The 144,179-nt window shown below is 37.7% G+C and overlaps 7 protein-coding genes and 2 non-coding genes across 9 annotated transcripts; 1 reads left to right on the top strand and 8 right to left on the bottom strand.

The window, feature by feature from the left end:
• Positions 1-16,820: 16,820 nt before the first annotated feature.
• LOC139742989 (uncharacterized) lies at positions 16,821-17,695 on the bottom strand. Its single transcript, XM_071653498.1, has 2 exons — positions 17,562-17,695; positions 16,821-17,118 (listed from the first exon to the last, which is right to left on the bottom strand). The coding sequence occupies exons 1-2, from the start codon at positions 17,693-17,695 to the stop codon at positions 16,821-16,823; spliced, it is 432 nt and encodes a 143-aa protein (XP_071509599.1).
• Positions 17,696-35,911: 18,216 nt separating this feature from the next.
• Positions 35,912-42,814, bottom strand: LOC139742640 (uncharacterized). Its single transcript, XM_071653169.1, has 7 exons — positions 42,615-42,814; positions 41,287-41,307; positions 39,725-39,985; positions 37,926-38,060; positions 37,381-37,463; positions 36,533-36,664; positions 35,912-36,160 (listed from the first exon to the last, which is right to left on the bottom strand). The coding sequence occupies exons 1-7, from the start codon at positions 42,805-42,807 to the stop codon at positions 35,954-35,956; spliced, it is 1,032 nt and encodes a 343-aa protein (XP_071509270.1). The 5' UTR covers positions 42,808-42,814; the 3' UTR covers positions 35,912-35,953.
• A 746-nt stretch (positions 42,815-43,560) lies between these two features.
• LOC139742978 (cell adhesion molecule 3-like) lies at positions 43,561-49,979 on the bottom strand. Its single transcript, XM_071653488.1, has 4 exons — positions 49,795-49,979; positions 48,225-48,584; positions 44,700-45,035; positions 43,561-43,916 (listed from the first exon to the last, which is right to left on the bottom strand). Exons 1-4 carry the CDS (start codon positions 49,856-49,858, stop codon positions 43,561-43,563), a joined length of 1,116 nt encoding a protein of 371 aa, XP_071509589.1. The 5' UTR covers positions 49,859-49,979.
• A 5,729-nt stretch (positions 49,980-55,708) lies between these two features.
• On the bottom strand, positions 55,709-57,876 carry LOC139742631 (uncharacterized). The gene is made up of 4 exons (XM_071653157.1): positions 57,746-57,876; positions 57,196-57,278; positions 56,348-56,479; positions 55,709-55,969 (listed from the first exon to the last, which is right to left on the bottom strand). The coding sequence occupies exons 1-4, from the start codon at positions 57,873-57,875 to the stop codon at positions 55,763-55,765; spliced, it is 552 nt and encodes a 183-aa protein (XP_071509258.1). The 5' UTR covers position 57,876; the 3' UTR covers positions 55,709-55,762.
• A 1,497-nt stretch (positions 57,877-59,373) lies between these two features.
• Positions 59,374-65,982, bottom strand: LOC139742969 (uncharacterized). The gene is made up of 6 exons (XM_071653477.1): positions 65,967-65,982; positions 65,141-65,470; positions 63,822-64,142; positions 62,135-62,419; positions 61,017-61,037; positions 59,374-59,675 (listed from the first exon to the last, which is right to left on the bottom strand). The coding sequence occupies exons 1-6, from the start codon at positions 65,980-65,982 to the stop codon at positions 59,374-59,376; spliced, it is 1,275 nt and encodes a 424-aa protein (XP_071509578.1).
• A 7,002-nt stretch (positions 65,983-72,984) lies between these two features.
• On the top strand, positions 72,985-92,705 carry LOC139742621 (protein SCAI-like). The gene is made up of 14 exons (XM_071653148.1): positions 72,985-73,189; positions 75,463-75,558; positions 77,054-77,140; positions 81,274-81,372; positions 82,000-82,096; positions 82,621-82,719; positions 83,748-83,900; positions 85,394-85,483; positions 86,528-86,623; positions 87,772-87,941; positions 89,332-89,413; positions 90,324-90,573; positions 91,395-91,495; positions 92,562-92,705. Exons 1-14 carry the CDS (start codon positions 73,002-73,004, stop codon positions 92,703-92,705), a joined length of 1,752 nt encoding a protein of 583 aa, XP_071509249.1. The 5' UTR covers positions 72,985-73,001.
• An 11,445-nt stretch (positions 92,706-104,150) lies between these two features.
• On the bottom strand, positions 104,151-115,229 carry LOC139742609 (large ribosomal subunit protein eL8-like). Its single transcript, XM_071653138.1, has 6 exons — positions 115,212-115,229; positions 110,697-110,817; positions 109,430-109,579; positions 108,824-109,044; positions 105,017-105,217; positions 104,151-104,578 (listed from the first exon to the last, which is right to left on the bottom strand). The coding sequence occupies exons 1-6, from the start codon at positions 115,212-115,214 to the stop codon at positions 104,477-104,479; spliced, it is 798 nt and encodes a 265-aa protein (XP_071509239.1). The 5' UTR covers positions 115,215-115,229; the 3' UTR covers positions 104,151-104,476.
• On the bottom strand, positions 105,394-105,471 carry LOC139743342 (small nucleolar RNA SNORD36). Its single transcript, XR_011711750.1, has one exon. It is a non-coding gene; the product is annotated as a small nucleolar RNA SNORD36 (small nucleolar RNA).
• On the bottom strand, positions 110,047-110,123 carry LOC139743348 (small nucleolar RNA SNORD36). The gene has a single exon (XR_011711752.1). It is a non-coding gene; the product is annotated as a small nucleolar RNA SNORD36 (small nucleolar RNA).
• Positions 115,230-144,179: the final 28,950 nt, after the last annotated feature.

Below are 144,179 nucleotides of genomic sequence, written 5' to 3'. Positions count from 1 at the left end.
GTGTGTGAACAGTATAAAACAAAGAATATATACTTTGCAGAAATAGCATTAAGAAGTAAATAATTGTGCTTACATCAGAAGTGTGGTATTTACATGACGATTGCGTACGTATAATGATTCCTCGTTTTGCCAAAGTTCCAAATGTTATTTTAAAGTCACGAAACTTAGAACTTCGTACAGGTCATGAGTGCACCCAATACCTATGGTTCTTAAAGTCAATGATACTTTGCCTAATGGAACGTTACGTGTGTGCTACAGTACACCAAATTTGACTTACGTTAATCTTACAATATTCTACGTTTAATGTTATAATTGATGATATAAAACATAACAGTAGTGCTTGTCCATATCCCACATAATAAATGGCTTTAGAACTCTGATTTATTACAGTGCAGTATTGGGACTGTCAATTATACATCGACTATTCACTGTTAGCCTTAAGATGAATTCTATTGATATTGCAAGTATTATGTTGGATATACATCGAGTTTCATCGAGTACTAATAGTACCTTAGCACTCTTATTTCTATGACTACCTTGTACGCATGATGTATATTTGGATAATTTTGTGAATGTATTCCTTTTCCTAATCAACACTGTGCAATCATGCAAAAGCTAGTGGGAAGAAATCACAGCAGTGTAAATCGGCTTGTGTTCACAAAGTGTGTGTGTTTTTTCCAATGCACTATAAGGAACATACTACATAAGCTACTATTGTGGTAAGCCTTTACAACACTTCTGACAAGTCTGAACAACATTTATCAGTGATATTCTGACTCATCATACATACACGTATATTTTATGTATTATGTATACACAATGAGGGAAAACTCAAAGAATCTTGTTGGTTTTGCTGTAAATACTATACAAAAATTAAGCATTGCTCCTGTGCTAGTGTTGCCCTTTTTGTTAATATGCTTCTAAACGTAACATCTCCCAATCAATCAACGATGTCGATGTATTCAGAATCCTCAAGCGACTGCAAACCCTTTATCACCGAGCGTCACTCTGATTCTCGTCTCATATTTGTTATCCGAGACGATGTCGCGGATGACGTCGGTTTGGGCTTGACTAGTAACATCTGTCCGAGTTGGTCCTCCTGCTGTGTCATACAGAGACGCGTATTCGGAATGACAACGTGTCGCTGAATCAAGACTTACGTAGTTCGAGGGCGTACTGACTGCGGCAAGCTTGAGTGATGTTACGGAATCATTGACGGACGTCTGCTCGGTAGGCCCGGTACCATTGTTTTGTTTCCTGAATATACGTACATACAATAGCGAATTCGACAGCACATGTAATTGATGATAAGATGATGATAATAATGATGATGATGATGATGATAATAATAATGATAATAACAATAATAAAAATAATAATAATAATGATAATGATAATGATAATGATAATAATAATAACAATAATAACAACATCCTTAATATCAATATAGTTTATCATTTTATGTAATAAAGTTGTAAGACATTACAAATAGAAACAAAAATTGACGACGGAATTTCCTGTCTGACACATGTTATATATTCATATATCAGTTTTATTTTGTAAGGTATCAAAACCGGCACTTCCCACTGAGATTTACAATTCTTTAACTATGGCAGATTATATACATGAAAGTTAATGATCTGTGTTCAAATTCAAGTTCAAGTTCAAATTTATTTCGTTTTTCCACAGTAACGTAATATACAAAATTAATGTACATCCTCACTTTCTTCAGTGAGAGAAATAATGCATAATTACAAATTTGTACAGTGTATAAATAAGAATAATTGATACCTTTATTGCAATGGGTGCTGAGGTAATGAAGATGGAATAAACAGTGTTATGAGGAATGTGAAAGTTAATAATCAAAAATGTACAGTATATAAAAAAAAATCACATTCAAGAATGTCATGCAAATTGAGCACAATTAATTTGCATTTGTGTGCAGATTCTATACAATGCACCAAAGTGTCATGGTTCTTAAAGAGCAAGCAAACACACATAGTTTAAGTTAAAAAAAAAACAACAAAGATGTGCAAAGACTCCTTCAAACGAGTCTACACAAGGTCCTAATAGACAGACACGTGAACACAGAGGGGGACTATATTGATGCTACATAATGCTAAAATCTTCAACCTGACTCACTCTCATCTTTTTTTTTTCAATTCAAATGAATTTATTAGGAATTTACTGCTTTGAATATATATTACAAATGAAATGCAGTCATTTCTTTTTATTTCCAAGACAATATAACATACAGTGTGTACATCAGAACATAATTAAAATATACGTGTACAGATTGAAGAAAAAAATAAAAAACACGTCAATTGGGAACCACTCGGGATATAGTGAATCCAATGATCTGACTGAATTATGGCCCATGTATTGGGAGTGTGAATGCAGAAGACTGTCGTCAAAAATAAGCATTTCGCTTGAAGATACGAAAGCCTTAGATGAGAGAAAAAAACAGAAAATGGGCAAAACATACATCATGTTTCCTTATCGAAAACAAAAACAAAAACAAGACGTGGAATCGGATCGTTTTGTGTGTGTGTGTGTGTATGAGTGTGTGTGTGTGTGTGTGTGCGTGGAAGTGAACGCCGCAACACAGGCGTGCATAAGCGTATTCAAACCCATACTGAGTATTCAAAGGTTCAAACAAAGCACACAGAGACGCACAGATAATACAAACAAAACCGACACTGACACACACGCACAAGCACTCATTCCTGCAAACTTCAAACTGGCAAAAAGAATTATCATAATCCATATCCTTTGATATCCTTTAATAAGGACTACAGGGAGGGGCTTTCAGTGGATAATCTTTTAACATAGGCAGAAAAAAACAAGAAAGTTGGAGAAAATAAAGACTGCTAAAATTGCTTTAGGCCTACAGTACGTCAACCAGCACAGCAGACAACTTAAAGACGTATCTTGATCAGTCATATACAAATTAAATGGTGAAAAAGAATGAGGTGATTCCCATGTGCACGCGACACACATTGCAAGTAGACCATTGAGGGGCACTGTGAATACCGTTGTTTTGTCTTCATGACCACGATGACGCAGGCGAGGACGATGACAACGATGGAAAGACCAACGACGACTGTAGCAAATGAAATCTTGGTCAAGTCTGTCACAGCCGTCGGTTTCGGTGCTTCAAGCATCAAAATCATATTGCAGACATTCAAATTGTCCTTTTTATTGAATCAATTGGCCGGTTACATACAACGTCACCAATAAAAGAGTAAGCCGGCGAAGAAGTTAGTTTCAGGTGAACTTAATCAAGTTGAGTCGTGATTTTTAATTCGACGTCAATTAAGGATTGCTTCAAAATATCTTAGTATTTCTGCTGATGAAAGCCCCAAAGAATTTATTTGGAATCCACTTGGAAAATATAGCTAATCGTATTGGAGAATTATTATTGATTTGATCATTCCTTGTTGCTTATGAATGAATTCTGCATCTACGTAATCTTTCATGAGTACCTTCATTCAAATTTCATTATCTTACTCTTCATCAAGACGGAAATATGATATGGTGGAGGACAAAATAAGCTAGATTGAAAGGAAACAGAAGAACAAAATAGAAAGCAGGGAAGGCTGCCTGGGTTCAATGGTCACAAGTTTTGGGTTCTTTGTTACACTTCGGAAAGTTTGAATCAATCGGGTAAAAGCAGATCTGATAATGATTACGATTTTATGTTAATAGATAAGACTATGCCTGTCTGTGAGTAGTCGTGCACGCTTTGGAATTTGTATTTACTATAATGTAGGCCTATTCTGATGAAATGTTACACATTAAAACATATATCTCGATATGGCGTACTCGTATAACATTGTGTAATGACTTCTCATTAACGACATTGATTATGGATAAACGGTATTACGCTCTTCACTATAATTTTAGCTTTCTTTCATCAAAGTATATAAAATCAAGTACCGAACACCGATATGATTTATATACATATTATGTAAGGGTCTACGCAGGCCGAAGGGGGAGGGGGTCAAGGTTTACTTGACTTAAAACAATTTTGTGTAGTCTCAGGAAACAGAAGTAATAGTGAAGCGTCCTAGTGTCACCATTTCCATTTCTTTAGACATTTTTCATTGTGGTATACGAACATAATCGTTTTAAAAAATGAAACATATAATACATATCATGTCAGATGCGGCGGAATATTGCCGATGGGGACGGCGGGGGATGTTACGGTCAATGATACCCCCCCCCCCCCCCCAATTTGTAAACGGCCATGGTGTGAAATAAGTATTGACGTTTCTGAATGACGAACAACGTGGAATCTTCTTCACCTAGTATGATAGACGGGTTGCTGCAAGTTTGCCGACCGTAGCTGACTACGCCCACAAACTCACTCTCCAGGGGAACCACTTTGTGCAGAGTAGAGCCAGCCGAAACGCATTGCTCCTCCTTAGGTCTTGAACAGTCTGCGGGATCTAAGGTCTCGAAAGGCTTAAAGCAGATCTCGTTGGGCACGGTGAGGTTCTCCGAAGATTTTAATACTTTTAACGTCTCTTTCTGCAAGTCGTACTCAAGTATGATGCCTTGAAGTAGGATAAATTAATATACAACCAAACAACACAGAAACAATTTAGTGTTTTGACCAAGACGCTAAATTGGCCCCTATAATAATTCCTGGAGTTTTGAAGAGGGTTACCTGAGATAAACTTGCCTTGTATCACAACGGCAACCCAGAACTCATTAAAGTCCTCAATTGTTTGAGTGCAACGGTCACGGGATCTGTACGTCTTTCTTCCACTAAAGATTGAAATTCACTGATTTGCATTTATGTTTATGTCTTAGCGTAAGGAAGTGTGTATGAGTGTGTGTGTGTGTGTGTGTCCCCGCAAATCTGTTTGCATGATTCTTGTGCCTTTTCAGCCAGTGTGTACATAAATTACGTCATTTGAATACTCAGTACAATGCTTTATCAGCCTTCTCAATGCAGTATCCAATCGAATACATTACTCATGTCAGGCGGTGTATGTACGAGTAATATTCGTACAGTTTCGCCTCTGTTGTTGCCAGAACTATATTATAATTCAGGCAACAACAAAGGCGAAACTCTCTCCCGATTTCCCTTTATCTAACTTGCTTTCGCCTCAAATGGTCAAGAGAATGTAGATAATTAATCGTATGCAAAATGAAAAATAGATGACATTTTCCAAAGACAAATGAAGATGAAACTGGGCGAGTCATATTTTTGTGTTGACATATTGTCCTACTGTCTGAGTAACTTTTGAGGAGATTTGTCATTGTGATCCAATCACATTACTTCGCTGCTGCTGAGAAGAGATACAACATGTAAATGAATGAGCAGTGTCGGAATGACTACATGAAATTATTTTGCATCAGATAAGCCTATGTACGAAATGCAACGATATGGCAAGCACATTATGTTAACCCCCAAAGCCCTATCTTAATCTTGACAGAAACGAGCCTAAACCGGAGAAGGACACAACCAGGAATTGCTGTACCATTCTCTGTTACGAGGTGATTTTACACAATATTCGTTAGAAATTAGGTCAATATGGGTAAGCATAAATATCGCTTAGATTTGCATCGTACTGATAATATTACAAATCATACAAGAACGTATTGTCTTCTATAATCTAATTGTTCTGGTCTCACTAATTGTAATACATAATGTAGAAATGTTCACACCTGAAGTCGCAAAATACAAATACTTATTTTTCTTGGAGAAGTGGCTATGGATTATAAAGGATACTTGACAACAACATGGGTAATAGGAACACTTACCATATTCAAAGGGTGACAAGGCTTCATCATGATCATGGTGACGATGAGAGAGAAAAAAAATCAGAACAAAAGGAATTAGCTTCAAATCATAAAGCAGTAATATCTGTCTCAGTCAGAAATACAAATTAGACTTGGCGATGACGTCATCGTCCCACAATATTCCTTGGTACAATGTATAGGCCTTATCACTAGTCTTTTTGTTAATAATTCAGCACGTGTCCCTCTCAACATTGCACAGTCTTCACTTTTGAACCATTACCAACCATAGAATCCTTTTAGATAAATTTTCCAGTCTAATTTCATTACATTTTCATTCGATTTAACTATGGGATCATTCAAGCTTGAGTGAATTTGAATGATTACCGAGATCAACATTAAAAAAGTACGGTAACTAGTTCTTTCAATTCAATTTCATCAACATGCGATTTAGTGAGTTTTCCAAAAACAAAATAAACATGTTAAAAGGCCGTTCAAATCAAAAAATGCACGAGCAGCGCATTCAAATTCCAATCAGCATCGTCGGGAAGAAGGCTAGGAATTCAAAGTCACGATAAGACAAACATTTACAACATACGAGCAGTATTTTTCGTTGTCTGTTATATTCTTCGTAGTTACTCGTCTATTTGAACACACAAATTTAATGTACCTTGAAATAGGACTTTAGCCTTACAGTAGCTATAAAGGGCCTATAAAAGCTCGTATAACTTCTCTTTGAAACACATACACGTACATTATAATACACGACTTTGACGCTACTAGAGAAGAGTATACATGAATATCTTGAATACAGACAGAATTTGTGGGCGAAGCTTTTGACAACTAGCAAGACTACATCACTATATAGCGAAACCCTTAATTGGGTGAAACAGGTCTGCAACTGAGCCGATTGTAGCAACTTATGATATGGACACGGACAAGGTGGGAATGGAATCAAAATGAATATTTGAATGTAGACAAAATTTTGAGATACAGCCATTCTCTTAATGTTACATCGATGGTATAATGGGGTAATTTGAAGACAAAGATTGGAAGACAAGATTATGCAGACAATATAAATATTAGACTAAACTGATTAAATGAAACTTTGAAATTAAAATGTAATTGTAGACAGTAATCCAATGTATCAAAGAGAGAGAAAAAAAAGAAAGGACCCGTTGAAACGCATAGGAACCTCTCATGTTGGTCGAATTTGAAATTTCCAAGTGCGAAGTTATATTCCTAAAAAATGAAAATGAAATTGGTAATTGGGACGAAATTGAACGTCTATCCAGCTGGTGCGAAAATTGAAGAATTGAAATGAACCGTGAGAGAAGAGCGGCGGCCAATATCGCTTGAATTTGAACGCCTTTTCATTAATTCTAATGTAAATGTGATACAATTGGGCGGGAAAACCTATATAATAAAGGACAAAAATGTCTTTCTTTTTTGAATTCCCATAGACCATGAAACCTGTACCAGCTTGTTTGCAAAAGAATACGCTATCCAATATAGTAATCAAGGAGTGTTACATGTATTATCGAAGTAAGTAAATCTTGTAGCTAATTGCATTCGACTCTCTGAATTGCTTAAAATGCGTAATGACACACACATGCACACATCACACACACACACACACACACACACACACACATGCAAATGCACACAAACACAAATAATTATAAATACACTTAGACTGAAACATAGGTCATAATATAATATATTATACCCTATATCGTTTAAAGGCACATTCTATTATTTCGCCGTGGGAAATAACTAATGTGGGGTTATCCTTACGAGCTGTCGATGCCAGCATTGGTTGAGTGCTGAAAGTTCCAGAGCAGTTTGTAAAGTTAACAGTTAGTCGATACCAGGTGAATGACTGGAGTCCTGTCAAGGTGGTATTTGCACCTGATGCACTGGTGGTGGTGTTGCAGTTCTCCTCTGACGTATTAAACTGGCAGTATTCTACTCTGCCAGTGCCATCCATGCTGCTATTGCGGTTTGGTTGCCAAGCAACGTGGATAGAGGATGCTGATGCTCTGCCGGGATATGCTGTGATGTTTGGTCGGTATAACTGGCCTTGGGAAATCACCAGAATATAATCATTCGTGTCGCCTTTGAAGGAAGAATTACTACATTTGCTGTAAACAAATAATTATGTTATTTCCTCCTTGCAGAGTGTAATAAAACTAGCATTCAAAGATTTTACTCAAATCTGAGATTGATACACCAATGATTCTGTCTCGCGTAAAGTGCAGTAACAATTATTCTGACATTACTTGACAATCGCGATCATTTGGTCATTGTCCATTCCAGTCAATATCTCCATTATTGATAATGTCAAGCACGAAATTTAGTAATTTCCAATTTTTGTATATGCGTCACGTCTTCCCCTTTAACATGCATAAAACCAACCCCAAAGGACTTGTTAACTATGTTTTCGAAAACACAGATATTTCCCCTTCTTGATCAAGACAAGTAAAAAAAAAAAATGATAGTAATACATTCTTCAATACTTCCCCCACCTCTATAATAACATAGGTATCTTATATTTTGCGCTTACTGGGTTTAAGAAGAGATAGCTTTGCACTCGTCAAATTTTGCTCCCCGTCCTCGTCATAGGCTATGCATTGATACGAGCCGTAGTCGGAGGCCTGGACGTCTTCGATGAGAAGTATTCCGATTCTCTCGTTGTTATCCAATCCTCTGGGAGCACGAATGGAATGACGAGTCCGACTTGAATTGAAGACGCGTTCTGTCCCAACCTTGACCCAGCGGAAGTGATGAACTGGTGGGTTAGAGTCCGACAAGCACGACAGGGAGGCAGTACAACTCTCACCGGTCCAGTTCGCTGATGCTTTAGGTCTGAAGATTATCGGTGGATCTACGAGAGAGTTCGGCAAGGTATAGGAAAAAAGAAACTAGAGTTTTTTTTAAAGGAAAAAGAAAACCTTTTATTCTTCTTTTACATTATACAATATATGTAGCTATACGGCATATTATAAAGTTATGTCTGTGTGTGTATGTGTGTGTGTTTGTTTGTATGTGTGTTTGACAACCATGCCTTCTCAGGCATCCAAAGTAAAAATAGAAATGATTATCTGTATAGCTGCGTGAGTGGGAACTTCTGAAAAGCAACAATGAAAAGCGTGTTTTTGGTACTGATTTACATGAGTTAATGCGATCTTTTTTTTTAATATTACGTTTCGTCATGAATATAAAGACGTAAACTGAACGTCTTAGATAAAATGGTACCCAAAAATATAGGCCAAAATTGGTGTTGTGCACATATGCGAGACATTCGTCTCGTCTCAGCGTTCGGGTCCCAGATCTAAAGCTCGGTAATATAATCATTTCCTGCATGTGAAGCAACACAGCAATGGAAGCACCGTTAAGATTTCGAAACTGACGTGACTTTGCAGCTGATTGACAAATTGCCCTACATCGACTTGACTTTCATATCAAGTATAGTGCGAACGCTGAAAAGGAACCGTTAGCAAGACCATTCATTCAATGGTGCGGTTTTCATGATTTAATACATGTACGTGTATATACGATATAGGAACAAACGTGCCAGCGTTGCAATTCCGTATAGTAAATCTGTTTGCGTCGAGTTGACAGGGTTTGTACTTTCACTCAGATTCACATTATTTTCAATGAGGATACTTATTACAGAACGCTTAGGACACTTGAGCATGAGCCGCAGAGCCACTTAATTGTTTATTCGGTTTTGATGTACATTTTTATTAATAAAACAAATGTAAGTAAGCAGAACACTGTGAGGTGATATTCTGTCAAGATTTGGCATTGGATGATAACATCAGGTCGGTTTTAAATGTTTTTACTGAACGTAGACATAACAGAAATAATGAAAATACCGTGGAATTACAAGTCTCCAATTGATCGAAACCCAAATTTGTTTTTAATGAAAACAGAGATTAATTTCCCCATTCCATCAGCGATTGCATGGGTGTTGTGATACAACTATGTTGGCCATAGTGAGTACGAGGTCGTAGTTGTTAATTTTTATTATCTTACATGCTTACATTATAAATATCATGGAAGATAACATCGTGACTTTAGTTTGGCCCCTATATAATTTTAGGCAATGAGTTTGCCTGCGATATCATTGGTTCTCAACTGTTCGTTAGATTCGTTAGATTTTACTGTGTATAAATATCGACTTAAACATTCAGTGATCCATCTCTTTAAAGAAAGAATTGAGAAGAATGCCTTGAAACTCACATTGGATGTCGAGGATGACCGAAGAATTGAAAACAGTCATGTTTGAAGGCGAGACGGAAAGACTCAGGCTACACACCAGGGTTCTCCCGTGGTCCTCTCGAGAAGGCCTGTAAGTGAGAATACTCGTTGCGTTGACGACCTCTCCACGTCCACCCTGCCCATCGGCACGATCGGTCTCGGGTAGGAGGCTTACGGCGTCACCAGTGACTTCTCGGGTATCAATGTACCAGCGGAAGGTCGGGGCAGGGTAGCTGCCCGCAGAAGTGCACGAGATGTTCCGAGCTAGGTTAACTTGGAGGTTGTCAGTACCAGTCAACTCATGTGTATACGGAAGCCCTTCTCATTTTAAAGGAAAGATCATAAAAAACAAAAACAGCAGGTATAATAGGCAAAATGTACAATAAAAACTTGCAGCAGGCCTGTAAACTACTTCTTGAGCGGGATAGGAAATAATGTAATATGTATAAGATTATAATGTATGTAGGCCTATTATGTGTCTATATACACATACATAGACATGCACATTATACATGGATGCAAGGAATTGATTTCATCTGTCTTCGAGAACTCTGGCTGAGCTAATAACATACGCAGGCATGATAATGTGTGTTCACAGTATTATCCACACTGTACATCTTTATAATTATGTAACTGATATACTTGTACATACTGGAAATACATGTACATAATTATAGTCCACAAAAATCATATATGTGCGTTACGTACATTGATTGAAAAGGTCTTTATTAAAAAATTTGACTGGTGACCAAATGCACAGATGCACATTTCATCATACAAAATGTTACATTGGCATAAAAAAGATATTTCATAACCATACAAGTATAAAAGTCATCACAAAACAACATGGATACAAGCAATTGATACAAATGTAACTCTAAAAGTTGAATTCGGGGTACATCAATAAAAAGAAAAATGTATAATTGTCACATGCATGTGAATGTAGGCCTATGTGTATTCGTTGCATAAACACACACACACACACACACACACATACATATATATATATATATATATATATATCTTCTCATATCTCACACATATATATATATATATATATATATATATATATATATATATATACATAAATAGGGAAGTGGGAGCTCTCTCCCACTTCCCTGAATACGCCAGTGATTATACTAATCATGTATTCACATAATAGCGCTTTTACATTGTTTTGGAAAAAGTAGCCATTGCATCGTAATAAAGTAAAGGTGAACATACGGGGATGTATAATGGTGAGACGAGCGTCACTCAGTCCGATTCCATCCTCGGTGCCTACCTGGCAGCTGTATGTCTTTTCATCGTCTTTGGTGAGTCGATGTATGGTAATGTTCCCACAACATACGCCATCAGCTGTGAAGAAGTACTTGGAACTGTACCCCATCTTTGGGCTACACCGTATTTCGTTGGAACCGTCATTACGCCTGCAACTCCCCAACTTGCTGCCATCAACAAACCACTGCAGGCTAGAGAACTTCTCTGGGATGGAGCGAGGATGATACGTGCAAGTTATGACCACTTCGAACCCCTCGATTCTTTGGCCTTGAACGGAAGTAGACACTGTAAATTCACTCCTTTCTGAAGACAACAACAACAACAAAAATATAAACGAACTTGGTGTTTCAACTTTCAACTTTCAACTTTATTTTCACCTCCATCAAAATGAACAAAGAACTTTATGTACATTGCGTATACACGGGATATTTGTGATACAGAACAAAACTTGAAAAGGTACATAAGAAAATTATGAAAGTGAAAAGTAGATGTGATTACATCTTTGTTAAATACATAAAGCGTATAATACAAGTCAACTAAGGATGAGGATGGAAGTGGAGGGTCCCACTAAGAAGCAAAGCTTGTACGATATGGGACCCTCAGAAAAATACACAAAACATCAATATAAAACACAATAAACGAACCGATGTCAACTGACATCAAAATGATTGGGAAGAGGAAAAAGAGAGAAAAGGAAAGGAAAAAGAAGAGGAAAAAAAGAGAGGAAAAAAAAGGGAGAAAAAAGAGGGAACTACAGCATGTGCCATCGTGGACGCAAGCAATCTGGATTTCATAATGTAAAATAAGTGATAAAATACAAGCTGGATTGAATGTAATGCAAAACATTTTTTATACGTAGTTATGTTGGTAAGAATGCAGGAGAAAAAAACTGTTGACTATCATGGCAATGAACCCGTCAATATTAACGAGCTCTATTTTTTACATAATCCTCCACCGTCATCATCATCATTATACTTTCCTTGTCCCAGGAGATCTTACAGTTGTTTTCCTGTTTCCTATCTTTTTAAGGTTTTCTTTTGTAAGACATTAAATGTTGAAGGTTTAGTACTTAACAGTACCAAAATCTCTGCGCTCCGATACTGTTAGAAAAAAAGGAGGACAGTTATGAAGCATAAAATAGTATGAAGCTTTCTGACAGTATACACCTGTTATTATATAGTCTGGTATATCAGGTATAAGTGCAGTTAGATCTTTCCTATGGACATAAAATAGTCAAGAGATATGAATTTACTTTACTTCCAGCAGAAATGAAATTCCTATTGTATTTTGTTTCATTACGACTAGTGATAAGTAGATGATCGACCAGACTTTTTAATATCTTTTTCAAAACATTCAATGGATAAGTTATCTTAATTTGCAATTTACCCTTTAACGATTTTCCATATGTCATAATATGCATTGTTATCATTCAGATGAGAATGGGCATTCTTCGGTGGAACAAATTATAGGCCTACATATTGCTGGAATGCAAGTGGTTATGACTAAACGTCAACACGTGTCATCCCCCACAACAAATGAAAAGACGGATCAATGGAATTATAGGAGAAAATATCTTTTGAAATAGGTATCAAACATGTCGTTAGTGTATAGATAATCGGCAGTTACTACGACGTTTACCTTCCGAGATGCAGGGTAAGATCAAGGAGACGATCAAATGGAATGCCAAGGTACTGGTCTTCATAATGATAGTTCCGCGATGCCTCATCCCCTCAGTCTGCATAATACTGTGTGGTCTCAAGTAAAGCAAAGCATACTAAGACTGCGCTGTATAGTTGCCTTTAACACTTGCCTCTTGGCAGCGACCACTTCCTGCTCTCGATGAACTATTTTGTTCGCAATGAAATTTTTCCGAATTCACTTATGCTGCATTTGTAGGCAATGCAAACACTACATCTTTATAGTGTAGGCCTATTCCACAGCACAACCAATGTAATATTGTGGTTTGAAAGATAGCATGCGTCGTACATGTGAAAAGGTGTCGCAGCCCACTCGACTGATATCATAATCTGTTGCTTAGCATTCAAGTGCTTTTTTATCATGGTCTGTGCCATATGAGAAGAAGGTGTATTTGTTTCAGTCTACAGACATGACAATAAACTCTGGTATGTTGTATTTCACTCCGTACATCAATATCTTCCTATTGAGTGCTCTACATATTTAATATCTTCCTACTGAGTGCTCTTCCTTTTTAATATCTTCTTATTGTCTGCACCGTCGCCTCGGCGCCACGTTTTCAAAAGTGAGAGGAGTGGGGGGAGGGGCCCACTTCCGGGTTTCATGAACTAGCAGGCAAAAAAAAAAGAAAAGAAAAAAAAAGGCATTCAGCGCAACTTCGTGTGCCACTTCAGGGTTTCTTCAGCTGAAAAGCAAAATAATGAGAATAAAAATAAAAATGATAAACGCCTTCAGCTCATCTTTCTCTTCCACTTCCGGGTTTCTTCAGTTGACAAGCAAAAAGCCACTTACGCACTTCCGCAGTAATAAAAAAGAGTGTGTGTGTGTGGGGGGGGGGGGTGGGGTGGGGGTGGGGGGGATGGGGGAGGAGCCCAAAGTGGTGACGCCCTATTCCTTTGTACGGTGCAAAAAAGTGGAAGGGTGCCCGAGCTCCCCCCCCCCCCCCGACTTCCGCCGGCCCTGGTCTGTACTGACCAATACTACAGTAAAACCTGTATATAGCGGCCACCCAATGGAGACAGGAAATGGCTGTAATAGACAAGTAGTCACCATATACAGGTATTTACCATGGCCTCTGGGGGGGGGGGGATTTGTTTTTAGTGGCTGTGTGCGGCAGGTGTCCGTTTAAGACAGGTGGCCGTAAAGTCAGGTGTGACAAAACTTTTCTCACAAAGACACGACGCGTCGCGGGCTGTTCGAAAAGACGAATCTCTCTTCGTGCATTTTGATTTTACCACAACTGAATGAAATTTTTACGACAGAAAAGTAGAGACATATTCAAAATAAAAGCAATATGTAGCATGAAAAAGTTCTTTTTTTTCAGATAGTACTAATCAGTCGCAATTTCATTACATACATATCAAGGCATCAGTATCACCGGCTTTCTCCCACTCGACTATTGCAAAAAAAAAGTGATAAAAAAAAACATTACTTTGTCTCCAAGTTACCGACTCCATCTCTTCCAAATCATTATTCAATCCCTGGTCACTAATCACGCTCTATAGTTTTTGTATTAAACTATTTTGGTGTAATGTATACAACCTTGTGACTTGAAGTCATTTTAACACAGGAAAAGAAAATGGCGAATTGTATGCATGCACACTGAGAGATACACGAGACATTGTCACCAGCATTGGCCATATTGCCATGTGTGGCTTTGGCCTATAGCGCTATTTATGAAAGCACGCGGAAGTCATATTAACTTCATCTTATCGAAATGTGTATGTGTGTGTGTGTGTGTGTGTGTGTGTGTGTGTGTGTGTTTGTGTTTGTGTGTGTTTGTGTGTGTGCGTCCATCTAAAATGGAACATTTACTTCTCTGTGTGTTTGATTTATACCTATTCAACAAAGTAGCATAAATCTAAACATGGATTGAAACTTCCCTTTCAGAAAGATATTGTTCATTACTTTGAACCTCAAGCACGTGACCAACCTCACTCCATGTTAAAAGGGACAATCCCACACGATCAATATATAAAGTCAGCATCATGTAATAAATAAATCGATGGCACCATGGTATAGATATGTGGATTTTTTTGTTGTCCCTTGGAAGAAAAACCAATACTCCAAAAAACAAAAAACAAAACATGATTTTGAACAATGATGATGACAGAGGAAGCTCACATATGCCAGTAATGTGGCAATGTCATTGCATTACAATGCCGTTTGCTGAACAAATTAATCAGGGAAGAATATAATCATGCGTGCTTTCTTCTTTTGTTCTGCTTCCTTGAGCCCCAACTCATGCATTCTTATGGCGAGGCTGCCATGTCATCATCCTTGATCATTGCAATTCGTTATAGATTTTGAAACATTCTTATTCCTCATCCCAACCACTATAAATTCTGAAACTCTGTACACAGTATAATTAATCTATTTTGTTCAAATGTAAAAGTTTTGAAATCATCCGGAGGTCTCCTTTGATCCCTGGTAATCATGCTCCGAATTGTATTTGGTGCAATGTACACAACCTTGTATTTGAAGTCATTTCAATGAAGGAATGTGATGGCGAATTGTGTGCATGGCAATTTTGAAAGCATTCGTATTCCTCATCCCAGTCACTTTAGATTCTGAAAGTCTGTACCAAGTATATCCAATTTATAGATGTTCAAATGCAAAAGTGTGAAAAATCATCCAGAGGTCTCCCTATAAGGTCTTCAATTAGTGTAGCTTGCGACACATTTTAAAATCATATTCCATTCTTTGGTAACCTGTCAACAGATGGCGCGATTCTAAAGGCTCTGTCGGTTTGTGTTAACTTCGAAGTACACACAATGAAGCTCTGAGAAGAGAGGGAACCTTGGGAATAGAGTGATAGATACAGCCAGGGACACAGCAACCTCATATACAGTGCGTATCATCATCATCATCAACAACAACAACAATAATAATAATAATAATAATAATAATAATAACAACAACAACAAATACAACAGCATCAACCAACGGTAATCATGGTAATCCAACTTTGTAGCGCATTGTTAGTTGTGAGAAAAGGAGTTCTCTACTGTTTTTTTTTTCAATGGTACCTAATTGTGTTGAAAAATGTCATGCATGACTGAGCACGTTAACTTCCAAGACAACAATGACAAGTTGCACTTATTCAATTAAAGTTTGAATGTTATCATTACGGAATGTTGAATGTCTCATTGGAATAGGATCTGTCGATAAAAGTGGTCATTATAAACAGAAGACTCTTAGAAGACTCTTTTATTGCCAAAACTACCAATATCAATTGATTTAAAAGTACCACGAACTAGGTTTCGTTAGTCTTTATATGACCGCACAATTAAACATAAGAGGGTATTGAATTTTTAGCTGGCTTCCTTTCTATGCGGAACTATATTGTTGAGTAGTTTCAAGAAGTTTTGGAATTCAGGCACCAGAGATGTTTTACCACCTATTAATTGTGGAAATGTAAGAGCTTGACACGACCAAAAGCATTTTAGACAGGAATCTTAGGGAGCATTTTCACAATATTTGAACAGACAATTAAACTAAGCTTAGTCCAATTTAACCACGTAGGACATTAAATGGCAACCATTTTCCTGTATTTCATTTTGTTTTCATCTGCAAAGGTACTTTGTTCATACCCACCCATATTAAAAGATATACATGTAAAACAAAATTCATAGTAATTCCATTTATTAGACATCGGCTCGTACCACTGACACAACTTCAACAGATTCTTAGTAAGTTGATATTAACTTTGAAACTTAAACTTTATACTAGTACAGTTCATTTCTGTTATAACGAAGACGGTTATAACGAAATTCCGGTTACAACGAAGTCAAAATTATGGACGCAACGTTTTCCTCTCTATCCTCACCTCACCTGCCCCATGGCGGTTGCCGTTGGGGCGCTACAGATGACCTAGCAACCAGTCCTTTCCATCCTTCCCTGTCCTTCGCATGAGTGACCGCTTCGCTCAGCTTCAGTCCTGTCCATTCTGTGATGTTGTCTTCCCATCTCTTTTTCTGTCTTCCTCTCTTCCTTCCTCCTCTGACTGCTCCCTGGAGTACTGTCTTGACAAGCCCATCTCTTCTTGTTACGTGGCCGAACCATTTTAGTTTGCGTCTCTTGATGGTGGTGAGAAGATCTTCATACGGACCAATGGCTTGCCTTATTCTGTTTTTTGACTACCCCATTGGTCATATGTGATCTTTGTAAGAGATGCCAAGCAGTCTTCTGAAGCATCTCATTTCTGAGGCCTGAACCCTCTTCTCTAATTCTGCTGTAAGAGTCCATGTTTCACAAGCATACAGAAAAAAACTGAGTGGACAAGGGAACGCAAGAGTCTTATTTTTGAGATGAGCTTGATTGTCTTGTCCTTCCAAATGATGTTCAATTTAGCAAGTGTTGCAGCTGTCATTGCAATTCTGGCTAATACTTCAGGTTTGGACCCCTCATCTGAAACTATTGCTCCAAGGTATTTGAAGTTCTTCACGGTTTCAAGCTTTTCTCCGTTGGCAGTGATGTCAGTTTGGATTCCATTTATATTATTTGTCATCAGTTTTGTTTTGTTTGCATTGATTTCCATGCCGTAAGCTGTGGAGGATCTGTGTAGTTACCTGACCAGGTTCTCCAGTTCTTGTTCCGAGCCTGCGAGTCCATCTATATCATCCGGAAAACGCAGGTTTGTGATTGTTCTGCCACCAACACCAATGCTGACTGTTCCTTGATGGTCTTCAAGTGCGTCTGCCATGATTCTTTCAAGGAAAACATTTGAAGAGTGTCGGCGATAGCAAACATCCTTGTTCCTCTCTATGTATTTTTATTGTTTATTTGTTCGGATATAACGAAATTTCGATATAACGAAAGAAAACTGCCGGTTCCGAGGACTTCGTGATAACGGGAATCCGCTGTAGTATTTTATCGATTAAGATATTCCATATCATTCAGCTCTTGAATGAATTTCTTTCATAAAAATTGTTCAAAGATTGGATATCTTAATTACTTTATTCCATCAAAAAAAAAAGGCGCTGCATACATTTTATAAAACAAATTATAAGCAAAGAAGTACAGATGCACAAGCTGTAGAACAAAAGTGTATACGGATGAATGTAAAAGAGTATAAGACAAACAATGTATACTTTGCAGATATTACATTAAGGAGAAAATACAATGTTGCATACTAGTACATCAGAGGTGTGACATTTTAAATTTGTACGTAATAAATCCTTGTCTTGCCAAAGTGCCAACTGTTATTTTGAAGTCAAGATAATTAGACCTCCTTACAGGCCACGAGTGTCACAATATCCAATATAAACACCTTTTTAGGTGAATAATACCTTGCTTAACGGATCATTACTTCTGCGATAACAATGCACCAAATTTAATTATAGTTTGCTTACGTTAATCTCACAATATCCACGTTTGATGTTTAGCTAATGATATATCAAACACAATTGTCCTTGTCCATTCTCCATATCGATGCCTTTTAGGACTATGGCCGATTAAAGTGCAGTATTGGGATTACTCATAATACATCGACAACTTACGTCCAGACTTAAAGTGGATTCTAGAGATACTGTAAGCATTGCTTTGGATATACATTGAGGATCAGGAGCTTACCTTATCACTCTTGTTTCTGTGACTACTTTTTATCAGTGATGTCTATTTCGATATTTTGTGAGTGTAATCCTGTGCCTTGACAACACTGTGTAATCACGCTAAAGTTGGTGAAAAAAAAAGCAGTGGAATCGACTTGCGTTCACTTGTTTGTTTTTATTTTCAAATGCACCATAAGGAACTACATACTATAATTGGTAAGCCCTTACAACACTTCCGTCAAGTCTGAATAACATTTATCAGGAAATTCCTGGCCCATTACATAAACGTATATGTGCATTAAATACAATGAAGGATAGGCCTAACCCAGAATTTGCTGGGTTTGCCGCCAATGTGATACAGATATCATTATTGTAGTCGCTACTGCGCTGGTGTGGTTATTATTGTTAAAATGCTTCTAAACGTAATATCTCTCCGTCCATCTACGATGTCGACGTAATCAGAATCCCCGATCGGTCTTTCTTCATGCGACCGCTCGTTGACCTGGCTGTTGACGGGAACATCATAAACTGCAAAACCTTTATCACCGGGCGTCACTCTGATCCTCGTCTCATAGTTGTTATCCGAGACGATGTCGCTGATGACGTCGGTTTGGGCTTGACTAGTAACATCTGGCCGAGTTGGTCCTGCTGCAGTGTCATACAGAGATGCGTATTCGGAATGACTACGCGTCGCTGAATCGAGACTTACATAGTTCGAGGGCGTATTGACTGCGGCGAGCTTGAGTGATGTTACGGAATCATTGACGGACGTCTTCTCGGAAGGCCCGGTACCATTGTTTTGTTTCCTGAATATACATGATGAACACATCGAATTCGACATGTAATTGTTGTTTTCATGTTTTTCAATAATGCGAATCATATCTTATTTTCCATTATTCACTACAATGCTACCAAAAAGAGAAACAGTTCCTATACATAAGATCAGTTTTCACTCTATGTATTAAAAGTATAAGACGTTAGAAATGAAAACAAAGGCAACAAGATTTGAAGACGAAAATTCCTGCGCAACGCAATGGCATGTTAGATATTGATTTCATTTTCATTTAGTAAGGCAGTAAAACCAGCACATCTCATTACATGAGATTTACACTATTTTAGTTATAATACATTGCATGTAAGTTAAATGCTCTGTGTTATTAGGAGTGTCAAAGTTGATAATCACAATTTATATTATCACCACAAAAAAAAAAATCAGAAAATGGCCGCTTTTAGTATGTCTAGTAAATTGAACAAAATTGTCCATTATTTACGCAGGTTCGGAGTCGTTATCAGAAAACGCAAATACACATAACTTAAGCATAGAATTTTTACAAGACCGTTCCAAACGAGTCTACACAAGAACCAAATAGACACAGACTCGTGAACATATAGAGAGACCATTTCAATGCTGCAGAATGCTAAAAACTTTAACTAATTAAACTCATATTGAATCAGTTTGCTTTATTTATTTATTTTTTTTATTTTTTTATTTTTTTATTTTATTTTATTTTATTTTTATTTTTATTTTTATTTATTTATTTATTTTTATTTTTTTTTTTGGGGGGGGGGGTGAAAGTAAATGCCGTAACACAGGCTTGCACAAGCGTATTCACATCACATATTCAAAGGTACAAAAAAAGCACGTAGAGACACACAGCTAATGCAAAATGAGCCGACACAGACGCAGAAGTACTAGCACTTTTTCCTTCCAAATCTCCGAAACTGGCAAACAGAATATTTCCTTTGATATCCTTTTTCGAGAGACGCTACAAAGAGAACTGCATTCGGATAGTATTTAAACATGGGCAAAGGAACAAAGTGAGGGAACAATTGAAAAGTGCTAAAATTGCTTTAGGTCTACTGCACGACAATCACACAGCAGACAACAGCATGATGTAACATGAAGAAATAAAATGGTCAAATATATAGAGGTGATTCCCATGTTCACGCGACACAGATTCTGTAAGTCGTTGCATATGACCATTGAGTGAGCGAAAGTCAATACCGTTGTTTTGTCTTCATGACCACGATGACGGAGACGAGGACGATGACAGCGATGGAAAGACCAACGACGACAGTAGTCAATGTCATCATGGGCCAGGCCGCCATATCCGTCGATACTTCAGGTAAAGAAAACATATTGCAAACTTTTAAGTTGTCCTTTTCTTGGAATCATGGGGCAGATCATTATAGCATAACAAAAGAATGAGTCACTAAGAATTTAGATCAAGGAGCACTAATTAATGATTTTGAGTATAGTAAACACACAAAAGACGAGGTATTTCGATAATAATAGTAACAGTGATAACAATGATAATGATAATAGTCATAATGATGGCAAGTATGCTGGAAGATATCATCAAAATAATTGATTTCACCATTATTAACAGTCAAATTATCATATCAAATTTGCATTACATGCAGCAAAGAGTTATGGTGATTACCGTCCATTACCTGGCCTGAATACTTGAAAAAACATTTTTGTAAATGGATATAAACAGCAATATCATAATGACTTTTAGACCCTATATCTGTGTGAAAAACATGGTGTTATCAGGAAGCTGGGCTTTTTTAATCAGTTGTAACTTCATTCAGTATGAATACCATAAACGCAATCTAGTCAACAGCAAAAAGGAAACTGAAACCATTATGCACAAGATATCCTTCAACCCTCTTCAAAATCTGTATGTAGACAGAATAAAAGAAATGGCAATAATTGTTACAAGTGAGCCATTGTGACAGAGCGCAGGGTACTTTGAAGGCTCTTTGAAGTTTCAAGGATATTCTCAGCTTCATAATGTCACTCGAAAACATATTTATAGATTCCAGCACTCTTGTCCGATTCCAAAGCACACCTGCTCACATATTATACACAGACGTTGTGCACCTTCTTTCACGCAATGTTTTTTCTCACGACCACAACTTGCCGTAAGGTTAACTGTTGCTTACAAACATGATAGATATTCTTAGCGAAATTGATGGAACATTTGTATCTGAACAGTATAATGTTTTACGGAAAGTATACGCCTCTGACTGTTTATATAAAGTTCATGGACGTGAACTTGTAATTATGACTACTGCCAAAGAATAAAGTTTTGTATATATATATATATATATATATATATATATATATATATTTTTTTTTTTTTAATCTTTGGTTTCCCTCAACTAGAAGTAGGTGAAAAATAAGCATGTGAAACAAGGGACATATAAGCACCAGCTTGGGGGTTTTCCAGTATGGAGATTCCATCAAAGTCATCACGCAGAGATATAACCAGTTCTCAGTTCTCTTGGTTTTTCATGTGCTCTGTAATACCACTCTCGACATTTATTATGTTTTCTGAAGTGTTGGAATAATATATCTTATGTCTCATATGGGTCAATTTTGACTGTCATGGTGAGATTTCAGTGCTGATGTTTCTACAAGATGAGTAAGTACTGACCTTCTTCAACTCGAATGAAAGACGGGACGCTGCAAATTTGCCGACCGTAGCTGACGACGCCTACAAACCCACTCTTCAGGGGGACCACTTTGTGCAGAGTGGAACCAACCGGAACGCATTGGTCCTTGTTTCTCGAACAGTAGTCTGCGGGATCTGAACTCTCGACAGGCTTGAAGGAAATCTCGTCGGGTACGATGAGGTTATACCAAGATTTTGATAGTGTCAGAGTCTCATTTGTCAGGTCGTACTCAAGACGAATGCCTTTAAGAATGCAAAAAGAGGAATTTTCCATTGATTACCACAATTGACCCGAATTGACCCTCTTCCTTCTTGCTATAGAATTTCCGGATTTTGAGAAGGGTTATTAAAGTTAGATACTCTATATCACAAGGGAAACCTGTGAAACACATCGTCAGTGCCTTGTTCTGGATAAATGGTTACGAGATGTTCCTATGCATCTTTCTTCTTTAAGAGATAAGAAACACATGCGCCGAAAGAAGTTCGTACATTTGCAGATTTTGTAAGTCATTCTTACCATCGAGAACGATATCCAGATTTGATATTTTTAGATGTGTGTCTGACAATGAAAGGGGAGATTCCCAAAAGTGAGACGATAAAATATGTTCGCTGCTGCTTATGAAAAATATACCATAAACATGATAGATGAATGACCAGTGTGGGGAAGACTACACAATAATATGTATCGATTGTTTGTGTGTTTGATTTGTTGTTGTTGTTGTTGTTGTTTCTGACAGAATGGATGGATAGCCCATATTCAGCAGCAGATCTTCTATGCATGCGGTCCAGGTGTACAAATTTGCATGTACATCATAATAACTTTGCCTAAGATATAACTATTCAGAATATAATGCTAAGTTGCCATCGACTAAAAATGAAACGAAGGGAAATAAAAAGTAGAAGACAACATGCCTGGCTGGGAGCCGTGCACGAGATGAGAAAGAATAGACCCTATAGCAGAAAGCCACAACCAGGCATTACTGTACCTTTCTCTGGCAGTGTGAGAAATAAAATTCAGCCAGCCAATAAAATCAGTGTTGCACTGGCAAGTCTTATAATGCAAATTTTCATACACGAGTTTATCATATTAGTTCGCAAAACTGACCGGTAGCCATTTTTTTTGTTTCGTTTACACAGTCACTAACATTGCAAACAAGATGATCATGCAATCATAGGGATATAAGAATACATTCCTAGCAACATTACCGTGTTCATGTATGTTGTTCTTAAGGATGGCATATTGCACAAATATTAGTTACATATTTTAAGAAGAGATGGATTATAAAGAGAAGAACATTGCTTTTAAACTATCAATAAAAATACTTACCATATTCAGCGGGTGACAAGGCTTCATCATGATCATGAAGCAGATGGAATAAGAATAACAAAAAAAAAGAATTAATTTCAAAAACCTTTTTGGCATGCTTGCCATAAAGCAGTGATACTGCCAACAGTCAATCATAAAAACATAATATTTGACGACAGCCTTATCTCCTCACAACATTGATGTACGTCTGCTTGATATAAAATCATGCTGAATCTCTTTCTCAATATCTAAACAATCCAGGCCTTGATAAACTTTTGTGACTTTACACAGTCATCCCTTCTAAGTCATTTCTGGGGGATTTTCTAAGACTAGAACTCATGTATATTAAGGATATAATATTCTTTCGCTTCAATACCGATGAAAGCATGAGCAGTTCAGTAAAAACTATTTGCAAACGATGCTCCACTCATGGAGTGCTGAAGATTGATAAATGATTTAGATTATAAACAGTCCTAAGACAAAGTTATCTTTATTATTCTCTATTTATGAAAACAAAAATTGAAAACCATCCTTACGAGCTGTCGATGCCAGCAAGGGTTGGGTGGTGAAAGTCCCAGAGCAGTTTGTAAAGTTAAGAGTCAATCGATACCAGGTGAACGACTGGAGTCCGGTCAAGGTGGTATTTGCACCTGACGCACTGGTGGTGGTGTTGCAGTCCTCCTCTGACGTATTAACAGGGCAGTATTCTACTCTGCCTGTGCCATCCATGCTGTCATTGCGGTTTGGTTGCCAAGCAACGTAGATGGAGGATGATGACGCTCTGCCGGGATAGGTCGTGATGTTTGGTTGGTATGACTGGCCTGGCGTATCGGGAAAGCATCAAACATTTTCGTGCATTCGTATATGATTTGTAGAAAGAAATAAAAGGTTTGCTGTAAAGGCGTAATTATGATGATTTATCCTTGCTGAGTGTGATTATTTATTGCTCCAGATTTAATCTCTCACCAGCCATCTGGCAATTATACATGTATATGTTTCACCTATGGAACATTAACGGAAATTAATGGAACATTAACTATCCTGAAATCACTTGGTAAGCATAATCAACCTTCTGTTGTCTGATCGCCATTTCATTATGACAAACACGAAATCTCCGACACGCCTGTGCAGTACATTTAGTTCCTTTTCTTTTGTATAATGTATGACAACGGTTACAGGAGACTACCTATGGTAAATTCTTTTAGAACCAAGCAGCAAGTAATTGTTGAATTATACACTTCATTTCATGGAATCTTGGATTCATTCATGAGATGTTGCTATGCTGGAAACTACTTGTTAAAACATTCGGTTGACGGTAACAATTACCTGAATGTATTGTTAGGCATACAACCGGCCTATGTATATTCCGACATACTATTTCAATTATTAAAAGAAAAGATACATGGACAAAAGTAGAATAATACAGCAACAACACCATTGGTACACAAGGAGGAAATCCATAGAAGCATGTGCTAAGCATTTTCCTCATTGCTCTCCCCCTCCTCTTCAACGCCCCTCCTCCGGCCAGTTTACGCTTACTTGGTTTAAGAAGAGATAGCGTTGCACTCGTCAAATTCCTCTCTCCTTCCTCATCATAGACTATGCACTGATAAGAGCCGTAGTCGAAGCCCTGGACGTCTTCGATGAGAAGTGTTCCGATTCTCTCGTTGTCACGCAATCCTCCGGGAGTATGAATGAAGTGACGAGTCCGACTTGAGTTAAAGACGCGTTCTGCTCCAACCTTGAGCCAGCGAAAGTGATTAACTGGTGGGTTGGCGTCGGACGAGCACGACAGGGAGGCGATGCAACTCTCACCGTTCCAGTTGGTCGAGGCTTGTCGGTCAAATATTAATGGTGGATCTACAAGAAAGGATGGTAAAGACATTATGATTGCATACACATATAGAGGTAAAACCTGCAAAAACGACAGAAGTACACAAGAGAGAATAATTCGTATGTTTGCCTTGCAGGCTCACCGTGAATTTCGAGGATGACCGAAGAATTCACAACAGTCACTTTGGAAGACGAGTCGGAAAGACTCAGCTTGCAAATCAGGCTTTTACCGTGGTCCCCTCGAGAAGGCCTGTAAGTGAGAATACTCGTTGCGTTGACGACCCGTCCACCCCCACCCTGCCCATGGGTTTCGGGTGGGAGGGTTACGGCGTCAGCAGTGACTTCTCGGGTATCAATGTACCAGTGGAAGGTCGGGGCCGGGTAGCTGCCCGCAGAAGTGCACATGATCGTCTGAGATAGGTTAGCTTGGAGGTTGTCAGCACCAGTCAATAGGGAGCTTTAGATTTTAGGCGCGCGGACGTTCAAAGGAAAAAAACATGTTCTGAGCGTGCGCAGTAGCGCGCGTAAAGTCAATCTATTTTTAGCTTGCGTCGCCTGAGTTTTTCACTACGCGTACTGGGCTATTTTCACGTCCGCACAGTTTGCGACGTAGAGAGCTTCTTCATGCACTGATCATATGGGGGCGCGATTGTATTTTTTATACGTTGCGTCCCAGCGTTATCTAAAGCTACTTTTCCACACGACGCAGGGAGAGGAGAACGTCCAGCGCACTCGTCGTCTCAAACGTCCGCGCGTCAAAATCTAAAGCTCCCTAATTCCAGAGTATCTGGCAACCTTACTACTTTTAACAAAAACAAAAACAAAAACAAAAATCAGAAGAAAAAAATTATAGTACAATCAATGAAACGACAAAATCTGTAAATGGCAGTCAAGTGCACCCTGTGGGACACGGAAAGGGTATGTAGGCCAATGCATTATCATAGAAGTATACATGGAGTATGTCTATGTGTGCTGATGAGGTAAAAAGAAGGGTATCAAAAAAGAGGGATGAAGACAAAGAGGACGACAAAAACATCTTAGAGATGTTGGCTGCACCCTCGGGGCTGCACATGCACGAAAGGTTTCTGAAAATAGTTGTCATCTTTCTTGCGTATAGAATTTTTTTTTTCAAGGGAAGCGCACAATGCGCAAGACAGCTGCATTACGGAGTCAAATAAGATACGATGATAGGAACGATAATCTTCATTGCTTTGTGAATTGGAGACAGTGGTGCGCAGTGTATGACGAATAGAATTAGGAAAAGTATGACCGTACTCTTAATGCAATAAAACAAAGGGAACTGTACGCCCTGGACTAATTAGTAACCCCGGTTATACCTTTGAGAATGGGTCATAATACAAACTCACAAAGACTACTAAGATACTAGTAAAGTGTCGATTTCTAGATTATCAACCTTTGTATAGTGTCCTTGATGTCAGATTACAAAAAGATACAGATTCGCGAATAAATGAATACAAGGTGCTATTCACAGCAACGAATTTAAAGGATTAAAGACTCATTTTGATTTTGCCTCACATTTCGTTTCTTGACGAATAACGTGATTCTACTGTTTAGTAATCACTATCATGTGACACTTGACAACCATGTGAACCCGACGCTACGATATTAGCCGCATATAGTCCCATCGTTCCATCGTGCCTCAATGACATGGTTTTAATCGGCTCAAGCAGGCCGCCAGAAGCATCCAGACTCATTTTCCTAAACTGTGCCATGGGTACCTCAAACAAAAAGCATGTTTCGCTCATATAAGCGCGTGCTTTGGCGAAGTCTTAAGGAGCTGTCATAAAACGGATGTGAGATGATGGCACACACATCTTACAAATTAATTTTCAGACCGTTTTTTACATTCTTCAGATAGGAAATGATTTTCAACAATGGCGCTTGAAATTCAGGACGGCATACTAGATCTAACGTAGCTATAGATACGTCACCACATGTGAAAAATGATTTGTACTTGCCCTTAGTCTCATACCAGTATATAGCGAACAACTTAGATTACTTGTGTTGGGATTGAGCATCTTGAAGTATAATGAAGTATATAAGACATTTAGCTTTTTTTTTTCTGAGGCAAGATAAACGACAGAAGTTGTAATGATTAATTTGGCAAATTTTTGCATTTATCTGTCAATCGTATTCTCAGCAAGTGTTGCGAAAACAAAATACAAACTCAATGCCGCTGTCTGGCCCAGTTTGCTTTGGGAGATGTTCAGTCTCACTGAAAGGTTTGCTTTGGTACGACTTATTATTTCATTTCATTCATCTCATTTATACATTTCCATATAAAGAAATACAAAATGATTGCAAATTAGCTTTCAGATTATTTGTACAAGAAGGTGAAATGTCATGAAGCAAGTACAAGAATACAAACAATAGTATAACCATGATAACAAGAGTATAATACATCTGCAGCCGCACCTACATGCAACCATGAATACACTTAATTCACGTGATTAGACCTTAATGAAATCGTTATGAGTTGAAATAGCTTTACCTAGTAAGACATAATATGGAAGGAACTTGCAAGAAAAAAAAAAGGTAGAGCTTGTATAAGCTCCCCGAGTAAAAAAAAAGAAAAGAAAAAGAAAATGGATATGTGCGTATGTATCTATATAAACGAACGGGCATTCTGATTCAGAACAGACAAGAGAAAGAGGTACAAGTGAAACAATGGGACAAGATGACACAGACACACACATACAGACAGACACAGAAAAATCCATGCTAACCAGAGTAAACAAGATAGGACAAAAGGGTCACGATAATGTTATCATACAGTTTATCTAGGATAAGATAAGCGTTTATGAGAAATGAATACAATCACTGAAGACAATATTGAGACTGAACGTACTGATTGATTATGGTCTCGTAAAAAAAAAAAAAATAGCCACCACCTAAGAAAACATGGTAGACTTACTCGGATGTGTGACGGTGAGATTTGCTCTACTGGTACCGATGCCAGAGGTGGTGGTTACAAGGCAGGTGTACGTATTTTCATCGTCTTCGGTGAGTCGCTTTATGATAATACTCCCAGAACGGTACCCATCAGCGGTAAATGAGTACTTTGAACAATCTTCCGTCTGTGAGTCACACCGCGGTCTATTCGAAGCGGCATCAAACTTGCAACTTACCAGCTCGGTATCATGAGCAAACCACCGCATGTTATAGTGTATCCCATGATCAGATCTGCTGGACTGTGGATAATATTCGCATGTGATGACCACATCGGACCCCACGACCCCTTGGCCATGAATGGAAGTTGTCACTGTAAGCGCGTCCGTTCCTACTGACGAAGATTTTAAGAACTCTATGTGACTATTAGGCCAACATGGTCAAAATATGGTCAAAACATGGTCTTTTCCTCGTTTTCCTTCACTGTGTTTTGTTTTTCTCTCTCTATCTTTCTCTTTACAAGAGAGGTTGCTTGTGTTTGTTTGTCCGTCTGTTTGTTTGTTTATATAGGTTTGTATGTGTTGTGCACCTTTTACATTATGTCTAGCTAATTGCTTTTTGATGTTATTCAGTCTTTTTGTCCACGAGACTGCAAAATACAAGCTTAGCTTTTTAGCATGTCTCCTCCATTTCCTGCAACTTTAGTTTTGATTCAATTTTCATTCGCTTTTGTGATGCGTAGTATATTGTTAACTTCACGTATTTTTCTTTGTTACTACATTGTATTGATGTTGTGTTATTTTGTGTATGAAAATGTTGTTGGAAATGAAATGAATGAAATGAAATGAAATGGAAAAATATTTGTGTGTGTTTTGTCGATTTCCTTTTACTGCAAACAAGATCTTAAAATATCTTAAAAGAATATCTTCATGCATATCAAATTATTATCATTATCTTTAACATTTAATACTCATATTTTCTATCATAATCATTATCAACATCATCATTTTATCATTACATTGTCATAATTGCTGCTTTCTTCATTTTGTTCTGTTCTGTTTCTGTTGATACTTCATTGTGTAAGATTTTGAGGGTTCACGTGTATTCAGTTCGAGGTTTCAGCTTCTAGCAGCTAGTTTTACCGATATTCAATCTAATCTTTCAAGGTCAACTCCACCTTGAAATTAATGGCTGTTGACATAAGCCGAAAATTAGAGGATCGCGACAGTGAAAGTTGACATGATATGTCAGGGAGTTGCCTGTTGTGCTTGATTGATTACTATCACAGCTCTGGGGCCCGTTTCATGTCGTCAGTGACAAGTTGTCATAGATGTGACAAGCTACTGAAATCCTTGCATCTGATTGGCTGAGAGCAAATCTGTCATAGAAATGTGGCAGTTGTCACTGATGACAAGTTTTATGGAACGGGCCCCTGATCGGAATTTGTTCACTGTCCTGTTCCTCTAATCTGGCAGCTTCTAGGACTATTCAAACAAAGTTATTTTCACGGTGGAATTAATTCCCTTTAGAAAACCCTCTTCATCCCCTCTTCCCCTAAAAAGAGGAAAATCACGAAGCAACCAAAGTATGCAGTGATAAGTTTCTAACAAGACCTATACACACATATTGCTGCCTTGTAATTCATGAGGAATTCAATGGAGGTATCAAGGACATCAGTTTATTTCATGTATGACACGGTTAAAACAAAACGAAACAAAACAAAACCAAAATCTAAATTACTTTGTTATAAAGTCATTAACCAAACATATCAGGAAATTGACTACGCAGACCCACTTGCTACATATCCCAGTCCATTATTTTTTCATCTTCACCTATCTTCATGAGCTGTAAATCATTCCTATTTATTATACATATATATATTTTGTGCATTTTCATTATTCTATTGATCATGGTCAGTCTTTCATGTCATAAATGGAACATTTTTGTTTAATGCGAGTAATTTTCAGGATACTGAAGCACTTGTTAAGTTTCAAAAATTAACATTCATAGATTAAAAAAAAAAGTTTGACAAAAATATTGTCCACCGCTGATATGCTAAGTAACTCTATAACTGGCGCTTACCTTCTGGAAACGGCATAAGATCAAAGAGACGAGGGAATGAAATGCTAAAATATCAACCTTCATGGTATGAGCTCCGTGGTGTCTTCTCTCAGCCTGCATTATTAAACTCTATGGTCTCGAATGAGCAGTGTAAAACAAGTGCGTTGTATCGCTGTCTTTTCTTTTCTCTTGCAGTGGCCATTCACATTGCACTACTGTCGTTGACCTAGAAATGTCTTCCCACTTAAAATGAGCGAATTCATTGAGGCGACATAAGCAATGTAAGTACATGTACTACTTATCCGTTATATAGCACAGTCAATATTGTGTGGTGGTTTGAAAGATGGTTAATTGTGTGTCGTGAAGCAGTACTTGCAAACGGGTTTCAGTCCACTTAAACAGATTACGGCCGTTTTTATGTATGACAAGAGGGTGCAGCATTCAGATACTTTGTATTTGTGTGTAGTATAGATAACGGCAACATAGATAACTAACTGGCATGCTGTATATTTCACTCCTGTCACGAATGTCCTTCTCTCGAGTGGTCTTGTTTGTCTGTACTGGTCATTATAATTAAATATTTTACATGACTATAGGCTACAGCGAGATCTTAAAAGGGGAATCCGCTTTTTGTGCAAAACATTTTGGCACGTATGAATGAGACTTGAAATAAAGATAGATTTAATAACATTACTCAAAATTAAGGAAGTATAATTATCAAAAGTTCCCAAAACTGTCTTGACCCAGGAATCAATCAGACATTACGGATCCGACGTCTGGAACAATGTAAACGAAAGCAGTGTATTTAATTCACTTTTTTTTTTCTTCTAAGGCCCATCTACGAAAGTATTTTTTTTTTCGAAATATGTACCCAGTTAAAATATCAATTTGTTCTTTGTAGATTTGTTCTTTTTCTTCAAGTCTTGGTCAGCCCTTAACCACAACAAAATGTAATTTTATTTTCCGTTCAGTTTTTCAGTTTCAATAAGTTTCATTAATTTTCTCCACCTGTACAAAAGAAAAATATGTATGACAATATAGAACATATTCACAAGCGGGTTCACAAGTCACGAAAATATAAACATGACTTCTCAATAAAAACATATGATCAAGTGAATAATACACGTATTTCATCCCAAATCTTTAAAGGGGCATTCCAGACGATTTTCATAACTCCACATAAGAAGTACATATATCGACAACTCCATGTATTGATTTGTGGAATTTATTGTGGTTCTTGAGCAGAGAAACAATACTTTGAAAAACCTTAAAACAAATTACACTGAACAAGGTTGACGACTAGGAGGTTCACATATTTCAGAAATGTAACAGGGTAATTCCATTACAATACCGCTTGCTTGCAAGTTCACCTGTGTATAATAATTTATATGCATGTCTACTTCTTTTGTTCTGCTTCCTTGAGCCCCAACTCACGCATTTTTATGGTGACTCTGCCATGTCATCATCCTTGTTCATTCCAATTTGTTCTAAATTTTGAAAATATTCTTATTCTTCATCCCAATTATCATATATTCTGAAACTCTGTCCTCAGTATAACTAATTTATAGTTGTTAAAATGTAAAAATCTGAAAATCATCCGGAGGTCTCTTTTAAGTATACAGGTTTCACTCATTCTCGTCCGTCCTCCTCTTTGCCAATGATTACTGATTGCATATTGTATCATTCACTCATGCGTATACCTTATACACTCAAAATATCACATTAAAATTCACGCTGTCTTGCACTGTCAATTACACACAAATGCACTTTTGATGATGCTGTGTCTTTCTTTTAAAGGGGATGGCTAATAACTGATCAGTGGGATTCAGTGGGAATGCTGGGGGTGATTGTTCCAATTCTTGTGGGATTCATTTATGAGTACATTTATATAATTGTTGTGTGAAAAGTATTCAAGTATTCAAGTAATGTGCAGTTTAATGCCTAATCACTGTACAGGCATGCTAACCTGAAAACACTAAACTGCACATCAATGTGAGACCATTCTGAAGCAAACAATTTTCACACAACAATAGATATATAATGTACTCATAAACTGATCCCACAAGGATGGAAATAATTATCCCCCAGCGTTCCCACTGATTAATTACAGCCTCTATTTTATATGTGTACTGAATCGTTTTTAAAGTTCTCTTGTGTACAAAGAACTGATTGAGCACTGTCCAAGCTATCAAGTGACATCATTCTTCTTTCTTACAGAGCCATGCAGCTTTCATTCTCGTAATCTGATGGCCTCAATAAATGATGAATTACTTTTGAAAGTTCCCTCTTGAAGAACACAGGCTAAACTAGGTGACAGGTAAATTATATGTCCAGTGTACAGCTCCAGTGCTCTGGAATTAGGTGCTGTTCGTTATTCCGAAGGTTCGCTGTTCCGAAGGTTCGTTATTTCGAAGGGTCGTTAATATGAAACACGCAAATTCCCTGTACCTAGAAATTCGTTAATCCGAAAATGAAAAAGGGTTCGTTAATCCGAAAATTTGTGGCGTTATTCCGAAGGTTCGTTATTCCGAAGATTGGTTAATCCGAAAATGAAATTCGGAACAATGAACTTTCGGAATAACGAATCTTAGGAATAAAGAGCCTTCGGAATAACGAACCTTCGGAATAACGAGCTGTAACCCTGGAATTAACTTCCATTAGTTAAAAGACGAGCTTAATCATTGAAGATATCCACGGCAAATCTAGAAGTCCCACTTGTTTTTGTTTTTTTGTAGTGCTATAATTTGGAGAATTACATATAAATAAATTTATGTAATTATTAATTAAATCATAGCACTATACTATATCTATCATGTAGATAGATATATTATATCTATCATGTACCTCTCTGTTCTATGCTCTAGCTGTCTCTCTTTTTTCGTCTCTGAAGGTCCCCCTACCAGTTCAATGATTATTCTCATTCTGTATAGGTAGGAAAGATCATGCCTTCACGTTGACATGGGGCATTGCTCACACACGCAGATCTCCGTGTTGACGGATCAGACATAGGCCTATATCCCAGCACTGTGGTTCCATACGGGCGGGGATGGGGGGGGGGGGGGGGGTCCTGCTTTCTTTATCTTTATGGTGTTAAATGTTTATATATCTGTTTCATGCTAATTATGTGCAAATGTCAAAGGGATGGTAAAGTTTTGGTTGTGATGGGGATTCCCATTTTAACTTTCTGCGGGACAATTAGAAACCACTTCTAGGAAATATCAAAGAGCATATAATTCTAAGAAAAATCAAGTTTATTTGATGGAAATCAGTTTTGAAATTGGTGAAATATCCAAAAACAAAGTGTAACCATATACTGTGTAAAATCATTTTATGTATAGGCCCTATAAACTAATATATTTTCTATTCATGCATGTGATTTCTGTTTTCAGTTATCCTTGTTTGTTTTTGCCCCTAATCGCCTAAGTGTGGCGTGTCACATTTTGAAGACACAGTTTGTTTATGCATTTAACGAAGGGGGCATATTTAAATCTGAAAAGTGTGTTTAGCCCCTCACTCTTGTGTGCTAGCAAATTGAAAGGGGACGGTGTCCTCCACCGTATCTTTTTTGTCCCAAAAGTGCCCATCCTTAGGGGAATACGTGATTGTTTTCATGATTTTCTTTAATCACAGGTCTTGCTTCATTCCATACTCAAGGGCGAAAGGAAGAGTGGCCAGAACATACATGGTAGTCATCATGAGAATGACAATTCATAGGAGCTCGCTTGAAAAAAAAGAAAAAGAAAATGTATCCACTTAACAATATACTCAGGAAATAGCGAAACTGACAATTTTCAGTAAGTAATGCTCGACTGCTATTTGTACAAATCACAAAGTACCAATGAAACATATGCAGATATCCTCGTAATTCATATCTATTGCAATAGACAACTATGAAATATTTGCACGCTATAACAAAATGAAATAGATATGAATAAAGTATATAACATAATTATGACAATCATTCGAGAATGTCTATTCACATGTCTTTATTTATGTCTTGGTATAAGTGTTACATTGCTTACAATGTTCTTATATGAAAAACATGTGAATTATACAACATAACATACACAAGTACTCATAATTTCATGAATCGTTCTTTTCGATACGCAAACTTATTTTGAATCAAATCTCAATATAACAATTACCACTTACGCCTTCACCCTTTTAGGGACAGGTGATCATAGGCAAATACGTGAAGGGTACTTGAGGAAAAGAAAAAGAAATCCCTCGAATCTGTCTGAAGCTACATTAACAATATTCTTCCTTGGTAATTTTAGCATCGCCTCCCTCGTAGCTGGCGCTACTTTTTTAATGCTTATGATGATGATAGCACAGATTTATCCGTGGATGACAGAGATAAATTCCATATTCTGCAATCGACGGATGAGGGCGGATGGCTGTGAAGGTTTTACCTCACCCCTTCCTTCCGTCTTCTCTCTCCCGCTATCTTTTCGGGGAGAGGCGTGCAAGCAACGCATGTAGGAACTACAGTGCAAGGACCCTGTGCAAATTTTCTAAGCTCACTCAATTTGTGCTCTCGCATTCTAAGCCGATCTATGGCATTCTATAGTCATAATGACATTCTATTTATACGCATAAATGAGCAAGGAAATGTAATATCGTTTTACAGTATATCACAGCACGACATTTACGATTCAACTCCTCTATTGGCATGTACGTTAAGGTTACAGCTGCCGCCAACCGTATTACACCGCACCACTGACACCATAATGAATAGAGTTCTCTCATCAGATCGAGAGGAAAATTAATGATATCAGATAGAGCCCAGTAAAGGAGTTTCTTAACAGAAAATACAAATCTAATGTCGACGACCTTGTTTGCATTTTAGGAGTAATACTCCTCAAACATTTCTCTATCGTTTTGGATATTCGACCTCTGCCTTTCAATTAATTTAATTGAAAAAGTTTATATGCCTCCTTCCCCCTAAAAAAAAAAAACCCAACCCAACAACAACACCTTAATATACAATTATATCACACATTAATATACAGATTTACAATAAAATACATTTTCTTTATACGGCAAATTATGTATTTTTATATCTGTACACATCATTATATATACTATGTTCGTATGTTTATATGATTACATACCCAACGTTGATCATGGCATTATAATGCCCCCTTTTTCTCTCCCTAACGAAAACAATTATGTTCTGCCACCTTGGCTTTTATGAGTACAGGCGAATCAAGTTAAGAGAATCGATGACCTGCTTATTACAATCTGATGAAAATTAAAAAATATGGATATTTATTGTTTCACCAGACTCTCTTATTAGGCGCTGAATATGTTAAGATGGATCGATTTCATTTACTCAAGTTACTTTGGTCTATACTTAAACACTAGCCTGAGGTCCAAACAGATGATTTTTCTTTTAAATTTCATTTTGCACTTTACTTACTTCCATTGTTTAACTATTTTTTCCCAATAGCAATGATAAATATTACCATAACCACGACATAGAAAACTACTAACTATAGTCCAAAATTAGCATAAAAAGTTAACTTATTTGTTTTACTCTCTACTTTTTTGGTGATAGATCCCAACACAGCAACAGTAGAACATCTGAGATGTAGGAGATGTGAAAACCCGATTGATGGTGTCCTTGGCCCTGTCTTATAAAACTTGTGATAGAAATCAATCAATTACGAATCTCTTGAAAGCTGCAATAAATCGCAACCTGTGATTGATTGATTGCAGTTCTCCGTCTTAATTTCAATTATAACTTTTTTTTATAAGATGGATTTGCATTCAATCGTAAAGTTGCGATTGATTTGAATCAATCGCAAGTCTTTATAAGACGGTCGGGCCCTGGATTCCTAGAATTGCTTCTGCTTTGAGCTGGTGGCGTAGAGGGGCATGGCCGATGCATCCTCACGAGCCTCCGCTTCAATCACCTGACTGTTGGTGTAGTCATAGGAGGAGTAGATCGTTGTCTCTTCCGGTTGGATGTGTTCTTGAGATTCAGATGAATCCGGTTGTAGCGGGTGCGACACACTGAAGTAGACCAGGCCGTCCTCATCAACCTGTATTGTCAGTCATTACGAAAAAATTGGTTTGGAATTATAAAAAGCATCGAAGTTGGGTACCCCAAATAAAGGGGAGGTGTGAAGAGTTTACAGTACAAAGAGATTCAATTATGAATTCTTCAACTGATCCTCGAGTTTTGTTTAAGATTTTTTTCCTGTGTTTTTTTTGTGCAGATTTGAATACATCTTGTAATGATTTGTAACCAGTTCCATCTACTACTTTTTTAAACATTGCAAATCGATGTGAACAAGATGATAATTTCTACAGTAGAATTACCCCCAGAAGATGATTTGGTAAGTGAGCCTGGAGAGCCTGGTAGGGAATGTATAGAAAAATGTCGGGTGCCTGGCTCCTTGCATTATACTTACTTGGATACCATTACCCTCTGTTCTGACCGCGGAGTAGATGGTTTCTTCTTCAGTTCGGATGGGCGAGGTTTGCTGGGTAGAGGGTCTTTCCTCGCTTGACACTGCAACATATATCAAACCATCCTCGTCCACCTTATAGTGATAAAAGTAAAGATGATGATGGTAGTGGTGTGTGATGATGGTATCCGAGATGATAGTGATATTGATTCACTTCAATACCGTCCATCAATTGACGTCATGGCATTAAAAAAAAATGTATACTGTCAAGCAAGTGATTGCGAGCAGAGGCAAATGCATAAGTAGATTGGGCCTATTTACTCAAATCTGCAGTTGACACTGTTTATGTTCATTTCTGTTTGTGTTTACAAAGCGTAGATATCGTTAGATCAAAGTTTGCGCAGTCTAATTTGGCTGGATGATCATGAAAAAGGGAGAGAAAACAATGTTTAAGAAGATGGTTGAAAGAAACATGACAATAAAGCAGTCCAAATTGTTATATCGATGTAGATTTTGATTCATCCAGGTAGTATGATAAAAGCGTGTAAATCAAATCTGCACATGTTCGACCGGACTTGCTTGTGAAAAATCACGGAGGGGACAGTTTCGCGACTTTTGACTTGCGAGTCACTTCTTGCGTGTCTTGTTTGGTTCGTGAAAGGTTGTGTCGGAGTCCTCCTCCCCTACCCGGTGAAGGATTTTCCGCGCTCACATACACAACTTCACGGACTTCTCTTTCACGAAACTGTTTCTTCATGATTTTCAAAAGTAAGTTCAGTCAAACAGATTGAATTTACGCGCCTTTATGATAAGGTGTTGCAAAACAAATGTGCCGTGTCTGTAATACTTACTATTCTTCCACTATTTTGTTCCACTCCGTCAACAAGATGATGATCAACGCTTCGATAACTTGATCGGGTTTCATGTTTAGCATCTGTTAAAAAAGAAGAAAAACTTGCAAAATGACCAATAGCAGCAATTCTAACCCTCTCTGATCACTATGAATTTCCTTAATGGTAAGGAATGAGATGCCATTGATGAAAAAAAATCTAACATAATTCCATTGTACACGTGTATATCACTTCATTGGTTACTTATTTTCTGAATCAAGAATAGTCAGAAGAAATGGGATATGAAAAGTAATTGTGATGGGATGGTGAATAAGTAGGAGGACAAAAAGTCAGTGAAGAAATATAAGAAAATTACATTGAAATTGAAAGAGGGAGAGAGAGAGAGAGAGAGAGAGAGAGAAAGGTCAGGACCGGGTAATGTCGTTATGTTTATTATATAGACGTAGCAATTAAAAGGAGCTGATAGACTGTCAATATCAAAATGTAATATGCTACTTGTGCTAAGTTCTAAATTACCTCACAGTTTTCATTGAAATCACGTATACCTTTCTTTTTACGGCACGGCCTAGCTGTCATCATGACACCAAACACCAAAACGAGAATCACAACAGTTCCTCCCACTGTCGCACCCGTCACCGTCAGTATAAAACTGTGTGAGGCTGATGAGGTTGGCATTGCATCTAGCATGGATATACAAATTCGTTTAAATATATATATATATATATATATCCATACGTGTATATTTCATCTATCCACATGTATATTTCTATCTATCTATTTATCTATCTATCTATCTATACAGCTGGTTAGCTAACCATCTTTATATGCAGTATGTGTATAAGGTACGCTCTGCAGATACATACATACATACACACATACATATTATACAGAAACTGATAAACGGCATTTCAGTTCTTTTAAAGTATCGTCATCATGAAATTGAAAAAAAAAATAGAATCTTTTCAATAACTGCAGCGCATTTATCATGGCAAGATATTCAGATTTTAGCCTACAATAATCTAATAATTTCCTTGGCTTCTTTAGGAGCTTTAATGTAAAATATCTCAAATTGAAAAATTATATGTTTTCATTTGTATTTAAGCTCTTATGTATGAACTATTATACATATATAAGCATACACATACATATAAATATATATTTAAAATTCCATATAGATATATCATATTTATGTGAACATGCACTAATGATGTTAATAATAACGGCATAAAGTATATCATTGCCATAATAATCATCAAGGCTATCACCATAGTTATCCCTTTAAGCAACGATAAAGTTTGATCGGACATGGACATTTGAACACCATGTTTGTAGATAGTGTAAATAGTTATAAACAGCAACACTCGTAAGGAATTTAGGACCCCATGACTTTGTGAAAAAAATGGAGTTGGTGTAGAAAACTGGACTTTGTAACTGCATCTTGATTCAGTGTGAATATAGGATAGACGCTACTGAGTTAGCACAATGAAAGCGAAACCATAATGATACACAAAGGTCACTTAAACATAATCTCAAGACGGAACAAAGAAAATGTACCATAGCTGGCTATTTTTTTAACCAACGCTAACAGAACCTTGAAGCCTCTTTGTACAGTGTTACAGATTCAAGGATATTGTGAACTTCATACGATATCAATATGTTTTGGTGGAGTTCAAGGTTATTCATGGGCATTACTGCAAAATAATGCATATGTCCCTGAACGCAAGAATAATCATAATACATTGCCTGTTTCATGGGTCTTGTTTATACAACGTTAATAAGAATTTCAAAATCTCTCAAAGAAGAGGCTATTAAATATAGTTAGTCAGGGCCCTGTTTATGAAGAGTTTAAATTTAAAAGTTGACTTCTATGATTAGTCTATGGCAGCCTGTGTGTTAAGGAAATTTAAAATCGATTTTAACTTTTGATATAAAAACAGGGCCCTTATCAAAACCTTTGAACCGATTATGATCCATCCTGAGAATGAATATTTTTTCGCATCCAAAATTGCATGTCTATCACTTCCATTGAAGTAGATAATGACATTTTCCACGCGGTGATTTCTGATGATTTTTACAAATTCTGCAAACTATTGCAGATATCATTTTCAAGTGATTTTTTTTAAATGAAACATAAACAACATTGTGTGGCTTTTATGGAGGTAATCATGAAGTCATCATCCACAGATATCCAGTGCTCCTCCACATGGTACTCCCTATATTCCATGATCCTGTCTGCGATATCTATTCTGCTACCTCTCCTGATTTGTGTTATGGCTCATGTGGGTCCAATTTGTTTAACTGGTTTAGACTGGTTGTGATGCTGTTTCAATGATGAACAACGAACCTTCTTTGAATCTTACGAAAGATGGGACGCTGCAAGTTTGCCGACCGTAGCTGACGACACCTACAAGCCCACTCTTCAGGGGAACCACATTGTGCAGAGTGGAGCCAACCGAAACGCATTGGTCATTGTTTCTCAAACAGTAGTCTGCAGGATCTAAAGTCTCGACAGGCTTGAAGCAAATCTCGTCGGGCACGGTGAGATTATACCAAGATTTTGATAATTTCAGAGTTTCATTTGGCAGGTCGTACTCAAGCTTGATGCCTTGAAAAAAAAAGAAAATAACACAAAAGAAGAAGTTTTAAATGTTTTCCGCAATTGATCCGACTGACTGCATATAATGGAATTTTCGGGTTTGGGAAACAAGCTAGATGTATCTAATATCACAAGGGCAACTTGTCTGCAGGTCTTTCTTCTTTAAGATATAAGAGGTACATGCTCTGTAAATTTGAAGTTTGAAAAAAAAAGTTTTAAAAAATTGTGCAGCTATGTATTAAGTGCATATAGGTTGTTTCTAATTAGTAAGGAAGTTTTTGTATGGTGTCGTGTTTTTCCTACATAGATACCGGAAAAATGTATACAAGCAGACTGAAAAAAAAAGAAGATATTCTATCTTTCACGTACGCATGCACACACACGCAAGACATACACAAACCGATACATGTGCATATAAAACATTCATTTTAGCATAAAAATTATGTACTGCGTGTATGTGTCGTGTAATTGTACATGTGCTAGTATGCATGTGAGAATGCATGTGGGTTTTTTGTGTCCTTTCAAACTAACAGAGATCAGGGCATTCGGTCACGATACCTCTCAACTTTCCCACTTCTGCATTAATCGATTTCATTCATTCTTATCACGCAATGTGTAAACAAGAGAGTCGAAACTGTGAGTCTTCAATACAAGTGCTTCATAATCTTTCTTCATAATACATTATCTTTCTTTCGTCTCAAGTGGTCAAGAGAGTTTCCGCAAATCACAGCGGATTGTGATCTATTGAAGCGGAAATGTTTCTATATGTTTGACGGAACCATTATCACGACATCTGCTATAGACTATTAAATGCAGACGAACTGAGGTGTAGTCTCGTATGATTATATTGTGCTTGTGTCTATTGGGTAACTGTCAACGACGATATCTTAATATTGAGTTGCCATCAATATAAAACGAAACGAAGGGGAATAAAAAAAGAAGAAGAAAAATACAATATGCATGGCTGGAAGTCATACATGAGATGAGATAAAAATTATGAACAGACCCTATGTACATCAGAGTAAGACATAACCAGGAACTGCACCATTCTCTGGCAGTGTTGCTGTAATTCGGAAATACAACCGCAGCCCATGCTCTGGTAAGCGTGGCAATGGACATTTTCATGCATCAAAAGTTATTTAGCTGGATTTAATTTAGCCAATGCCATGTTTACACTTGCACTGCAAACAAACCATTCAGTCACATTATCATTATTTTTAAAGAAATGCTGAGATGGATCCCCCCCCAAAAAAAAAAGAAAAAAAGAAAAAAAAAGATGATTGTTCTTTAAAAGCAATGAAAACACTTACCATATTCAGCGGGTGACAAGGCTTGATAATGATCACAACGATGAAATAAATGGAAAAAAAAACGGGAAGAGAAAGAATTAATTCAAATAAATGTTTTTAACATGCTTGTTATGAAACAGTGCTAGTGGCCTCATCGGCCGCAATTAAACATAAAATGTAAGACTTGACGATGGTCTTATCACCTCACAACTCTTACAATGACTCATGCACGTTTGCTCAGTATAAAAATAATTTTGAAATCAGTTATTGTATAAACAATCCATGCGTTGAAGGTCCTTAACACAGTCATCACTTTCAAGTGGTTACCCCCTTCTTTTTTACACTGACTTCATTTATTTTGAGATATAATTTCTTTCGTTTTCAGTTCTTATTAAAGTATGAACCGTTCAGTAAACTGCAAACGATGCTACTCTCATAAAATATTATTACATAAATTAAGTAATATTGATTTGATTTGGATCATGTATTTCCTCCTGATAATTGATATACAAATGGAAATTTACAAAACATTCACGGAAATACTTACAAAATACTATTACAACATTATTATTATACATTTTTTAAGAGACAGAAATTCATTATTGTGCTTAAGTGACAAATATTATACAGCAAATAATTATGGAGGCATAGCTGGTAAAGTATAGGTTACCAAGGCTGTCATAATTGCCAGAGGTACAGAAAATGTAAATTATAATGATGATTTCTATAAATCTTTACCTTCTTATAGTAATTACATGATCCTGCAAAGGCCTACACGAAAGTCTCAAATGCACTGTAATTTTGAATTAGAATATTACAACGACGCAAAATATTTATGAAGATGACAGCTATCATATCATAATCATGTATATTGAGTAGCTTTCGATCCTAGCAGAATCTTCGTCATTTTGCCTGTGACTTAGATTCTACTATAGGATCGAAAACTCAGGCCCCTTTGACTCCATTTTGCTATATTGGCTCGCCACTATTGGATAAGCAGTTTTCAGCTCTTATTTTTTGTTACTAAGAGTTAATATAGAACACTGACATGCAAAGTAGCTAGAAAGACAGAGAGAGAGAGAGAGAGAGAGAGAGAGAGAGAGAAAGAAAGAAGAGAGCGAACTATCCATGTATGATTACTTTTTATATAATGATTATTATTTATTCTTTTTATTCTTGAATAAGAAAAGGCTTGGGGAAAGTTTTACATTTTATAGGTGGTAATATAATAACAAATGATAGTTAAAAGTACCAAAAATTGACCCATGGCTTAGAATAAAAACATTATATCGCATACTAAGACATAATTATTCTTTAATTGTCGATGTGTGGTAACAAATCACCCTTACGAGCTGTCGATGCCAGTAAGGGTTGACCGCTGATGGTACCAGCGCAGCTTGAGCAGTTACGAGTCAGTCGATACCAGGTGAATGACTGGAGTCCGGTCAAGGTGGTATTTGCACCTGATGCACTGGTGGTGGTGTTGCAGTCCTCCTCTGACGTATTAACAGGGCAATATTCTACTCTACAAGTACCATTCATGCTGTCATTATGGTTTGGTTGCCAATCAACATAGATGGATGATGATGACGCTTTGTTAGGATAGGTCGTTATGTTTGGTGGGTATGACTGGCCTGGTAGTGATGGGAAATTACATAACACACATGATAATCATTGGTATATTCGTATGTACTCTACAGAAATACTACGACGCCATTGTGATATTTCATTATTGCTGCTGTGATATATATAATAATGCTATTAATGATAATTACAATATTTTATAATCACTTCTGATCACTATTGATTGTGACAAGCACGAAATCCCAGAAATTCCCCGTGTGTGGTATACATCTTCCCTTTTGTTATAGATAATACCAGCAACGGAGAACATTTTTTTGCCATGATTGATTTATATTTTCCCTTTCAGGATTAATCAACAGGTAGTCTTACAGTCACCTATTTCTATGCAAAATACACTTCAAATCACTTAATTCAATTCATTGAGTGCAGTACCCATGCATTGGCTATCGTTATAATCATCAGGTAGCGCGATACTCGGGCAAGCATTGTTGTCGGTGACGATCCTAATTAATTAGTTAAGAATACAATCTTAACCGCATGTTACTAAATGGGCCTACTCCAGTCTATTATTTCATTGTAAAAAAAAGGAAAAGAAAAAAAAATGTATGGACATGATTAGGATAAAGCAGTAACACAAGCATCTGTATACACAAGGAGGAAATCTGTAGAAACTCGAGTTGGACAATTTCTAATGACCCCTCCCCTTTCACTTTAACCTCCCCAACCCACTCTATTTATACGCTTACTGGGTCTGATAAGAGATAGCGTTGCACTCGTCAAACTTCTCTCTCTGTCATCATCATACGCTATGCACTGATAAGAGCCGTAGTCGGAGGCTTGGACGTCTTCGATGAGAAGTGTTCCGATTCTCTCATTGTCATCCAATCCTCTGGGAGCATGAATGAAGTGACGAGTCCGACTTGAGTTAAAGACGCGTTCTGCTCCAACCTTGACCCACCGGAAGTAATTAGCTGGTGGGTTAGAGACCGGTGAGCACGACAGGGAGGCGGTGCAGCTCTCACCGTTCCAGTTGGTCGAGGCTTGTGGATTAGATATTAATGGTGGATCTACAAGTAAGGAGGATATACAGTCATTATGCTAGCACTCGCATAAAGGTAAAACCTGCAATAACAACAGCAACAACAACGACTACAGTATAGGAGAAAAGATCAGTATGTTTGATTTCAGACACACAGTAGATTTGAATTGAATTGCTGAATTACTGATACTGCATCGGTCTGACACTCGAGACTCAGTGGACAGTCCCAGCACATTTATGTCCATATTTCACTTGACTTTGATGTAATACATATACTGAACAAAAAAGTACGGACAAGCAAGACACATAATATAATATGCAGTGGATCATGATTAGAAAGTGTGTCAGCGTACGATATCAACATAAAAGACTATACTCAATGAAGGAATCGCAAAAGCAAATCTTGTATAACCGCGGGTTCCAGGAGCCAGGAACAAGTATTTCGAGGATGATAAGATTGATATCTTGATGATAGTAATACTTATGTTCTTTTTTATGCATTGCAGCTTTGTTTTTTCATTTATGTTCATTTATGTTTTCATTTTTCTCTGTTTCATCTTTCTTTAAAACACGACATCAGTTTTATCAAACTGTACTGTTTCTTCTCTCAAGTATACGAAAAATGGTGGTTCACAAATATATTGATAAATGCTGTATTACAATGTAGGTCTACCTTGTAATAGTCTCAATTCGTTATACATCGTGCACAGCTTGTGTATGTTTTCATGTTATACTGAAAATGGAAGTCTGATCAAACAATTAGCAAACGAACATGATTGTGAAAATTGAGGAGAATGCTCTGCAGACTCACCGTGAATGTCGAGGTCGACGGAAGAATTGAGGACAGTCGTGTTGAAAGGCGAGACGCGAAAACTCAGGCTACAAACCAGGGTTCTCCCGTGGTCCTCTCGAGAAGGCCTGTAAGTGAGAGTACTCGTTGCGTTGACGACCTCTCCAGGCCCACCCTGCCCATCGGTCTCGGGTGGGAGGGTCACGGCGTCAGCAGTGACTTCTCGGGTATCAATGTACCAGCGGAAAGTCGGGGCAGGGTAGCTGCGCGCAGAAGTGCAGGAGATCTCCTGAGATAGGTTAACTTGGAGGTTGTCAGTACCAGTCAGTTTCACGGTATGTGGTAATCTTGCTATTTCTAAGCAAAACAAAACAAAACAAAACAAACAAAACAAAACAAAATAAAAACAAAACAAAAAATAAACCCCTCAAAAACAGAAGCAAGTACAATCAATGAATAGGCAAAATCTGTAACTGGTTATTAAGCGCATTTTGTAATCAGAGGAAAGGGTATACAAAATAGATAGATATAACTCTAGTATATGTCTATGTGCTCTTGAGGTGAATAGAAGAGACAGAAAGATGGAAACAGAGAGCTAGGAGGGAGAAAAAAAAAACACACACACCTCGGACTTCTTGGCTGCACATGCATAAAGTTTCCTGAAAATGAAGTTATACTTTTCCCTGGGTACCTTTCACCTATTCCAAGACAACATCATTACAGGAAATGTAGAGTATCAAATCCTTTGAAAGAAAAAAAATCCTTCATTGCCTCTTGATTTCATGGCAAGTGGTGGTGCACGCCGTATGTCAAATAGATCTAGGAGAAACATGGCTGCATGCTCTACCTACTGCATAGTGTGAGGCGTTTACCTCAAAATTAATTCGCAATCCATGCAATAACTTGGCGAATTCATGGAAGACCATTTCACAAACATTGCTACGACAAATAGGCGATTTCTAGATTTTTCAACTATTCTATCTTTTTATGTCAGATACAAAAGTATCGGAGCTGTGCGACTTAAACAATGTAGTGTTGTTCACTGCAGAGTTTAAATAGAAGATCAAGACACATGTTTGCCTCACACATCAATGACGTGAAGTTTACTGGTCAATAACTATTCACTCAATGGTAATGATCATCGTGTGATACTGGACACCCAAAATGAACCATGTCGACATTGAACATTTTATTTACTGCAATCATGGACTATTACACATGGACATTTATCATTTCGCTAATTAATGCATTCTATATGTCTGTGTCAAAAGTGTCACAAAACATTTTAAACATTCTTCCCTGCTTTGATCGCATGATCTCCGCCGCCGGCAAGCCAGAGCTGCAAAACACAACGCAGATTTGGAAATTATAACACAAAATGCGCAGAAGAAAACAACTGTCTTAAATCAAGGAAAATGCAAGTGCAGTTGTGGTATGTATCAGTATATTACGGCTCAGATATCTTCATTAGCAAAATGTAGATACTTCTAGAGAGAAAGCTAGCTATCTAATTATTTGATTATGATTTGTAATCTCATTCTCCATCTTTTCCGCATATTTTCATGAGTAAAAAGAGACAGCAAGGGAAGTAAACATGACAATGTATAGGCAAGGTCGTTTGTGTGAACGATAGCGAGCGAGTTTGTAATTTCCAAGCAAAATACATGAAATTAGTCATGTTCTGACGTTTGCTGTTTCTTATCATTGGCGTTTATTCAAACACTTTTCCGCCTGAAAATGCGCATCAGCCAAATAAGACCGGAATTAGGGAAACAGTTCCTTTGTCATCGACAGTGCATGATTATGCAATCATTTTAGAGACACCTGTAAGTATACTCGTTGAAACACGCATAGTCAGGTGGCGGCGGATCTCGTACTTCAAAGTGGTTGGATTCGTTGAAAGTCCATTTGTTAGTAGGTCCATGCTGCAATCATCAGTCCCAAATAAAACAAACTGTACTAGATCGAACAAGAGCAATCCAGATCGTGCCACATTGACAGTGGACCGGGTCAAGCTGGTAGCTAGACCAAAACATCAATCTGTATCAATTATTGTCGGGGAAATGTTACCGGGAGGCTATATTTGGCTTTACGGAATGTATGAAACTCCTCTGCACAGACGGATTTTTCTACGTCACGCGAATGCATGTAGTCTCATTTTTTTAGAATGTGCCAAAACGGTACCACAGAGGCACGCTACGCTTATGTTAGATTACATCTGTATTATAGCTTTGGAAAAGCTCTTCAAATGGGAAATTCATGAAATATGAGTGGAGAAAAACATATACTTTGTGACTATCCCATATATTGAGTTTTGTTAATATTTCGTTTGATCCTATCGATAGGACATTATTGTCAATTATGGTGCTTGTAGTTCAGAACAGTACACCGGATACTCTGACGTATCTGTAGGTAAGCCTACATGGAGCCCTACCAAGTCTCATGCATTTCCAGGGGTGAGACTCGCGCTTCAGGGGATTTCCTCACGCTCACACGAACGACAAGCTTTTTATCACTGGTCCAGAACAAAAGCAGGACAAAACAAAAGATACTCTCCCCCCCCCCCGATTTACCAACATAAGTACCTGTATAGTCACATTATTAACCAGAATGAAGAAGCCAAAATGTTGCAGCATCCATGCACCAGATTGAGCGATATAAGGGCCTAAAGCTTAAAAACGCTCCTCAGCTCAGTCGACTCACTGCATTGATCGAACCTTACATCCCTCCCCTAGCTACTCCCTGACCCTAGCACTCTTCTGTGAAATAGAATTTCAAGTTTTCCTTTATCTCATATAGGCCAGATTAAACAGTTCACGTTACGTGTTTTAGTGTTTTCCTCGTTCTTCTTTGTTCAGTAACTGTGCGTGTGTGTGCATTTTTCTTCATTTCTGTTATTTCTGTTTTGTTAATATTGTTGTTGTTGTTGTTATTGTTGTTGTTGTCATTAGTGTTTTGTGTGTCCGCAAGTATATCTTCTGTTTTTGTCACATTTTGCTGGTATGCACGGCCAAATAGTGTCTGTGCCGTAATTTTGCTGTATTATGATGTATTTAATATGTACGCATTCTAAAATCATAGTAAGTACTCTTATATAGTATGCTTGTATTATCAGCATCATACGATTATATCAATAAGTAAAAGTACAATTATATATAAATGAGTTTAATATGAATATATTTCATTGGTATTGGTTCTGTCGTTTTCATTCAAGTTTTCTACGTCCTACAAGCACGTATTGTATTTTTACTGTCATTGAATACTTTTAAGAATGTTTGTTTTTGTGATGTCAAAAATCAATATGTCATATGACTTATGAAAGATGACAATTTTTTTTTATGAAGAATACAATCCAGAAAAAAAATGAAATACAAACTCGATGCAGTGCTGTTTTGTGATAGCTGACGCGGTTCACCCAAGGAACGCTCAATCCCAACTCGATGTTCGGTTCGCTCTTGATCGCTCTGGCACGCTTTGACATTGCGATTGAACGCATACATCGTTTTGCAAAATTAGCCACCTTCTATGAAATAATGGTAGACTTACTGGGATGTGTGATGTTAAGAATGGCTGTACTGGTGCCGATGCCAGCGCTGGTGGTTACAAGGCAGGTGTACGTATTTTCGTCGTCTTCGGCGAGTCGCCTAATGGTAATACTCCCACAACATAAGCCATCAGCGGTAAATGAGTACTTTGAACTGTCTTCCGTCTTTGAGTCACACCGTGGTTTATTCGAAGCGGCATCAAACTTGCAACTTACCAGCTCCGTTTGATTAACAAACCACTTCAGATGATCTTGCATTGCAACATGGCTGGACGGTGGATCATACTTACAGGTAATGACCACAGCGAACCCCACGACCCCTTGGCCTTGAATAGAAGTTGATACTGTGAGAGCGTCCATTCCTGCTGACGAAGATTGTGATTGCTGAGTTAATATAGTCATAATGCTTTTAAAAGCTCCTAAGACGTAACATCTTAAATCATTATCGTTATCTTTGACGTCTTAAACATCAATGCTCATAATTTTGATCATAATCATTATGAACATTATCATTTTATCATTAGCATTATCATAACTATTTTCTTCATGTTGTTTAGTTTTTTTTTCTGTTAATATTTCATTGTGTAAGATATTGAGGGTTCTCGAGCGTTCAATTTTGGGTTTTTGGCTTCTAGCCATACTTCTTTCGATATTAAATCTAATCCTTCAAGTTCAGCTCCAGCCTGAAATCAGTGGCTGTAAATATAAGCAGAAAAACAAATTAGGGGAACGAGACAGTAAAAGCTGACATGATACGAAACGGAATTGCCAGTTGTGCTTGATTGATTACTATTACAGCTTGATAAAAAACATATTTTTTTTCTTTTTTAGTCTTGATCAGAATTATTAGCTAAAACGTTCGCCATCCTGATGCAGAAAACTTTCATCAGTTGGGGAGATCGTACTAAAGGTTGGTAGATGCCTAAATCTTCTATTGCATTCACCGTCCTGTTCCTCTAATATCTTAAACTAATAAACCAAACTGCTTTATCCCTCCTCCCCTAAAAAAGACGAAAGTTATGAAGCAGCCACAGTATGCCGTGATAAGGCTCTAGCCAGACCCATATAAACACATATTGCTGCCTTGTAATCCATGAGGAATTCAATGGAGACATCAAGCACATCAGTTTATTTCATGTATGACACGGTCAAAGCAAAGCAAAGCAAAGCAAAGCAAAGCAAAACAAAACAAAACAAAACAAACCAAAACAAAACAAAACAATAACCTAACTTACTTTGTTATAAATCATTAACCAAAATTGTCAGATAATTAACCATGCAGACCCAATTGCTACATATCCCAAAACCCATTATCTTTTTTGTATCTTCACCTATCTTCATAAGCTGCAAGTCATTTCTATTTATTTTTCTTTTTTGCATCATTATTTGACGGATTGTGGTCACTCTTTCATGTTATAAATGGAACACTTTTGTTTGATGCAAGTAATTTTCAGGATACTGAATCACTTGTTAAGAATCCAAAATTAAGATCAACGGATTAAAAAAAAAGTTTGACAAAAATATTATCTACCGCTGATATGCGATGGCTAAGTAACTCCAACTGGTGCTTACCTTCTGGAAAACGGCATAAGATCAAAGAGACGAAGGAATGAAAAACTAAGATATCGACCTTCATTGTATGAGCTTCACAGTATCTTCACTCAGTCTGCATTCTCTGTGACCTCAAATGAGCAGCACAAAATAAGTGCGTTGTATAATAGATGTCTTTTCTTTTTCTCTCGCAGTGGCCATTTACATTGTACTACTCTCAATGACCTATGTGATAAATGTCTTCCCACTGAAAATGAGCGAATTCATTGAGGCGACATAAGTAATGTAAGCACTACAATACATTCTTTAGCACAGCCAATAGTATATGTCGTGGTTTGAAAGATGATAAGTTATGTGTCGTGCAGCTGTACTTGCGAAAATGTTTCGCAGTCCACTTGACCAGATTACGGTCGTTTATCTGACAAGAGGGTGCGCTGTTTCAGATACTCTGTATTTGTATGTAATGACTACAGAAATAACAACGAACTAATTGGCATCTCTCTCATCTGTCTCTACAAATAACTGATCATTATCATTCAGATGACAAGGATACTAGCTCTTACTGCAAAGCATTGTGACATGACAATGAGACTTCAAATTAAAATGGATTAAAATAAATCATGCAAAATTAAGAAAGTGTTAATATCAAAGGTCCTCAAATCTGTCTTAGCCCAGAAATCAATCAGACATTACAGATCCGACGTCTTGAACATTTTACCCTGTCAACTAAAGCAGTGTATTTTACTTTTTTTTCTTCCAAGGCCCATCCTAAGGCCCATCTAAGAAAGTATCTGTTATCGAAATATGTACTCAGTTAACACACTTGTTCTTTATGATATGTGATTTTTCTTCAAGTCTTGGTCAGTCCTTGACCACAACAAAATGTCATTTCATATTCAGTTCAGTTTTTTAGTTTCAGTAAGTTTTATTTCTCCACCTGTATAAAAGAAAAATATGTATAATTTAGAATATATTCACAGGCTGGTTCACAAGTCAAAATATAAACAAGAGTTCTCAATAAAAGCATTATGATCATGTGAATAATACATATATTTCATCCCAAATCTTTAAAGGGGCATTCCAGAAGATTTTCATAATTCCACATAATGAAGTACATAAATCGGTAACTCCATGTATTGATTTGTGGAATTTATTGTGGTTCTTGAGCAGAGAAAAATTACTTTGAAAACCTTTAAAAAAGTTACACTGAACAAGGTTGATGACATAGGAGGTTCACATATTTCTGAAATGTAGCAGTGTAATTTCATTACAATACCGCTTGCTTGCGAGTTCACTTGTATAATATATTATGCATGCCTTCTTCTGTTATTCTGCTTCCTTGAGCCCCAACTCATGCATTCATATGGTGACTCTGCCATGTCATCATCTTTGTTCATTTCAGTTTGTTCTAAATTTTGAAAATATTTTTATTCTTCATCCCAGATATCATATATTTTGAAACTCTGTACTCAGTATAACTAATTTATAGTTGTTCAAATGTAAAAATCTGAAAATCATCCGGAGGTCTCCTTTAAGTATACAGGTTTCACTCATTCCCTTCCGTCCTCCTCTTTCTAATTGCATATTGTATCATCCACTCATGCGTATACCTTGTACACTCAAGATATACACAATAGAATTGACACTGTCTTGCACTGTCAATTACACACAAATACACTTTTGATGATGTTGTGTCTTTCTCTTAACAAGCATGCAGCCTCTACTTTATATAATGTGTACTGAATCGTTTTCAAAGTTCTCTTGTGTACAAAGAACTGATTGAGCACTGTCCAAGCTATCTTTTTTCTTACAGAGCCATGCAGCTTTCATTCTCGTAATCTGATGGCCTCAATTAATGATGAATGACTTTTGAAAGTTCCCTCTTGAAGAACACAGGCTAAACTAGGTGACAGGTAAATTATATGTCCAGTGTACAGCTCCAGTGCTCTGGAATTCACTTCCATTAGTTAAAAGACGAGCTTAATCATTGAAGATATCCACGGCAAATTAATGAAGTCCCATTTGTTTGTTTTGTATAGTGCTATAATTTGGAGAATTACATATAAATAAATTTATGTAATTCTAAAAATTATAGCACTATATTATATCTATCATATAGATAGATATATCATATCTATCATGTACCTCTCTGTTCTATGCTCTAGCTGTCTCTCTTTTATCGTCTCTGAAGGTCCCCTTACCAGTTCAATGATTATTCTCATTCTGTATAGGTAGGAAAGATCATAACTTCAAGGCCGTGTCACACCATAATGCGGGCTTGTGGCGAGGAGGTAGTTTCCAGCACGTAGAAGATTTTCAGCAGGCGAACAAGAATGTTTGCAATTTTCATTCATGCCTTGTCATACCGTACGGGGGAACTTCTGCGGCTTGACTTGCGGGGAAACAAATTTACTCCAAGGAGCTCTCCGCAATTGGTCCGCACCTGATAGTATCTAGCGCGTAGTTGCCCGGAGGTGCTCACGCAAGTCCGATTTAACCGCAGCCAAGTTTTGAGCATGACCAAAACTTTTCCCGGGTGAGTCGCGGGAATGCCCGTAGAGGTCCACGCAGAACGCCAGTAGGAGACCCTTAGCGGCAGTGCTTCCCAGGCAACTCCCACGCAGGTACTTCGCAGTCCCGTATGCAGCCAAGATAATGAGATTCAGTGAGATTTCAGCCATTCCAATAGAGGAATTCCTTCACTAAGTTGTCAGCCCCCACGCGACTGGTACAAAGGTCACACAGTATACTCGCAAGTATAACGCGTCCAGCAAGTAAGACACATGCGCTGACTCGCACAAATCCTTTTTCGCCCTCAGGAATGTCCGGTATGCTAGAAAATCCCTACACGTAACAAGCCCGAGTAGCTCGCCCGGAAAGGTGTGACAGGGCCTAAACATGGTTGCGGGTAAAAAAATATGCGTACGCACCTCCGGGCGACTACTTTTGAGATACGTGCTAGGTACTGTTATGTGCGGATATCTACGGGGACCTCCGGGTAGTCAAAATTGTTCTTTGCAAGTCGCACGCAAGGCTGGTGTGACACGGCCTTCACGTTGACATGGGGCATTGCTCACACACGCAGATCTCCGTGTTGACGGATCAGACATAGGCCTATATCCCAGCACTGTGGTTCCATACGGGCGGGGATGGGGGGTCCTGCTTTCTTTATCTTTATGGTGTTAAATGTTTATATATCTGTTTCATACTAATAATGTGCAAATGTCAAAGGGATGGTAAAGTTTTGGTTGTGATGGGCATTCCCATTTTAACTTTCTGCGGGACAATTAGAAACCACTTCTAGGAAATATCAAAGAGCATATAATTCTAAGAAAAATCAAGTTTATTTGATGGAAATCAGTTTTGAAATTGATGGGATATCCAAAAACAAAGTGTGACCATATACTGTGCAAAATCATTTCATGTAGGCCCTATATATTTTCTATTCATGCACGTGATTTCTGTTTTCACTTATCCTTGTTTGTTTTTGCCCCTAATCGCCCAATGTGGCGTGTCACATTTTGAAGACACAGTTTGTTTATGCATTAACGAAGGGGACATATTTAAATCTGAAAAGTGTGTTTAGCCCCTCACTCTTGTGTGCTAGCAAATTGAAAGGGTACGGTGTCCTCCACCGTATCTTTTTGTCCCAAAAGCGCCCATCCTTAGGGGAATACGTGATTGTTTTCATGATTTTCTTTAATCAGAGGTCTTGCTTCATTCATACTCAAAGGCGAAAGGAAGAGTGGCAAGAACATGGTAGTCATCATGAGAATAACAATTCATAGGAGCTCGCTTGAAAAAAGAAAAAGAAAATGTATCCACTTCACAATGTACTCAGGAAATATCGAAACTGACAATTTTCATTAAGTAATGCTCGACTGCTATTTGTACAAATCACAAAGTACCAATGAAACATATGATTCTGGATAAAGGAAAACAGATATCCTCGTAATTCATATTCTTAACCGTTATTGCAATAGACAACTATGAAATATTTGCACGCTATAACAAAATCAAATAGATATGAATAAAGAATATAACATATGACAATCATTCGAGAATGTCTATTCACATGTCTGTATTTATATCTTGGTAGAGGTGTTACATTGCTTTATAATACAATGTTCTTATATGAAAAGCATTATGTGAATTATACAACATAACATACACAAGTACATTATGATTTCATGAATTATTCTTTTCCATACACAAACTTATTTTGAATCAATTCTCAATATAACAATCCCCACTTACGTCTTCACCCTTTTAGGGATAGGTGATCATAGGCAAGTACGTTAAGGGTACTTGAGGAAAAGAAAAAGAAATCCCTCGAATCTGTCTGAAGCTACATTAACACTATTCTTACTTGGTAATTAAAGCATCGCCTCCCTCGTAGCTGGCGCTATTTCTTAATGCTTATGATGATGATAGCACATAGTTATTTATCCGTGGATGACAGAGATAAATTCCATATTCTGCAATCGTCAGATGTGGGCAGATGGCTCTGAAGGTATTACCTCACCCATTCCCTCCATCTTCTCTCTCCCGCCATCTGTTCGTCGTGGGAAGCATTAAAGCAACGCATGTAGGAACTATAAAACTGTGCTTGGACCCTGTGCAAATTTTCTAAGCTCATTCAATATGTACTCTCGCATTCTAATCAGATCTCTGGCATCCTACAGTCATAATGACATTCTATTTATACAAGTAAATGAGCAAGGAAATGCTATATCGTTCTACAGTATAACACAGCACAAAATTTACTATTCAACTCCTGTAGTGCAAGTACGTTAAGTTTACAGCTGCCAACCGTTAATACACCCCACCCTTGGCACATATAGAGTTCTCTCACCAGATCGAGAGGAAAAATAATGACGGAGATGGAACCCAGTAGAGGATTTTCTTTACTGAAAAGTACAAATCGAATGTCGACGACCTTATTTAGATGTATTTTAGGAGTAATACTCCTCAAACATTTCTCTATCGTTTCGGACATTTGACCTCTGTCATTCAAATCATTCAATTGAAAAAATCATATGCCTCCTTCCCCCTAAAAAATAAGAACAACACCAAAATATACGATTATATTACACATTTATAGACAGATTTACACTAGAAATACATTTTCCTTATGTGGTATTTTATGTATTTTGCATATCTATATATATATCATATACATACATAATATATATATATATATATATATATATATATATATATATATATATAATGTTTATATGTTTTATATGATTACATACCCAACATTGATCATAGCATAATAGTGCCCCTTTTTTCTCTGCTCTCCCTACCGAAAATAATTATGTTCTGCCACCTTGGCTTGTATGAGTACAGGCGAATCAAGCTAAGAGAATCAATGACCTGCTTATTACAATCTGATGAAAATAAAAAATATGGATATTTATTGTTTCACCAGACTCTCTTATTAGCCGCTGAATATGTTAAGATGGATCGGTTTCCTACTCAAGTTACTTTGGTCTACACTTAAACACTAGCCTAAGGTCCAAACAGATGATTTTTCATTTAAATTTCATTTTGCACTTTACTTACTTCCATTGTTGAACTATTTTTTCCCAATAGCAATGATAAATATTACCATAACCACGACATAGAAAACTACTAACTATAGTCCAAAATTAGCATAAAAAGTTAACTTATTTGTTTTACTCTCTACTTTTTTGGTGATAGATCCCAACACAGCAACAGTAGAACATCTGAGATGTAGGAGATGTGAAAACTCGATTGATGGTGTCCTTGGCCCTGTCTTATAAAACTTGTGATAGAAATCAATTAATTACAAATCTCTTTAAAGCTGCAATAAATCGCAACCTGTGATTGATTGATTGCAGTTCTCCGTCTTAATTTCAATTATAACTTTTTTTTATAAGATGGATTTGCATTCAATCGTAAAGTTGCGATTGATTTGAATCAATCGCAAGTCTTTATAAGACGGTCGGGCCCTGGATTCCTAGAATTGCTTCTGCTTTGAGCTGGTGGCGTAGAGGGGCATGGCCGATGCATCCTCACGAGCCTCCGCTTCAATCACCTGACTGTTGGTGTAGTCATAGGAGGAGTAGATCGTTGTCTCTTCCGGTTGGATGTGTTCTTGAGATTCAGATGAATCCGGTTGTAGCGGGTGCGACACACTGAAGTAGACCAGGCCGTCCTCATCAACCTGACAATGTATTGTCAGTCATTACGAAAAAATTGGTTTGGAATTATAAAAAGCATCGAAGTTGGGTACCCCAAATAAAGGGGAGGTGTGAAGAGTTTACAGTGCAAAGAGATTCAATTATGAATTCTTCAACTGATCCTTGAGTTTTGTTTAAGATTTTTTTCCTGTGTTTTTTTTGTGCAGATTTGAATACATCTTGTAATGATTTGTAACCAGTTCCATCTACTACTTTTTTAAACATTGCTAATCGATGTGAACAAGATGATAATTTCTACAGTAGAATTACCCCCAGAAGATGATTTGGTAAGTGAGCCTGGAGAGCCTGGTAGGGAATGTATAGAAAAATGTCGGGTGCCTGGCTCCTTGCATTATACTTACTCGGATACCATTACCCTCTGTTCTGACCGCGGAGTAGATGGTTTCTTCTTCAGTTCGGATGGGCGAGGTTTGCTGGGTAGAGGGTCTTTCCTCGCTTGACACTGCAACATATATCAAACCATCCTCGTCCACCTTATAGTGATAAAAGTAAAGATGATGATGGTAGTGGTGTGTGATGATGGTATCCGAGATGATAGTGATATTGATTCACTTCAATACCGTCCATCAATTGACGTCATGGCATTAAAAAAAAATGTATACTGTCAAGCAAGTGATTGCGAGCAGAGGCAAATGCATAAGTAGATTGGGCCTATTTACTCAAATCTGCAGTTGACACTGTTTATGTTCATTTCTGTTTGTGTTTACAAAGCGTAGATATCGTTAGATCAAAGTTTGCGCAGTCTAATTTGGCTGGATGATCATGAAAAAGGGAGAGAAAACAATGTTTAAGAAGATGGTTGAAAGAAACATGACAATAAAGCAGTCCAAATTGTTATATCGATGTAGATTTTGATTCATCCAGGTAGTATGATAAAAGCGTGTAAATCAAATCTGCACATGTTCGACCGGACTTGCTTGTGAAAAATCACGGAGGGGACAGTTTCGCGACTTGTGACTTGCGAGTCACTTCTTGCGTGTCTTGTTTGGTTCGTGAAAGGTTGTGTCGGAGTCCTCCTCCCCTACCCGGTGAAGGATTTTCCGCGCTCACATACACAACTTCACGGACTTCTCTTTCACGAAACTGTTTCTTCATGATTTTCAAAAGTAAGTTCAGTCAAACAGATTGAATTTACGCGCCTTTATGATAAGGTGTTGCAAAACAAATGTGCCGTGTCTGTAATACTTACTATTCTTCCACTATTTTGTTCCACTCCGTCAACAAGATGATGATCAACGCTTCGATAACTTGATCGGGTTTCATGTTTAGCATCTGTTAAAAAAGAAGAAAAACTTGCAAAATTACCAATAGCAGCAATTCTAACCCTCTCTGATCACTATGAATTTCCTTAATGGTAAGGAATGAGATGCCATTGATGAAAAAAAAAAATCTAACATAATTCCATTGTACACGTGTATATCACTTCATTGGTTACTTATTTTCTGAATCAAGAATAGTCAGAAGAAATGGGATATGAAAAGTAATTGTGATGGGATGGTGAATAAGTAGGAGGACAAGGAAAAAGTCAGAGAAGAAATATAAGAAAATTACATTGAAATTGAAAGAGGGAGAGAGAGAGAGAGAGAGAGAGAGAAAGGTCAGGACCGGGTAATGTCGTTATGTTTATTATATAGACGTAGCAATTAAAAGGAGCTGATAGACTGTCAATATCAAAATGTAATATGCTACTTGTGCTAAGTTCTAACTTACCTCACAGTTTTCATTGAAATCACGTATACCTTTCTTTTTACGGCACGGCCTAGCTGTCATCATGACACCAAACACCAAAACGAGAATCACAACAGTTCCTCCCACTGTCGCACCCGTCACCGTCAGTATAAAACTGTGTGAGGCTGATGAGGTTGGCATTGCATCTAGCATGGATATACAAATTCGTTTAAATATATATATATATATATATATATATATATATATATATATATATTCATACGTGTATATTTCATCTATCTATATTTCTATCTATCTATCTACCTATCTATCTATCTATACAGCTGGTTAGATAACCATCTTTATATGCAGTATGTGTATAAGGTGCGCTCTGCAGATACATACATACATACATACACACATACATACATACACACATACATATTATACAGAACCTGATAAACGGCATTTCAGTTCTTGTAAAGTATCGTCGTCATGAAATTGAGAAAACAGAATCTTTTCAATAATTGAAGCGCATTTATCAAAGCAAGCTATTAAGATTTTAACATACAATATTCTATGACCATTGTTATCATTTTAAGCAACGATAAAGTTTGTTATCATGATTGATATCGGACATTTACTGGAATGAATATGGACATTAATTTGAACATCATTTTTGTAAATAGTGTAAATAGTTATAAACAGCTATATTCATAAGGAATTTAGGACCCCATAACTGTGTGAAAAAATGGAGTTGTGATAGAAAACTGGACTTTCTAACTGCATCTTGATTCAGAGTGAATATAGGATAGACGCTACTGAGTTAGCACAATGAAACCGAAACCATAATAATACACAAGGGTCCCTTAAACACAATCTCTAGACGGAACAAAGAAAAATCAATGTAACATAGCTGGCTATTTTGTATGTAAGCTATATACGCTGACAGTGCTCAATTCACTTTGAAGCCTCTTTGTTCACTGTTACAGATTCAAGGATATTGTGAACTTCATACAATATTAACATGTTTTGGTGGAGTTCAAGATTATTCATGGGCATTACTACAAAATAATGCATATGTCCCTGAACGCAAGAATAATTGCTCACGGAAATCATAATACATTGCCTGTTGCATGGGTCTTGTTTATACAACGTTAATTAGAATTTGAAAATCTCTCATGAAGAGGCTGTTAAAAATATTTAGTCTGGGCCCCGTTTTATCAAAAGATACAATCGATTATAAGTTTCCTTACCACACAGGCTGCCACAGACTTATGATAGATATCAACTATATAATCAATTATATCTCTTCATAAAACAGGGCCCTGGTCAGTCATTTCAAAACCTTAGAACAGATTAAGATCCACTCCGAGAATGAATAATGTTTTTGCTTCCAAATTTGCATATCTATCACTTTCATTGAAATAGCTAATGATATTTTTCACGCGGTGATTTCTGATGATTTTTACAACTTTTGCAAACTGTTGCAGATATCATCTTTAAACTAAGCGACTTTTTAAAATGAAACATGAATAACCCTGGGTGGAGTTCATGGAGGTAATTATCGAGTCTTCATCCAGAGATATCTAGTTCTCACCCGCCACATGCAAACTGGTCATGCCAACGACATTTATTCTTCTATCTTTAGTACTGATGTGTGTTATGGCTCATATGGGTCCAATTTGTTAAACTGGTGTTAGACTGGTTGTGAAGCTGTTCCGATGGTGATCAACAAACCTTTTTCATATTTCACGAAAGACGGGACGCTGCAAGTTTGCCGACCGTAGCTGACGACACCTACAAGCCCACTCTTCAGGGGAACCACATTGTGCAGAGTGGAGCCAACCGAAACGCATTGGTCATTGTTTCTCAAACAGTAGTCTGCAGGATCTAAAGTCTCGACAGGCTTGAAGCAAATCTCGTCGGGCACGGTGAGATTATACCAAGATTTTGATAATTTCAGAGTTTCATTTGGCAGGTCGTACTCAAGCTTGATGCCTTGAAAAAAAGAGAGAAAATAACACAAAAGAAGAAGTTTTAAATGTTTTTCGCAATTGATCCGACTGACTGCATATAATAGAATTTCCGGGTTTGGGAAACAAGTTAGATGTATCTAATATCACAAGGGCAACTTGTCTGCAGGTCTTTCTTCTTTAAGAGATAAGAGGTACATGCTCTGTAAATTAGAAGTTTGAAAAAAAGTTTTAAAAAATTGTGCAGCTATGTATTAAGTGCATATTAGGTTGTTTCTAATTAGTAAGGACGTTTTTGTATGGTGTCGTGTTTTTCCTACATAGATACAGGAAAAATGTATACAAGCAGACTGAAAAAAAAAAGATATTCTATCTTTCACGCACGCATGCACACACACGCAAGACATACACAAACCGGTGCATGTGCATATAAAACATTCATTTTAGCATAAAAATTATGTACTGCGTGTATGTGTCGTGTAATTGCATGTGCTAGTATGCATGTGAGAATGCATGTGGGTTTTTTGTGTCCTTTCAAACTAACAGAGATCAGGGCATTCGGTCACGATACCTCTCAACTCTCCCACTTCTGCATTCAATCGATTTCATTCATTCTTATCACGCAATGTGTAAACAAGAGAGTCGAAACTGTGAGTCTTCAATACACGTGCTTCATACTCTTTCTTCACGATACATTATCTTTCTTTCGTCTCAAGTGGTCAAGAGAGTTTCCGCAAATCACAGCGGATTGTGATTTATTGAAGCGGAAATGTTTCTATGTCTGACGGAACCATAATCACGACATCTGCTATAGACTATTAAATGCAGACGAACTGAGGTGTAGTCTCGGATTGTGCTTGTGTCTATTGTGTAACTGTCAACGATGATATTGTAATATTGAGTTGCCATCAACATAAAACGAAGGGGAATAAAAAAAGAAGAAGAAAAGACAATATGCTTGGCCGGAAGTCATGCATTAGATGAGAAGAAGTATGAACAGACCCTATGTATACCAGAGTAAGAAATAACCAGAAACTGCACCATTCTCCAATGTTCTCTGGCAGTGTTACTGTAAGGAGGAAATACAACCGCGGCTCATGCTCCTGTAAGCCTGGCAATGAATATTTTCACGCATTTTGCTGGGTTTTATTTAGACAATCATGCTTACAGTTGCATTGCAATCAAATCATTTAGTCACGAGGGTATAAGAATGCATTACTATCATCACTGTACTTTTCTTTGGAATGAAATATCATACTGCAAAAATGCTAATCTCATATTTCAAAGGAATGCTCGGATGGATTGTCCCCCTCCCCCCCCCCCCAATAAAAAAAGATTGCCCTTTAAAAGCGATGAAATCACTTACCATAGTCAAAAGGTGGCAAGGCTTGATCACGATCAAGAAACAAATGGGAAAAAGCGGGAAGAGAAGAAATTAGTTCGAACATCTTTTTGACATGCTTGTCATGAAATAGTCCTAGTGGCCATGTTGACCATGTTGACCACAAAAGTGGCCATAATGACCACATGCATAAAAAAAGTAAAACTTGATGGTCTTATCGCCTCATAACACTTACAATGACTTACACACGTTTGCTTTGTATGAAATCGTTTTGAGAATGGTTGTTTTATAAACAATCCATGCGTTGATAATCCTCAACACAGTCATCACTTTCAAGTGGTTACCTTTTTTTTACACTGACTTCATTCATTTTGAGATTTAATTTTCTTTCGTTTTCAGTTCCTATCAAACATGTTAAAGTATAAACCGTTTAGTAAACTGCAAACGATGCTACTCTCATGAAATACTATTACATAAATTAAGTATTACTGATTTGATTTGGATCATCTATTTCCTCCTGATAATTGATATACAAATGGACATTTACAAAACATTCATAGAAATACTTACAAAATGTTATTACAACACTTTTTTTAAGTGACAGAAATTTCTCATTGTGTTTCAGTGAGATATATTATACAGCAAATAATCATGGAAGCATAGCTGGTAAAGTACAGGTTACCCAAGACTCTCGTAATTGCCAGAGGTACAGAATCCTGTTAATGTTTATCTTCTCATAGTTATCACATGATTCTGCATATGCCACATTCTGCATATACATGAATAAACTGGATTAGATTATCAAAACTGTATACAGCAAAATATTTATGAAGATCGCAGCTACCATATCATAATCATGTATATTGAGTACTGAGAATAAAGATAGAACACTTACATACAAGGGACAGAGTGGGAGAAAGAGCTATCCATATATGATTATTAAATAACCTTAAAATTTGCTCTTAGATACGAAAAGGCTTGGGAATCGTTTCAGATAAAATAGGTGGTAATATATGATATATCAAAGTAACAGAGAGTGACCTATACGGTTTAGAATAAAAAAAAAATTATATCTCATACTAAGACATAAGTATTCTTTGATTCTCAATGTGTGGTAACCAAAACTTAAATATCACCCTTACGAGCTGTCGATGCCAGTAGGGATTGACTGCTGAGGGAACCAGCGCAGCTTGAACAGTTAAGACTCAGTCGATACCAGGTGAATGACTGGAGTCCGGTCAAGGTGGTATTTGCACCTGATGCACTGGTGGTGGTCTTGCAGTCCTCCTCTGACGTATTGTCAGGGCAGCATTCTACTCTACAAGTGCCATTCATGCTGTCATTATGGTTTGGTGGCCAAGCAACATATATGGATGATGATGTCGCTCTGTTTGGATAGGTCGTGATGTTTGATGGGTATGACTTGCCTGGTATATGGGAAATCATATATAACAATCAAAATAATTATATGTATATTCATATATGCTCTATAGAAAATACAGCGATTGCTGCGAAGAATTAATTGTGATATTTCATCATTGGTGATGTGATATAATGTATATAATGTACTATTAATGATGATGATATTTTATAATCAGTTCTGATCATATTTTGATTGTGACAAGCACGAAGTCCCACCCATACATCTTCCCTTTTGTTGTAGATAATACCAGTAACGGAGAATACTTTTTTCCAGGATTATTTTATATTTTCCCTTTCAGGATTAAACAACAGGTAGTCTTACAGTCATCTATTTCTATACAAAATACACTTAAAATTACTTCATTCAATTTATTGAGTGCAGTACCCGTGCATTAGCTATCGTTATAATCATCAGGTATAGGGCGATACTCGGGCAAGCAGTGTTGTCGGTGACGATCCTGATTAATTAGTTCAGAATACAAGCTTAACCTCATGTTACTAAATGGGCCTACTCCAGTCTATTATTTCATTGATCAAAAAAAAAAAGAAGAAAAGAAAAAGATCTCGGACATGAATTAGGATAAGGCAGTAACAGCAGCATCAGTATACACAAGGAAGAAATCTGTAGAAACTCGAGTTGGACAATTTCTCATGACCCCTCCCCTTTCACTTTAACCTCCCCAACCCACTCTATTTATAATTATATTTTGGATCAAAAAATTGTCTTCCATTGATTGGTTAAAAGAGCTTCACGTGATTATAGGTATTTTGAACTATTTTAGAATGTTGGTGTGTTTGACACTCCATGAAGTACTATTTGCAAAATGACGTCACTTTTGTGACGACATTTTGCAAATAGTATATACTATTTGCAAAATGATGTCACAATCACCCTTCCTTTACAATCAAGTGTACGTGGGCCGTCCACGTCCGGTCCCGAATTCTAGTGTTCAGGTTTGCAGCGGCCATACGAGCGCTTGGATACATGCGACGGGCAACTCTGGCGGTGCCACGGCTGCTACGTTTTTCAATTTCCGGTCTCTCGCACTGTTGCGTATTGCAGGCGCTGCGCTGCCGCCGCAGTGCGGCTAAGCCGAACTGCGACCAGCCCCAACGTAACAACACGCAGTGTTGCAGTGTAACTGTGTACACGGAGCGTCCCGGGTTAGGCTAAGCCTATAATGATTTTCACTTTTTATTCAAATTTTTGATCCAAAATATAAAACAAATATACTTTGCCTAGTTTCGAGTTTCTTGTTAAAACTATGGGCCTCGGTGACTCCAAACTAGTACTATTCACTTCGGGGCTGCGCCCCTCAGTGAATAGTACTAGTTTGGAGTCACCTCTGCCCATAGTTTTAACAAGAAACTCTCAAGGCCAAGTATATTTGTATACTATACGCTTACTGGGTTTAAGAAGAGATAGCGTCGCACTCGTCAAATTTCGCCCTCCGTCCTCGTCATAGGCTATGCACTGATACGAGCCGTAGTCGGAGGCCTGGACGTCCTCGATGAGAAGTGTTCCGATTCTCTCGTTGTCATCCAGTCCTCCAGGAGCATGAATGAAGTGACGAGTCCGATTTGAGTTAGAGATGCGTTCTGCTCCAACCTTGACCCAGCGGAAGTGATTAGCTGTTGGGTTAGAGACTGACGAGCACGACAGAGAGGCGGTACAACTCTCACCGCTCCAGTTGGTCGAGGCTTGTGGGTCAAATATTAACGGTGGATCTACAAGAAGGGAGGGTATACAGTCATTATGCTAGAACTCACATAGAGGTAAAACCTGCAATTACAACAGCAACAGCAACAGCAACGACAACATTATCATGATTATGGCAGAAAAGAATAGTATGTTTGATTTCAGACACACAGTGGATTTGAATTGAATTGCTGAATTACTAAAACTTCACCGGTCTGACACTCGAGACTCAGTGGACAGTTCCAGCACATTTATGTCCATATTTCACTTGACTTTGATGTCATACATATACTAAACAAAAAAGTGCAAACAAGTAAGATTATGCAGTGGATCATGATAAGAAAGTGTGTAATCGTACGATATCAACATAAAACACTATACTAATTAAGATGTGAAATATGAAGGAACCGGAAAAGCAAATATTGTGTAATCGCGGGTTCCAGGAATCAGGAACAAGGATTTCGAGGATGATAAGATAGATGTTTTGATGATATTAATACTTATAGTCTCTTCTAAGACAAGTATGATATTAATCATCTTGAAAGATACTTCAGCATGCCCCACACTTTGTTCATAACTTTCATAACCGGTAAATTAAGAAAGGACACAACAATCACGGCAAGCTCTTCCGTATAGAGTGGTTGGGGAACCCGCATGTTTAGGCCTTCATTCAGATCAAGCAGTCATATCATATACAATTTTCTTATTTACGCATTGCAGTTTATTTTTGCATTTGTGTTCACTTACGTTTTCACTTTTTTCTCTTTCTTCTCTCTTTAAAACAGAACGTTGCGGTTTTATCAACCTATACTGTTGTTTTTTTCTCTCAAGTACACTGTATACGAAAAAAGGTGGTTCACAAATTTGTAGAGAAATGCTGTAATATAGGTCTACTTTGTAATAGTCTCATTTCGTATACTGCACCGTGTGCAGCTGGTGTATATTTTCATGTTATAATAAAAATGAAAGTCTAATCAAATAGAATGATACAGTTATGAAAATTGAGGAGAATGCTTTGCAGACTAACCGTGAATTTCCAGGATTGCAGAAGAATTCACAAAAGTCAGTTTGGAAGGCGAGAGGGAAAGACTCAGCGTGCAAACCAGGGTTCTCCCGTGGTCCTCTCGAGAAGGCCTGTATGTGAGTATACTCGTTGCGTTGACGACCCCTCCACGCGCACCCTGCCCATCGGTCTCAGGTGGGAGGGTTTCGGCGTCAGCAGTGACTTCTCGGGTATCAATGTACCAGCGAAAAGTCGGGGCAGGGTAGCTGCGCACAGAAGCGCACGAGATCTCCTGAGATAGGTTAACTTGGAGGTTGTCAGTACCAGTCAGTTTCACGGTATCTGGCAATCTTGCTGTTTTTAAGCAAAAACAAAACATTAACTAGATCTGTCGTCTTTGGGACATGATACATGTGGTATAAGTTTGAATTTAATAGACCAAGCACTTTCTGAGCTAACCGCTGCACAACTTTTGCGGAGAAATAAGAAGAAAAAGAAGAAAGAATCCGTACAAAAACAGAAGGTGATCCGAGAGGATACTCGTATCACCTAAAAACACACACACACAAAAGAAGAAGTACAAGCAATGAAAAAGGCAAAATGTGTAACTGGTCATTAAGCGCATTTGTAATCAGGGGAAATGGTATACAAAATAGATGGATATAACTGCGGTATGTCTATGTGCTCTTGAGTTGTTGAGACAAAGTGAAACAGAAAGCTGCACATGCATAAAAGATTTTTGACAATGAAGTTATACCTTTCCTCGGGTATACCTTTCACTTATTCCAAGACAAAAAGCACCACAGGAAATAATAGAGTATCAAATCCTTTGATAGAAAAAAATACATACTTTTCATTGCCTCCATACTTCATGACAGGTGGTGATGCAAGCTGTATGTCAAATAAATCTAGGAGAAAGATGAGTGCATGCTCTAGCTACTCTCTATCATGTCTATGGTGTGATAAAACAAAACGTTCACATCAAATTAATGCGCAATTCATGCAATAACTTCTCGAATTTATGAAAGACCAAGTCACAAAGATTGCTACAATGAAGAGGCGATTCCTAGATCGATCAACTGTTTTTATACATCTAAAGTAAGAGCTACGCGAAGTAAAGAATGTAAATGTGATATTCACTATTATGCAAAGAGTTTAAACAGAAGATCAAGGCACGTGTTTGCCTCACACATCAATAACGTGAAGTTTACTGTTCAATAACTGTTCACTGTTCACTGGTAATGATCATCGTGTGGCATTTGACACCCAAAATGAACCATGTCGACGTTGGACATTAACTGGAATCATCAGTCCCAAATAAAAAGAACTGTACTAGATCGAACAAGAGCAATCCAAATCTTGCCACATTAACCGTGGACCGGTTCAGGCCAGTAGACAGACCGAAAGATCAATCTGTATAAACCATCGGGGTTTTGTTCCGCTTAGACTACCTCTGGCTCCAAGGAATGCCTCGCAGATGTCACAATACATAGATAAATGAAATGTAAAACTCCGAAGAAAACAGACTGATTTTTCTATCTCGCCGGGAGCATGCAGTCTCATTTTTCTAAAATGTCCCGCAAGGGTACCTCACGCTTCGCTCATGTGAGATTATACATGTATCTGACTTATAGCTTTGTATAAAGGGTCTTCGAATGGGAAATTCATGGGAAAAAAAAGAATGAGGAAAGAAAAGCACATTTTTGTGTGTGAATATCCCATATATTGAGTTTCATATGTTTAATCCTATTGATGGAATATTATTTTTAATTATGGTGCTTGTATTTCAGGATTGTATACTGGATACACTATCGTATCTCTAGGGAGGCCTATACATGGAGACCTATCAAGTCTCATGCATTTCTAGGCGTGAGACTCGCGCTTTAGGGGACTTACGCTCACACGAACGACAAGCGTTTTATTACTAGTCCATAGCAAAAGCAGGGCAAAACACCCCCCCCCCCCCCCAGCAGGGGAAAGCACATTGTAAATCAGAATAAGTCAAAATACTGAGTTACTATTCCTGCACCAGACGATGCGATATACAACTTCGCCCACTACATTGATCGACCCTTACATCTCACCCCCAGCTACTAACTCTATGACCCTGGCGTCTCTGTACATGTGAAAAAGAATTTGTGGTTTTCCTTTGTTTCATATGGGGCAGATTGAGTACTTCACATTTTGTGTTTTAGTGTGAAATGTCTTGAATTACAATAAAATATATATACAAATACATTATCGTTTTATGTTAGGCAAGATTAATGACAACAAAAGTTGCAATGATTCATTTTGTAATTTATATGTTTTTCCCCCTATCCTCCTTAACAGGTGCATGTGGCAATAGTGAAACAAACTCGATGCGGCGCGGTTATGTCTGACATGGTTTACTTTGGGAGTGCTCAACCCCAACTCGAGGTTCAGTTCGCTCTTGATTGCTCTGACACTTTGACTGAAAGCACACATCGTTTTGCAAAATTAGCCACCACCTAATAATGGTAGACTTACTGGGATGTGTGATGTTGAGAATGACCCTACTGGTACTGATGCCAGCGCTGGTGGTTACGAGGCAGGTGTACGTATTTTCGTCGTCTTCGGTAAGTCGCTTTATGGTAATACTCCCACAACAAAGGCCATTAGCGGTAAATGAGTACTTTGAACTGTTCGTCTTTGAGTCACACCGTGGTTTATTCGAAGCTGCATCAAATTTGCAACTTACCAGCTCCGTTTGATTAACAAACCACCTCAGGTTATCGTTCATTGCATCATGGCTGGACGGTGGATCATACTTGCAGTTAATAACCACAGTGAACCCCACGACCCCTTGGCCTTGAATGGAAGTTGACACTGTGAGGGCGTCCGTTCCTGCTGACGAATATTTGAAGAACTTCATGTGTCATTAGATTCAATGACACTGCCTTGACCAGATGATGATACCCTCACTGCAAACAAGAACTTTGAATGTGATGACTCCAGTATACTACCTTTAATAATGGTTATTATCGTCATTACTATTATCATTATTATTATTATCATCATTATGATTATAATTATCATTGTTATCATTATTCTTATTATTATTGATATTACTATTATAATTAATATTATCATCATTATGATTATAATTATAATCATTATTGCTATTATCATTATTCTTATTATTATTGATATTACTATTATAAGTAATATTATCATCATTATTATTATCATCATCATCATCACTATTGTCATCATTATGCGTAGTAGTAGTATGATTATCATTATTGCTATCAATAAGTATATATTTGTATTATTATTTTGACTACTGTTATCATTATCAACATTATAATTCATCTTCATCATGTCGCGTTCTGAACCGGACAGAACAGGGACAGGAAGTTATAGCTTACATGATACATCACGGAGTTGCCAACTTGTGCTTGATTGATTACACTTAGAAAATCATAACTTCTTAGTTTAAAGGGGATGGCTAATAACTGATCAGTGGGAATCAGTGGGAATGCTGAGGGACGATTGTTCCAATCCTTGTGGGATTCATTTAAGAGTACATTATATATCTATTCTTGTGTGAAAATTATTTGCTTCAGAATGGTCTCATATTCAAGTAATGTGCAGTTTAATGTTTCCAGGTAAGCGTCCCTGGTCAGTGACGGGGCATTAATCTGCACATTACTTGATTATGAGACCGTTCTGAAGCAAATAATTTTCACACAACAGTAGATATATAATGTACTCTTAAATGAATCCCACAAGGATTGGAACAATCATCCCTCAGCATTCCCACTGATTCCCACTGATCGGTTACTAGCCTTCCCCTTTAAGTTTGGATCCGATTTTGCTATAACTTTCACTGCTCTGTTCCCCTTTAACTTCTCAGCTTCTTTTCAAGAGCTTAACAGGTGCTTAAGGTAGGGATTGATATGATGCCCTCTTAAAAAAAACCCAACAACGACACCCTCCCCCCCCCCGAATAAAAGGAAGTCTTGAAAAAAAAAACCCCAAACAACTCAATGTCTGTAAAGCGTTGTAGCCAGAACTATATATGAAGAGTTTGTTCGCAAAAACCGATAAGTCCATTTTTTAATGATTTTGAAGTACGGTCTCTGTCATCAAAATAATACCTTTTAAAATATTGGTCACTACATTTAAAGGTACATTTTTGAAGTTATGGTCAAAGAAGCAAAAATTTTCTTATTATTCTCTTTATTTTTCTTGACCTTTAATTGCAAATATCTCCATTTGGTAAATATGGACTTATCGGTTTTTGCGAACAAACTCTTCATATACATATTAGACATTCAGTGGAGGCATCAAGGACATCAGTCATCAATTTCCTTGATTTCTGACATTGTTCATAAAGAAAAACCAGGGAAAAGAAAAGTAAATAACTTTTTTATGTTCCATTATGAAAACTAGGGCCTATCAGCAAAACGCATCGGAAGATGAACCAGATCTAATTATAATAATTATTTTCCAGAGGCCTCGGATGATTCTTTTTCTTCACATTATGCGTTTGTTAGCTGGGAATAATTAATCATGAATTTTGAAAATCGCTAAAAGAAATCATGTTGACTATGCTAACTCTATTTGTATAAATGGAACACATTTTGTTTGACGCAATTAATTTTCAAAATACAGCAGCACGTGTCAACTTTCCCAAATTAATATTCTCTTTATCTTATATATACGTTTGACAAAAAATGTTCATCTCTGCACAGTATATAGACGATGATCAACTCTCACTAACGCTTACCTTCCGGGAAGCCGCATAAGATCCAAGAGAGAATAGAAAGGAATACCAAGAACTTGGCCGTCATAGTGATAGTTTCATAGTATAATTTGCATTTACTGCGTGGTCTCAAGTAAGCAGAACAAAACACGACTGCGTTGTATAGCTGCATTCTCTTGTCTATTGGCAGTGACGACTTCCTTCTCTCGATGAGCTAAGAGTCTTCCCATGCACTGAAATTATGGAATGCATCGTTAGAATGCATCGACAATGCACTATGTTACACGTGACCAGCCAGTAGTATATAGCCGTTGATAATGATGACAAAAGTGGATTACGATTTATGTCTCTAATACATGCGAACAGGTTTCGCTGCCCACTGACGTTCTGTGCTTTTAACAATGCTCCATATATATTCAGGAGCCATTCGAGCAAAGGGTTATCCGGTTCTTTTTCTCTAGCGTCTCATTTTGACCGACGGTGACGGCTGCAGACCTGACAACGCACTTTCGCATGTTTTTCACTCCTGTGAGGAATTTCTTTCTCGTTATAGCGTGATGGAAAGTTAGCATTGGTGCTATCTTATGTTACAGCGCAAGTGATACTTTCCGTAAGACTGTTGTGAGTTGCCTTGCTGCCTTCATAAATAGCATGCACATAAAAGTTCCTAATAATTGTTCCTTCCCATATACCCGCTTCCGATAGAACTGTTATTAACATCCTGTCAGCGATCATCATATTATTTCGCTCTTATGAGCGCTCTTGTGTGCATGCATTGTACATAGTATCGGTTATGGTGATCAAAGCAAATCACACGTATACAGCTCTTTTAAAGGGGTACTGTAGCTCCTACATAAATTAATTTCGACTTCGCTGAATGAAACCTAGCAAGAGAAGAGTGAAAATTTATCATGAATCATTTGTAATGGATCATGCACATGCCACACTGTTGATGTTTTTCATGAACACAACATTTAAATCTAAGATCAATGACATGTATTGTTTGCATTTAGGACGTTTTTTTAAACTTGCCAACCAGTCTTTCCCTCATTTATTCAAGTCCATATTCGTTAAAAGCAAAACTATTCACTCATAGCATATTTTGCAATGTAATGAATTTCACTTGCCTTTGACTATTATAAGATATAGATATATGTAAGATTCGATTGCCCCGAACCTGTAGTGTCATTTTCTGCCCCTTTAGATTTTGGAATTTCTCTCGAGAACAGTGTAAATGAGGCTTTAAGTATCATTATATTTAATTTTCAATTAGATGATTAATCTCATGGTAACTGAGAAACTCCCATAACCGAATGAGTTATACTCTTGCAAGCCTATGCCTTTATTGCCTCCTGTGCGACCGTTAAAAAAATCATTAATCGTTTTCTCCTCTGTATACCTTAGTAATCAGTGAGCCCAATAATCCGTCTCATGCCTCTTGTGTGTTTGTTTTACCCTTCAACCCCTTTCCTTCGCCCTTTCCCCTGTCCTCTTTAATCTCTTCCAGCTTTTCCAAGTTTTGACTGATTTCCCACAACTTTCTCATGTAGGACCTATGTTCATCCTACTCATTTCGATTGTTTTTGTTATATCTGTCATTTTAATGAAGTGAATGATATGTAACGGGATTGAATTTCGCTCACCTCCCTAGTGATTTACAGCCAAGTGAGTGCACAATGAACTTTCATTATTCAAATTAATGATTATGATATGGCATCAAGATGTCATTACTGCAACTCTTTGACAAAGTGCCCTTCAACGACGATAATAATTACTTATTATATCGATTATTAATTTCTTCTTAATGATATCTATGATAAAAACTATTGACTTACATCTCGCCGGAGTATTATGTCCATTATTTTTTTAATGATTGCCATTACTCAAAATGACTGCATAATGTTGACGTGTGTTTACATTGGTGCAGGGTGATTTGTCATTCGTTGCAATGACATTTTATTATCAGTTTTTATGTTGGTATAAACTTGCAAGGAAAAGAGAACGGATAAATAAATCCCCCAAAATACTGTCTTTCTACGTATAGCTATAGGCCCTACTACGTATCTTCCTCGCATGATTAAGATGATAACAACATATTACCAGACTTATTGGTCGACATAGGGGCTAATGATGTAAAAGGTTATTAGAGGCCTTTTTATTTTTGTTTTGAAAGACCAAAATTTCCTCATAAACGCAATACTTTATAGTAAAAATCTTTCATTAACTAAGTACTCACTCAGGTAGAAACAAATTTGAACTTGTGAGCTTTGAGTTTTATTCAATTTGTCTGTCCTCTCTACGAATGGAATTTGTAAGATCGCAACTGCTGATCTAGGACGCTATATTTTTAACGGACACGTCGGGAAAAGGAACCAGTGGGAATCGAACCTGTAAGAGATTAGTCACAGCGACACGTTAGAAAGCTTGGGTCATGGACCTGCATCAATGTCCAGCTTTGACCATCCTTCTTTCTCACTTGTCCCGCATCAAACAAGAAATATATGTGGCCCATTCAGTATAGCAACCGAAAAGGAAAAAATATGGTGAAAAGTGGGATCGGGAGTAAAATTTGAGTAACTCTGGGTGAGAATAGAAAAAAAAAATATGCAGGGCCTCTGTCCTGTTTATCCATAATCATTACACGCTATATTGTGTATTTTGTATTTTGTATTTTGTATTTTGTATTTTATTTTTATTTTTGTTTTTTTGCTTTGAGCTGTTTGATCTCTTCTATACGGGAGCACAGTTCCTTACGAAAACTTGGCCTAAGGCGCCATTCTACTTTGCCGTGGCGCCCTTAGGATTCTCCGTCTTGGAGAATGGCATGCGGGTGGCGCCTCCTCCTACCAAATCATCTCCGGTTGGTGTTTCAGAGCACAAGTGGTAGAGAAAAGCAGTCTATTGAAGCCAGATGGCGTACTTCAGTAAAATCAATGCAGAAGCGCACAGGGAGTCATTTCGGGTGGGCTGTGTGGGTATCGTCATGATCATGTGTGCTCGTGTGTGCGTGTGTATATGTTTGATTTACTGTGTTGTACTGGATGAGAGAAGAAAAATCCACACGTACACTGATCACCACCACTGCACGAGAGCCCGGCCCTGCAACACAGGCCGTAGCGTAGTAGGTTGGTCGGCATCTGCACGGCTGGCTGGTGAATGTGTGTCAGTCGCGTAGGAGATCCGTGCGCACTTGTACTTCAAGATCGATCGCGTCGAGAGAAAATTCAACAGAAATACCAGATGGAGACTGACGGTGAAACAGCCATTACAGAAGATGAAAGGAAAATTGTGCAGGAATTCAACTACTTGCACGAGAAATCCAAACAGCTCTTCAATGGTCTTAGGTAGGTGCCCAAATTCGTAAACAAAATATATGATGCTACGTGCGTGGGATACACAATGAATGTACGGTACAGCTATAGTTCAGAGACTGAGATGCATGTACACAGTCCCAGAGCATGGAAATCGTGATGTTGAGATGTTGTCGGCAATAAGGTTGTGTAGAATCTGGATAGGTACTTTTATTCGTGCCTAGTTCTATTAAACCCTGTCTACTCAAGGGAAAACTGCCAGACGCGGTGGATGCTAGATGTTAACACACCTCAGTGACAGTGCCAGTGTTTATCTCAGCTGAATTTAATTGTAGGATTAGGAGATTTTATTCCAGTCATACATTGTACCTCTGGCTCCACCAAGGGAGGAGGAGGTTATGTTTATGAAATTATGTTTAGTACCGTTTGTTTGTTTGTCCGTGTGCAAAATAACTCAAAAAGCAGTTAACAGCCCAGATTTGGGAAAGAGTTCCCTATGTCCCCCCACTAATTTGCACAAAATAGATAAATTACTATTTTTTTAATAGAAATATCTACTACATTGTAATGTTAAATAATATTAAATAAAGGTTATGGCATACCGGGTAACCTTTATTTAGTTTATTAATAAATGGCATAACCTTTATTTAGTGTATTATTAGTAAAAAAAGAATTGTAATTTATCTATTTTGTGCAAATTATTGGGGGGGGGGCATTTAATAAGGAACTCTTTCCCGGATTTGGATGAAACTTACAGGAAAAGTTGAGAATGATGCAAGTATTAAACAGATGATTGAATTTTGGTACGTAGTGATCTTAAAACCTTGAACCGTGAAGTACTAGTAATCCCTTTCAGCAGTTCCTTGAAACTATCCCGGGATGGTAGAAATGTCGTGCGTCAGTGAGAGGTGACATGGTGATGTTGTAGTGATACGCTCCCACCCTACGCCAGGTGAGAGTACTACAAGGCACTAGCGCTGCTGTACGCGCTAATGTTGTGGCAGAGCGGGGCAAGCCCTCCTTACTAAAATTACACCTTAAATACCCTACGAAACTACTAGTTATACAAAACTACCCTTAACTACTTCTTAGTAACCCTGCAAGCTCACCTGCTGACCCACAGCACAGGATCTCGCCTAACAGTACAACACAGATGGAGACCGATTCAGACCAAGCTTTGACCATACGTGTTCAAACCAGTTCAGTCCTTGTCTCAGTCTCTGCAGCGGTCCTTCTTTGGCCAATCATGGACCGGAACGATGGACCCCCCAATTTGCATTTAAACCCGCCTGGATTGATCCATTATTCTAACAAGGGGTGTTCTTTATCCTTGCACCGAGAGGTAACCCAATTTACTGCTACAGTGAACAGGATGATGTTAAATGTCACTAATGTACAATAAAACTGATGGTGCATAGTGCTAGTAGAAAAAAAACACATGCCTCTTTGCTTAGAGCGTGTGTGACCCAACAGGAGGTTGCATCACTCGGATGACTGGAAGAGCAGCCTCTCTGAATGTTAATGGGTTGGTAATTGCGACCACAGGTCCTGACAGATGGTTCCAGGTTCTAACAGCTGGGGGAAAAAAGGAAAATTTGAACGCATCTATGGTCACGGTTGGGATTATGTACTTGAGCTTATGGTCATGCCTTCCTGTGTAGGTAGCTGGGAAAATCACATGTGGTAAACATAGAAGTTAACAGAAGTGTATCTTATGGATATGATCCGATGGGAATTTATGAAGGATTAAAAAAAAAAAAAAAAATTGGCGGGTAGAACCTAGAATCAATAAACTTGGGAGTTCAAGCTGCACATTTTTGAGGTTTTCATACGCGCACTAAAGTTTCATACGCGTACAGTGTAACAAAGGCTTCTGTATTGGGAAATCGGGCGATTTTTCAGCATGTATACCTACGTATAATTGGTGGAAATCACTGATCTCTATAGAAGAGCCCAAAGAGCTTTTCCCCAGTGGTGGAAAGGAGAAAAATCTCTTTGGGAAGAGCTCATTGGTGGAAAGTAGCTGCTTGGCAGAGGTCTGCGCTCTCAGAGTGCTTTTCTAGTTTTCGTGACTCAACATACGTACAACAGCAGGGACTGTACTGATAGTAGATGTGTAGTCTCCTGTGATAAATCGGATTAGGATTAGGAATATCTGGTTGAATGCAATGCATGTGTAGACTCTGTGGTCTCTTGTGCAATCTTGAAATGGTAATTTGTTGTTCCATTTTGTATGGTAATTTTGTATAATCATTTATATTCCATTTTTTATGGCCATTTTATATTATGGTAATTTCTTGTTCCAGGGACTTGCCTCAGTATGGACATAAACAGTGGCAATCATATTTTGCAAGGACATTTGATGTCTACACAAAGTTGTGGAAATTTCAGCAGCAAAACAGGTACGTAGTATGCCTACAAAAATTGTACTTGTACATTGTATATCTTGTCTTCATGTCAGTTTCGTGCAGAGTTTCCAAGTTTTGAATCATTTCCATGCTGACTTGTGTCAGATATTTGCTTTTTGTACGGCTGCTTTGGAAGCTTAAATAGCAGATGAAGACAAACTTCTAGTGCAATTTTCTTTGAACTTGGTCATTCCTGTTAAGAAGCTACGGGTACATTGCTTTCTTCTACAGTGTAGATGAGATTGTGAACGCGTGGTGGTCAGTATGACAGATGTTGGAATGCAGCTGCAAGGAAATTTGCTAAGTTATGAAATGAAAGTTTGTGTTTCAAAAAGTACAAATTGCCTACTTCAGTTGTTCAGGATTTGCTCAATAGCTACACTAAACCGCAGGAATTTTTGCCCACTCATAGTGCTAAGATTTTTCTTTTAAACTGTAAAAACCAGATATGTATCGAGACATTTCATATTAAAATTGCGCAGTGATGCACATGCCTGTTGAATCTGGTTTCTAGTTTTTTTTCAATTGAATTGTGGAGCCTTTTTTCTTATTAAGAATCAAAGTTGTTCATTTAACCCATTCCTCCCATACAATTCTTAGAGAGGCCCTCAATGCCCTCAAATGAGATTCTGTTACCCGTGGAAAGAGACCGGACAGTTGGTAATCCACCTGTGCGAAGGTAGTCAAGTAGTACATGTCTGCTGCGTGGATACGGTATCGAACAATGCGAAATATTGACCGTGCGAGCCTGAATAGTGTGCTCTAGACTCTTGTTCATACTTTTGTACACTGTTATGTGTGTACAGTTATTGATATTGAAGCAAACTTTTAGATAGAAAAGTAAATTACCTGTGTATTTTGCATCAAAAGAATGAAAGTGTACTTTTAAATACACAGTGAAGTTGTGTGTCATTTATATACGTAATGTAAAATTGGCCTTTGCCATAAAGACGAGAAAATACTCAATACTGGGTATTGCTTACAATGCGATGTACACCCACACACAAGCTTGTGTTCTTTGCAAGTTGTAAGTTGTCCTTCTCTATTAGACTCTGATGCCCATTTAACAAGAGAGAGAGAGAGAAAAAAAAAAGGGGGGGGGGAGGATGCACCATTTACAACCTTGTTTGTGAATTTCCTCATTGATAGCAAAGGTAATGTTTAATTTTTCTTCCAGACTTTAGAACACTTATTGAGATACAGTGATGAGCACTGAGTTTTTATTTTTCTCTTGTTACTGACGAGGTGAGGGAATTTTAACCATGACATTTGTGATAAAAAGGTGATAATTGGAGAGTAATGCAATGATGAAGAGGATGTGATCCTTAGGAAGTGGCAATGTTCCTGTAAAGGTGAATGGAAATTGATACGAATGCCAACCCACTTCCTTCACAAACCTGATTGCTCTTGTATGTACAAAGTCTTGGGTTTTCCAGTCGATTCTAGTATGGATGGTGTTAGATTGACGGTTTCTTGTCCTTTCTTGCAGGCAAGTCCTTGATCTGAGGTATGGACTGAAGCGATGGCAGATCGGTGAAATAGCCTCCAAGATTGGTCAGCTGTACTACCACTACTAGTGAGTTGTCAGTGACAATGTGATCAATTGCAGTAAATAATAGCTTTTGTTATTGATGAAAGCATGAATACACAATGCAGCTGTTCTTTTATGAAGCTGTGAAAAAAAACCACCAAACATACAAATGTACATGTAGTTATTTTGACAAATGTGCAAGGAAAGGTGAAGTTTGTTGAAAAATAGGAAGGGAAAGTGAAGACCAGCATTTTGATGGTCCATTATCAGTTATTTTTTTTTTTCAGATTTGGATTAAACAGATTGTACAAAGCCCAAACAGCATACCCACATTCAGTTTAAGACCATTTTATTCTATGTTTTTAATACACTAGATAACATTGCCTACCCCACTTTTTTTAATTACTAATTTTGTTAATTCCGAGTGCTGCTGGTTCCACTAACAATCATAAGTTCTTACAATTCTGAAGCTATTTGTTAATTGATTATCCTGAAGTAATTTGTTCATTAATATCTATGTATTTTATTGTTTATTTCAGTTTATTAAATGCACACACAAAACAAACAGACAAACAAAATAAAACACACAAATTATGAATAGCTTTCTAGGGCCCCTGTATGAATATGTATTATATATAATGTGTATCACTTTTCTGAGACTATTTAAGCCATTATGGGAGCAATGAATTGAAATTTGACGCTTGAAGAGCACAGAACAGCATCTTTTATTAACAATATCTTGATCCAGTAACAGAGACATAAATGTGTGTTAATTTGAGTAAAGTTATGTCATATTCTATAGAATTACACAAATGATGAAAGAATAAAAAGGATGCCTTCTACAATCTAAGTCAAAGGAATTTAAAATCTGTAGCTCAATGTTTTGGTTGTCAGGAATGACCTTACTTATCTCAGATCTACATGTATGTTCTTATGTTTACATTGGGTCAGAAAACAACTCCTCTTTTACATTTTGGCAAAAAAGAAAAAAATAAATGTTGAATATTTTGGGAAAGTCAAATTTGTTTGGCAGATCTGATTTTGAAGCCGTAATATCATAGATTTTGCAATCATGGTATAGTGACTTTTTTCTGTATTCAATATCCGTGAATCGTTTTCGTAAAACTGTTTACTTGGAAACAGAAGGAAAAAATATTTTTGGCAGGTTATGAATATGGTGATTGTAATGTAAGTGTTAAGGCAAGCAATGCTACACAGCTGTACTCTGTTGGTCACAGAACCCAGACAGCTTTTGCCTTCTTCCAGTTGGACATTATATCTCAGCTGATGATATACTTGTCTGTATCATATGAATGACTACAGTTGTACAATGTACATGTACATGTACAAAATGGTACATATTTACCATAGCTTGTTTTCTAACTGTAACTAGGCCGGGCTATTGTAGGTAGGTGATGGAGCAGGGGGCCTCCCAGGCCCCCCCCCCCCCCCCCCCCCTCCAGATCTCGGCGATCGACAGCACAAAAAATTGGCACACACATTGCCTACTACCTAATCTAAAGTACCGGTACCGTGAAGTTAATTTTTAAAAAAATTGTCATTTATGCGAAATTATGCTAATTTATGCATAATTATGCATGAAATCAGACATTTTGGTATAAATCACGAAATAAAGCTCAAAACAGGCACATTGTTTGTGTAAATATTCTTTTTCGTGTCCTTAGCAAATGTAAGAGAAAAAAATTGTGCCATCAGAAAAAAATTTCGAAAGTATTTTATTGTTTTTTGAATTTCTTATGTATTCTTTGTTCTTTCGACTTAATGTTTTGCATTGTTTTTTTGATGAAATTTGTCGCGACATTGTTCCGAACAAGAAAATATGTCATTAATTGATTTTAATCGATAAAACCCCCAAATAATCATGCTTTTATGAAATTTGCCTGTAACTTGTAAGCACAGTTTGCATTGAAATTGTGCACAAATTCTCGTTTTTGAGCAATTTTTATTTGACATGCATGTACATTATATTTATGCGCAACTTCGGAACTGCGCGCCCGGGCATTGCAAATTTGGTGTCAAAAGATGCGGGAGACTCAAAAGAAAAAAGTCATGAAACATCGTGGCGATAGCTTTTGCGATAGCGATACACATTGCGCGGAACGTCGAGGGGGTTGGGCCTCGGAGGCCCTCCCCCGGCCTTAGGGTTAAACCCTTTATGTGCCTAATATATTTGCAGTCCCACTTATGTGTTGTGTCTCAGTCCGATAGGAAGGACATGATGATGCAATATGGAGATCAGAGATTTTGGGTAGTTTCCGTTTATTTGTAATTAAGTTGTACAATGGGACAGCTGTGTCAAATGGTGAAGAAAGCTCGCCAACATGCATATGATGCCATCGCAGAGCAAACCAGGGTTAGATTTTCAGTTATTTGTTAAATGACATTCACCTATGAAAAATTGATGAATGCCATTGATGCAGGAAGAGATTACATTTTACAGAATGATACATCACATGTCAGTATTAAGTCACCATTAGCTATTAACAAAGAAAAGAAATGCCAAGGTTGGAGAGACCATTGTGGAGTACATTCTATTGTGGGGTGAACACCTGCGCACAATATGTTCTAAACATGGAAGGCTTAGACCATCAACCTTTGTTAGACTGTCCTTGTATTGAAATTTTTTATTTTTTTCCTAATTAAGAGAGGAAAGAGGGTGGTGATAGTGTATGCTCTGTATCAGATTGAACTACCAAATTCATTACATAAATGTGTTTTTAATTTTGTTTAATGGAAATAAAACATAACAACCTTTATACCAGTACATTCTCGTGTAAAATGGTACTTAACATTCTGTATTCCATCTGATCTGTAGCAAGGTTTTATAATCAAAGTGTGGTGTTTCACAAAATCAAATGAATTTGAGTAACCTACAGTCTGAATTCAAATGGCGCTTTGCCAGTTATTTCAAAATGTACTTCTGTAACCAAATTTATCTGTAGCTCTAGATCACCTCCGAAATCACTCTGAAGACAAAAAGAAGTCATGTACCCTGCCCTCTATTACAGAACCAGTGATGTAGCTTTCCGAGTGTGGGTGATGAAGACAGATCACCATGGCAACGCTGTTTCATGAGATGCAAGGTTGTTTATGAAATGAGATGCTCTTATTGCCAGTGTTGGATGTGCAGTAGGAGATGTGCAGAGTGATTTATTGATCAGGAGGAAGTGACTACCACCTGGCAGGGGAGGATGTGGCTGAGGTGGCATGGAGCAGTGTTGCACTCATGTTGCTAGGCAACAGATGGGGATTCCTTTTCATGCCAAGAGACAGACTGTCAGTCACACCAAGAGCACTATAAATTTTGCAACATGACATCTAAAGTGATGATGTAGACCCGCAGTGCAGCACAGTTGCTCCTGTTTTCTTATTGCTTCCCTGTGGAGAGAATGCTACTTTGGAGTTTTTGCTCGCCTACACACAGTAGAATGCCCGTCACTAGGACAATTTTATGAGAATAATTGTATAGTGCTGCTTGTGATGATGAGAACAGTCAAGATGCTCTGGTCACGATAATGGCTGATAAAGAAATACGATTGATGATTATGTAATGAAATTGATATAAAATGTAAGAGTGATAGTAATGATAACATTGATGAGTATAGCAATAAAAACAACCGTTGGCAACATTGATAGGTACAGTAAATCGTTGCATGATATTAAAGCACTGTGCACATGTATACAAGTGTAGTATTGTGGTGTACTTTCCACAGCTTTAATATTGTATGACCACCAAATGTTTACCAAAAGTACTGTACATTGCCTAAAGATGCCAGTCAAGTTCATACAAATGTATACCGTTCAATTGGTAATCTCTGACAAGGTCATTGGTCAAAAGATTTGTGCACTTACAGTGTACACTGAAAAATACTGTAATCACACCTTATGATATGCGGGCGAGACATTGCATGGTGTTTGCCTTGTTTCCCCCTTTTTTTGTGTGTGTTTTCAGCTCAGGAGTATGGTTCGTCAGTTTTTAGAGTCATCATTGGGAAATCCACATGTGATGCAGTTGCTTGTGGTCCTTGGATATACATAATGTAGTTTTCAAAAATATTTTAAATACAGATTTTGTCTTACCATTCCGAACTTGTACTATGTGGAATTCCTTTGAAATGTTTCACTAACTGATCCAAATTCATGCTTTTATTTTGCAGTTTAAGAACCAGTGAGACCAATTATCTCCATGAAGCGTACTCATTCTACTCTGCCATCAGGGCGAGGGCGTACTTCTCCAAAGTTAATAGAGAGAAAAGGTAAGTATAGCTACTTTTTTTTTTGCACAATTAATTTATTAAATCTTTCTGTTTTCTTCTTTCAACAGTGGTAATGAATATTTATGCTTGAAAGATAGAACTTCTTAAGTATGTGTGAATAATACATGAGACTATTCTAGCAACAGGTCCCGACTAATGTGGGCCTGAAAGAATAACTTGTGCAAAGGAAAGTAGGGCCTGACTTCACAAAGGCAATTTGAATCAAATCCATGGTTCAAGGTCAAATCTATCAGCTAAAAAAACACTTAAAGTGTACTGTCATCCACCAAATATGCACATGACAGGACATGTTGATAATTATATCTTGTTGGTACCTTTATGTCATTATAAGTGGAACATGTTCATATTTAGTGCAACTGAAATTTGCATACTCCATTCGCAACATATGTTGTATAGATTTGGACTACATGTACCTTTGTGAATTTCAGCATACATATTGCATCTTTTGTAATGCTGGCATTTAGTTGAGCTTGAAAGTCTAAGTTCTACAACTGAACCAATAGACAAGATCCAAAACAATGCGACATAGTCCATCTGAAATGGCTTAAAAATGTACTTTGTGATAAAATGTTGTTTCATGTTGTTCCCAATGCTGTGCATATTTAGTCCTGAACTTATGGTCAAAAAATTGCGGTACTACGCACGAGTGATTGTGGTCGGGCTTTTACTACGCAAGATGGATCTAGTCAAGGACTTGGTAAAGGTTGGTGTCAAGTTTGTCTTCTTTAATGAGTGTGACCATTGTACAGATAGCTTCTGTTGTGTTAACGTGACTCTTATACATTTTATCAACTTTGAAACATAACAGTATTGATAGTATTTGCAGAACCGTTCGTATTATGACTTCAGCATGCAATGAAAGTATTACTGTCATCCATTGCAAGTATTACTTCCATCCATTGCATTGTGAAATCATCTCTATATTTGCCTGGAACAAAATAACGGAGAATCCATTTGTGTCTGTGTGTGAATGTGTGTGTGTGTTTGTGCTTTGTTCAGGAGAAAATGGCAAGTCCTCCATAGATCTGTGTCAATTGGTTGTGGTGCTTTCCTAGTCTGGCAGAAAAAAATAAAAAGTTTCTTGTCTTCCTTTTGCCGAAGAGTTAAGTTCTGATGGTCAGCCGAAGTTGGCAGAATGCTTTTTTTTTCTTCTTGCATGAATGTGACAGGTCCAATTTGATTGAATGCATGTATGTTATATTTTTTGCTGCTTCTTATGTCCAACAGGAATTGAGCAGGAATTTGGAAGAATATCGATCCAACTACAATGCGGAGGATCAGCCGGAGTGGGACCTAGTGCTGGGTGAAATCGAGGCCTTTATAGATGTGAGCTGTCATGCTTGTATTATCTACGACCATTTATTCCACTGATCAAGTACAGTGCACTCCCGCTATAATGAACACAATTATAACAAAATTCCGGCTACAACAAATTTAAAATTAGGGCTGCAACATTATCTGCTCAATGTTTTTTATTGTTTATTTGTTCGGTTATAACCAAATTTTGATGTAATGAAAGAACACTGCCAGTCCTGAGGACTTTGGGGTGTCCACTGTATAGTGCATTAGCATAGAAGGTTAACATTTTAGTGTGTGAAGTGGAACCCCATTTCATTTTAAGGTTGATTTTAATGACTGCACAAAGTGAAATCCAAAATGCAAAACAGTGATGAGAGATTCAGAGCATTAGGACCAATTATAGATCTAGAAGACTAAAGAGTATGAAACAGGAAAAGCATAAGGCAAGAGCTACATCTGTATGTTGTTTTTACTGAGGTCACTGATGCAGATGATTGGGTTTAGCAGCACTTTTTTGTGCTCATGATGTGACTGTTTGGGTCAATGTCTATTAGGTCATTCCACAATGTCTCAAAAGGCAAAGTTTATTGAGCGTGCCACAGTTTCATCCTATCTCCATTCAGGCGTATTTAATGCTATTGACTCTGCTGCTAGTGAAACTCTTTCTCACAAAGTGGCCATGGAAAAATCTTTAAGCAGGAAATGTTGACCCAATTAGTAAAACAGTACCTGTAATTTTCATGAATCTTGATATTATGAAAAGAGAGAAAAACATTATACACCCATCCTCTTTATTCTTCTGAACGAGCATGGACATTTTTGTGTATATTCTACTTTCAAAATGTTGAGATCTGAAGGCAAGGTAGAAGTTATACAATTCATGTAGCCCGTTGAGGATGAGTCCCGAGTATATTCAGGCAGGGGTCTATGGGAAATAAGTGTTGTAGCAAAATCAAATCGTCCTTGACGGTTTAGTCAATCGATGCCAAGCAGATTTCCTGTAAGATCTGTAATATCAACCATGGCCCTGTTATTACCTCCCACCACCCACCCAGGCTGATGAGGGCATACGGGTACTGGACGAGCAGGCTTCGCCCCAGGTCCAAACCCACCGGCTCACCGAGGAGATTGTCCCCGCCAAAGACCCGTCCATCACCAGCGAGCTTACTCTGCAGGAGGCCATTATTGTGGGCAACTCGGCCCACCAGGTCAGCTGTTCTCATTTTCTTGTTGGTTACCTTCTACCTTCTGCATACTGTAGGTCCTATAAGCTGTTATTTTTGTGAGGGTTTAACCCTATTCTAACTGGGCTATTTGAGACCAAGTTTTTACTGGGGGGGGGGGGGGGCCTTCAGATCTCAGCCGCTGATGGCGCAATTGCTGCAAAATTTTGCCCGAACATAGAGCAGGATGTCAACTACAAGATTACATGGTCACGTATTAGAAAAATATTGATTTTCTGTTTTTAATAAATTTATTATGTTTAAATTTATGCATGGAATTTATATTTTCACCTGTTACTCCATTAAAAAGACTGAAGGATTGCTAAATTTTTGTGTCAGAATTCCTTAACCCTAATTCCCACCGGGTTTTTTGAGGGACTTGAAACCATCGGGGGTGGGGGGGGGGGGGGGGGGGGCTTTTTGGCCCCCCCCCCCTTCAGATCTCGGCCATTGATCGCGCGATCCTTGCGAAAATGTGCACTAATGTAGAGGCCAATGTGCTCTTGTATAGTTAGATTTTTCAAATTTTAAATAGTGTATTTTATTTATGCAAAAATAATTTTTTTTTGCTTATAGATAAAAAAATAAAGCTCCAAGACTTCTAATTTTTGGTGAACATATTCTTTTCAATATCCTCAACAATAATATTGAAGCAAAATTTCGGCTTCATAATTATTTCTTATGTATTTTATTGTTTATTGAATTTCTTATGTATTTCTTTTTTTAAATTTTGTCTTTGTTGTTTTTTTTCGTCAAAATTTGTCGCAGAAACTTTCTAAAGCATAATCAGGCTAAAATAAATCATTATCAGCCATTGAAAGTAAAAATATTTATTTTTATATGAATTAATTGCAAAAACACAATTTACATTGGATTTGTACGCAAAATCATGTTTTTGAGCAATTTTGGGGTCGACAAATTTTTTTCAAAGGTGTGTGGCTTCAAAACGGTATGCCCTGGAGCGACAAATTTGGTCTCAAACGTTGTGTGGTACTTGAAAGAAAAAAGTCATAAAATATCGCGGCAAGAGCATCACGCGTTGCGGAATAATCACGCGAAACGTCGATGGGGGGCCAAAATGCCCCCCGGTGGAAATAGGGTTAATTTTTTGCACTTTTCGCAAATCACTGCTGGATCACGAATTTAACAACATGCAAAAATATCTCAGATTGACAGGCACTAGTGCACCAATGATAGCCGAGGTGTGAAAATCATGAAAATAACATCTCTCGAAAATATCCTTGACCTTGTCATTCGCAAAAAAAAGAATATCTGTATGCGAAAACAACAGCTTATGCAGTAGTTTGAGTGCTGATTGGGACAGTAATAATAGTGGCATCATAAATCTGTTCATTTGATCAACTGGGATGGGGCGGGGGCGGGTTGAGATGTTCAGCGGTAGAAGAATGCCCCATCATGTTAAAGGCCTTGGTAAGCAAGATACTTATTTCTACCCTCCTGTTGCCTTGATGTTGCAGGTGAAGTTCAGCGAGCTGACCCTGGACATGTACAGAATGCTGCAGACTCTAGAGAGGGAACCTACGCTGAGAGATGAAAACAGCGTCAAGGTAGCGAAGCCATTCTCTTGTGTGTCCTACCCACCACAGGATGTTAAAAAACTTGTGATCCATCAAGAGGGGGGGGGGGGAGGGGAGAGAAAACAAACTGTCAGGGAGAGACAGAAGAGGAGACTGAGTAAGAAGAAGGAGAGAAGGGAGGAGGATAGGGGAAGAAAGAAACTACAGTTCAACTCAGAATCTGTCATATGTTACCATGTTACCCTCATAAACAGAGACATTGAATCTGAGAAATCAGAAAGATATTAAGCTGAAAAGTGAACAATTTCCATATAGATGTCTTAACCCGTTGAGGACGAGCCCCGAGTATACTCGGGCAGATGTTTATGGGAAATGCGTGTTGTAGCAAAATCAGTCCGTCCTCAACGGGTTAATTACAGTGCTGTATCTGCTATCCACATTTGAAATTCTATTTAAATACCAGGGGTAATGTGTGTATGATTGAATTCACTATTTTTCCGTTTTAATGAAACATGGTTCATTGTTAATAGAACTGTTTTATTTGAAAGTTTAATCATGACTGTATTTTAACCTTGGATTTGATATTTAATATTTAAATCTGTTGTCATCAGGTTGCCAGCTTCTTTTCTGTTTCTGATGAAGATTTGCAGTATAGTGGGGCACAGCCAAGCAAACAAATCCTAGAACTCTGAAATCAAGGAAATCATTGTTTGGTGACTTTGTCAGGTGTTAATCTGGGGGGTATTTCATGAAGCATTTTGTCCGACAAAGTTGTCAGACAAATTTGCTCTCAGCCAGTCAGATGCAAGGATTTCAGTAGCTTGTAACAGTTTGTCGAAGAAATATCCGACCAAAACGCTTCATGAAATGCTCCCCCTGGATGTATCTTATTTTCAAGTAAACATAATGTGGCAATGCTTTCATCGGTCCAGTACTGCACTATTTTAGGCCTTAGTTGTAAATACATCCATCCAGATTGTGGAAAGCATACCGGTAATTGAAATTTCATATGTCTGATCATCAGCCTTCCTTTGCTTCCTTTTGTTTTGTTCTGTTTTTTCCTGCTGCTGGCAGGACCAGACACAAATCAAGCGGCAGAACCCTCACAAGTATCTCCTGTACAAGCCATCATTTGACCAGTTCTACACATTCATGTCTGCAGGAGTGAAGGTAGGCGTTCTGAATAACTTGAGAATGGCTTGGTTGGGAGCCTGTCTGCCTGGTTATCAAAATATCTCAGGCTTGAGACTGATGAGTCACTGAACTATGTTGTGTATATGCAGATTAGCTGTGATGAAGTTGTTGTACGTGTAGCTCAGTGGATAAGACCATGGATTATCAATTGTAATGGCCCTGGTTTGAGTCCCATGGCTGCAGCAGTTCTGCCAGAAGGCAAAGCTCTTTATCCTCATAGATTAGTCCTCCCGAGGGAACTCAGAGCTGTCCTTCCAGTGGTTGCTTAAAGCGTTCAATGCGTCTTTAAGCCCCAGTCACATGGACATGCCGGATCACCCCGGATTTGATCTAGGGTGATCCGGGGAGAGATCCGTGTTGACGCCTCTGGCATCCTTGGACATCTGGAAGGCCAACACGGCAACTTTTAGAGGTCAAAAACATCCGGCATCAGCCGGGGACTGCCGTGTTGGCAGAGCTATCTGGAATGGTCCGTGTGGCCACCACGTAGCTGCCGAGTTGGTCCGTGTGAGTGCCGTGTAGATGCCGTGTAGATGCCATGCTGTTCCGGCCTTATCCGAGTAGCTGCCATGTTGATACCGTGTGTACAGCCATCAACGCTCGTCGACGCTCCACCCAGGGCAAAACTGTCCCGGAACTCCCCGGATCATCATGTAGATCCTTGAGGATCCATGTTTATATTTGACTGGGGCTTTAGTTGTCACCTAAAACAAAGATAAATTCTAATCAAATTTTCAAATTCAATTAAACGAAAAATTCTAATTCTAATTCTAATCAGTGGTGACTGTTGTTACTGCAAGTTTAAAGTGTGAGATCATACCAGAATGTACCAGTGATGTATTTAAAACATAGTTTCTTTTTGTTGTTGTGTCATGATAGTTATAATGATGATGATGATGATGATGGTGGTGATGATGATGGTGATGAGGATGATTGTAATAATAGCCCTTCGTTTTGAACAGACGTACATTGCTGCACCTGAATGGGCTTTCTCAGTCTGCAATCTAGTCAAGTTTGGGAAACTTTTTGAATGCTCATGAAAGTGCTTGGCAAGTTTAATACTTGGGCACATAAAATGATGAACCAAACTTCAAATGTCCACGATGTCACTGTGCACGTTCCAGGAGCTACCACCAAACTCTGTACTCCTGGTCTACCTGGCTGCCAGCGCCTCTGCCCCCGGGAAGCCAGACAGCGACGGGGCCTATGACATGGGCGGGGTAGCCACCAACCCAAAGAAGGAGAACGGAGAGAACCATGTGAAACGCTCCGCCCAGCTCAAGGACATCCACTGGTGAGTATCCCAGCATCAGAATGTAATCAATCCTGTGAGGAATATGTGATTGAAGTATGTGAGAGAATTATTGTCGGCCATGCTTTCAAGGTGTGGAGTTCTTTCCCAGCCTGTTAAAATGGAAGCGGATACTCCTGGTCATGTTTCCTTTCTTTCTTTCTTTTTTTATTGGGGGGGGGGGGTGTCTCTTGTCCTGTTATTTTGTCTTTCTTCTTCCTCAGACTAGGAATGCATTGTTACTTGAAGAATTACTCAATAAAACATAATTGCAGAGACTGTCCACCAAATTCTATTGCAGCTTATACTCATGCAAGGCATACTTTTTTTTTTGGGGGGGGGGGTGGGTAGTCCACCAATATGTGGAAATTATAGCAATTCACAATTGTGTCATTTGTGTTTATTCCATATGTGCTTTGATGCATGTACAGTAGGCAGCCATATAAGATGACTTCACATGGATGAACACTATTTGTGTGCTAACTTTTGATTGCACCAAGCAGTTGATTTTAATATCTTCTGAAATTCTAGAATTCAACAGTGTTGTTAATAAATAATTGCTTTTGTCTTGTTTGGTTAAGTTGTTAGAGAATTTCAATCACAGTCTAAATGCAGCAGAGTTTATTAAATATCTTTATCTGACATCTTAACACAAGATGCTCTCGGCATTTGTACCAGCAGGAATTCAAATGATGCTGTCATACCTAACCACCACACCTTTCATATATACCATATGTCCCCCAAAAAATTACAACGGGACCCTCCGCAACAATAACTTTGGAAATAGTGAGTCAATCCAAATACAATTTCAGGGCATAAAACTATAATGTACACATATTACCCACATCTTACAGAAAATCCCATCGGATTTGCTTCAGTGGTCAAAGAGAAATGAGGATTTTTGTAGAGAATGTCAGGAATCCCTTCCCTCCAAGTTTTGTCCATTGTGTTCACACATTAAAATGCAGCTGCAAGAGCATCCAAGTGCTAAACTTGGAAGAAACAGATCCATGACATACTTTACAAAGAGCCACATTTCTCTGTGACCACTTGACCAAACTGAATGGGGTTTTCTGCGAAATGTAGCTAAGATGTTGTATTTCAAGGCCCTGAAATAGCATTCAGACAGTTTAATCATATGTCGTGAGAAGTTATCAATGCGAAAATCCAGTTGTAATTTTTTTTGGGACATACTGTACTTACAGGCAAAATATGGAATTCATTCCACTAGGGTGCCTAACAACGAAATGTGTGCATTTCCTTTTTATGTTCAGTGGGGTATTGATACTTCTCCATGTGTCTGAGGGCAGCTGTTTATATGTGTGTTTGTTTATTAGTGTCTGTTGCTCCATCTTTATATATTTCTCATGCGGATTGTTTTGATTCTTCACAGTATTCATCCAGGGGATCTGTACCCATTTACCAGGAAACCGCTCTTCATTATTGTGGACAGCCCCAATGCTCACGCCTTCACGGTATGTTCTTTACATCTCTCAACCCACTGAAATCTGGACTACTGTAAAAATGGAAATTGTCACATGAGTAATGTTTTGAGATCAACCTCATGAAATGAATTTTGCATGTTTTTGATTTCACAGAAAAACAAAGTGATGAAATGTTATTACATATATTAGAAGCACAGATATTGGCGCACTTTTATTTTCACGTTGACTTTATGTCACGATAAATACGCAAAATTTCCACACCGCTAAAATTTCCACATTTGCAGTTACAAATAGTCCAGTATTCTTCATTTATTCTCATAAGATTGTGCAGACCAATTAACTAGAGGACCTCATAAAAAGGTTGAAAACTTGCATCAATATGTACATAGGTGTCATATCCAGTTAGGAGTACTGGTACCCTATGAATTAACACCCATTTTGTGGAGACTTCTGCACTAGGTTTTTCATTATACTATGAGTTACTTAGCTGTACAATGTAAGTACAGTATCTGTATCTGTCAAGAAAGCAAGTTGCATTTGCCAGTTAGCTGGGAATCAACATATCAGTGGCGTTCCTGTTCACATTATGAAATAACATACCACGATGAGAACATAAACGTGCAAGAAAATATGTACCCGTTCAATTGCTCTTTCCATACATAGGACATGTCTCTTATTTTGTTCTTTTGAGTGTAATAAGGGGACAAAATAAAGAGACAGTTTGAAAGCAACACCATATCTACATGCCCTCTACTTCAGCCTTGTTCAAGACACAATCTTCTGCTGTCCATAATAAGGGAGAAGGGAAAGGGATTGTGGGAGATGTAGTGATATTAAATTGTACATATTTTGGAATGTGATTTGCACCAAAGTGATTTTTGAAATGATATTGTACTAATTGTCTGTCGCTCCATGCCCTTCCTTTGCTCACACATGCTAGAGCATTCCCAACTTGTTTGGCCAGCCCACCATCTGCCTGATGTCGCCCGTCCAGCTGCCGGTCACCATCCAGGACAACGCGGCCAACAAGGGTAACCTCTTCACCCACTTCCTCCATGCCCCGCTGGCTGCCTTCTGCTACGTCTGCGACATCACCGACGTGCCCCGCCTCCTCTGGGACAACTGCCAGGCCATGGTGCAGAAGATTATCCTGGAGGGCCACATGCAGATTGTCAAGTCCAAGACGATAGGTACAATAGCAGTCTGAATTCCCTAGAAGGGGGCTAGGGCAATTGCCCCCTGGGCAACTATCCCAGACCCTTCCTCTGACTCTAACCATAATCTTAATCCTGAAGTCAATCCTAACCCTGACCCAAACTCTAACCCTAAACCTAATCCTAACCCTAATCTTTACTCTAACCTTATCACTAGCCAGTATTTAGCTGGGGGGGGGGGGGGGGGGGGGGTTATTGCCCTGATACGTCGTAGAAGTACAACAACAGCAACAAAAAGGGTAGGGGAAAAAATCAATAATCCCATAAACAGAGGCGGAAGGGAGTAAAACTCAGTAGGACAGGGTGTGACATCATTTTTTTCTTTCCCTTTACCAGATGGGCAAGTTTTGCTCGCCTGAAAGATATCAGTACTTACCCCCAAAATAGTACCAATGTATTTAATAGATATAACCCTATTTCAAGTGGGCTATTTCAGAGCAAGTTTTTACTAGGGCATGGAGTAGGTCAATTTGACCCCCCCCCCCCCCCCCCCCAAGATCTCGGAGACTGATTGTCCAATTATGTGGTGAGCTGTTATTCATTCAATGTATACAATATGTGAGTTTCTTTGAAGCAATGTGTTCATATGCTGAAGTTAGAAAAGCAGAAAAGGAACACATATTCTACAGTAGTCCATTGTAAATGAGAGTACAAGTTGTTAGTCTTCTACAGAAGTGTAACAATCAATTCCCCAGTTCTGTATTGAAAATTGACAGAACTCCTTTTAACTAATGCATTTGCTGTGCAATGAGCAAGTATGCTGCAAATTTTTGACAAAAGCAGTTGTGTTTTTGCAGACCATGTCTACAAGCAGTTCTTCAGTGATGAGTTCCTACGGCTACTAGTAACCCGCTACATCTTCTGCTATGCCGTGCTGCGATACCACCGGGGATTTAAGGTACACATGTAGGTGGCCCATGCGGATTTCTTGCGAGACCCCTGGCTGCTTACCAGAAAATACAAGTCACAAGTGTAATCAGAAGCAAGGTTGTTTACTGTGCAATTTCTTGGTAATGATGAAACAGTAGTGATATTTCTACTCCATCTGGTAGTAACAATTATGGTAATAGTAATGAAAACAAAAGTGATTAATAAATTAGATGATACTGTGTCATACGGTGTGATATCACTGCACCCGAATTGACCTTGCACAAGTCAAAGGATTGGCTTAGTCTAAGAAAAATTATACTGGGGTGGATAAATTGTGTGTTGATTCTGTCATGTGTTGAAATTTAAATAAATCACCATAGATGTTTATTAATACAATAAAAAAAGAAAAGAAGCCTGTCTATGCATTTTCTTGACGTGCTGTATTTGGCCAAAGTATGATGCATGAGACTTAGATTAGATTTGATTTTGGGCAGAGGTCTCTGCGCTTTGACTAACGATATCAAGTCTTGCTGTAACATTAGCCAGGAATGCCCAGTGGCTACCCGATTGTTGAAGATTGTTGGATTATGTTAGATTATTTATTGTTGTGAATACAAGAAATGTTACACTTTGGTCTATCTCTTTCTCTCTGAAGGCTTTATTGTGTGCAATAGAATTTGTCCGAAGTCTTGTTTTTTATTATATTATTTTTTTAAAGGATTTCAATTGCTTCAAGATAATTTGGTGTACATTGCTATTCTTTGACACCATCGTTGTAAAGAAAAGTTGATATAGACAGATTGTACCACATGAAAAATGTTGCACGTGCACAGCATCACACGTGATGGTTCTTCCAGATATACAATGGAAAGAGAAAAATTGTTAAGAAATTCAACAGCATCCATCACAATGGTATCCAAGCTAGGGTCTAGACCTATGCTGTAGTATTAACCAAATGTGATGGTGTTGAGAGGGAAGTGCCCTTACTGTCAGCAGCCTCACGTACCTCTCAGCAGATGAGAAAGTTTTCCATCCAGGGGAAAGCATCTTCTATTTTCACACACTCCATCTTCGTCTGCCTTCTTTTTTCACAGGATGAGAGCTACTACCCGCGCTGTCTCCCAAACCTTCTTGGGCACGAAATTCTGGAGAGCACCCTGCTGCACAAGCAAATCCTGGACCTGGCCTCCATGCTGGATGTGAGGGCGCTGTTCCTCGAGTTTGGGGAAATAGAGTGAAGACGCAGTAGCCCCACATCATAAACTTCCCACCAACTTGCCCTCATTCCACCATTTCTCTCTTTTTTTCCTCCCTTCTCCTTCATCATTACCTCTCACTTGTCGTCACCATAAGTGGAATGTTCCACAATGCCCAGTCCGGAGCAGAGTGGCATGCATGTGCGTCGGCATGTCCGAGGCATCTCCAGTGCTTCGTGTCTGCCAAGGTTGGTCCCTGCACTGTATTCATGTGAAAACTTTGGTGGTTTCGCTTTGTGCAGTATTCTCATTGAGCATGTCTGACTTACATAGAATTCAAGCCAGTCTGAGCACTTGTACCAGTCTGATTTTACTCTTGCATTTGTTCTGGTTGTTTGTTTGGTTTTTTTTTTCTAGCATTTTTTTTTTTTTTTTTTTGGGGGGGGGGGGGGGGCGGGTGTGGTGACAATACTCCCAAATTTTGTGAAATCATTTGTGCTTTATCCATTATCTGTATTATCATGGTTCCTCTGACTACACAGTAGTGCCTTCCTGTGGTCTTAACATGTGCTTGCTTGTTTGCCTGTAGGAATTGTACCAGGATCCAAGAAATGTCACATCTTGACTTCTATTTAAAGCTGCACTGGGCATGCTTTTGTCCCCGTTCTCGATTGTCACTGTGTTTTGCAAGTGAGGATAACTGCCAATGTTGTCTTAAATTCAGTAGCGGTAGAAGGCCCTTGCAGAATGTCAGCTGTGTGAGCTCTGACGATGTCACGCTGAAATGTAATGAGCCTCCTGCAACCCTTGTGAGAAGCCAGTCATCATTAGAATATCATTTCCTTACTGTCAATCTGAATTACTGTGAAATTTGATGTAAGAGTATGTACATGTAAGCACATTGCCAAAGTTCAAAGTGGCGTTAGTGGAAAGTGTTTAATGATTACATTTCCTTGTGTAATGATGGTGATATTTCAGAATGTCTTTTTATTGTATTATATATTTTGTGGACTGCAAGGAATCTTGCACAAACAATGTTGACCAAACTTTTAATTTCTACATTGATATTCTTGTCAGAGTGGAACTTCTTTGAGTTCTTTGAATTGAATTGTTTGCAATGTTCAGAAAATGAATGCAGATTTTTTATCACAAATTGATTTCATTCTCTCTGGTTTCATTTCGTGGGAAATATCTAATATTGGTATATTCTTTGCATTTCAGTGGCTTAGCCAAAATGATGTAGTGATTAAGTGCATACGAATTCCATTATCTCAGTGAGTGTCTATGGTGTGTCTGATAAATGACCTCTTCTTTTCATCATTGTGAGCACCGTCTTTTCCTCAATTTTGTTTGCTATTTACCCATTGCAGACTAGTCCCGAGTATATCCAAGTAAACATCTATGGGAAATGTGTGTTATAGCAAAAATTAGCTCGTCCTCAATGGGTTAGAGCTTGATACAAGGATCACAATTACTTGTAATAGTTATCACTGCTTGGGGCAGTATTTTTGTGATGACAATATCACTCTTCCCACCCTCAATCTCCCATTATAGGGTATGCCCATCTCTGACAAGAAAACCAAAGACAAAAAAAGAAGAAGAAGAAAACACTGTGAGAGCGCAGACCTCTGCCAAACAGCTAATTTCCACCCATACAAGCATGCTGAAAATTGCCCAATTCCACAATGATATGCCCAATTCCACAATGATAGCTAAAAAAGAAAGAAAGGAAAAAAAAAGGTAAGAGTGTTTACCTCATCGGCTTCCAGCTAGCTATACAGCTCCTTGAGCAGAGCTCGCTCTTTGGTATGCATTTTATATGCAGACCGCAAATATGCGCCGCTTGAACTCATGACCCCATTTGCCAAAATATAAATAATCCTTCCAAAATTCATGGAAATTCCAAGATCACTACCAAAATGCAATCATCTGTTGTTTGTCATTATCATTTTTTCCTGTTACACTTTACTTTTACTGTTATATTGTGACAAATCATTGACTATATCAGAAATTATGATCCTGAAATAAGCAAGTGGATTTTGCAGGAAAGTAGAGGAACACAATGTCCACCAAAATTAGCAATTTCTTTCCAAGTGGTCAGCTCCTTGCATCATAGCCAGTTGGTGTAGCATTTCTTGCTTTGAACACAATTAGAAGAGTGGACATTGCAACAGATAAAAAAAAAAAGACCTAACTTGAACGTTTATGGCGCCATCAGCCAATCATGGTCGAGGATTCCTCCAGTGCCCTTCTGTGGACATTATTATGTGCATTTTCATTTTATGACTCACTCAAATGAAAGAGTGTAGGTAGAGTGAGTTCTCAAGATGTTCCCAGGATTACACAGAGAAGCTGGGGGGGGGGGGGGGAACCTGTCAAGGTCCTCTCCATTGTAAATGCCAATTTGGCAAACATTTTGATGGTTGACTGGGCATAACCACTCTCCAGTTGTGTTACCATGGTTTCATTTTTAGTCTCAAAATTTCCCGTCCCAAGGGTTTGCAGTGTCTGTCACTGTTAAATGCAGCCTGGAGTGTGACAGAAACTCTAATTTTTGTTTGCTCAATATATTTAAATGTACTCCTTTCTCTTTTCTATGGTGAATAACAATGATAATGTATGCCCAATGAGGAGTAGGAATCTGCCATTGGTCAAAGGTAAAATGTGATGCATTATGTGCATTTCTGATATCATTCCAGAGAAGTCTACAGTGTAGATGAAGTTCTATGTTTCATATCATTCTAACCAAATGAGTATTTTTCATGATTTGCAAGCAAGATTATTACCACTTGTGTTTAAGTCTGATCTTGTGCATGCACAGATGTATGGTATGAACATTCATCACTTGGAGACTATATTCCTGCTCTTGCTGCACAGAGAGTGTGAGAGAGAAAAAGAGAGAAGGGAAGTGAGCAGTGAGGTTATTTTTGTGGAAATACTGCCCTCTGTAGTCCAGAAAGGGTGAGCTCCTTCTTGATGTGCACAGTGGGTGCTGACAGGAAATGGCAGAGTGGCCAGAGTTGCAGTACAGAAACATTCTTACCCTTGTTGAGATGATGATTCTTGGGCCAAACTTTTTTTTTAAGCATTCCGAGCGACAATTGCGAATGAACAATCATCCTGTTGACATTAAATCTTGTTTAATTCCATATCTCTTTATTATTCCAAGCCATAGGGATTTCTATGATAGCTCAGCTACAATTGTCATTTGGTACAGACTTTTGTGTGTGGAATTTCAGTTAGAATTTCAGAATTAAAATGTCAGATAAAAGTGCCTTCACTTTGGCAAAGAAATAGAAGCTGTTTGGGGTTTTACTTTATGTATTCCCATTGAAGGCAGACAGGCATCCTGCCATTAATTTCTCTCAGAAAAAAAAAAATAAAAAAATGGATAATTAGTTTTGTAGAATTGCATTTTGGATTTTCTTCTGGGACCATGAGTCAATGTCGTGGCACAGCAAACCAAATTAAAGAAATCAGACGAAACATTGCCTTGTAGCACTGTGATTAATGTTTGTCTTTGTGAAACCCACTTCCCCTTCTGTTCACAGCAATTTGCAATGGATGCAGAGCAATATGCAATGGATGCAGTCACTGAGGGATTTTTTTTTTTTTTTTAGAGACTGTTCATTACTGACTTGTGTCATTGAATTTTGTTACTACTTTTGACCATGTTTAGAAAACTTGAAAGGTCGAAAATGAAATGACTTGAAAATGGCCAGCTTAAGAAGCTGGTAATGATATAGGGAAGAGAGTAGATACACAAGAAGAGTGGCTGTTCGTGGTATTTTGCACTTGAGTTGGATGATGTCATTATGATGTGGCAAATTGCTCTCAAAAGGAAATTGAAGTGTAGTCATTTTCGCTTTCAAAATATCATATCACACCACTTTCCCGAATGTATCTCATGCAGTGTGAATCAAGAAGAAAAAAAAAATCCAGCCTTGCTAGAACTGACTTTGTAGTTTAAGGGCATAATCTGTTTTTTTTTTCCCCATTTACATGTACCTCTCTGTTTTTTTTTAACACCACATAAGTTACAAGATTGCATGCTACAGATCACCAACTACATGTCCGATTTGCAGAGTCTTGGCAAATCTTGACTTTGATCACTGGTCTGTACTCCAGGTGGTAAATTGTAGAGCTTTACCCCAACAACTCATGTTTGTGTGTATATACATTTCCATAAATTATATTGTGACAAAAAGATAAATTTGTGTTTGTATATAGTGTGAATAAAGCACGGGTCCTTCAAAACGTGTTTCATTTGTCCACGCTTTGTGAAGTCCAGTTGCTTGTAACCAGGCAGCTGGATTTGTTTATTTGTGTAATGTGTACATATAAGAAATGTGTCTGTATGTATGTACATACACTGTACGTGTACATAATTATTATGAATTCAAATTGTAAACCTATGTAACAATGCATTTTTAGTTCACAATCTGACTTCTTTTCACATTTAGGTCCTTTACAGGGAAGTTTTCCAAACACATAATTATGTGGATAAAGTGAATAATTATAGAAAGATCAGTGAAACACTGCACTGTAAATACAGTGCACTCCCGTTATAACGAACACGGTTCTAGTGAAATTCTCTTTGCAGCGAAGTAAGAATAAACCAGGTCCCAAAATTATCATCTATCTATCCTTCTGTATTATACTGTTCACTTAAATAGCGGAATGTTGATACCCTATCATGAAAGAAAACCACCGGTCGCGACGACTTCATTATAGGGGAGTGCACTGTAACTCAATTATTGAAGACCACTTCTATAAGACATTCTTCTTTATTGTGTTGCATTGAATGTTACATTTTATCTCTCTGTTTGGTGATTTTTATTTGTGTGTGTGTGTGTGTGTGTGTGTGTGTGTGTGTTTGTGTGTGTGTTTGTGTGTGTATGTGTGACCTACTTCTACATATTATGAGAAACACCAACCCTACAGTCCACGATAAAACCATTGGCCATACTGAACAAAAAAACATGGAAGTTCTATAATCAAAGTCACTTCTTTTCATTCAAGAGGTATGCATTATTTTGGCAAGGCACACTAGTCCTACAGTATTGGGGGGACTTGCATACCTTGCAAAGAGGAAACTGAGAGCAGGAAGTATAAGAGCATTATGTCACCCTACAGTTGTACTGCTAGTAGCAGACACTCAAATTCAAATGGTATTCATTATTGTAATTCCATCTCGGCAATTGTTTGACAATCAGCGTGTATGACATTATCATATGTCACAATCAATATTCCACAAATCTGCATTCCCATTGTTCAGTGCTCAGAAAGCAACATCAATATGCTGCTCAATAATGGAGCTGTATACCATTACACCTCAGAGAGACAATGCAGTCACATGTCAACAAAAGACCCATCTCCAAATACATTGCATGATGTAATGTCATACCTATAGATATGTACATACAATGTATATAGGCCCAATGCATCAGACACACACACACACACATGAAACCCGGAAGTGGCACCAGAAATATCAGTTGCGCCCCCCTTTACAGAATTCCTGGATCTGCCCCTGTATATTCAGAAATCGTTTTATTCATTCTGCTGGCTTGCATTAGTTGCTGGCAAGTCTCCATCATTACACAGGTTTGCATAAAATCTTTAAGTGGGCAAATTGGGATGAGAGCCACACTCATACTTGACATATCAAAGAAGCTACAAAGGTCACACAAAACAAGTAACACAAACACAGCTGGTTGCCATTAGCAACAGAATTACACCAGCTCCTTAAACCAGCGTGGAACGGTATGACCCCTGGCAACAGCTTGGGACAGCGTAGAATCCCCCCTTTCTGATGTATGCCTTTTCTAAATACATTTTAAACACAAACAAAACTGAAGACCTTTCAACCAAAAGGTACTAAAATCCATCGATGATAAATAATGGCTTTAGTGCCTTTTGGAAGCAAGCTCTTCAAATACACACTTTATTTTCCACGAACACTTATACTGGGTGTGACTGAAATTACCAGATAATATGTTTGGATATAATATCATGATTGCTTTTCCACTCAAAAAGTTAATGTACCACACAGAGTAATTCAATCTCTTTTTCACATGTCTAATTTTGCTTTCCTTGTTCACGTTACATTTTGGTTGTTTCCTTCTAGCGAAATGAGCTAAAATCTTGCACCTTAGATTGGAACAACAGAAAGGGAACTGAAGAGGAGAGCGATAGTTTACCAAATCTCTTCATATGCATTAACAGGACTCCTCAGCTGCAGTATTGGTGACCATGGATCACAAAACCAAAAAAAAAAGTCACACAACCTGATTTTACGAGGACTCAAAATACAATATATGAAATATGTAACAGCCGATCTTAATTTATCTATATTTTATCAAACATTTTTTGAAAGAACAATTCTTCTACATAGTAATCTTAAAGTTTGGGATTTTAAAATGAATGGGAAACTAATGTTTGTGCAGTTTTTGGAACAGTGTTCTTCTAGAATAGTGTGATCAGGTATGTCTTGCTTATGTCACAGGTACATGTATTCCTAGTTGGTCAGAATCATTCGAATTGTATTTACATGAAGCCATGTGTGCATTTCAATCTGAAAAAAAAAAAAAACCAACAAAAAAACAACCCTCTTTTTGTATGGAAACAAATGGACTGATAGAACATGGGAATGTCAGAAGCTCAAATCTACATAACTTCAAACAATTTTTTTTTTGCTCAGCTCAGGATTCCCCCCCCCCCAACACTTTTTTTTGCACCATACAATCAATCAATACATTTTAGTGATATACTGTTCATGTATGTCTGTTATGTTTGATGATTGTTCTTCTTGAGAAAGTACCAAATAAAGAGCAAATACCAAGACCAAATTAATTTCTATCACAGTCTCAAATGCTATTAAAAGCAGTCTCTTCTTAATCAGTATCACTTCCTCTTTTTCATGAAAGTGACTGAAGAGACTCGCCACAAATGACAACTAAAGAACTAATGGAGACATTGTAAGTATAAGAGCATTATGTCACCCTACAGCAGTACTGCTAATAGCAGACAATCGAATATAAATGGTATTCATTATTGTAATTCCATCTCGACAATTTGACAAGCAGCGTGTATGACATTATCATATGTCACAATTGATATTCCACAAATCCACATTCCCACTGTTCAGTGCTCAGATATCAACATCAATACGGTATGCTGCTCAACAATGGAGCTGTATACCATTACACCTCAGAGAGACAATGCAGTCACATTTCAACAAAAGACCCATCTCCAAATACATTGCATGATATAAAGTCATACCTATAGATATGTACATACAATGTATATAGGCCCAATGCATCAGACACACACACACACACACACACATGAAACCCGGAAGTGGCACCAGAAATATCAGTTGCGTCCCCCTTTACAGAATTCCTGGATCTGCCCCTGTATACTCAGAAATTGTTTTATTCATTCTGCTGGCTTGCATTAGTTGCTGGCAAGCCTCAATCATTACACAGGTTTGCAGAAAATCGTATGTTGGCAAATCGGCATGAGAGCCACACTCGTTAAGTATGACATATCAAAGAAGCTACAAAGATTGCACAAAACAAGCAACACACAACAGCTGGTTGCCATTAGCAACAGAATTACACCAGCTCCTTAACCAGCGTGGAATGGTATGACCCCTGGCAACAGCTTGGGACAGCGTAGAATCCCCCCTTTCTGATGTATGCCTTTTCTAATTACATTTTAAACACAAACAAAACTGAAGACCTTTCAACCAAAAAGCACTAAAATCCATCGATGATAAATAATGGCTTTAGTGCTTTTTGGAAGCAAGCTCTTCAAATACTCACTTTATTTTCCATGAACACTTATACTGGGTGTGACTGAAATTACCAGATAATATGTTTGGATATAATATCATGATTGCTTTTCCACTCAAAAAGTTACATATTATGTACCACACAGAGTAATTCAATCTCTTTTTCACATGTCTAATTTTGCTTTCTTTGTTCACGTTACATTTTGGTTGTTTCCTTCTAGCGAAATGAACTAAAATCTTGCACTTTAGATTGAAACAACAGAAACGGAACTGAAGAGGAGAGGGATAGTTTACCAAACCTCTTCGTATGCATTAACATATGATGACTCCTCAGCAGTACATGTATTGGTGACCATGGATCACAAAACCAAAAAAAAGTCACACAACCTGATTTTACATGAGGACTCAAAATACAATGTATGAAATACAATGTATGTAACAGCCAATCTTTATTTATTTTTTTATTGAACATTTTCTGAAAGAACAATTCTTCTACATAGTAATCTTCAAGTTTGGGATTTTAAAATGAATGGGAAACTAATGTTTGTGCAGTTTTTGGAACAGTGTTCTTCTAGAATAGTGTGATCAGGTATGTCTTGCTTATGTCATAGGTATGTATTCCTAGTTTGTCAGAATCATTCGAATTGTATTTACATGAAGCCATGTGTGCATTTCAATCTGAAAAAAAAAACAACTACAAAAAACAACCCTCTTTTTGTATGGAAACAAATGGACTGATAGAACATGGGAATGTCAGAAGCTCAAATCTACATAACTTCAAACAATTTTTTTTTGCTCAGCTCAGGACCCCCCCCCCCCACAACACTTTTTTTTGCACCATACAATCAATCAATACATTTTAGTGATATACTGTTCATGTATGTCTGTTATGTTTGATGATTGTTCTTCTTGAGAAAGTACCAAATAAAGAGCAAATACCAAGACCAAATTAATTTCTATCACAGTCTCAAATGCTATTAAAAGCAGTCTCTTCTTAATCAGTATCACTTCCTCTTTTTCATGAAAGTGACTGAAGAGACTCGCCACAAATGACAACTAAAGAACTAATGGAGACATTATAAGTATAAGAGCATTATGTCACCCTACAGCAGTACTGCTAATAGCAGACAATCGAATATAAATGGTATTCATTATTGTAATTCCATCTCGGCAATTTGACAAGCAGCGTGTATGACATTATCATATGTCACAATTGATATTCCACAAATCCACATTCCCACTGTTCAGTGCTCAGATATCAACATCAATACGGTATGCTGCTCAACAATGGAGCTGTATACCATTACACCTCAGAGAGACAATGCAGTCACATTTCAACAAAAGACCCATCTCCAAATACATTGCATGATATAAAGTCATACCTATAGATATGTACATACAATGTATATAGGCCCAATGCATCAGACACACACACACACACACACACACACACACACACACACACACATGAAACCCGGAAGTGGCACCAGAAATATCAGTTGCCTCCCCCTTTACAGAATTCCTGGATCTGCCCCTGTATACTCAGAAATTGTTTTATTCATTCTGCTGGCTTGCATTAGTTGCTGGCAAGTCTCGATCATTACACAGGTTTGAATGAAATCTTTAAGTTGGCAAATTGGCATAAGAGCCACACTCGTAAGTATGACATATCAAAGAAGCTACAAAGGTCGCACAAAACAAGTAACACACAACAGCTGGTTGCCATTAGCAACAGAATTACACCAGCTCTTTAACCAGCGTGGAACGGTATGACCCCTGGCAACAGCTTGGGACAGCGTAGAATCCCCCTTTTCTGATGCACGCCTTTTCTAAATAGAACTAAACACAGACAAAATTAAAGACCTTTCGACCAAAAGGCACTAAAATCCATCGATAATAAATGATGGCTTTAGTGCCTTTTGGAAGCAAGTTCTTCAAATACACACTTTATTTTCCACGAACACTTATATTGGGTGTGACTGAAATTACAAGATAATATGTTTGGATGTAATATCATGATTGCTTTTCCACTCAAAAAGTTAATGTACCACACAGAGTAATTCAATCTCTTTTTCACACGTCTAATTTTGCTTTCCTTGTTTACGTTACATTTTGGTTGTTTCCTTCTAGCGAAATGAACTAAAATCTTGCACTTTAGATTGAAACAACAGAAACGGAACTGAAGAGGAGAGGGACAGTTTACCAAACCTCTTCATATGCATTAACAGGACTCCTCAGCAGTATTGGTGACCATGGATCACACAACCAAAAAAAGTCACACAACCTGATTTTACGTGAGGACTCAAAATACAATGTATGAAATATGTAACAGCCTATCTTTATTAATTTCTTATTGAGCATTTTCTGAAAGAGCAATTCTTCTACATAGTAATTTTAAAGTTTGGGATTTTAAAATGAATGGGAAACTAATGTTTGTGCAGTTTTTGGAACACTGTTACTAGAATTGTGTGATCAGGTATGTCTTGCTTACATAATAGGTATGTATTCCTACTTTTGTCAGAATCATTCGAATTGTATTTGCATGAAGCCATGTGTGCATTTCAATCTGGAAAAAAACAACAAAAAACAACCCTCTTTTTGTATGGAAACAAATGGACTGATAGAACATGGGAATGTCAGAAGCTCAAATCTACATAACTTCAAACATTTTTTTTTTTTTTTTTTTTGGCTCAGCTCAGGCCCCCCCCCCCCCTTTTTTTGCACCATACAGTCAATCCATCAATATATAATAGTGATATATACTGTACATGTTTTGTGTTTGATGATTGTTCTTCTGGAGAAAGTACCAAATAAAGAGCAAATAAAAAGACCAAATTAATTTCTATCACAGTCTCAAATGCTATTAAAAACAGTCTCTTCTTAATCAGTTAACAGTATCACTTCCTCTTTTTCATTAAAGTGACTGAAGAGACTTGCCACAAATGACAACTAAAGAAGTAATGGAGGCATTTCGAGTCATTACAATTGCATCACAGCTTTCCACTAAACGAGCTCTTCCTCATACAGTCTCACAGCACGCAAACTCTCATTGCGACCCAGTCTCACAGCATGCACACTCTCTTTGCAACCCTGTCAAATCATACTATACGGCGCACTGCTTCACAAGCTACACTCGTATTCCCAATGCGATGATGGTGATTTTATAGTGACTGAACAATTTAAGACATGACTTATTTCACTTTCCCATCTCCTCTTTCCCTGTCATAGATACATGTGCAAAATTCAAAGAAGAAAATTAACATTAACAAGTTGTCACACTGGTGCTCTTTGAAAAAATGATAGAAGTTCTAAACAATTGGATACAGTGGACACCCATTATAACGAAGTCCTTGGGACCGGCAGTTTTCTTTCGTTATATCGAAATTTCGTTATAACTGAACAAATAAACAATAAGAAAAACAGAGCCAATAATTTTGTGACCTGGAATTTTGTTATAACAGTGTTCGTTATAACAGGAGTGCACTGTACTACATGCACGAACCCACATACTTCTCATTTCAACTGTATCCATCAGTCTCGAGACGTTTAACTTCAAAAACAAAACATCCCATCAACAACACTAAGGCAAACAACACATACACACTTCCACACTGAATCTATGTGGCACAGGGCATGACTAACACTGGACTCCAAACTTGCAGAAAGAGAGTACACCTGATGCTCCATCATTAGTCTTTCAGTATATTTTATTGGTTGCTATGAAAGCAGAGATGTGATTTTACAATCATGCCATAGGTCTTTGAAAACGGGTGTTTGAAGTTTCTGAAATAAAGTGTCGAGGACCCTGGTCAACCATTAGGAGTCACTACCTGGTCATCATGGGGGAGAAAAAGGCAAGATGAAGAACACCAACCCTGGAGAAGGGAAGGCTGTCTCAGTCTGTGGGTGTCTGTCTTGTTAACAAATAAAGAGAAGATACAGGGTCTGTGTGTGGTGGTGTAATGTGTTGAGATCACACAAGTCTGATGCCGAGTTTAGGGAGGGGCATCTCAGTCTAGGCCCTGGCTTCCAGTTCCTTGGCCTTAGCCTTCTCCAGCTTGGTGATGCGGGCCTGGCTCTTGCTGCCCACCTGACCTCCGCCCCAGTGACGACGGATCTGGGAGTGACGGGGAGAGAACAACGGGAAGGGATTGTGAGGATGGGAGAATCATTTTCAAGCAAGTTAGACTGATCCTTGTAGCGATGATACCACCCTAGTTGGCGACAACCAAGTATTGACTTACTTTTCCTCTGAGCATACCCTTCAGAAGCACATTTTCTCACAAGTTTTTCATGGTAATATATTGATGAAAAATTTGATGATGGAAGGTGACTTATGAATTTCGAGGATGAAACATGCACAGATTTCAGGCTGAATAATCTTTATTTATCTGGTTTTTTTTGCATTTTCTGCTCCCTCTTTCCCATTAGAATTGCTTTCAGACCTATTTAACAAATATCAGTAATTTTCATTGGGACTCTTGCTCTGTGTGAAACATGAGGGGAAAAACAAGCAAACAAACAAGACACGATTCCGTAAAATGTTCGCACATACCTCCTCAAATCTGTCATTGTAGTTGGTCCTGACAGCGTCTACCAGCTTTGAGAGGGCGCTCTTGTCCTCTGGGTTGACCTGGGTGAAAGCGAGGCATGCCGCCGTCTTGCGGTGCACGACCTGGCCCAAGCGGGACTTGCCCTTGACGATGCAATATGGCACGCCCATCTTTCGGCACAGCGCAGGAAGAAACAGCACAATCTGAAGAGGGCAAACATTGGATTGGTAGGGGAAAAAGAACAAAACACAACCAAATCAGACAGGTTAGTTTCTTTGTCATGACATACGCTGAAATCAGCACTAAAACCTGCACTGAGTAAGGCTTCCAAGCTACCTGGCTACATGGCGCACCAGGCCAAGAATTCTTGCCACATCTTTCTGCTCAGTTTTAAAAAGCTCGATTTTGTAATCTACATGAAGCTTTTCAGGTGAAGAAATTCATCACATCACTGCAGAAAGAGTGCACTACCTGGAATTTCAGAAGTTCCCATCTTAAAGGAATGGTATAGTTTTGGCTGAGACCTAATTTCAGGTTTCTAACATTTTTTGGTGAGATGAGGAGAAACCTCTTATGAAATATGAAAGAGCATGTAATTCTATGAGGAATTCAACGTTTACTTGACGAAAATTGGTTTTGAAATGGCTGAGATATCCAAAACAGAGCGATTCTAATAAAGTGTGGGACCCACCATTTATTACAACTGCTTTGATTTACTTTGTTTTTGTTTTTGGATGTTTCAGTCATTCCAATCTCAGTCTCTTTATTCATTTAAGCATAAACTTAAACTAGTTTTTCTGAATTCATATCTATAGCTATTCTTCAATCCTCTCAACATTCTCTGTTCATACTTCACATTACTGACATTATCGATTATGTAACATGTGCCTCGCTCATGATTTCTGTATTATCTCCTGAAATTCCTTTGTACACATTTGGTATCTCTGCTATTGTACACTGCATCTGACTTGTACCTCGCTCGGGTGATCACGCAACTCTCAAGAAGTCTGTGCCGCGGACATTGTTTTCTTTGTTTTTTCTTTTTCTTTTTACTTTTTGGCGTTTATATTTCTCCAATTCACAAATTGTCATTCCTTAAATTACATAACCAAGTAAGAAATAATCTCACATCCGCATCTGGGAATCTACACCCTACAAGCAATGCTTCTATGTAGATTCCTCATATTTCACATGTTTTATTGTCTTATAAGCTGTACTTGACAATTCATCCAGGTTTTTGTATTGTGATGTTTATGTTTTATGTATTTGTTGAAATGTGGAATATGCAACAATAAAAAACAAAACAAAAAAACCCCCAAAAAATTCCAAACCCGATTTTCATCAAATAAAAACTTTGAATTCCTCTTAAAATAGTATACTCTGTACTATTTCATAAGTGTTTTCTTGGCATCTCGCAAAAAGTTAAAAGCCCAATTCTCATCTCCACCAATACTGTACCATCCCTTTAACTTCCTGATTGGAAAGAAATACAGTACGTACAATGCAAGTAACCATCCATTTCAAGCCAATACCCCATCTTATCATTTCTCATGCAATTTTAAACCAACTGAAAACCATACCAACAAAACAGTTACAAAGATGGTGATTACAACAATATTATCAGCAACGATTATAACTGCATCGTGATATTCCTCCATGATGTGTATTCAGATAGGCACATTGTTGTATGTACATGTAATTCGATCAGAATACAGTCCTCATTAGGATGCTACAATCACAGCAATCAGAAGTGAAACTAAATTATCTGATTAAACTGTGAAAAAGGCTTGATGGATCATCTTTCCCCAGTCGATGACACATATCCCTTTGGAGAAGTCTTCAAATGTGTAAATACCTGTATAAACCTTTCTTACAGGCCCAGAAATCACAGCCATGTATGTAGATACAGTGGACTCCTGTTATAACAAAGTCCTCAGGACCTGCAGTTTTCTTTCGTTATCCATTTTCTTTGCTCACTTTTCCACTGATATCGAAATTTCGTTACAACGGAACAAATGAATAATAAACATGGCACAGATATTCTTGCGGCCTGAATGTTTTCTTTGTTGTAACCTGAATTTTGTTATAAAAGCGAAAACGGCGTTCATTATAATGGGAGGGCACTGTACCTCATTGGCATGTCTTTCTAAGTCTAAACATCAAACAAGTCTTCTTTAGCCTTGTACGACTTGTACAACGCCATTCACTTTTTTTTTTTTCATTTTGAATGTATTACTTTTTTTTTACATACCGTAAAGTTCCGTGTATAAGACGCACCCGTGTATAAGACGCACCCCTAATTTCGGACCTAAAATTATAAAAAAAAAACAACACGAAAATGTCCACGCAAATATTGCGTGTGTCCTACATATTATTTCAGCTCAATATTTCCCTAGAATGCAGCATGTATTTGCTCTATTTTTCGTTTCCTTTTATATTTTCTTTTAACGGTATTCATCGGATATCAACAAAATATGGAAGACACAAAATGCGAGACTTGTCTCGGTACTCACTAGCTATTTGTTTCGCCTTTCAATCGTGGTATATGTGTCATGCATATCATACTCATGAGTAACAGTACGATCTTTGCTGTCATACATAGCAGAGGGTGTCTCGCATATTGACGCATGTCAGAGTGGAAGGTTCATTACGAAAAATAAGAAAAACATCAACAAGTGTAGCAGAGGGATCATACGGCAAGACGTACGGTGCGTACGGTAATTACACTCATGCACTGTTACCAGTAACATGTGTGTCTCTTGTACCATGCTTGTATGCACAGTGCTAGCCTTTTGCAAAAGGCAGCTCGCTATAATTTCAGCACAAGCACACAGAGAGCAATGGACTTGCACACACAGCGCGCAACGGGCAAGCGCGCTTCGATCCGATCGCTGTGTGCACGCGAGTCCATTGCAAAAGCCTCTCTGCATAACATGCAGCTGCTGCCTTTGCCAAAGGCTTGCTAGCTAGCTAGCTAGCTAGCTACAGCATGTAGCTATGCTATCCTAGCTGGTCTTGCACTCGTGAAATGAAGAGCAAACAAACGACATGGATATGCATGCATGCTTCACACATCGTTCATATTTACGGTGACATAGTGTCGATCCTACTCCGTATTTTACAGCTTTTGTCTATGGCCATATTGATACTAGTACATTGATAAGTTTTACGGTATCGGTAATTTAGTAATGATACCTGTACATCGCGTATTCCAGCTACTAGGTTGGCTGTTGGTAGCTTGGTAGACTGACATCGGTAGCATACAGCAGTGCTGTATAGTGTTACAGCTGTTGTCTATGGCCAGATTGATACATCGTTACTGCACAAGGCCGATGTAAGTTTATCTCGTATTTGCAGCTTTTGTGTGTGTCCAGATTGAAAGATCGCTCTTTTATCCGTAAGTTCTAGTGATTGCTTACCTTCCAAACGTCGATGGGCATACATGGCCCCAAGTTGGCCTTATAAAATTGGGTGTACATGACAGATTTTTTTCCGTGATTCGACTGTACCCGTGTATACGACGCACCCCCGATTTTCAACGTTTTCCGACGAAAAAATAGTGCGTCTTATACACGAAACTTTACGGTACATACTCAAAAAGCATAATCACATAATATTTATATACAAATGTGTAAGATCTACAGCATGAAGCTATGCACACCCATGAAACTTTGGCTTGCATGTCTGTTACCACTCTTTCAAATTTTGTAGGAACACTCAATTACAACTTAATGAAAAGGGTTAAGTACAAAATTAAGAAAGTGATGGATGTCGACTAGAGCATGAAAGTATCATGCCACAGAAATTACCTCAATGGGCTCCACGTCGTGGGCAATGGCCACAAGCTGGGCTTTCTTGTTCTCCACCAGGCACGTGACGGTGTTGACGCCCGACATGATGCGGGGTGCCCGCTTTGTGGGGACTTCCTCGCGACCCTTGACCCTGTCTTCGGCACGGGCCCGAAGCCTGGCCTTCTTGTCTTGCTTGGTCTCCGGCCTGTACTTGTTCATCAGCCGGAAAAGTTGGGTGGCTGACAAAAAGAAAGAAAAGAAAAAAAACAACTGTTGATAGTTGGGTCGGTAATTGTAAACGAGTTAAATCTCGCATTTCTTTTTATTTCATTTTTTTTTTGGGGGGGGGGGGGAGGAGGACAAGGGGATGTGAAATAAGCTTTTCAAAAGATTCAGAGTCTCAGGAGTGGTTTATGCTGAAATCACATTTCATATAGCAAATACTCAAGACAACATCATTGACTCTGTAAGCAAGATAATGACATTCTGCAGTATATGACCATGTATGCATAAATCTGACTCCTCAATTTAGGAGAAAATTATAGCCAACTGCTTGACAATAGATAGAAAAACAACAAAAACAAAATCACGACCGAAAAACAATGGTTGACCAAGAGCACATACCAGTCTGTCTGTCGAGAGCCTGGGTGAACTGGTTGATTGCAGGGGGGACCTTCAGGCGTTGGTAGAGTACAGCCCTCTGGCGCTGCAGGCGGACGTACTTCGGCCAGAGGACGAAGCGGGACAGGTCCCTCTTGGGCTGGATGTCATTTCCTGGCACACACGCAGACGTGGAGGAATGAGTGGGAGAGAAGCGGTGGGTCCATCAAAAACGTAGTAAAGCAAGGAAAAAATTGTTGCTCGCATTAATTTCCCATTTAGAAAAAGTGCTGCAACCATGTCATATTTTCAGTGCAGATATTTTCAGCTGTTTTGAAAATGTGGTGCAAAAAAAGAAGACATGGGAATATTTGCTCAGCCACATTTTGTTGGCTTATACTCATGGTAGGCCTTTTACTTTAATACAATCATATAGTAATGTGCCAACAAAGTAAAACTATACATACAATGTATCCTCATCTCAATTGACTGGGCGCCATATCATTTACTCAACTTATTGATTACGTTCAGTTCATAGAACACTGCATCAGTTATGCTTTCAGCTTATGCTTGGTTTACAACATTTTGGGCACCTGTCTGTTTCAGTTTGGTCTACCACTCGTTACACTAGGATCCTGCAGTCCACTCAGTTTTAAAAAGCTCGATTCTAAACATCACATTGTATCAGGTGAAGAAATTCAATTTAACATCACTGTAGAGCAGGAAAAGAGAATAAAATGAGTGGTAAGGACATTTCTAAGATCATAAGAGACAGACACACCTCATAAGTTATGGATTTAAGGTACACAAGTACTTGTGGTTGAGATGGGGGATTCAGATTTTAACCTCATATGGAATATGAAAGAACATACAATTTTAAGAAGAATTCAAAGTTTATTCAATGAAAATATGTGTTAAAACGGCCGAGATATCCAAAAACAAAGCAAGACAAATGCTCCGACCTCTGTTTTTTTGATATGTCAGCCATTTCAAAACCAATTTTCATCAAATAAACTTTGAAATCCTCTTAGAATTGTATGTGCTTTAATATTTCACAGGTTTCTCATTATCTCACAAACAAGTATGAAACCTGAAGCCCCATCTCAACCAAAACTATACCATTCCATTTTCTCTTCATAACATGATGGTAAACACCAGTCATACTTTAGAGCACAAGGTGCAGTCTTCACTACACTGTGAACAGATCAGACACATTCACACATTTTGTGTCCTAATTGTATTGTCATTTATGTGGATCTCGACTCTGTTCTTTCTCCTCGCTGTCACTTACCAATGCCAAAGTTCCTGGGCCTCTTCTCAAAGAGAGGGTTGACCACCTTCTTCGGCGCAGCTTTCTTGGCTGCATAAGGGGTCGGGGCGACCTTCTTCCCCTTGACTTTCTTTGCTTTGGGCTGAAATGCAAGAATACAAAACATGTGCTTCAAATTTTTAATATACATTGTATAAAGCACTATGAACTGGCATCCTGACAGCCAAGCGGTGACACAAACAAATCTAGGGGGTATAGACCTAGTGTTCTGCAATCATTTTGCACAAGGAACCAGTGGGATGTAACACGATGTAAGGTTGTTACCTGCTTATTTTAAAAATGTTGCAGACTTCTCTATGATTCCAGAAAAACTAGCAGCAAAACATAAAAACACTTGCTTTTGATGTAAAGTTACTTGATCGCATTTCGAGTTTCTAGCAACGGGTCCCATACCAGAAGCGTTACAGTAGCAGAAGCAAGAACACTATGTCCAGCGCAGACAACACGCAAGCCATGCAATAAAACGCCTTGTTCAGAAATCTCCTCACGTGCGTAGGCAAGCTCGTTCTGAAAATCCCACCGCTCGCATAGTTTGCGCGCTGTCTGCGCTGGATACAGCAGGACGCTTGCACGAAAGACGCCCAAAGGCAAGTAAACAGCAGAATTCCCAGCAAAACACGCAGGCAATTGCCCATAGACAGCGATAGAAAGATAGCAGGGCCGCTGATTGGCTGATCGCCCGGCTGTCCGCTTCACTGCACGGCGTGGTGTGCAAGATTCACTACTCCGCGGTTTGGTGTGGTGTACACAATGCACTGCAATCAACATGCGTGCTTGCCATCGTGTTATGTAGCGGCTATGGCGGCGAGCTCGACTGAAGAGCTCGCATCAGTACACAACGCTACACCAACCACACAATATGGCGACTAATTTGCATCGTGGTGTTGAGCTTCTTATGTGTGTCGCTCCACACCCGTACATGTCGCTACCATACAAATCGCATGTATTGATACACACACACCAACGAACACATCGAACTACTTCACAAATTCATACCTTAAAATCATGTAAAAATATAACTCATCAAATTTCAAACACAAAGACAGCTTCGCTGAATACATGGTTACACCAAAGGAGGAAAATATTTTGCCAAAAATCGAAGACTTGATGTGAAAATGCCGAGTTTGGTATCAAACTATTCGGCCAATCGCGCTGGAAATCGTCGCACACTCTGTTATAACGTTGTGGGAAAATATGTAAATGACGGGGGTAAAGAGCCAATGCAGGGTTTGAAATTGGCGATGGTCCGCTGGCCATTGGCCACCAAAAATCACGTCGGACTAGCTAAAAATCATAAAATTCTGAAGTTACTAGTCCCGTCTGGCTGGCCAAAATATTGCTTCAGTGTCAAAATTGATTCTAAGTAGTCCGCCTGGCTAGTTAAAAAAAAGTTAAGTGCGACCCCTGCAATGATGATGCAGCTTCGGTGTAGCTCCCGATTCATGAATGACAAATGACGTCATGCTACGCGAGCGAGGGCAGTAGCGAATCGCGCATGCGCAGCTTGCCTGTGCATATCTTCTTTGTGCAAAAGTGAACCCATAATACCTACAATGTGATTTCTTTGCCAACAATTTGGAGTATGGTAAGGGTACCACCTATCGGCAGGGTACCTTGACATCGGCACCCTGCGTATCATGGCTGTTTGCGTATAGAACGACAAGGTACGTGCGGGATTGAGTGCCATTAGCTATGAAAACAATAATAGCGAAGAAACGGAAATCAAACTCATAAACAAACTACACAAACCAAACTGAACAGTTTCAATTACACATCCGCTCAGTATGACGCATGACTGTGAAATTCACATGTATTACCTATGGAGGGAGGGGGTGCCGATCGTAAGGTACCCTTTTTAGCTGCGCAAAGAAAATGAATCACATCCACTAAAATTGCGTTATTTTCCCACGGAGATTCAGAATCAACAGGACGCAGGGTGGTCCACGAGGGGTTTTAGCATGTCGCTGCAACATGCTAAAATTCTTGTGCAACATCCTCAAAAGCCAGCAACATGTTATGCAACATCCTCAAGAATTTGCAACAAGCTCAAAGTAAAAGTATTCAAAAATGTGTAAAATATTTGCATAACATAAGAAACATCAAACTACCTGGTACTTAGATATTTTTGTGCAAAATATGAGAGAGAACATTGAATGTAAGCAGCACAAAGAGAGATAAGCAGCAAAATATTGCGTACTACGTACTCATTGTGTGCGCTCCGCGCATATTCAATTTCTGCAATATTCTCAGATTCTGAGCTTGCAACATGCTCAAATTTCAAGTTGTGGACCACCCTGGGACGGTCACAATATTCAAAACTGCAGCATTTACAATGTATGGCATATTTGAGGTAAAAATTTGGCGACTTTGTTTAATACTTTTGGAATAAACTAGCTACAGATCCTTAGGGTGACGATAGGTGGTACCCTCAATCATACCTGGTACCGAGGTACCCACCGCACCACTGACCAGTGTGGAATAGCAATATGCACAAGATTACACTAGGTTAGAAATCTCTAGCGTACAACTGTATCTAGTTTTGATTTCATTTTTCTCTTTACGAATATTTGTAAAATCATGTCAGGGACTCAGATACTTTACTTTCATGGGGCCAAGTCATGCGTGGAGAGGCAGGAGCCGTGGAAAAAAAAAAATGCTGAAAATTTGGAGTGGGATCAGTGCGGCAGTCCTCCATTGTGAGCGAACCCGCGGGCACCCATGTTTTGGTGGGTTGCTGCACATCGGCCGATTAAAACTTGATTTTTGTCAAAAAGCGCACACAATCTTTTTCTTCTTCTTCTCAATGAGGAGAGTGGACAAGTGCGTGGGACAAAATATCACTGCCTGAACTTGCAACAATTTATGTATCAGATGTGCGATGATACATGTTAAGAAGTGAACAGGGGGGTAGGCGAAGTGTTCTACGTGAGCAGCTCGCCCCAAGGCCAAGGCCCAGCCCGGGCCTCCCACCAATCATGTGAGCACCCCAGCCATGCTCATGAAGTGGAGGGATGCTTTTGAGCCAGATCCCGAACTAGTAATTTAGTGACAGTGTATCATTACAAGCTAGCAAGTCTGCAGAAGGGCTCCCTCAAGTCATGTTGTATAGAAATCTAACGATAACATTAGAAATCACGATCACACACACGCAGTCACACCTAGAGTAAAATATCCCATTTGCGGCAGTTTAAGCATTGTTAAGGGTTTTTCCAACTTGTAAACAAATCAGGCAAATTATTTTCAACCATTTCATATATCATAGACAAGATTATTCATTAACGCAATTGATTTCGTAAAAGAAATTAACCATTGACCAACGCAGTTTTCATGATTTACCAGGGCAAAACCCGGCACAATTTTCGCCGATAAGGGCGATATGCGACGTAGTATTTCTGCTTGCGGCACGATATACAATCCCTATGCAATACGCGCGTGCTCCGCGATCTTTAGCTGAAACGCCTTCACATGTCTCGCGAACATTGCATAAGCGCCAATTCCCATTGCGAAAGCACGTGAAAATAGCGTGCGCACATGCATTGGCCGCAAACAAGATCGCAATTCTGGCGGTGTTGTTGATGTCTTTCTCGTGTTTTTCCCATTTTTTTTCGATGGTATTAAACATCCACTTTCCGAAAAAAATGGCGGCCCACATCGGCTCGCGAAAGTTCTATTTTACGTGAGGATGTGTTTTCAAAATCCATGAACATCGAGAAAACGACAAAAAAATCCAGTTTCTTGGACCATTGTTTCTTAACTGTTAATGTTATGTTAAGAAGTACCGAAAATTTCATTTTGGATGCGATATGTTGTCATTTCGGTGAGAAAATTTCACTTTCGTCAGAGATTGTGCCCATTTTATCGGTTGGTTTTTGTTGATTGGTAGTGTGTTAGTATATGTGTAGTGTGCATGTAACAGTGTAGTGCTGTGTTTAGCGGTATATTACCGTGTATGTTGTACCTGCCGCGAACGGCTGCACAGCCGCTTACTGACGCAGTTACTCTACGTAGTAGCACGCATGCATGGGCTGATGAACCACACTGCCCTGCCAACTAGGAAAATAAATGTTGGAAGGCTTACATCTATCTATGCCTTTTAAAATATGCCGCCTTATACGCCTATGTCCTTTTGAAAGTCAATGAAAAGAACTACAGGGCCAAGGGGCTCTGCATATTACAGATACATGCTACAAATCGTACGTGCAGCTCGTCCCATTGCAAGGCATGCAAGTGCCAAGTATTCAGCGGGACATCAGTGGCTACGAGTGGTACTTCGCATAACATTTTGACCTGATGCGAGTAATCGGGTTTCATTTAACGATTAATGTCTGTATAACGTGAGAGTTACTGAGAACATGACTACGATGTAATGTCAGGCAATAATTTCTCATTACTAAGAGTTAAGGAAATTGTACATTAACGATGAGATGGTGGTGATATTGGGCGCTTTTTGATCATCTGTTTGTAATTCCTACGTACCATGATTTCTGCCTGTGGTAAGAGAACTTGTCTGAAAACTGTAACGTAAAATCTCGCATTGCCCGAGAGCTATTCAATTCGATAGATAGATGTAGTGTCCAGTCGTTTCGTGAGAATTGGTTAAGGGCAGTTTTTTGGGTTCGTGTAGGAGCACTATCAACCAGCTAGATCGAATAAATCCAAAATAAGAAAAGAGTAGACGAAGGCAAGTTGGAGCAAATAGAAGAAGAAGAAAGAAAAGAAGGATATTAAATGTATAAGAGACCACCGAAAACATGGAAAGTATCACGTCGATGTCTATAATCTTACACTCATGTTACACGCAGAGACTCCAACTCTCCCGTTTTCGACGGGAGATCTCCCGCCGAAAGCCCATTTTTGCTAAATCTCCCGTTCGAGAAATAATTTCTCCCGCCCAGGCTCTGTGTCTCCCGCTTGAAATGATTTCTAACTTAGTGTCATCGTTTGTTGAAAAATAAAGCCTTAGATAGCACGGAGAGAGCATTTACAATCCTAGAACTTCGCGCACATCAAGTTAGAGTCTCCCGCTCGCTAGGGATTCCAGGCTGGAGAATCTCAAGAGGTGCTTGGGGTTTAGGCCCTAAGTACTGGAGTCTCTGTACACGCAACGGGGCGGGGGACAGTTGTAGCCTCGGGTGCCACTTTTGAGGGTAAAATACAAACAAACAAGCAAAAGTAAGAAACAACAAAACCCCATGTGTTCTCATATTATGCATGGCCGACGGAACCGGGGGGCGCTGATCGGGCCCCCCACTTTTTGTTTGTATATACCATAGAAAGGAAGACATTAGGTGTCAACACTCTATTCTTCCTTGCCACTCTCTGTGTTCCTTTCTCTACCGTCTCCACTAGTGCAACTTCAACTTCTAGCCCATTACTGTCCCCCAGCACTTTTTTGCCCTCTTCACAACCCCCATAGTTCGCTTCCCTCTTCATTTCTCCTCTTTATAGGCTCTTCTGCCAAACAACGATCCGGCTAAAAGGACTACATACACATGGTGTCACCACAAATCTTTCTCCCTCATTTACTTCTCCATGCAAACCTTCAAACAACACATAACTCTTTTTTTATTTACCCCGGAAGTGCGTAAGGGGGACACTATAGAAAGATACATAGAAGATAGAGACCTTGAAGTGTGAGCGGGGTATAAGGTTTATGTTTTTGCGCCGAAGACTGTTTTTTTTTTTTTTTTTTTGCTTGTCAGATGAAGAAAACCGGAAGTGGCGCACCAGAAAGGCTCCGCCAGCCTTGATGTAGTATACTAACAATTATTTATGTGTGTGTGCCGTGGTGGTGGTGGTGGTGGGGGGGGGGGGGGGGGGGGAGAGAGGTCCCCCACCCGTTCCGTATAAACTGGCATCATTTTTTTTTTCTTTGTACACGTATAAGAACATAATAATTTTCAAGCACTTTTTCTTTTGGTGCGAGTATGTGTGAGTAAACCAAAAAAGAGGAAAACATGTCGACTGTGAGAAAATGCCATGCCTAAAGGGAAATCCAAAGCTATTGAGTCCGTAGGTCCGGGCTCTGATCGGGCTCCTCATTGGCCTACTGTTTTGTTGAGTTGTGTTTTTTTTTTTTTTTTTGGGGGGGGGGGGGGAGGATGGGGGGTTGGGAGATGGGGTTGAACCCAAGAACGATGTTGCCTACTGATGTGCAAACATTTCTCCGCTTGTATTTTTATACAGTGTGCGTGTTTTGTTCTCTGATTTCAAGCGGGACTGTGATGCTCTATGGTACGCAGGGAGAGTCGTGGTTTTATTTTTGTTTGATACTGTATCTTTACTTATTAATTAATTAATCAATTAATTGATATATACATATATATATATATATATATATATATATATATATATATATATATATAGGGGCAAGCATGGTATTACCGGACGCATGGTATTACCGGACACGCACATTTTTGCGTATTAATGACATTTATGTACGCGCGAGACTTTGTAGATTAGCCTCACAGAACTTTGTGTGGACCGAAATCGCAAAAACGCCATGTAAAAATGTAAAAACACGAAAAAAATTCACATTTTACCTCAAATTTATAGTTGAGTGACCCGCACCTCTTCGTAGTTAATTTTATGCATGTTTGAATCACATTTCACGACTGATATTCTATGAAATTCCACTCAATACAGGAAAAATGCTGAAGATTCCAATAGAACCAAAAGTTCACTGATCAATATCGGAAATTTGTAGCTATCGTCCTCAAACGCGAACGATGCGGAATAGTTGTGCGCTAAGGGGCCCGCAACTCATCACCCGCGCGTGCAGCTCCCATAGACAAAGCACGTAAACTAGAAGTACAGAGTCTAACCAGTTGTCGATTTCTCACAAGGTTTTATCGCGTGAACTGTTCGAAATGGTCAAGACAGACATTTTACTGTAAAATACGAAATTTGAGCCTCATTTGCCGATTTTTTTGTGTGTCATCCGCTCGGTGAGAATGTGAACGGTGATTTGTGGGATGAATTGTGATTCTGGTGCAAGGACTAGGTGCGAAAGGCCTCGATTATTCGATTACGAAAATCGCGTCCGGTAATACAATGCGATTTTGCACCGCGCAAAAAACAACTATTTTTAGAGGGGTATGTTTGAAGCATATTTTCTAAAAACTGGAACGAAGAATTGACGTAAGTTGGCTGAATTCATAATTTCCATGAGTCTGTGAATAAGTGGTGTTATTTTTAGCCGAAATTTCAGTCTATGAGTACGGAATTCAAAGCCACAAAGAAAAGCGTCCGGTAATAGGATGTGCCACCCTATAAAATGTATATATATATGGGTGAGAATTTTGAACGATGTACAATTGCCAATTTTCGCACCTTATGACATTCTTTCCCTTAGAACACGCCAGGATGATCTAAGAAACCAGATTTTTTCATGTCATCTCAAAGATTGGTAAATTTCCTTTCAGGAAATATATGGTTTGGTTGACTTTTGCCTGATATTTTTCATTTGACAAGGACTTAAAGCGTAAAAATACGGTAAAAACGCTATTTTCACAATAATTTTTGTTTTTCAAACTAATGATGTGCATTTTTAAGCGTACGTGTCATCTAATATCTGACCATGTTCTGGATCTGACATAGCATGGGTATGAACCACAAAATTATAAGAACTTTATGAGCACGTATAAAATCACAGAGAACAATTGAAATATGAAAGTCCTAAACAGACGAACGTCCGTGATGCTTTTATTTCTATCGCTGCTGCAAATTCTACTTTGTTGTCCCAACTGTAATGTATACGAAAATTTGGTGTTCCACCTAATGAACATATCCTGCAAAAATTGTACGTCTGCTGGCTGTACATCGGACGTAATATTCTTTTATGCAAAATTATACTCAGTTTTCGTCACGGACGTGCTTCCGCTATTTTCTAATAAAGATCGTATCCCATTAAACGCTATTGGTAACATTGTTCTGAGTCGTAATCAACTAAGATCTAGCCACACGATAATATGTTTGTTTTGAGTTTCTGTCCATCCTTTGTCAAATAGGAACCGAAATTATATTTTTAGACGAACCTCCGAGAAAAAAAGAACGTCCGTGATGATTAAAACGTTTTCGAGTGGGACACCATCTTGCTTTGATGACGAAGGTGCATTTTACCTTTGGCTCTCTAGCCGAGGAGCTGTATGTTATTTTTGGAGCGGACTGAGGCTTGTCCGCAGTTTTTGGACCATGCAATTCACCGAAAACCAAGCAAATAATTAATATTTTCTCTAAAAATTCACCTTCTGATCCCCCTCTGAGCAATACATATGTTGTAAGGATGTCAAACGTCTTATAATTTGCATTGACAATACCTTTTCAAATTTTTGAAAGAGTTAGGAAGGCTAGGTACTCTCTGCCGATTAGTTATCCGTCCTGGAACATGACCCTATCAGTAGAACGAACGTCCGTGACAATTCCAGCGAACGTCCGGGACGTATGCAATCCCTTCGATAGGGATAACTTGTCCCGAAAGTGTCCTGTATTCTTTAAAACTTTTAGCTCCAATAGTCACAAATAAAGTTTTGCAAAGTAAACAATGAATTTAGGGCAGTAGTTTCAGAATTTTTTAAGGCGTTATGTGATCATGATGAAGAAACAGTTGAAAATTTACTCACAATTTTACGCTTGTTTTCCCCCTAACTATACAAAAACAGCTAAACATTGAAAACAAAGTCGTAGGAAAATAGAATTTTGCGTAATCTGTAATTTCTGTGCATTTAAATTTTTTTCTAATGAGGATCAGGAGACAATTTGTACTGTTACAGGTTCTGAAAGTTTCGCTCACGGACGTTCTGTCCGAGAAAGGAAATTGCTGATAATTACAAATATATCACTGCCCATAAAGTTAATGTTAGTTGAAAATATTACCAAATCACCGAGCCGCTCATACCCAAAAGTGAATAATGTTCAGCACTCAATTTACTTGTAATAACGAAAGGAAAACGTTTTGGTCACGGATGTTCGTTGGTAGAATAAGTCCATGGATTACATAGTAGGAGAAAGAGGATCAGTGCCACTTTTTAGTGACAGGTGCGCCAAGTGTCTATCTTTTGAGTAAGGTAGCTGTCGTCTCAAACAAAACACATCCAGTTTTGGCCTCCATAACGGACGTTCGCTGTAATTGTCATGATATTAAATGCCTTAATTCATTCTTATTTTTCTCTTCATGACGATTTTCTCTCATTCTTTCAATAGCCTGGACATGCTGCGACCAAACAGAAAACAAAAACAAAACAAAACAAACCAAAATAAATCCGAAAAGTGCTACGTAATCACATGCAGGATAATGACGGAAGAAGTCTGTAATGGGCATGTGTTGAATAAAAAATGGAAAAGTTTCAAAAGTATATGGAAGCAGTTAGATAAAAGTGACTGAGAAACAGAGAAGGGATCGAGCTCCAACACACAGAGAAAAGAATTACCAGTGCACTCCCGTTGTACCAAATTCCTCTGGAGAAGTTTTTGTTTGTTTGTTTATGTTTTTTATTCATCGAAATTCTGTCACAAACGAACAAAAATAATGCAGTATACAATTATTGTCTGATGAAAACAAACAAATCCTCCGCTTATCATCACATGGTGTTGTTTTATACTCATCAATGAAAAGCAATGTTCATTTGTAATTCTTTCCAAGATCTTTTACATTATTTACATTGAAGAGACAGAGAGATCATCAATTTGTTTGTGCTTTTGTGCTTACTTTGAAAACACATGTTAAAAAAAGTAATGATTAAGAATAGGTTTAAGGTTGCACTTTGATACGTTCGCTCCTCCTAAGATTCGTTACTCTGATGTCCAAAGGTTTGTTATTCCGAAAATAAAGAAAAAAAAGTTTGTAGTTAATTAAGGAGGTTTGTTATTAAAAAGTTTCTTATTCCGAAAGTTTGTTAGTCCGAAAAATAAATATTAAGGATCATTATTCTTAGGTCCGTTCTTCTAAAAGCGGAAAGGGCCTGATATTCGTTTAGGTGAAAATGGTTATTATGAGGTTTTGAAATTTGGAGGATTTTAGTTGTTAACTTAATTGTTTTTCCACATTTGGATAAGCGAACATGATTTTTCATGTTCCAATTAATAAACCTTTCGGTTAACCTTCGGAGATTCCTATCATTTACCGAATAAAAAAGCTTCATAATTATACGAACTCTATCAATTTTCGTATTGACAAACTGTATGAATAACGAGCCTACGAAATGACGCGCTACAACATGTTTGTCATAACAAACCTTATTGTATAATATCGAAGTCACAAACATCCATCCAAGTAATATGGACTTATTGTGTCTTGTTATGACGAAACTTCGCAGTATCGAACCTATTATCATTTCTGACTAATATAATAATACAAATTCTTCTCGGTAACTGTGTGTAACACAAGGAGCAAACATAGAGGGATTTCTTCCCTACGTATTCGTTTGCCCTCCCCAGCTAAACTTCGTATTTCTATAACGGAGCACATTTCTGTTGTCTTTCTATGTTAATTCTTTGTTATAATTTTATCTGTGACCATGTTCGTTATAAGCAAATTTTGCATTGTAGACTTTAGATAACAAATTTAGGACCTGAATCTTTACTTCATGATAAAGAAATGTTGATAAATATATTCGTTCTCAAGGATGGACAACGTCACTGAGATTACACGTACGGTTGTACGTTCATTTACGAGAGATGGAAAAAATGTTTTCTTTGATTCCTCAGTATGAGAAGATAAACAAGCTTATATAATTGAGAATTGGTAATATCTGTTCAGGATTTTGCAGAGGAGTTTGTTCTCGACATGAAATTGCTGCTTGTTGTAAGTAGAATGCGTTTCCAACTCAAGAGAGCTGCATCTTGTTTGTTCCGAACGTCCGTGAGCTACATGCGAACCTCCGTGATGAAAACTATGCTATGTTCGTTGGGTTATAGAGACTGCCTAGATCAGATACATCTTAAAAAGGTATGTTATTATTTGGGAGTGGGGATTGAAGTATGGGATAGTGAAATAAGAGGTCAAAATATTGAGTTTCTGTAAAATGCGCGTAAAGTGGAGAAAGTGTTTAGCGGAAGAGCAATATTTCAACAGAAACGACGAATTTAGTTAAATCATCAGTTGTCTACCATTACGTACAGGTTAAGAGTACAAGCTTAATATTCTGCAAGCACGTACACATGTCCCTTAAGATATTTTGTTAGGATTTTGAACTGAATCAGATCTTTGCAAACTATGTTAAATGGTATTCAAGTGTATGTGCTGTACTATTCCTCACGGACGTTCGCTGCTCTGGACATGGTAAACTTCAGCGGTGAATAAAAACTTGTTCCTCCGGGAAAATCCTAGTATAATTGGGTTCATATTAAAGCTTGAGTTATACTCTTTCAGGTAAGATGAATAATTTAGAGAATTTCCTACTTTTTAAATTTTGCCTTGTTTTGGCTCAATTGTACATCGTTCAAAATTCTGACCCATATATATATATATATATATATATATTATATATATATATATATATATATATATATATATATATATTCATTTATATTTATTTATTTATTTATTTGTTTATCTATAATTTTTCCTGTATACAGAACTTAATGAGTCATTCGTTTCTGGCTTAGTGACGGTGAATATTGGTCCTCCGAAACCCGTTGCTTATCTCAGGCTGTCATTCCTTTGAAAGTGAAGATCAAAGGAAATATAGCTTATTTTGGTTATGTAAATTATGTGTATTGAAGATGATTACTGTTAGCAATTGTGATGCACTGTATTCTGCATTATATCATATTAAATAGTAACATCTACATTATAGCAGCAATACTTTACTAGATTTTGGAAGACATACTCATTCTCGGATGACAAAATCACGTGTTTGAATATGATTCACATTTTACAAGCCCTGCTTCTTAGTAGACCGGATCCTTATCATCGTTGTACTTACTTTTCTGTCAACATTGCAAAGTATGCATTGCTCTTCTTGTTGGTCTACTTTATTGCACATGATATATTTCATATGTAGAATACATAATGGTTCGATTGCAACTGATTGACAAATTGCCCTACATCGACGTAAATAAGCACTGAATTGATCAGTGTTTTAGTAGTAGCCATGATAAAAAAATCATGGGCGTACATACTCGAGCAGGATTCGAACCTACGACCTCCTGATCACCGGACAGGCGTCATCTCCACTAGACCAGCTCACGCCTGTCCGGTGATCAGGAGGTCGTAGGTTCGAATCCTGCTCGAGTATGTACGCCCATGATTTTTTTTTATCATGGCTACTACTAAAACACTGATCAATTCAGTGCTTATTTACGTCGATGTAGGGCAATTTGTCAATCAGTTGCAATGAAAACATCTCGACGGAAGAATTTTCATGAATTTGAATAACATAATGGTTCGTACTGCATGATGTATTTCTAAAATATGATGCGTTTTGTTTAATTCATGTTTTATATTCTGTTTCACTCTTGTTGGATGGAAATAAATAATTGAATGAAAAGGAAATATGATTAAAAACAAATTCATTCATAAGTTTGAACGTAATCAAAGAGATCATTAGAATGCAGACCCTCATCGATAGTCATGTTTCTGACTACCTCATCGATATTGTTATTGTTGTCGATATAATCGTGCTAGTGTACGTGCTAACTGACAAAATATTTTTTCGTCTTTATCCATATAGAAGGAATAGTCGTCATGGAATTTTTGTGCAGTCTCTTTATATTTTCACGTACACACACACACACGCGCGATCATACCAAACGTAATTTTGGCTCAGTTCAGCTTTAATAATATCTTCTGTAATGTTATGTTTTATCTGACATTGAAATTGACTTTACGTTGAATATTTCTTGTTTTCCTTTTTGTTTATGTTAAACATGTAACTCGTGCGTGTGCATTTTAATATGTACAACGTGTTCAATAATATATGAAAGCAAAACAAAATTCTATATGCGGACATTAAAATCGAAATGAATTGATTAACCCCATTTGCCTTATAGCCTAATTAAGGACAGCACATCTTTATTCACACGCTGATTTCAATCCTGCATGTTTTTGTCTTCTTCTCTCTCTCTCTCTCTTTCCCGTTATTCCATTTGTGACCGTGCATCACAAAACAAACAAAGAGTCGCACCCCTTGATTTTATGTGAGGATTCAAAAAAAGGTGAAACGAGTCAACCAAGTCAATATTGGGTTTTGTCGTATTTCCCGAAAGAGCTACCCTTATTCTACATTATTCTTAAAGGACAAATCCACCTCTATACACATGTGGATTGAGTGAATGCAACAATATTAGTAGGACACATCACAGAAAGTTTGGAAAAAATCGGACAATCCGTTATAAAGTTGTGATTTTTTTTTTAATATCTGCGCAGTCACTGCTGGATGAAAAAAACTATCACAGTGTATGATGTCACATGCGTACAACGATATAAGGAAAATAAAAAGAGAATTTCACACAACCTTACTTTTTGAATAAAGTCCACATTTCTTCGACTTGTTACTGACGTATGTTGAGGGTTATATTATTTCCCCGGCCTTCTGAAAGAGTGAAGTCGAGTATTCTTTTGTTATGCGAGAAAAGTGAAAATATGTTTAATTTTCTTTATTCTTTCTTTATATCGTTGTACACATGTGACATAACAAGGTGTAGTAGTCTTCTCATCCAGCCGTGACTGACCAGAAACTTCAAAAATTCATAACTTTAGAACGGATTGTCCGATTTTCCTCAAATTCTCATTGATGTGTTCTACTATTGTTGCTGCATTCACTCAACCCTCATGTCTATGAAGGTGAACTTGCCCTTTAAGTTGGGAATCATAAAATAAATGGGAAAGTGCATTTTCAACAGTTTTTTACAACCTCTGTTTTGTAGAGTAGTGAGATCACGTATGTCTTTAGAGGCCCTTTTTCATTTCTTGATAACTCTTTACACACTCTTCACTTTTAATTCTAGTAACTTTTGGAAGGATACTGTTTTGAAAGTTGGCACTGAGCATGGGCAGAATGTGTTCATAAACCATGTTCAATTTCAGCTTAATCTGATAATCCCTTCATTGTTGTTACTCCGGTGGTTTAAACCCTGCTTTTTGTTCCATTCATCGCACAGCTAACACGATTTGGTGAAGATTTAAAGGACAAGTCCACCTTCATATACATAAGGATTGAGAGAATGCAGCAATATTAGTAGAACACACCAGTGAAAGTTTGAGGAAAATTGGACAATCCGTTCAAAAGTTACGAATATTTTAAGTATCTGCGCAGTCACTGCTGAAAGAGAAGACTACTACAGTGTATGATGTCACATGCGTACAACTATATAAGGAAAATAAAAAGAGAATTTCACAAAACTTTACTTTTTTAATAAAGTGCACAGTTCTCCGACTACCTACTGACGTATGTTAAGGGTAATATTATTCCCCCTGCCTTCTGAAAGAGAGAAGTCTAGTGTTCTTTTGTTATGGGAGAAAAATGGAAATATGTTGAATTTTCTTCATTCTTTCTTTATATCGATGTACTCATGTGACATCACAAGCCATAGTAGTCTTTTCATCCAGCCGTGACTGAGCAGAAACTTCAAAAAATCATAACTTTTTAACGAATTGTCCGATTTTGCTCAAATTCCCACTGATGTGTTCTACTAATATTGCTGCATTCACTGAACCCACATGTCTATGAAGGTGAACTTGTCCTTTAAGCATGTTATAAAGCGCTTGAATAAACCCTGTGCTTCAGAGCTTCTTTTCTCACTTCACACTTTTCCAGAGTGTGGGCTTACTTTCGAAGTTTTATCAAATGTAGGTTAGGAGAGCCCATTTCAATTGAGCCATACATCATTTTAAAGCTTAGAGTCTGCTTTTTCAGAATCTGCCCAAAACTAAAAATTCTTGTCAGGCGACTTTTTGTTTGTTTAGTGATGCAGGGTCACATTTACTTTTTTGTTGTTGTATTTTTGCAAAAGAAAACTAGGCGGTCTATCGTTTATGAACAATTGTGGCTGTTTTGTAACGGCTACTGGGTTGAATGTCTATCATATCCACATAAGTGTACATACATGCATGATAAAGGATACGCCTCTTCATTCAATTTGAAAACTCGCCGCAGTCTGCTTGCGAGGACAAACTTTGGTTGAAAGAAACGTGACGTGTTTGTGAAACTGAAAGACATGTTTGCCTCGATTTTTTTTTTGAGGAATTGTTCACTAAAACACATGAAGAAGAACAGAATAATTGAGCGTGCATCTGTGAGGTCTTGCCTTAAACAAGATGGGGTAGCTATAAGATGTCGTGATAAGTTTATGATACGGAAACACAAGAGAGGACACGGTGATCGAAGGTAATTGATATATCTCGTGAGACGTAATTCTGCCACTTTGATATAGAAGTGGTTTTCTTTATCATAAACTCGTAGAGATGTTCGGTTTCTAATCGAGCTCTATATCAGTTCTGATGAAGGACGATTTATTACTTCAGTCAGATCATAAAAAACCCTGTCCCACACATTGCACTCACATAAACACATACACAGACAAACATGTTATAATAATAAAATATCATGTATTTTAGCTAATCTTTTGGTATGTAATATAGTGCAATAAAATTAACCCTTTCTCATGTTATGTCTTCAATTTAAGTTGTCCTTTTGTTGGTACAAAAAAAAAAAGATATCTCAAAAACAATATTAATGTGCAACAGAGTTTATTCCTTTCTCGCTAAGACAGTATATCTGTGAATTAATAAATACTTACTCTCGTTTCTACATTTGCATAGCAGATCACTATTATAATCTGACCAGTTTGAGTTAAGATGCAAATACCTTACCACAGATTGCACATAATAATTCACATCATGCATTTTCCTCCAAATACAATACAAGCACGTTTTGTACGCCTGCCTTTGTTTTTCGGGCGAGAAAATGCTAGAACATTACAGCTTTTTACAAGAAAAACTAAAATGGTTTGAAGAACATAAACAACCTCCAACCAAAAACAAAAACAAAAAGAAAACGAAACAAAACAATACAAAACAAGACACAAAGTTGATTTTGGATTGTTTTACTCTGATACGCCAGGAACCACGCATGTTTCTATATCCGATTTACGTTTCCAACAGAACGCAGAACCAAAACAAATTCGCAAATTTAAGGAATACATGTACACACATGATTAAGTCACTTGTAAACTAGCATACATGTACCTGGCTTCGCTTTGTGTGTGTGTGTGTGGGGGGGGGGGGGGGAGGCTGCGAGAACATTTTACTTTTTGACAAAAAACAAAACCAAAAGAAGGCAAAATCGAAATCAGTTTCATGTTTGATTCCTTAAAAATGACATATTCATAAATAGAATACAGTACCAATTACAATGTACACATAATAATGCGAAAATATACATGTATATAATACACAGTTTGGCGTGCCTTTGTTTTTGTGTGAGAATCTGCAAGAACATTCTACAACTGCTTACAAAAATCTAACATCACTCGAAATACTGAAACTAAAGAAACAAAAAAAAATATGGAATATACTTTTGATTGTTTTACCCTTGTATTACGCCATGAGCAGTGTTAAAGAGTACAGAATGCGAAACCAACATACATAAAATATACACACTTTTAAACTTGCATATTGTTTTACATCAGTACATTTGGGAGAAGTGGAAAGGGTGTACTCTACTTCTGGTTCGGGATATCCTAGGAGCGTTTGGTTGTTTCCTGTATACCTCGGTAGGTGAGACCGAGTCTATTAACAATGCTACAGATTTTACATTTTGAGGTCCATCAAGCAAACAAACAGAGCAATTTACTTCTTTTTCTCTGTGCGAATAGCTTAGACCCTCTATTCATTGAAAACAGTAAAAAACTGTAACTGTAAAAACTGTAAGTGTAATTGTAACTATAACTATAACATATCATGAAATATTATATGTGTATTTTGTCTGTTTGTCTGTCTGTCTATCTGTCTATGAGTGTTTGTGCACACTTGTGCAGTTTATATTTACTCGTACTCTGATCGAATGCTACACATTAAAACATAGATGGATATGACGTACTTATCACATAACATTGATCATTAATAAACGCGATAAATTAAGTTTACTCTTACCTGCAATACAAGTTTACTCTCACGTCGAAGCAAACGAAATTAAGTATCAAACAGTGACACATAGGCGTAAATCATGCAACATAACAGTTTTTCACTTAGCTGAATGCTCAATGCTAGTCGCTGATTTAATTGGTTGAAGAGTGTATAGGCTTTGAAAATCTGAATATGATTGATCAATTGATATCTGCACATAAGCTTTAAGGTATGAAAAGCAATATGTCATTATAAATCAGACTTTTTGTATGTAACAAAACATAACTAAATTGAAATTCATCGGGGTAACTTGTTACACCACATTAATAATCAACAAGTGGTGGAAGTTAACCTGTTACAGTGTAACAACTTGAACCCACAGGCCTATACGTATTTTAATGACCTAAGCAAATGTGCTTAATACAAACTCAAACATCAAATGGTGCTACCCTCATCAAAAGACTCCATAGACACACTTTTTTTACCCACATATACTCATAATTGAATGAAGATGAATGGCTTTGGTGAAATAAAAAACACCAGCACATTGATTATCTTATGATTTTTACTCAGAGAGGGGAGAAAGCGGTTTTCCCTAACTTCTCCATTATACGCTGTCAAGGCATGATCAAATTTCGCATGCAGAGATAGTTTCATTACGTTTGATGTGATATAGTTGTGAACGACGTCTCTTGTTTAGATTTTGACAAAATGATCATGTTACAACCTACCCGTTCTTTAAGCCTTTAGCAACTGAAGATCCTGTACATAAGGACCTATGGTTCTCTAGAAGGTACAGCAATATTGTTCTCATTTCGACAGCTTTCTAAATGATTCAAAATAGCTCTCTGAATGTTCATTTTTGTCTACTATGAATTATAATTATTGAAATCCTATTAAGACTTTACCAAGAGAATGATATGTCACAGAAAAAATTCTGACATGCTTTTGTTGACCTTCTACCTTTTGAAATCATATGATTATATATTCTATATGTAAACAGAAAACACATTTAGAAATAAACTAAAACAAAAAACGGACGGGCGGTTTCGGTCGGTTCAGTTGCTACTGGGTTAACCAACTATAGACTATGGTCTGGAGCTCCCCTACTTAGAAAGATGTAGACGCGTACAACACGTTCTCTACCATGATATCCTCATCCTTAACTGACATGTAATTACACTCCTGAGCAGTCACAGACAACATGACGTTAACTTGGCTCTTTATGTCGGATTCAACGGCATCGGTCTTCCTGGTACTCGAGTTTGTAAGTTCCTCTGGTGTCATGTCAGGAAGGATGCTGCAAGGCCCATTCTTCTTACATGTCTCAGTGTTACCGCAAGGATGGCCTTCCCTCGCCTCGTTCTTCCGCTCCTCCCAACTCGATTCTCCTCCCGGCGCGGCAGTGGATCTTGTCGCTCCGCTTGGAGAATTGATGAAGTTGTACACATGGTCGCAGTCGTAAATGTTTGCTTCTACGCTCGCGCCGAGGGCCGTGGCTGGCGGGCCGAAAGAGTTGATCGGTGCATTAACTTCATTCGGAGGTTCTTCCGCATTCAGGGTGACGTAGAAGGGGCTCTGTTCCGCCGGGGACTGGGTAGAGCGCAGGAGCAGTTGGTGCTTCCTATTAAAGCCGACATAAGAGAAAAGGGAGCAGCGGAGAGGAATTGAAATAGGAATTAAAAGTCCGGTTAATGATGGCACTCACTACAACAAAGATAACATTTTTTTTTTTAGATGATGATGGTAGTGATACATGTTCTTAAGGTTTTAGTCATAACCCTCCCATCCCCCCAAAAAGCCCGAAAGCTTCAGTATAACATTTTGAGGTTAAAGCATAGTAGAATAGTCCATGGTTGTACCTATAGCGTTTGAGTTTCATTGATTCATTCATTCTTCTTCTTTGTTTTTAATTATCAATTCCAAACAACGTACATTGGTGACTCAAACGTCAAAATGATGGTATACTCCTGTTACATAGTATCATAATTATGATCAGTAATTAATACATCTTGTTTCATTAAGGACTTGATAGAAATAAAAATGCCCCCCTAAAAAAGAAAAAAGAAAAAAGAAATAAGAAAAAACAAAAGATAACAACCTCAACCTCGTGATCGGGCTTCCCTTCTTGGCAGAGGCATAAAAATCATTTACTTTTTATAATATACTGTAGTATACTTCCGGCGAACACACACACACACACACACACACACACATATATATATATATATGAAGAGTTTGTTCGCAAAAAACGATAAGTCCATTTTTGAAGATTTTGAAGTACGGTCTCTGTCATAAAGTACAAAATAATACCTTTTAAATGATATATTGGTCGCTACATACAAAGGTACATTTTTGAAGTTATGGTCAAAAGAAGCGAAAATTTTCTTATTATTCTCTTTATTTTTCTTGACCTTTAATCGCAAATATCTCCATTTGGCAAATATGGACTTATCAATTTTTACGAACAAACTCTTCATATATACATATATGTATATATATATATATATATATATATATATATATATATATATATACATATATGTGACCGTGCACCTCAAAACGAACATAAAGTCGCACACACTGATTTTGCGTGAGGACTGAAAATAAGTGAAATGGGTCAACCTAGCCGAACTTGACTTTTTCATATTTTCTGAAAGAGAGGGTCTTCTTTTACATTATGCTATAATTTGGTATCATAAAACGGGCAGGAAAGTGTGTTTTTTTAGCAGTTTATCTCGAACATTTTTGGTAGAATAGTGTGATTATGTGTGTCTTTAGAATCCCTTTTTCATTTCTGAAAAACCTTGTCCACACTCTTCACTTTCAAGTCTAATAACTTTTGAAAGGATAGAGCTACTGCTTTGAAAGTTGGCATCAATTATGGTCAGAATGTGTTAATGTGGCATGCTCAATTTTAGTTTAATCTAATAATCCCTTCATTGTTGTTACTCTGGTGGTTTACTTCCTGTTTTTTGTCCCATTCATCGCACAGCCAGGTCGGTTTGGTAAAGATTAAGCGCTTGAATAGACGCTGTACTTCAGAGCCTCTTTTCTCAGTTCACACTTTTCCCGAGTTTGTGCTTTCTTTCCAATATTTAGATAGGTTAGGAGAGTCCATTTGATTTGAGTTATACATCATTTTAAAGCTTAAAGTCTGCTCTTTCAGGAAATGGTCTTAACTAGAAAATCATATCTGGCGACTTTTTGTTTGTTTTGAGGTGCAGAGTCACATATGTATATATATATATATATATATATATATATATATATATATATATATTTCGTCATTACGCCAACTGAAATATTATTTCACATTATTATTTCACACTGTTATTATGCTTATGTGTACCTTTTAGAGCAAAAAATCAACAGTTCTGCAAGCATATGATTATTATTATCATGAGAACTATGGTTTCACTTTTAATAGCAACAACTGTCTAACGATGTTAATCCCACTGCCCCAAACCCTTTTCCGGAACGAAAAACATGTCTACAACGTTAGGGTATACGACACGTTTCTGTTTGTTTGTTAAGTGTGAATGTTTGTATATATATATATATATATATATATATATATATATATATATATATATGTGTGTGTGTGTGTGTGTGTGTGTGTATGTGTGTAAGGGATATTGTTTGTAGTTGGTTTAGTCAAGTGTCAATGTTAACCCCGGGGCGCTGTAACCAGTAACATCGTGTTGGGTCCAATGTGTGTGTTAAATACTAATGCTACTTTCTAGTTGACATTGCAAATTAAGAGAAGAGTTATTTTCTTTAACTCCCTCTCCACGAAAATTTGTTCCACCTCCCTCAAGTTGCATATGCGTGTATGTGTTTTGGTGTCCATATGATACTTAGTAGTACGAGATGATTATGAAGACTTGTGATAATTCATACAGTACCCGTCTGTCTTACCGACGAATCTGAAACCACTTCGCAGCACTGATGATCAACAAGATGAGAAGAATGGCAATGGCGATTGCGGATCCTACGTAGAGGAAGTTGTCTGGTTTGAAAAGGAAACAGAAATGAACAGAAAAAAAAGAAAAAGAAACTGGATCACATGCTATCTGCTAACAGCACGCGGTCGATACACACTTGCATGATAATATGTACATGCTCGTAATTATATTTCTATGACGTCCGGCCCTGTTTGACTTCATGAAGACAGTGTTGTAATGATAGTATGCAGTAAGGTAATTTGTTGTTTAGAAAAGCGCTTCTAAATCTTACTTAAACCGAGGCCCATTTTGGCTCCTTCATTTCTCTGTGAGGCTCATTTACATATTGTGTAGATCGAATACAAATCTTTTTGTATTTTTATTTCAGGTTGTCATCCGCGAGAACTTCGCGGCCCACTGCTTCATGGCCGGCGCCACGTTTTGACAAGTGGGGCGGGGGGGGGGGGGGGGGTCCAGTTTTTATTTCTAGCTGCCACGTCCGGGTTTCATCAGCTAACATACAAAAAAAAAAGTGGGGGGGGGGGGGTCTTCAGCGCAAATATTCTAGTGGCACCTCCGGGATAAAAAAAGAGAGAAAAAAGTGCGTGTGTGTGTGTGTGGGGGGGGGGGGGGGAGTGGTTACACCCTATCTATTCTTATATCTTGCGCAAAAAAGTGGGGGGAGGGGGCAAACCACCCGTTTCCGCCGGCTCCTGAAATCCAGAAATCGGCATAGCAAAAATCAGTGTATAAAAACTGACTAACAACTGGCTTGATCGTATGGTTTTTCAAGGAAAGCATACGTATATCCAACAGTGCATCAAATTACATATGGCACTATGGAAATTCACCTATTGAAAGCTGCCTTGGGGTGGAAGTAAGGAATTTAAATTCTAGACGTGAGAGGATCTTTCCTTATGTAAAGCAATTTGAATTGAAGGAATGCAACCATATATCATAAAAAAAGAATTAGCTTTGGTGCCGCCAACGCTTGATGATAAGACTACTAAATTTTGTGACTTTACGTGTGGAAAACGATATACAAAAAGTATGGAAAATTCGACATTTAATTCAATTCAGTTCATTTCATTTATTTTTCATTCTTTTTCCCAGCAAAACATAAAGAAGAAACTCATAACATGGACATGTATTTACCTTTACATGATAGATAATGGTTGAAAACTGAAATTATACATGCATACCGGTAAAACACAAAGTTTTGTTTAGCGGGGGAAAAAGAATTGACAGGTCCACTGAAAAGCATAATTGTATACTGTGAACCACTCAAAGGATTCTTATGATACTATTTGTTTACAAAGTCAGGACAGAACAAGACAGGAGAAACACAACAACATGACATGACTTGACTGAGGAGTACACCATTGAAAGGAATAAGGCTCAACAGAATAACGGCAAGAAAGGAAGGAAAGAAAAAAAAGGAAAAGCCCTCACTCTGAACATCGGAATCGGAAGAGGGAATTGAGGTGCTTCGGACAGCTGATTAATTTTTATTCTAATAACCTAGTTATTATCATTTGCAATTTTAAAGTTCTCATGGAAATGCAAACTTTACCACCTGAAAAGTATGATTACATTATCCATCTCATGATCTCTCTTTTTTTTACCTTGCAGTGTAATACAGTGAATAATGCTTCTATCACGTGGTCAACAGAGACTGATAGATAAACAATTATTCCTCGTCAACAGCGAAGTGAAGTGGATAACACCAATCGATGTTATCAAAACTACGAAGAATGCAATTGCCAGTATAGATAAAATAAAAGAAATCAATCATGAATTCCAAGGTAAGAAATTTATAACGATAATTATGATACACCAAATTGAGATCAAATATTCATGTCACAACACTTAAACATAACTGAAATTAAATGGCTTTCAAAAAGTAACAACTCACTAGTCTCAAGAGACACGGATCCACCAGATGAACATGAATTTGTTTTTCTTGTATTGGTCGAATATTTGCAAGCAGATAGCAAGATAATATTCTACGGCTACTCAATGTGGGTAGGGAGTGGACTGCTTAAGGTGTAGTTCCAGATATGACCTTTTAAACTACATTTATTTTATCTCCTCTCTTCTTAAAAAAAAACAAAACAACTCTCACTGTTTACTTATTTTGAGAGCGATTTATAAGTACCTGTAATATTGTGGAATAAAAGGGTTCATGTTTTTTTTCTGTTTTTCTTAGAGAACTTGCTTAGTATACAAGGTAAAGGCTCTGCTTTTTTTGGGGGGGGGGGGGTGGGGGTGGGCATAACGTTCAATGAAAGTCTGAGATAGTGAAGATAAGATTAGATGATGATGATAGCTTTATATGAATGAAAATTATTGCATGTGGAAGAGGATTATATTAATGTTGTTATCGTATTGCCATGATATCATCGATATTTGGTTGATTAATAATTTGACTGTTTGTGTGTAATAATATGATAGTATTAAGTATTTTGTGTAGTGGTAAAATGTAGACTTGAACAGTTATTTTGTATCTCATGTAACGTGTTTTAACCTGCTATTAGTTTGAATGAAACGATGGTTCTCGTTTTCGTATTATGTTCTACTCACATGTACTCAAAATTGAGCAAAGTCATGATTAAACACATAAATTGTTATAATTATTATAATAGTATACTCATAACAATGTAAACTAGATCATCTTGTATGGTGATTTAACAATCCATACAAGACCTCTTTCTTCTCCTTGGGAGTGTGATACAACGGGTATGCATCTATCACGTGGTCAGCATGGACTGACAGATAACCAATCATTCCTCTTGAACACCAAAGCGAAGTGGTGTATAATCACCAATCGATGTTATCAAGACCAATAAGACAATAGCCAGTATTGATAAAATGAAAGCAATCAATCATAAATTCCGGGACATCAAACGTTAATTACGATAGACCTTATTGATATCAAATATTCATGTCAGAACGCTTAAACATAACTGAAAGTAATTGTCTTTCACAAAGGTATTAAGCAAATCGTTGGTTTCAAGAGTCACGGGTCCTCCAGATGGACATGAATACTTTTTTCTTGTATTGGGCGAAGATTTGCGAGAAGATTGCAAGGAAATATTCTACGGTTACTCAATGTGAGTAGTTCTACGATGGACTGCTTAAGGTGTAGTTCCAGGTATGACTTTTTTTAACTACATGACTTGTACATTTATCAATTTTCTTCCTTTAAAAAAGATACTGTTTACTCGTTGTGAGAGCGATTTATAAGTACTTGTAAAATTGCAAAACAAAAAGTACACGTCTTTTTCTCTTTTAGCTCAAAAAACTTGCTTAGTGTACAAGGTAAAAGCTTGGGCGGGGCTAGACTCCAGTGGAAACTGAAGATAGTGAAGATGAAATGAGATGATGATGATGGGCTTATATATCATATGTTTTTATCATTTGATCATTATCATTCTTTAGATAGGAGTTAGTGTGTGTAGATGAGGATTATATCAAATTTGTTATTGGATTGCAATGATATCATTGATTATTGATTGATTTATATTTGACAGTTTGTGTGTAATATGATATATATGTATTTTGTGTTGTGGTAATGCAAACTTCAACTATGTACGTGTTTTAACCTGCCTTTCGTTCAAATGAAACGATGGTCCTCGTATTTGTATTGTGTTTTACTCACATGTGCTTAAAATTGAACAAAGTCACAATTAAACAAACAAATTATTATAATTTGTAATATTATACTCATATGAATGTAAACTAGATCATCTTGTATGGTGATTTAACAATCCAAACAAGATCTCTTTCTTCTCCTTGGGAGTGTGATACAACGGGTATGCATCTATCACGTGGTCAGCATGGACTGACAGATAACCAATCATTCCTCTTGAACACCAAAGCGAAGTGGAGTATAATCACCAATCGATGTTATCAAGACCAATAAGACAATAGCCAGTATTGATAAAATGAAAGAAATCAATCATAAATGCCGGGACATCAAACGTTAATCACGATAGACCTTATTGATATCAAAATATTCCTATCAGGACACTTAAGCATAATTGAAAGTAATTGTCTTTCACAAAGGTATTAAGCAAATCGTTGGTTTCAAGAGTCACGGGTCCTCCAGATGGACATGAATACTTTTTTTTTCTTATATTAGGCGAAGATTTGCGAGAAAATTGCAAGGAAACATTCTAGATACGGTTACTCAATGTGAGTAGTTCTACGGTGGACTGCTTAAGGTGAAGTTCCAGGTATGACTTTTTTAACTACATGACTTGTACATTTATCAAATATCTTCTTTTTATTAAAAAAAAATACTGTTTACTCGTTGTGAGAGCGATTTATAAGTACTTGTAAAATTGTAAAATAAAAAGTACACGTCTTTTTCTCTTTTAGCTCAAAAAACTTGTTTAGTGTACAAGGTCAAAGCTCTTCTTATTTTTTTTTTTTTTTTGAGGGGGAGGGCGGGCTAGACTCCAGTGAAAATTGAAGAGAGTGAAGATGAAATGAGATGATGATGATGGGCTTATATATCATATGTTTTTATCATTTGATCATTATCATTCTTTAGATAGGAGTTAGTGTGTGTAGATGAGGATTATATCAAATTTGTTATTGGATTGCAATGATATCATTGATTATTGATTGATTTATATTTGACAGTTTGTGTGTAATATGATATATATGTATTTTGTGTTGTGGTAATGCAAACTTCAACTATGTACGTGTTTTAACCTGCCTTTCGTTCAAATGAAACGATGGTCCTCGTATTTGTATTGTGTTTTACTCACATGTGCTTAAAATTGAACAAAGTCACAATTAAACAAACAAATCATTATAATTTGTAATATTATACTCATATGAATGTAAACTAGATCATCTTGTATTTATGGTGATTTAACAATCCAAACAAGATCTCTTTCTTCTCCTTGGGAGTGTGATACAACGGGTATGCATCTATCACGTGGTCAGCATGGACTGACAGATAACCAATCATTCCTCTTGAACACCAAAGCGAAGTGGAGTATAATCACCAATCGATGTTATCAAGACCAATAAGACAATAGCCAGTATTGATAAAATGAAAGAAATCAATCATAAATGCCGGGACATCAAACGTTAATCACGATAGACCTTATTGATATCAAAATATTCCTATCAGGACACTTAAGCATAATTGAAAGTAATTGTCTTTCACAAAGGTATTAAGCAAATCGTTGGTTTCAAGAGTCACGGGTCCTCCAGATGGACATGAATACTTTTTTTTTCTTATATTAGGCGAAGATTTGCGAGAAAATTGCAAGGAAACATTCTAGATACGGTTACTCAATGTGAGTAGTTCTACGGTGGACTGCTTAAGGTGTAGTTCCAGGTATGACTTTTTTAACTACATGACTTGTACATTTATCAAATATCTTCTTTTTATTAAAAAAAATACTGTTTACTCGTTGTGAGAGCGATTTATAAGTACTTGTAAAATTGTAAAATAAAAAGTACACGTCTTTTTCTCTTTTAGCTCAAAAAACTTGTTTAGTGTACAAGGTCAAAGCTCTTCTTATTTTTTTTTTTTTTGAGGGGGAGGGCGGGCTAGACTCCAGTGAAAATTGAAGAGAATGAAGATGAAATGAGATGATGATGATGGGCTTATATATCATATGTTTTTATCATTTGATCATTATCATTCTTTAGATAGGAGTTAGTGTGTGTAGATGAGGATTATATCAAATTTGTTATTGGATTGCAATGATATCATTGATTATTGATTGATTTATATTTGACAGTTTGTGTGTAATATGATATATATGTATTTTGTGTTGTGGTAATGCAAACTTCAACTATGTACGTGTTTTAACCTGCCTTTCGTTCAAATGAAACGATGGTCCTCGTATTTGTATTGTGTTTTACTCACATGTGCTTAAAATTGAACAAAGTCACAATTAAACAAACAAATTATTATAATTTGTAATATTATACTCATATAAATGTAAACTAGATCATCTTGTATGGTGATTTAACAATCCAAACAAGATCTCTTTCTTCTCCTTGGGAGTGTGATACAACGGGTATGCATCTATCACGTGGTCAGCATGGACTGACAGATAACCGTTCATTCCTCTTGAACACCAAAGCGAAGTGGAGTATAATCACCAATCGATGTTATCAAGACCAATAAGACAATAGCCAGTATTGATAAAATGAAAGAAATCAATCATAAATGCCGGGACATCAAACGTTAATCACGATAGACCTTATTGATATCAAAATATTCCTATCAGGACACTTAAGCATAATTGAAAGTAATTGTCTTTCACAAAGGTATTAAGCAAATCGTTGGTTTCAAGAGTCACGGGTCCTCCAGATGGACATGAATACTTTTTTTTTCTTATATTAGGCGAAGATTTGCGAGAAAATTGCAAGGAAACATTCTAGATACGGTTACTCAATGTGAGTAGTTCTACGGTGCACTGCTTAAGGTGTAGTTCCAGGTATGACTTTTTTAACTACATGACTTGTACATTTATCAAATATCTTCTTTTTATTAAAAAAAAATACTGTTTACTCGTTGTGAGAGCGATTTATAAGTACTTGTAAAATTGTAAAATAAAAAGTACACGTCTTTTTCTCTTTTAGCTCAAAAAACTTGTTTAGTGTACAAGGTCAAAGCTCTTCTTATTTTATTTTTTTTTTTGAGGGGGAGGGCGGGCTAGACTCCAGTGAAAATTGAAGAGAGTGAAGATGAAATGAGATGATGATGATGGGCTTATATATAATATGTTTTTTATCATTTGATCATTATCATTTTTTACATAAGAATTAGTGTATGTAGATGAGGGTTGTATCAAAGTTGTTATTGGATTGCAATGATATCATTGATTATTGATTGATTAATATTTGACAGTTTGTGTGTAATATGATGTATTTTGTGTTGTGGTAATGCAAACTTCAACTATGTACGTGTTTTAACCTGCCATTCGTTCAAATTTGTATTGTGTGTTACTCCCATGTGCTTAAAATTGAACAAAGTCACAATTAAACAAACAAATTATTATAATTTGTAATAGTATACTCATATGAATGTAAACTAGATCATCTTGTATGGTGATTTAACCATCCAAACAATATCTCTTTCTTCTCCTTGGGAGTGTGATACAATGGGTATGCATCTATCACGTGGTTAGCATAGACTGACAGATAAACAATTATTCCTCTTCAACACCAAAGCGAAGTGGAGTATATCACCAATCGATGTTATCAAAACCAATAAGACAATAGCCAGTATTGATAAAATGAAAGAAATCAATCATAAATGCTAGGACGTCAAACGTTAATTACGATAGGCCTTATTGATATCAAATATTCACGTCGAACACTTAAGCATAATTTCAATTAATTGGCTTTCAAAAACGTACAAACAAAATAAATCATTGGTTTCAAGAATCACGGGTCCTCTACAGATGGGCAATAATTGTTTTTCTTGTATTGGTCGAAGGTTTGTTTAGTAGGAAGATTGTAAGGAAATATTCAGCGATTACTCAACGTGGGTAGTTCTATTGTGGACTGCTTAAAGTGCAGAATGGATGTAGTTCCAGATATGACATTTTTAAAACCATATCTATCATCTCTCTTCTTTGTATTTACAAAACAAAAATCCCTATGTGTTCATTTGTTGTAAGAGGGATTTACATGTACAAGTTTTGTTTTCTCTTTCTGCTTGAGGGAACTTGCGTAGTGAACAAAGTAAAACCTCTGTTTTGTTTTGTTTTGTTTTGTGTTTTTGCAAGTTCCATCCACAATCCTTCAAAATAAGATAGGCGTACGATTTTATTTCGCATTGATATCAAGAAGATCAAAACGAAATGTGTATAATATGTTCATGCGTAGCGCGTTTGTTGTAGCGCGTAATGTGCTATCCCAATATGCTTTTTTTATTTGCTCACAAACGATTTTTTTTAACTTTGTAATAATTGTGTATCATTTTGGACATAGAGAATTAATTAAATGAAATTGAAATGAAAATAAATATCTATTCCAGAAAGAATACAGCAAACAGTCCTTTATAAGGACTGCCTTCATGGTTTCACGCGAATGCTTCTAGTGCTTTCGGTCTTTTTCAGTGCCATTTCGTAAAGTGCGTTGCATCTGCGCCAAAAACCCATTCAGTCACACACACACACACACACACACACACAAATACACAATGGCACACACACACACACTCACATGCAAAGACGCACACACATACACACATACATACATACTTCCGGCTTCAATGAATGGTAGAATTCACCTTTCAAAAGAATAATTAGAGCAAAACGAGGAAGACAGAGGGAATCTGTGGAACAGAAAAATGTCAACACGGGTCAACACTATAAACAAAGAAATGCTTACTGAAAACTAGCTCTAGACAACGCTGGAGACATATCCAAATATTTACAAAGATAGCAAACTGAAGTATGCGCTGCCCTGCCTCGTATGAGTAATGACCCAATTGTCAGATTTACGGTGCTATTTTAAGATCGCAATAATGATAACCTTTATACTTAAGAAAAACATTTTCATTCTCTGACACTGGCTAAAGACAATAGTTTTTGGTTGCCAACTCAAATGCCTGCAATCACAAGCAGAGTCATCTATTCTTGTCACCTCTGATAGTCAAAATCCCCTTATTCCCCTTCGTATCAACTCATTTAGATGCAAGACGAAGACTGGTTCATGATGCATGTCTATTTGTGTTTTTGTAGTGATAATCTATCTTCGATATGATTGTTTGAGATGTGAACATGTTTCCCTACGTAATTGTAATCCCCTTAAAGGAAACATGGTGTGCTGGCATCCGCAGTTTTCATTGAAACACTTTAATTTTGCCGGCGTGTTTGTGAGAAGCAGATAAATTTATATCTGTCAGGACAAGTCAGGACATAACATCAGATTCAGGACACACTTTGCTTCACGGCCCAGTCTGGGTAGTGACACCGACACCTGCACAATTCGGAGAGGAAACTGCTTTTTATCTATTCGTACGGGTTTCTCCAGATTTGTCACCCACGCTTTTGTGCTCTATCTAAATATGTTTATCGCCCCTAAAAACAGTTACACCCATGCATTGCCACCGAAATAACAAATGTCTAAATTTCGATGGAAGAAATACCGAAAAACAAACAAACAAACAAACAAACAAAAACAAACAACGAACAACAACAAATGATTGAACTTCTACAATTGTATTACAATATGTCTTGTGTAGTGAACCCCTACCAAAACAAACAAACTTTCGATGACTTGCTGAGAAGTTCTATAAGTTGAAATGGACATTTAAACAAAAACAAAAACAATATAAAACAGCGAATACCAAAACAGAAGCCGTTTTGAAAAGAACAAACCAATCATGAACATTTTGTAAGGAGAGGGTGGGGTTAAAGGAAGAACTGAAATGGCAGATTGAAATTATATGTCAAATTATCTCTTTCAATCTTTCATCATTACCTTTCGATCCAAAGACTCACCGGAATGCTGTGTATTGTAGCCGTGCTCTGTGGGTTGTATCTCACTCGTACCTTGATAAGGGCCGGTTGTGAAGTCGGTTCTCGAATTATTTGCTGGAACACATACAGCAGGGAAATTTGAATAAGTAACCCTCTCACTGCCACTGTGTAGAATTTATTCCTTTTATTCCATGATAGGGTTTACATTTTACTTCGACCATGTGTGACGGCATACACGTTAGCGAGATAACGAGCTTCAGGGAAGAGTTGGTGAATTAAAGTGATATATACTGTCATTTAGAAGCAAGGTCTACCATAATGAAGAAAGAAAATTATCAAAACAATTATCGAGTAACACATTGCACATAACATTTTATCAATAGAGCAAAATGCAAGCAGGATGATTATTAATCATACACTGTCACCGTCAGAGTCACATTTTTATATGAACTTTGTCACAGTATGTTGAATATCTCATTGTAACACTTTGACTATCTATACCCCCTTCCTTATTTAAAGGTGTTTCCAGATTGAGATATATGTATATATATATATATATATATATATATATATATACATTTTTTTTTTCACTTGAAATGGAGGTGGGAATGAAAAGTGGACTGACTAGAAACCCAGCTAGGAATAAGAAAAAAAATCCAGGACATACAAATGAAGAAATAGACACATTAAACAGTAAAAAAGAAAATGAGACTAGTCAAAAAGGGAATGGATGGCAAATTCATCATAACAATAAAGACAACAAAAAATAACATTTCGAATTTGAGCGCAGCTCGCTCCTAAAACCTGCCCTTAAATGTTAAGTTCGTATGGTCTTGTTAAAAAAAAACACAGTATTTCGCACTTCCCTTCAGTCCTTATCTATGTAAAGACAAGTGATAAATTGCTACAAGTTGAGCGCTCAATCTGACTCGATCATCATCAGTTAACGATAAGTTACCAGATTGTCTTCGGCTTACGGTTGCACCAGATAAATTTGTTGAAAACTCTGTGGGCGAGAGTGTAGGCGGTGAACATGAAGCATTCCCCCCTGAATATGTAAATGTTATAAGATTATACAAACGTGAATTCAGTTAGAATGACTGCAGATGATAGCCAGCTCAGCGAAACACATCCTTTAAAAACAAGATGATAAAACGTGTTTGACTATTCTCTGTGAGTTATTAACGAATAAATAATAATAGACGATAATCAATGTACTAGAATGTCAGTTTACCAGACATGAAAGTTGTCAAAAAAAAAGATACTTGTCCGAAGAGCGAGAGGGTGATATCTCCTGTCCGAGTTTTAGTGTCTAAGAATGTCTTAGAATATGAAACTCTTTAATTCGTCTGACGCATATACTTTCCTTCATAATTAGTGAAACATAATTTCAATTCAACGCCGACTGCGTTAAATCTCTTCATGTAGTGTCTTGGACTTCTTAATACTTATACGGTTAAGTGGTCATGCCATATATCATGAATAAATTCATACACACCAAACTACGAGAAGCTTAAGATTATGGTAATTGAATCAGATATTTGATGTTCGTGAACTTTATCAAACTCTCATGATAACTGGGGATTATATTTTCACATTTGTGGTTCACTCAAGGCTTTCGGCATTGGAGGGGAAAGAAATCGATTAACAAATATTATTTCTTATTGTCTTGTTCTTTTTTCTAGACATTAAGACGAATATGCTGAGAATTGCAGAAGCATAATATTATACAGTATATCCAGTCGTACAACAACATGTCCTTCATACACTTTTTTGTGCAGTCAAAATGATCATTTTTCACCCGAGAGTTTGTTTGATGATTGTCTCTTTTAAATGAAAAATGCACAAGTCATTTAATTTCTGTTTGGAGTGCGCCTTCCCGAAACTGAATGTGGGTTTTATATTTTATCTATATAAAAATGTATATTAAACCAGAGAGATTTTCTTCTTTACATTAATGCAGTTGTTTTAAAACGTGCAAAATACATACATGCATAAGTATGTCTGGCGTACATTTGTCGTCATTTGCATATTTGCCGCTATTGTAGTATTTCAAATCCAAGACATACTTGCAGTTATCAGTAATTTGTTCAAAACATAGTCACTGTATTACTGTACCACTTATCAGCTTGTCACCGCCCAGTCTACTTCTACATTTAACTCTCTATCTCTGTTATATCTAAATGATTATTCTAGTTGTAGAATTTACAAGAGTAAACAAACACACACACACACGTACGGGTACATAATTCACGTATTCATTTTACAATGTTTATACGGGAGTGCTGTCATTCAACGTTAATATCAAAATGTCATTATACACAAGCATTATGTCCCTTTGCAGATTGAATGTATAATAATTATATATAAATGTATAATTTGATATTGCCATCATAATCTTTGCTATTCATATTCGATTTTGTTCAGTGGCTTGAATTATTTTGTTACCACTGCTTCATTATTGGTGTCATGACTTACAACATGTATAAAGAACAGCTTATGAAACCTTTATTGCCCGTGCGACCACTCAAACTTTTGTGTTCTTTTGAGGATGCAAATGATATTAGATAGTATAGGAACATGTTGTAGCAGAGGAAATAATATCTACCTCCAACAGCTCGCAGCTTGATCCAGAAACCCGACCTGTTCGAAGGCGTACTTTGGTCACTAGTAAAAAAGGCTGTCAGTGATGACGTCGAAGATTCAAAGTTCCAGTCTCGCAGTACAACACCTGTCCTCTTACCAGTCATATTCTTAACTTCTAGTAATTCTGTGCAAGTGGTGCTTTCATTTCTCACGTTCTCTTGGAAGAAGTAGAGAAAATCACGCTCGGTTTCCAGAGAAAACGATTCGAAATTGACGGAAATAACACATCCCTCCTGAACTTGGAATTTCCACCGATAGTAACAGTTATTTGGGTAGTTGGAAGGATAATTTGGCGACATCATGTTGAATGAGTTGT

Source organism: Diadema antillarum, unplaced genomic scaffold, assembly GCF_040938485.1.
Source record: "Diadema antillarum isolate AM-2024a unplaced genomic scaffold, OU_Dant_1.0 scf00000033, whole genome shotgun sequence".
Taxonomy (NCBI): Eukaryota; Metazoa; Echinodermata; class Echinoidea; order Diadematoida; family Diadematidae; genus Diadema; species Diadema antillarum.
The sequence above is the reverse complement of the archived record's forward strand: the minus strand, read 5'-3'. Positions and strand labels throughout refer to the sequence as shown.

Excerpts from the sequence above, each read along its gene's own strand:
- LOC139742978 (XM_071653488.1), bottom strand. The coding sequence starts at position 49,858 with ATGAAGGTCGATATCTTAGTTTTTCATTCCTTCGTCTCTTTGATCTTA. Across the intron at positions 48,585-49,794 it reads CTTATGCCGTTTTCCAGAAG|GAATGGACGCTCTCACAGTA; the intron begins GTAAGCACCAGT and ends CTTCGTCAGCAG. Across the intron at positions 43,917-44,699 it reads CGTCGACCTCGACATTCACG|ATCCACCATTAATATCTAAT; the intron begins GTGAGTCTGCAG and ends CCTTACTTGTAG.
- LOC139742989 (XM_071653498.1), bottom strand. The coding sequence starts at position 17,695 with ATGGCAGACGCACTTGAAGACCATCAAGGAACAGTCAGCATTGGTGTT. Across the intron at positions 17,119-17,561 it reads GAACTGGAGAACCTGGTCAG|AATAAGGCAAGCCATTGGTC; the intron begins GTAACTACACAG and ends GTCAAAAAACAG.
- LOC139742621 (XM_071653148.1), top strand. The coding sequence starts at position 73,002 with ATGTGTGTCAGTCGCGTAGGAGATCCGTGCGCACTTGTACTTCAAGAT. Across the intron at positions 73,190-75,462 it reads CAGCTCTTCAATGGTCTTAG|GGACTTGCCTCAGTATGGAC; the intron begins GTAGGTGCCCAA and ends TTCTTGTTCCAG. Across the intron at positions 87,942-89,331 it reads CAGCTCAAGGACATCCACTG|TATTCATCCAGGGGATCTGT; the intron begins GTGAGTATCCCA and ends GATTCTTCACAG.
- LOC139742969 (XM_071653477.1), bottom strand. Across the intron at positions 62,420-63,821 it reads GCTATCTCTTCTTAAACCCA|GCAAGTCATACCCATCAAAC; the intron begins GTAAGCGTATAG and ends CCCATATACCAG. Across the intron at positions 61,038-62,134 it reads CCTACTGGCATCGACAGCTC|CCTTGCCACCTTTTGACTAT; the intron begins GTAAGGGTGATA and ends ATCGTGATCAAG.
- LOC139742640 (XM_071653169.1), bottom strand. The coding sequence starts at position 42,807 with ATGAATGGTACTTGTAGAGTAGAATATTGCCCTGTTAATACGTCAGAG. Across the intron at positions 38,061-39,724 it reads TTTCGTAAGATTCAAAGAAG|ATGCAATGCCAACCTCATCA; the intron begins GTTCGTTGTTCA and ends TATCCATGCTAG. Across the intron at positions 36,161-36,532 it reads CAGAGGGTAATGGTATCCAA|GTTGATGAGGACGGCCTGGT; the intron begins GTAAGTATAATG and ends CTGACAATACAG.
- LOC139742609 (XM_071653138.1), bottom strand. Across the intron at positions 109,045-109,429 it reads GGCTCTCGACAGACAGACTG|CCACCCAACTTTTCCGGCTG; the intron begins GTATGTGCTCTT and ends TCTTTTTGTCAG. Across the intron at positions 104,579-105,016 it reads ACAATGACAGATTTGAGGAG|ATCCGTCGTCACTGGGGCGG; the intron begins GTATGTGCGAAC and ends CGTCACTCCCAG.
- LOC139742631 (XM_071653157.1), bottom strand. The coding sequence starts at position 57,875 with ATGCCAACCTCATCAGCCTCACACAGTTTTATACTGACGGTGACGGGT. Across the intron at positions 57,279-57,745 it reads GCCGTGCCGTAAAAAGAAAG|ATGCTAAACATGAAACCCGA; the intron begins GTATACGTGATT and ends CTTTTTTAACAG. Across the intron at positions 55,970-56,347 it reads CAGAGGGTAATGGTATCCGA|GTTGATGAGGACGGCCTGGT; the intron begins GTAAGTATAATG and ends ATACATTGTCAG.